This window comes from Setaria viridis, chromosome 5 (genome assembly GCF_005286985.2).
Source record: "Setaria viridis chromosome 5, Setaria_viridis_v4.0, whole genome shotgun sequence".
NCBI classification, from domain to species: Eukaryota; Viridiplantae; Streptophyta; class Magnoliopsida; order Poales; family Poaceae; genus Setaria; species Setaria viridis.
The window spans coordinates 31463155-31602808 of NC_048267.2; the positions used below are offsets into that span (position 1 = coordinate 31463155).

General features: G+C 48.4%; 14 protein-coding genes and 2 pseudogenes across 14 annotated transcripts in view; 7 read left to right on the plus strand and 9 right to left on the minus strand.

Moving 5' to 3' along the window:
• Positions 1-6504: 6504 nt before the first annotated feature.
• LOC117855405 (3'-5' exonuclease) lies at positions 6505-7668 on the minus strand. Its single transcript, XM_034737746.2, has one exon. It carries the CDS (start codon positions 7499-7501, stop codon positions 6806-6808), a length of 696 nt encoding a protein of 231 aa, XP_034593637.1. The 5' UTR covers positions 7502-7668; the 3' UTR covers positions 6505-6805.
• Positions 7669-13316: 5648 nt separating this feature from the next.
• Positions 13317-14337, minus strand: LOC117858096 (3'-5' exonuclease). Its single transcript, XM_034741097.2, has one exon. The coding sequence runs from the start codon at positions 14188-14190 to the stop codon at positions 13588-13590; it is 603 nt and encodes a 200-aa protein (XP_034596988.1). The 5' UTR covers positions 14191-14337; the 3' UTR covers positions 13317-13587.
• Positions 14338-22508: 8171 nt separating this feature from the next.
• Positions 22509-28805, plus strand: LOC117855197 (uncharacterized). The gene is made up of 2 exons (XM_034737496.2): positions 22509-22992; positions 27350-28805. The coding sequence occupies exon 2, from the start codon at positions 27426-27428 to the stop codon at positions 28068-28070; it is 645 nt and encodes a 214-aa protein (XP_034593387.1). The 5' UTR covers positions 22509-22992; positions 27350-27425; the 3' UTR covers positions 28071-28805.
• Positions 28806-31015: 2210 nt separating this feature from the next.
• LOC117855500 (uncharacterized) lies at positions 31016-32514 on the plus strand. The gene has a single exon (XM_034737875.2). The coding sequence runs from the start codon at positions 31423-31425 to the stop codon at positions 32248-32250; it is 828 nt and encodes a 275-aa protein (XP_034593766.1). The 5' UTR covers positions 31016-31422; the 3' UTR covers positions 32251-32514.
• Positions 32515-41088: 8574 nt separating this feature from the next.
• On the minus strand, positions 41089-45618 carry LOC117855986 (AMSH-like ubiquitin thioesterase 2). The gene is made up of 9 exons (XM_034738391.2): positions 45353-45618; positions 44811-44852; positions 44450-44726; positions 44244-44333; positions 44091-44153; positions 43891-43965; positions 42718-42780; positions 41666-41718; positions 41089-41574 (listed from the first exon to the last, which is right to left on the minus strand). The coding sequence occupies exons 2-9, from the start codon at positions 44822-44824 to the stop codon at positions 41391-41393; spliced, it is 819 nt and encodes a 272-aa protein (XP_034594282.1). The 5' UTR covers positions 44825-44852; positions 45353-45618; the 3' UTR covers positions 41089-41390.
• Positions 45619-46842: 1224 nt separating this feature from the next.
• Positions 46843-50752, minus strand: LOC117855987 (uncharacterized). The gene is made up of 10 exons (XM_034738392.2): positions 50595-50752; positions 50426-50500; positions 50222-50308; positions 49478-49534; positions 48923-49015; positions 48292-48364; positions 48018-48093; positions 47846-47936; positions 47618-47739; positions 46843-47163 (listed from the first exon to the last, which is right to left on the minus strand). Exons 1-9 carry the CDS (start codon positions 50640-50642, stop codon positions 47620-47622), a joined length of 720 nt encoding a protein of 239 aa, XP_034594283.1. The 5' UTR covers positions 50643-50752; the 3' UTR covers positions 46843-47163; positions 47618-47619.
• A 620-nt stretch (positions 50753-51372) lies between these two features.
• LOC117855985 (uncharacterized) lies at positions 51373-53889 on the minus strand. Its single transcript, XM_034738390.2, has 3 exons — positions 52936-53889; positions 52697-52832; positions 51373-51770 (listed from the first exon to the last, which is right to left on the minus strand). The coding sequence occupies exons 1-3, from the start codon at positions 53760-53762 to the stop codon at positions 51579-51581; spliced, it is 1155 nt and encodes a 384-aa protein (XP_034594281.1). The 5' UTR covers positions 53763-53889; the 3' UTR covers positions 51373-51578.
• An 850-nt stretch (positions 53890-54739) lies between these two features.
• On the minus strand, positions 54740-56668 carry LOC117855213 (uncharacterized). Its single transcript, XM_034737515.2, has 4 exons — positions 56158-56668; positions 55971-56052; positions 55219-55433; positions 54740-54971 (listed from the first exon to the last, which is right to left on the minus strand). Exons 1-4 carry the CDS (start codon positions 56625-56627, stop codon positions 54851-54853), a joined length of 888 nt encoding a protein of 295 aa, XP_034593406.1. The 5' UTR covers positions 56628-56668; the 3' UTR covers positions 54740-54850.
• Positions 56669-58470: 1802 nt separating this feature from the next.
• On the plus strand, positions 58471-60667 carry LOC117856431 (uncharacterized; annotated as a pseudogene).
• A 959-nt stretch (positions 60668-61626) lies between these two features.
• Positions 61627-63938, plus strand: LOC117855332 (large ribosomal subunit protein bL12c). Its single transcript, XM_034737653.2, has 2 exons — positions 61627-62275; positions 63743-63938. The coding sequence occupies exon 1, from the start codon at positions 61724-61726 to the stop codon at positions 62267-62269; it is 546 nt and encodes a 181-aa protein (XP_034593544.1). The 5' UTR covers positions 61627-61723; the 3' UTR covers positions 62270-62275; positions 63743-63938.
• Positions 63939-64504: 566 nt separating this feature from the next.
• LOC117855333 (iron-sulfur cluster assembly protein 1) lies at positions 64505-67653 on the minus strand. Its single transcript, XM_034737654.2, has 3 exons — positions 67235-67653; positions 65753-65807; positions 64505-64979 (listed from the first exon to the last, which is right to left on the minus strand). The coding sequence occupies exons 1-3, from the start codon at positions 67557-67559 to the stop codon at positions 64820-64822; spliced, it is 540 nt and encodes a 179-aa protein (XP_034593545.1). The 5' UTR covers positions 67560-67653; the 3' UTR covers positions 64505-64819.
• A 399-nt stretch (positions 67654-68052) lies between these two features.
• LOC117855331 (1,4-dihydroxy-2-naphthoyl-CoA synthase, peroxisomal) lies at positions 68053-70773 on the minus strand. Its single transcript, XM_034737652.2, has 9 exons — positions 70444-70773; positions 70162-70284; positions 69978-70079; positions 69481-69519; positions 69302-69400; positions 69065-69112; positions 68770-68865; positions 68565-68687; positions 68053-68424 (listed from the first exon to the last, which is right to left on the minus strand). Exons 1-9 carry the CDS (start codon positions 70708-70710, stop codon positions 68308-68310), a joined length of 1014 nt encoding a protein of 337 aa, XP_034593543.1. The 5' UTR covers positions 70711-70773; the 3' UTR covers positions 68053-68307.
• Positions 70774-75944: 5171 nt separating this feature from the next.
• On the plus strand, positions 75945-77362 carry LOC117855753 (uncharacterized). The gene is made up of 2 exons (XM_034738126.2): positions 75945-76668; positions 76773-77362. Exons 1-2 carry the CDS (start codon positions 76246-76248, stop codon positions 77079-77081), a joined length of 732 nt encoding a protein of 243 aa, XP_034594017.1. The 5' UTR covers positions 75945-76245; the 3' UTR covers positions 77082-77362.
• Positions 77363-78829: 1467 nt separating this feature from the next.
• Positions 78830-82515, minus strand: LOC117855968 (LEAF RUST 10 DISEASE-RESISTANCE LOCUS RECEPTOR-LIKE PROTEIN KINASE-like 2.1; annotated as a pseudogene).
• A 51182-nt stretch (positions 82516-133697) lies between these two features.
• On the plus strand, positions 133698-139461 carry LOC117856440 (mannan endo-1,4-beta-mannosidase 1). Its single transcript, XM_034738808.1, has 3 exons — positions 133698-133773; positions 138953-139224; positions 139354-139461. The coding sequence occupies exons 1-3, from the start codon at positions 133698-133700 to the stop codon at positions 139459-139461; spliced, it is 456 nt and encodes a 151-aa protein (XP_034594699.1).
• Positions 138387-139654, plus strand: part of LOC117858421 (uncharacterized) — a 3540-nt gene continuing 2272 nt past the window's right edge. Inside the window, exons 1-2 of the mRNA XM_034741484.2 lie at positions 138387-139224; positions 139354-139654. The exon at positions 139354-139654 is cut by the window's right edge and continues 244 nt beyond it. The gene's annotated coding sequence lies outside the window, so the exon portion shown is untranslated. The remainder of the gene's footprint in view (positions 139225-139353) is intronic.

Consider the following 139654-nt stretch of genomic DNA (forward strand, 5'->3'; position numbering starts at 1 on the left):
AACAAGAGGCATGCCGAGTTGTCTGTAGCGTCCAGCCCCCGAGCCTGGGAGCTGGACGAGCCGTGGAAGCACTCTAAGTCGCCTCCCGCACCCAGCCCCGAACCTGGGAGGTCGGCCGGGAGGCAGGAAGCACGCCGAGTCATTTCTGAGCTGTAAAACTAGACTGCTAACATTATGTAGCATACTGTAGAACATTTAATAATTGAATAACTCGAAGTTTTATTTGGCATATAAATAAATCAAATCCGTGCGTGTCCTGCTCTTGTCGGCCATGTAATATCCTTGGGTAGTTAGCCTGTTACGTTTAAGCACTTAGCCTTGCTTAGCCAGCGGTCTGCTGAGAGCGGATCTCTAGTAGACGGGGCATCACAAGATGAGTCGAGGTTTCACGGATTAAAGCATGTGCTACCCAAGTATTTTAGCAACCAATTACACTTATCAAGACATTGACTAGATCTATTAGTCCATCTAATGTGCGCATGGTAGGCAAGGGCTCCTTTTATGGCTGTTGTTTTACATTGCTTCTATCTTAGCCTGTCAGCTCATACAGCCGATGGCACATGCCGTTAATGCTTCTATTTATTTACACCGTATGATTATATTGAATACCTATCTATCATGGTGTTTATTCTAAGAATGTCTACCCATGAGTTTGAAAGGTTTTGCCGCTGATCGGCTCAAGAATTTATTGTTTACCTTGTCAATTTTCAGGTCAAATTGACTGGCATGCCTTGCACCTTCGCATGCCGATTTGGAGCCTGCACTGGAGTTAAGAAGATCTCTCAGATCCTTCATGTTGTTCAAGGTAGAAGCCTTAAGTCCAGTTTTTACATCAAGATGCTGAATCGAGAAGGTTCTATTGCAGACAACGTTCGAGTTGATGCTTATGTCATGGTGGGCCCAGGGAGATGAACCATTTGCAGCCAGCCGAATGTGAAATCAGATTTTGAGTTACCCATCATAGATTCGTCTGCAAGACTCGCAAGCTATATGTTTCATACTTTCAACATTGGTCCCCGCAATGGCATGCTCTGATGCTTGAATATTTTCTATTCTGGTTGAAACATCGGTGTCGTGGTATCGCGTACATGCCAACTACTGTCATGCAGAGATCATACAAAAACAAGTGCTAAAACTGCGCAAGGTCTCTCTAGACATGTCACAGTTCATAAGGATAAATTCCAAGAATAACAGCCATGCCCATTAGCTATTGCAGTGGGGTTTGTGACCTTGGGTCATGAGAGCTGAGAGGGTGCTAGATGAAGTAGAGGAAGAAGAGCTTGGAAAAAGGTCTCCTCTTCGATCTTTGGTCGGAAAGACGCGGTGGAGAAGCTCGCCAATGACATCCATCGGCGAAACCTTCAGCAAACTCTGGTAAGAAATTTGAAAGTCATGGAGAATATTGATTTGGGTGGATTCTTGGTTCTTCTCTCTCTCATGGTTCTTGCTGAGGAAAGAAAGAAGAGGGTGGGAGATGTTCTAGGTGGGAGAGATAGAGAGAGCTGAGAGTGCTGGTAGGCGGTGCAGGGCACAACTGCTCTCATGCATGATATGTACGCGGGTGCTTTTCATGGTCAGTCCACTGGGAAAAACGGACGGTTCAAAAAAAAACGCGTGACATAGATGGAAGTACATTGAATTTCTTTTTCGCTCCATCTTCCAAATGCAATCTTCCAGGCCTCGAAAAATTCCATAATTAAAGGCAATCTATTTTGCTTGGTGACACAAAAGCTATAATAGTTTTGAAATGAAAATTCTTCCTTAAATGCTATCATTCGGCTTTTGGCTAAGCTGTTTTGGCCTTAGATGGTTTCCAAAAATTCAAGAAAAATCACCTAAATTCTTATTCCAAACAGTAGTATTTTGCCGGTTAAATTATCATCAATAATTCAAATTTGAATTCAAATGCATTACAACAAAGTTCATAAATTTTATAATTGCAAAACAATGATGTTCATTATACATTGCTTAACTAATTAATTTAATGTTGGTCTTCCAATTGTACAAAAAAAATTGCATAATGATGAAGATCCATTCGCACTTCGCAGTAATGTTTGTAGCCACCGACCGTACATATCGAGAGACGGTCCAGGGGGACCTCGACAAGTCTTCAGTTTGGGCATGGATAATTGTTTTTAAACTTCTGTTATTTATTTGCTGGATATGCAAGTGTGAGTTATCCCTCGGGATTGTAAACTCAAGAGCCATCTAAAGTTAAAGACAGCCCCGGTTTGCCCTCCTCCCCGCGTTTCACGGGACGCGTGTCGTTCAGCGCTCGCTCCCAAGCCCCACGCTGGAAAGTTTGCAAAAAACCCCTTGGTTCGTTGGAAATTGCAACAAAACCCCGCAGCCCCAACACTAACCCTTCCCCACCCTCTCCTGTCTCCCCGCCGCCGCCCTCCCCGCCGCTGCGCTCTCTGTTCCTGCTCTCCGCCGCCGCCTCCCCTCCCCTTCTCCCAGTCCGCCCAGGCGGCCCGCGCCTCCTAGCCCTGCGCACCTCGGCCTTGGCGCCCCCGCGCGGGAGGCGGCGTGGATCAGCGGCGGCGGCCGCCGCGCCACGACTTCGGTGGTCCGAGCCGACCCGGCCTCGATCCGCGCCGGTGCCCGGCGGCCGCGCCCCTGTCTCCGGGGGGCACGTGCTCTGGCGGGCGGAGAAGGATGAGGACGAGGGGGGTCTCGAGGCAACGGAGGCCGCCGTGCGCGTGGTCGTCGTGTCCGACTGCATTGAGGAGGACTACATGGCAGCCGCGTCCGCGGCGGTGTCCCTGGCACGCGTGATGCGTCGAGCCGCAGCTCGCGAAGCTGGTTCGCCTCATCGGCCATGCCGACTTGAAGATCGGGCTTGATAGGGGCGCCAAGGCGGTGGGGCTGTCGTGCCTCGCGGCCGTCGCGGCGACGCGGTGGGGCCCTAACTCCGGCCTTCCCCATCGATCCATGGAGAGGGTGCACATCGGCAACCTCGTCTTCTACTTCCTGCAGGGACACCTCGAGCAGGTACCCCTCCCCCGTTTCCACCCTCTCCTCTCTGCTTCCATTGGAGTTAGCTCCGCATTTGACATTTCCATGGACAATGCCCTCAATATGTTCAATGAAATGGGTGCACAGTACAATTTTCTTCTTTTCCCTTTCAATTTTGCTTGCTGTTTCGTACAGTCCCCATCTCTATCAGGTGTGCTTGTATATTCAGGTTCAAAATTTAGAGTTCAATAGAGAGATTGACATGAGCTCTATGAGTTCAGCGAAACTGCAATTGTTCAGCGCAATTGATTCAATTTGTGGTGTAGAGATGTAGTTTAGAGAAGGAAATCAAAATATGTTAACCAATTCAGAGAATCTACTCTCTTTTTTTGTTAAGCGAGGCATTTGATCTGTGCTGTAATTAGTACTATTCATCTATCTATTCTTTTGTTGGTAGAAAGGGATGTTTTAGTTGGTAGAACTGCTTAGTGTTGTATGAATAAAAACTGCATCTTAGTTAACCATGGGCTTACTAAATCCAGGTCAAGTGCTTGAAGCATCCATGGCCAAACCTTTGGCAGATAAGAGACATGATCATTCATACAGGCCCCGAGGAGGTCCTAATTATCCTCTTCCTCCCTACAGTGGTGATTAGATGGGAAATCCTTATGGTGCTTTTGGTGGTGGCGGTTCTGCATACAACCAGACAGGTGATCCGACCTGCTTAGCCATTCTAGAATCACAAATTACATATTGGTGATTCTCTTGACATTATTCAATTCTAATGTGAACTGCGTCTCTGCAGATGACGAATTACTTGAGCAAATGAGTCAATTCGCGGCTATATTGTTTAGAGATTGTCTATACGTGAATGGATGGAGATGTTTGTATTACTCTGAATTCTAATGTCCTAAATGATTGAGACTTCTTACAAATTTTTAATTTGATTCCTTTATGGTTATGAATCAATTGTGAAAAATCTGAAAGTATCATAGTTTCATTTTGTGATACCTTGATTAGTTTAGCTGACTACAAGTTTTGTAGCTATCTTGCTTCCTGCTTACATTATTGATGAAGAACATTTCAGGAAGGATCTGTGCTTGCTGCTTACATTTTGTAGATACCTTGTTTCTTTCTTTTTTATCATGCTTTGTAGGTTTATAATGCATTGGTAGACAGATTGCGATCAACAAAAATGGCAATTGGTACTCATGTTATATTATGTAACTTACATGTGAAGTAAAAGAAATTAATCACTGATAAACTAGAACAAATCTACTTTTGCAGTTGCAGTGTGAATGGAGCAGTACAAGGGACGCATAGAGGTGATGGACAAGACCATGGGTCCCTCCCAGAATAATCATCTAATTCTTGACACTATGAGATGATCATATGACCTTCATTATCATTTGAAGGCACCTAACAAGTGTGGCTGCATATATGTGATTATGAACCTTTTAGTATAGAAATCTTCGCTGATGTGAGCTACCAACTATGGATAGGCAATTCAATTTGTTACCAGCAATAGATACATATGATATGATCCTTACGTTTCCGCTAGATTAACATTTTACCTATGTTGGTACATACTTTGATATTTGTGGTATCAACATGCAATTTACCGCAACTGTTGCACCGAACCTTTGTTGATTCTTTGACTGTGGAAGTATGAAACTGTTGTAGCTTGTATCAATGTTCTTTAGCTGTGTTTGTTCAGTTAGAAGAAAAACACTATCGCTGCGATGTTGATAGCCATGCAAAGCGTGTATTGACGATGTGTTTGTTAGCATGTGCTGTGATTTCGTGAATTTGTCCTAGCTATGCATGTTCGCCTTTCATTGCCTTCTATTTACTTGTATTTAGGGCCTGTTTGGGAAGGGGGTGTTAAAGTTTAACACTTTTTTAACACCTTGGCTCCCAAACACCTGTGTTAAAAGAGTAGTGTTAAAATTTAACACCTCTCTTTTCATAAACACATAGAGGGGGTGTTAAAATATGCTAAAGGTGTTAAAAGTGGTCCCCCTCCCTACTTATTCCCTGGTTGCCCCCCCCTCTCTCCTCTTCTCTCTCCTCTGCTGCCCCCATCTTCCTTCCCCGATCCGCGCGTCGCGCGCCGCCGCTATGCCCGCCACCGCCGGTCCACGCCGCTCCTGCGCCGAGATGCCACGCCGGGCGGCGGGCGGCGGCCTCGCGCGGGCGGCGGGCGCGGGCAAGGCCGCTCCGGTGGTGTGGGGACCGGCGGGCAGCGCAGTGGTGGCGGTGGGGGCTCGGGCGGCGCAGCCGCTGGCGCCGCGGTAGGGGACGCCGGCGGCGGGGCGGGGCCGGAGGCGGGGCCGGAGGCGGCAGGTGCAGGGGAGGGGCCAACGGTGCGGCCGGCAGCGTCGGCGCCGGGCGCGGCGTGGACCGAGCAGGGGGAGGGGCCGGCCAGGGAGCAATGGCGCTGGGGGCCGGCCAGGGAGCAATGGCGCTGGGGGCCGGCCAGGAGGTGGCCCGGCGTGCGCAGCCAGGAAAGGAGGAAGAAGGAAGGAGGAAGGAGAAGAAGGAAGAAGGGGTATTTGGCTACCATTGAGAGGAGTAATGAGGGGTAAAGTTGTCAATTACAACCTAAGGTGTTAAAGTTTAACAGATCATCCAAACAACTCAAGATACTAAAGTTTAACACTCCTGTTAAATTTTAACACACCCTTCCCAAATATGCCCCTTAATTTAAGGGTTGAACCGGTAGACGGTAGGGCGCGCGTTGCTATTCGGACCCGCTGCGGCGCACTCGCTGTCCACACTGGCGCTGCTATTCGCAACGGAAGGACACGGACACACACCACACCGTTGGACCGTTGGGGAGGACGCCAATCGCGTTGTTTACTTTTTACGGTTTGGGAAGGACGATGGACACTGCTGGGGCCGTTGACGAGCGTGGGTGATGCTAGCCACTAGCCAGCGAACAGATGGGCTGTGGTGAGCAACGGGATCCTCTGAGGCCGAAGTTGCTAGCAGGAGCCAGAGACGTGTGTGCTCAAGTGCAACGTAGGAAAGATGCTATGGTAGGGGAAGGAGGAACAAGGTCTCCATTTTCTCGATGGCACGTGGACTGTGATAACTGATAACTTTAAATGGCATATAGGGAATTCAGCAATTAGTATATGGGTCACAACTCACAGGCCTTCATGGATTGACTCCCGGCTGATTCTCACAAGGCATCACTAGGATTTCACAACGAGTAAGGTAGGGGTGCGTTCTACCACAGGTCCACAGTATATCACAGGATGTATCCGAAAAAATTTCCGACAAATATGAGAGTAACACCTTGGCGAGCAGAAATTCCGATCGCTAACAGGAACTCCACATGATCAAGCGATTCGGTGAACAATAGTACTAGGACAATCGAATCATACTGAAAATTTGCAGCATCCAATCGACGACAAGTGGAAGCAGTGTAAGAGTAGCATCTAGCAAGCACGGCAGACGAGACGGCACAGCAACAATGCCGCTCTAGAGCAAGCACAGAAGTGAAGAAGGTTCCGTGCAACAGCATCGGCACAAAAGTCCTGAATAGCACGCATGCCCAATGATACTAATACCAGATTAATCACCACAATCTTTTGCCTGCTCAGGCAGCAGCCAAGAACGAACACATCACAACAGTTAAACCCCTCCCAATCCCAGTCTCCATGACTGCCTGATTGATTGTTCAGTCACAGAAACCCCAAGAAGTAGGACCTAGGCTTAAATTCTAACGGCGATTTGGAGAAATAGGCAATTTAAATTGCAGTCAAGAACCAAATCTGCACGAACTAGGACAAATTTTGCGGAAGCAGGCTAGGAAAGACTAGAATTAAGCAAGGCGGGTTCACGGGACTCGCGCGACGGCCACCGCACCTGCGACAGCTGGAACCGCTGGATCAGCCGCCGCCGCCGCCTCGCCAGCTGGAACCGCTGGATCAGCCGCCGCCACCGCCTCTCCAGCCAGCAGCTTGCGGCCAACCTCGAAGGAGACGAAGGCGTCGATGCAGGCGTACCTGATCTGCTCGTAGCTGAGGCAGGACGCGTCCCAGCGGCTCATGGTCACCCTCTGCGGCTTCACGAGGTTGACGCCCATGACGGCGGCCACGATGGCGCGCAGCCCCGCCTGGCGGAGCTCCGGGCGGCCCATCCCCTCCGCCGCGAGGCCCCGCAGGTCCACCGCGTTGGCCACCACCAGCTCGTGGTCGTCGCTGAGCCGCTCGGCATCTGCCTCCACGCCGACGCCGACGAAGCGGACGCCGCGGTCGCCGAGGAACTCCGCCAGCGCGCGGGGGACGCGGTCGGCATGGAGAAGCTGGAAGATGAGGCAGCGGCGGCCGACGCAGAGCTGCAGCGTGGCCACGGGGTTCTGGTCGGAGCGCCTGCTGGGGCGCCACTCGACGTCGAGCCCGACGACGAGGCTGCTGCTGGGCGCGGCGCGGACCTCGGCGAGCCAGGCCTCCACGGCCTCGCCGGAGGACGTGACGGTGGTGGCGATCACGTCGTCCCCGAAGGTCACCTCGATCACGTCGGTCTCGTCCATCGGAATATCGGATCCCTCCTGCTCGTCGCTCGGGTTGCGGCTGCTGTTGCGGCGCTCCTTCTGGCCTGCTTCGCGCAAACGACAAAAGGGCAGGAGGGGGTTGGTTGGGTACTACTGAAGTGCCAATCGAACGGATTGGATTACTGGAAACACAACGGCAAAGGTGCTGGGTACAGGAACATCTCACTGTGGCAAATAGCCCGCTATAGTGCCGCCATAACTTTTGGAGATAGATACCTGCAACGTTATTGCAAATATTACTGCTAATGTCGCTAACTCCGCTATTGTGTGAATAGCACCACTCAATTCAATAGCTAGCATTGCTAACTCCGCTATAACTGCTTTACGAACTTATATACTTGTGATTTATGAACTATGAGCGATGACTTATGACTTATCTTGTGAGTCATGACTTGTTTTTTTCCCTCATGACTGGATATGTACTTACGAAATATGAGCTGAAATGTGTGAAGTTACTAATATTTGGGTCTAAATTTTTCTCATTTTTCACATACCGCTAAAGGTTATAGCTGTGCTATAGCACAAATAGCTTTCAGAAGCACTTTGCTAAATTCTATAATCCGCGATTTGCGCAAAGGTGCTAGGTGATTGTGAAATCTAATGAGAATCCGTTAAAACTTCATCTCTACCATGAGCTGGATATGTTAATTACTTTCTTTTCTCTCAAGTTAGTCTTCTTCAGCAATGACAAGTTTGAGGAGTTAGACTCTTAGAGCAAAGCTAGAAATAATCGACCTTAAAAGCTTGTTTGGTTGTCTTGCCGATCCAGCTCGCCTCGCCTCGCTCAGCAAGGCCAGCGTGGGAGAGTGGTTCCATCTCACTCGGGGCAGCAAGGAGAAATCTTGAAATCGCAATGAGGGATAAGGGTACCTACGGGTTCCTACCGACTAGATATTGGTCGGTCCTCGCAAGTGGACCCACCCGACCGTGCCGTGTGGGCCAAGGAATGAAGACGCGTGGAGCACAAGTCAGGAGGCCGGACGAATCAATTTAGTTCGGATATCACGGGATACTTGTTGTAAACTGACTCATATTGCTTTCCATGTAACAACCGACTAAGATTAGATCCTATCCGATTGTAACCCTAGGTCGTCAGCCTATATAAGACGGCTAGGGACGTCCCCCGAGGGTAGATCGACTCTTCGCATCCCATACTAGCAATACAATCCACTAGAACATAGGACGTAGGGTATTACTCTCCGGAGGCCCGAACCTATCTAAACCTTGTGCCCATGTGTTACCATTTGACCTCTTGGTCTTACGATCTCCCCCGCCTACAAATCTACCACCTAGGTAACCCCCTAGTGGACTGCCGGTCACTAAATCCGACAGCTGGCACGCTAGGTAGGGGTGATCGTGAGATCTTCCCCTGCGAGCTCGATGGTATCCCGCCCCGGCGTCATCTTCTCCGAGAGCATGAAGGACTTCCTCGCTAATCCGATCCAGCTCCGCTTCGGGAGCATGCTGGTGGAATCCGACTCCACCGCCTCCTTTGCCGACTCAGCGTCCGCCGCCAGCTCGGCATACATCAGATCTGCTTCGATCGAGCAAGGTCTTCACCCAGTGATCATCACGCCGCTTGCCCAGTAGGTCGGCGATCTCTCTCTCTCTCAGAGAGGGTCCCACACATCCTCGTGGCAACCCACCCACCCACGCCCTCCGATCTAATCGTGGAGCTCGATCGCATCAGCAATACAATTGTTGAGTGCATCAACCTCTCCGAGGTGGCACTACACCCCGGAAGGTCGACGCCAAGCCTTCCTCGCGCCTCTTTTGGCCTCAAAAACCCGGCTGCCGTGTTTTTCGAAAAACTTGCGCAGTCGCTCCAGATCCAATTTGAAGACTCACCTGAACCCACCCAGTTTCCGGACCGCGGTGAGTTCCAGGTCCCTCGCTTCGCCCTAACCCCAAACCCTTACGGCAAGGGCGATGATGGAAGCTCTATGTCACAAGATCGGGAAGTCTTCGCTGTCTCTGCCGATGAACATCCTCGTGATGGTGAAACTTCCTCCCAGGAGGAAGGGCAAAATGAGAGGAACCGGGACCACGGCAGGTGCCGCCAACAGGAACAAGCCGAGCACGTTCGTGCAACCCCCTGAGCAACTCCAAGGTCCACTACACGCAAGTCCAGAAATTGCTCTACGCAATCGTGATCACCTCCCGTAAGTTGCGTCACTACATCCAAGCGCATAACATCTGAGTGATCTCCTCCTACCCAATCGACGAGATCCTTCACAACAGGGATGTCCACGGTCGAGTCATCAAATGGTCCATGGAGCTCAGCGAATTCGACATCGACTTCTGCCCACATCATGCTATCAAATCCCAGATCTTGGCCGACTTCGTCGCGGAATGGATGGAGATCCAAGAGCCGCCCTCCCTGGAGAGGTCGGAGCCCTGTACGATGAACTTTGATAGCACCCTCAACCTCAAAGGAGCCGGTGCGGGGGGTCCTCTTCATATCACCGAAAGGCGAGCAGCTCAAGTACGTCCTCCAGATCCACCACAAGGCTACCAACAACAGCGCCGAGTACGAGGCCCTTATACATGGGCTCCGCATCGCCGCCTCGCTCAGCATTAAGCACATCCTCGCGTTTGGCAACTCCAAGATTGTCATCGAGCAGGTCAACAAGTCCTAGGAGTTCACCAAGAAAACCATGGACGCCTACTGCGCCGAGGTCCGCAAACTCGAGGCTCACTTTAACGGTCTTGAGTTCCATCACATCCTAGGGAACACAACATCACCACCAACGTCCTATCCAAGCTCATCTCGAAACACGCCCTAGTCCCAGTCAGTGTGTTTGTCCAAGACTTGAGAAAACCCTCTATCAAGGTACTAGGTACTGGACCTGGACCAAGCTGATGGCAACGTCCAGGCTCAGGCCGACCCAGTGACCACCGATGTCTTGATGATCAAGGCGGAGGATGACTGGCGCGCACCTTTCATCGCATTCATCACCGACAATATATCCCAGAGGACAAAGCCGAGCTTGAAAAGCTTGCACCACGCAGCACCAACTATGTTGTGATTGATAAGGAGTTGTACAGGAAGGCCGCATCTATCGGCATTCTGATGAAGTGCATCCTCCACAACGAAGGCCTTGAACTCCTCCACGAAATCTACTCGGGTTCGTGCGGGAGCCATGCCGCCCCGGGCAATCTGGTTGGGAATGTGTTCCCCTCTGGCTTCTACTAGCCAATTGTTATCGCCGACATAAAAGAGCTCGTCCAGATGTGTAAAGGGTGCCAATTTTTCTCCAAGCAGCAACACCTCCCAGCGCAGGCCCTACGCACCATCCAACCATCATGGCCCTTCGCATATTGGGGGTTGGATATGGTCGGTCCTTTCAAGACTGCTCCGAGTGGATATATCTATATCTCCATGGCAGTTGACAAATTCACCAAGTGGATCGAAGTCGAGGTTGTCACCAGCTTAAAGTCAGCTAAAGCTACACAATTCGTCGAAGAGCTCACACACCGCTTCGGGGTCCCCAATAGGATCATCACCGACCTGGGCAAACAATTCACGAGATCCGAGTTCTTGGATTTTTGCAAGGACGGCCTCATCGACGTATACTACTCCTTAGTAGCTCACCCACGATGCAATGGCCAGGTCGAACGTGTGAATGGGATGGTCCTCCAATCCCTCAAGTCTCGCATCTTTGATGACGCATCCAAGTACGCCACCAAATAGCTCCGCGAGTTACCCCACGTATTTGGGGCCTCTACACCCAAAAGAGTCGGGCCATCGGCTACACCCCATTCTTCCTCGTCTACGGTTCAGAGGCTGTACTGCCAAAAGATGTTGCCTTTGGTGCCCCACGGATTCAATACTATGAGGAAGGAAAAGCAGAAAAGAGTCAGCAGGTCAACATCGATAGCTTGGAAGAGCATCGTGTGGTGGGCCTCATCCAGCATGCGCGGCACGAGCAGCAGATTCGGCGCTACCACGACAGGAACGTACAGGAACGCTAATTCAATGACGGCGACCTAGCGCTCCACTGGATCCAGTCCACCAAGGATATGCACAAGCTATCGACCCCATGGAAGGGGCCCTTCATCGTTAAAGAAGTCATCCAGCCCAGCACTTACTGGCTGTAGTGGGCGGACGGCTCAGGCGTCCCTAACCCGTGGAACATTCAACACCTGCGACACTTCTACCCTTAGGACATTCAAGCTATGTACTCTTTACATTAAGGGAGACTGGGCCTGAGTAGGTGCACCTGACCTCTACAATACTGTGATGTTGGCCCCTAGCTTCTCTGAGGAGGCTCTCATACTAGCTTTCAGCCACCTCCTAGACAACAAGTCCCAGGGCAATGCGTTTGTAAAGATGGGCGAGAATCACTGCACCTTTTGGCTCACGACCTGGCTGGGCAAGCACTACTACATGTGATGTAGTAGCTGCTGGTGCCTTCTAGCTTACGAAAAATAGTTGAGCAAGTTTCCATCCCTGACCACTCCCTTTCTTTTGCACAGATCTCTATATACATAGGTCTGACCTCTTAGGGTGTAGCCTCACTTGCACTTGGCCTTTTGTGGTGGTTTTGGATTCACATGGGTGGTGGCCTTTTAAGTTCTATTGCAGCATGGCATGGTTAAAAATAATGGTACTAACTATTTTGCTATGGAACTGCATGGTAAGTAAATATTGTAATATGATGGATCTATTACTGCTATATGCCTGTGATAGTTGTGATGTGATGCCATGTATGCCTGTTTACATCAAATACCTATTAACTTTACCTATTTTGTTGCTAGGTTGACATGTTCCTACTCTACTTTATTTTGCTATTTGAAATGTTTACATGTTGCTGCTGTTCTTTACCGATATTTTTTTGCAATGTTAACATGTTCATGCTATTCTTTAACTTGCTAGCATGTTTCTATTGTTCTTTGCCTGCTTATTTGACATGTTGACATGTTCATACTATTCTTTCACTTGTTTAATTTGCTAGCATATTTCTGTTATTCTTTGCCTGCTTATTTATCATGTTGACATGTTCCTATTATTCTTTCACTTTCTATTTAATTTGCAACAAACATGTTGAAGGTTGTACCATGACGAACGAATCAATCTCTATACCCATGAGCCTGGCCTGTCTAGCTCGAGCCTGGCTCATGGTTTCAGACTGAAGTTGTACAGGCTGCAAAACGCCTCCTCCCCTTGTTTACTTCACCTCCAACTCCCAACTTTGACACTATGCAAAAAGAAGATTCCCCGTCACATTAAATTTGCGGTACATGCATGGAGTACTAAATGTAGATGAAATTAAAAACTAATTGCACAGTTTTGTTGTACTTTGCGAGATGAATCTTTTGAGCCTAATTAGTCAATATTTAGATAATAACTCACAAATACAAAACGAAACGCTACAGTGTGCTACAAGGTGATGGTGAACGAATCAATTGCCTGACAACGTGATGGGTGACGGGTCTCGGCAACCCACGGCCTAGGTAGATCGACCCGCGTGGCTGCGTCGGGCGGCTTCACATGTCCTCGCCGCGCCGTCGCCTACCTCCTCCGCGCCACGTCGCAGCTGCCGCGCCTCGCCTTCCACTCCGGTGAGACTAGTAGTCGAGCAGATGGCTTCCGAAAATCGTCACAAAGCTCGGAATCACGCGCATGCTTAGTGATGTTGATACCTGATTAATCACCACTGCTTAATTTAACCTACTCTGAAGCAAACACGGTCGAGTAAAGTAAACAAGCAAATTTGTTTTAAAAAAAAGAGTCACGATAGGCTCAACCATCATTAATCACACGCATGCTTAGCGATGCTAATGTACCTGATTAAAGCATCAAATCTTTAGTAGCCTGCTCTAAGCAAATAAGGAGCCATGAACGAACACATCACAATGGTCCAAGATTGACCCCCCGTCTCCACCACGACTGTCTGATTAATTCTTCCGATCCATCCCGGAAACCCCTAAAACCTTACCCTTTAAACCTAACGGTGATTAGGAGAGAACTACGGAGTAGCAGCTAGTGCACATAGGACAATCTGGAACAAAAGCACTGGAATTTCCCGGGACACGCGGCGGTCTGGCCGCCGAACGCTCGATCAGTAGTCGCCGGTGAGCAGCATACGGCCGACCTCGAAGGAGACGAAGGCGTCGACGCAGGCGTACTCGACCTGTTCGTGGGAGAGGTCGTAGGCGTCCCAGGGGCCAAGCCTCACCCACTGCGGCTTGTCGACGTTGGCGCCCATGACGGCGCTCGCGATGGCCTTCATCCCCGCGTTGCGGAGGTCCGGACGGCCCATCTCCTCCGCCGCGAGCTCGGCCAGGTCCACCATGTTGGTCACCTGCATGTTGTAGTCGTTGCTGAGCCGCTCCGCGTCCGCCTCCACGCCCACGCCGACGAATCTGAAGTCGGGGTCGGCGAGGAACTCGGCCAGCGCCTCGGGGATGTAGTCGGCGTGGAGGAGCTGGAAGATGAGGCAGCGGCGGCCGACGCAGAGCTGGAGGAGCGCGGTGGGGCTGTACCCGGGGCCGAAGAGGGGCCTCCACTCCACGTCCAGCCCGACGACGAGCTTGTGCAGGCGGCGGCGGTGGACGGAGCGGACCTCGTCGAGCCAGTCCTCCACGGCCTCGCAGGAGGATGTCACGGTGGTGGTGATCGCGTCGCCCTCGAACCTCACGGTGTACACCTTGGTCTCGCCCATCGGATCCGTCTCTTCGTCGCCCCCAACCCCAAGTGTTTCGTCTCTCTTGGCTCGTCTCGTGCGCAACAAGATTGATGGTTGTAAAGTCTAATCAGCCGGGCTGCGAAAGGCGAGACAGGACGACGCCAGGGAGCCCAGTGAGGAGGCAGGAGGCAGCAGGACCAGGAGCCCAGGACCAAGACCAAGACCAAAAAGTCCAAGACCATGAAAAGGATGGAATGGCACATTTGCCCATGAAAAGGATCAAAAAGTTTGCACTTCTGACACCATTTCCGTATGATTCATATAAGATTTTTGTAGGATTACGTGACCTTTGTTCAAAAGGATTAGCCCCATTTGGAGGTAGATCCGATCACATAGAATATTTAGATACTAATTAGAAGTATTAAATATAGATTAATTATAAAAACTAATTGTATAAATGAAGAAATCTATTAAACCTAATTAGTTCATTATTTGCCCTTGTGATGATACAGTAACTATGTGCTAATCATAGATTAATTATGCTGAATAGATTTATCTTCCGAATTAGCCAATTAGTTTTATAATTAATTTACATTTAATCATCAAATATTCGATGTGACCCGAACTAAAAATAATCCATGGGTCCAAACACCCCCCTTAGCTATCTTCCAATCTTTCAAAATTCCTATGGAATGGCTCAATCCATAAAGATTTTGGAGGAAATTAAATCTAACATGACATCCAACCTATTAGAAACTTTTCTTTATGTCTATCTCTCTCTTCTCGTTCCTTTATTTTTCCTATGTTACATCCAAACACTATTACAAACTTTTCTACATCCTCAAATCATTTAGAACTACAAATGTCAAGCAACTTTATTTCTATATTTTTCCTACTCCTATCTTTTGAGATTCCTCCATTCCAAATAGGACCTTACTCAGTAGTCATTGTTGCTCATTTCTCAGATCTGTTGTCACATTTTATGCAGCAATTTATTAACATTTTATTTTTTCAATTTATTCATGTGTTCCGAAGTTCATAAACACATCGTTTTTTTAAATGCAAAGTAAGCTTTGCAGGGACATTTTGGCATGGTCCCGTTTTCTTCCACTGACTTATTTTTAACACCCATCACATCGAATGTTTAGATACTAATTAGGAGTATTAAACGTAGACTTTTTACAAAACCCATTACATAAGTCGAGGCTAAACGGCGAGACGAATCTATTAAGCCTAATTAATCCATGATTTGACAATGTGTTGCTACAGTAAACATTTGCTAATGATGGATTAATTAGGCTTAATAGATTCGTCTCGCCATTTAGCCTCCACTTATGTAATGAATTTTGTAAATAGTCTACGTTTAATACTCCTAATTAGTATCTAAACATTCGATGTGACACGTGCTAAAAATAAGTCACCGGAAGAAAACACCCCCAAAGTTGGAGGCCTTTACGAAAGAGAGCATGCTTTGAGAAACCTTTTGCTTTTGCGCACACGCAGCAGGCAGCACTTGCACTGCTTCTCCGCGGGTACATCTGGTCGTCGCTCACTGGCAGGAGATGGCAAGCGAAACAAGCTGTCAGTGTCAGGTTTGATCCTTATCTTCATCCATGCCCCTCCTCACTGCCCCTACGGTGATGGTGCCATGGTGGGAAGGATGCGGCTGGGACTGTCGCTGCACGTGGCCCACCACCACCTTCGACCAACCAAAACGGTCTACGAGGAGGTCGTCGTCCTCCTCCAATCGCTCCCGCGCCGCTGCTCCCCTCCTCCGGTCAATCCTACACCACCCTCCTCTACTGTCTTCGGCGGCTCCTGCTGCCGGGTTCGCCACCGCCAACCGCCGCCGCCCTAATCCAGCTATCCTCCGCCTCCTTCGCCGCCCACCGGCTATCCTCTGCCACCCGCCACCTCGCCGCCCCGCCCACAACCCGTCGTCGCCACCCAAGGCTCTCCCTCTACAGCCGGAGGTCACTGTAGACCCCAACACCGGCAGCCCGAACCCCGAAGCCCCCCACCCTGAACCCTAACCTTACCGGCAGCGAGCCCCTTGCCCCTGTGCCACCTTTCTCCTACGGCTCCCGCCGCCACCACCTCCGCCGCCCTAACTGCCGGGGAGCTCATCTCCACGGAGAGGAGGAAGCAGTGGGAGGAGGAAGAAATGGAGGGTGGAGGCGCTGACACGTGGGTCCCGCACGGTGGGTCGCTGACAGGTGGGTCCTGCAGGACCGCGTTTCCCTCTTCCATAAAAAAAAAGCCCTCCGTGACACCTACCTGCTGGACCGCGTTTTCGCGTTGGCTGTTGCTAGTCGTGGGGGCGTTCGTGCAGCCCATTTCGTCGGTCCGAGCACGTTCTCCTCTCCCTGCGGGTCCCCGCGGCCACTATAGAGGCCGAATGCTCCGTTTAGGCCCATCTCAACCGCGCAGTGCAGCCCGCAGAACACCGGCAGTTTTTTTTCTTCACCCGCGGGCCGCGGCTAGTGTGCTCGTTAAAGCCTTTCCATCCGCTTGGCTCGAATATTTGGATGCTCATCTTTGTTATTAACTGAATGAATGTCTTAATGATTATGCGTTCGACGGAACCAGATATCTCCTACTCCAGTTTCAACGGAAAAACTACTTCTTCAGCTGTTTTACTCCGGGCTAACCATGAAACAAACAACATCATTAGCACTATCTCCAGCAAAAAAAAAAAACGAAAACAGAGACCTCATCATCAGTTTTTTTTATACCCCAAAATGCCTCCCGAAATACCACCAAAATGGCTTTCTCGATTGGGAACAGGCAGCTGGTCAATATATTAGTCGTGATGGCGACGTTCTTCAGGATGATTAGTTCGTTTGCTGCGACGTCGCTATCATCCTCAGGTTTGTACGTTTCAGTTCTTGTTTACAAGAATCCGTCCCGCGCCCTCTATTAGAAAATCGGCTTCCACGACTCAGCTGTACTCGCAACAGACGGCACGCTCCAGGTGGAGTCGGTGCACACGTACATGTTGTCCCCTCGTCGTTTAGGTATAACAGACACCACCATCTGGATCACTCTTGGATTAATCAAAGTTTATATGCCATAATTCTGGTAGTTTGCGGCTTGTGGTTGCTCATCAGAAAGAGGAACAAAGAGCGAGATTGGGAGAGGCTGCTAACCTTTGATTCTCGAAATATATATACATTTGATCCTTTAATTTGCTCCCATTGTATATGATTGACAATGTACATCCCACTTGTAAGCAACTTCTTGTGCTATCATTGAATAATCATTAGGTGCCCTTTATCCAGTTCTCGTATTTCTGTCATCCATGTATCTATGTCTGCTAGTGCTGAATAAATGGTGTGATTCTCTTTATCCGGTGTCTATTTGCGTGTTTTTTCTGTCATCGACGCTGATATCCCATCTAACTGAATAATGTGCTATAGTTTTAGGGGCTTAGAGCGAATAATAAGCACCACTCATACTATTTTATTCTTAATGAAAACTTGGCAAGCGGAGTGATGGACTATATTATATCAGTAAATGAATAATGAAGTACACTCTAATCTTAATCCGTTTTAGATACATCTATGAGAGGTACTTAAGTACATACCCAGAAACTGTTAGTTTGACTATCAATTTAATTTCCTGAAAACAGTTTGTAGACGGAGTTTGAAACTTAGAAAATACTACATCTCAAACAAAGAAATTGTAAAAGCAATTTCCAAATTACAAAAAATATTAATGGAAGAGCAATAAATTGATCGGAGTCTTGTGGATGCTTATTTCACCACGTAAAAGGTTACAACAATTAATCAACAGGGCATATACGAGAGGGAAACTAATTAAAGATGGTTACTTGCAAGGGCATACAATTTGAGACAAACGACTAATAAACCGTTGCAAATTAGGATAATGTCACAACACTAGTTAATTACGGATGCACGAGTTGCAGAGCTGAAAGACTAACAATTATTCCTGTCCAGCGAGGGCAACAGTACCTGAAACCATCATCACGAGTGCATAGCTGATCGACAGCAGGGCCTCTCTCCGTTAGGTTCTAGCTTCGTGCAGTCAAATACACTAGCCAAGGGGCTCATCACATGGTCAGTACCAACGCAGTATCATACTATCATATCTTTGATCGTACTATAAAGCTGCATTGTGCACATAAAGGTAGGTAAAAAAATGGAGACGAAAACGACAGAACGGCACGTAGCATGTACGCAGCAGCACAACTCAAGAACTTGAAACATCGGAACAAATAAAACACCTCTCCTCGCTAGAGAGCTAGCCAAGCAAGCGACTCACAAGTCACATGCATATGGCGCTGCTGCTGCTGCAGCAGCGAGTCACGACTCAACACCGACCGAACCGGTCGTCCTCGATCAACCTCTCGTCATAATGCAGCAGGGCCGTGTGCAGTGTACGCAGGCCCCCTGCACTGTAGTTTACCATGGCAGCCAGCCCGGCCACCATTTGACCAAAAAGTTTAAAACAGCGGCCACACGCACATGAGCTGCAGTTCTCTGCAGGCTTCATGTTCCAGTCGATCGATCTGGCACTGGCACCGTCACTGATCACCTGGATCCCGATCTGATGACTGTGCTGTGCTGGCCGGCTAACCCCTCGATCATTTCACTGCTAGAATAATTTTTCTTTTTAAAAAAATGCAAGCCCTTACGTGATGTCATGATTAGATTAACTGCCGACGCTCGTCGTAGGCTCATGGCCCTAGAGATTCGGCGAGATGGGCGGTTGATTACAGCGATTAGGTGAGGGGGGTTCGTTGGGAGTATGGAGAAAAATGAAACTGTCTCGTCCATCATCCTCGTCACCGGCGCATCACCTCGCTCCCTTCCGGCACCAATCTAGCAAAGCTAGACGGCTAGAGGCTAGCTAGAGCGCCCGCACATGCACACGAGCACGATGACACGAAGGCGGGCGGGCGCGTAGGGCATCGGCTGCATGCTATAAAGAAATCGTTGGAGGCGCGCGTGGAGCCAAGGGCCGAGCCATGGAGGGACAGCGTCAGCATGGATGTGATGTGATCTTTGATAGGATGCGTACTGCGCAACCATCAACCACGTATTGAAAGGGAGGGACGAGAAAAGAACCCAAGGTCCACTCTGATTGATCGTCTTGTTTGTACCGACAGGAACTGACTGGACATGGAAAATAAAGAGAGGGGGGGTACCCTTCAGAGGAAAAATTCAAGCCAACGTAGGACAAAATGGTTCGTCGTAGCTGCTGCCGTCTATATTTGCTAAAAAAAACTACCGCCATTGTAAACAAATGTAAAGAAAAATACCTGATCACTTAAATTAGTTGGTGGTCCCAAACCCTTTTTTTACAAGTTGTGCAACCGGTACTACTGTATCGGTATTAAAAGGAGGATCGGTACTAAAGGGGTATTAAAAAATTAAAAAAAATCCACTGACCGGAGCCCCGGCCGCACCCCCCCAGCCGCATAGCACCTGAGCCCCACGCCGAAGAGAGAGAGCAGCCCTTCCGCCTCGTCACCATCGGCCGCCCTTCCTCCTCGTTAGCTGAGCCTGGTCCTGACCCTCGTCCCCGCCACCTCGCCTCCCCCATGACCCCCTGCCGGCCCCCTCGCCCGGTCGGCCGCCCTCGCGACATGCTCCGCTGGCCCCCTCGTCTTGTCGCGCCGCCACCCCTTAGATCCCGCTGCCCCCGCCGCGCCTCCACGTTGCAGCTCCCCGCGCCGTTGCCCGCCACTCCGCCTCTGCGCTCCCCCACCACCGTGTTGTTGCCTCACCTCGCCCCGCCACCGCTCCTCACCGGCGTCGCCGTGAGGGGCGCGCGGAGGGGAGAGGGGAGGGCCAGCCGTGAGGGTAGGGGAGGGGCGCGCTTGGAAGAATGGGAGGAAGAGAAGCAAGGCCGCTGTGGGGGGAGAAGGGAGAGAGGAGGGCCGTTTGGGAGAGAGAGGAAGGTGTGCGGATAAGACGGTGAGGAGCGGATGCGTGCGGTGGAATTCAATCTAGTGAAGTCCAAATTAGTACTGGGTGGAGACTTCACCCGGTGCTAAAGGTTGCACATTAGTACCAAGTGGAGGCTTCAACCGGTACTAATGTGCAACCTTTAGGAACGGGTGAAGCCTCCACCCGGTACTAAAGGGGTTCGCGGGGGCCTCGTCGGGAATTAGCCGTTAGGTCCGGTACCGGACCAAAATGCAATCGGCACTGAGTCTCGGGACGAATGCTCAGTTTCCAAGTAGTGAGAGGATGAATCTAGATGGGATATGAAACCTTAATGTCTAGCTACAAAATGTCAAATTATTATGGAACTTATAGATAGTCTCTGTTTTATAACCTAATAAATTGAGACCCCTTTATGTAAAAACATGCTCCATTAAGATTATATTTTATTGCCAATAATTTGTTTCTATAAATCATCTACAAAGCTCGATTAGTTAAATAAGTTCTCGTATATTGTCATTTTGTGTATGTGCTGCACTGTAAAAATATATATAAGTCAGTACATGCATGGTGATGAACCATCTATTCATGCTTCCTAAAAGTAAAATGTCCTTTTTAGGTGCGTGTCGAGGTGTGGCGAGGCGCCATGTGAGCCTGTGTTAGTTTTAGTCAATTGTCATTAAAAAGAGTTGTTAGTGTAAATTCTGTTGCATCTGGGAGGGGACGGTAAAAGACCATAAAATATATGTGAACAAGATCCAGTATTTCATCGTAGCGCCTAGACATTCCAATAGTAAAAACATATAGGAACAAAAACCATCCAACATATAATTTAACATCCAACGAATTTGGATTTCACATCAATCTCATCCCCCTCTAACAAAATTGTTTCCATTGCTCATGTCAACCTCCTTATCCTCCTCTATTCTCTTTCTTCTTCCATCCTTTTTTTCCTTAACCAAGCCCACCAAACGATATTACTCTCTCCCTTCTGAAATGCAAGATGTTTTTATTAGCCAAACTTATTTCATTTTTTAGCAGGAAAATATACAAAGATCTAAAATACTCAAAAGAAAATATTATAAAGGCAAATTTTTAGTTGGTTTAATGAAACTAATTTGATTTTGTAGGTGTTGGTAAACTTTTATAAACTTGGTTAAAGTTAGAGAAATTTGAATTAATACAAAGCTAAAGCATATGATCTTGACGCGGGATCCACCAACTTCATCACTATCTTGTGAGGCCTCCTCGTCAACTTTACGATGAGCAACATGTTGTAATGTCATGGATGTATCTCAAACGCATAATGGAGGAGCCTAACACAAAGGAGCATGGCTAAACTATATTGGCGTTGCTGCGGCACGACGTGGAGGAGAAGCGTGACGGTATTGGGATGATGCGATTTGTAGGCACAACGAAAAAAGGGTTGTGGAGGCGGCGAGGCGCAACGGGCATGCATTCATGGAAGTGAAGGGCACGTCACAATCTTGACAACATACCGCGATCATATTTAACTAGGGCATAACATACGCAGATCACTTGACTAAGGGTGTATTTGGATGGACTAAAACTAAAGCTTAGTTGTGACTGAAGTTTAGACGTCTAAACTTTAGCCAGCTAAAATTAGCCCTGTCTTATTTGGAGGTAGAGCTAATTTTTAGCCTATTTATTAATAAAAGTCCATTGTACCCGTAGTGGATGCGAGAGAAGGAAGGATAAGTTTTGTTTTAGTGGGAGGATATTTGATATTTTGCCATTCTTATATGAAATTAGCCTCTATTAGCTGGATTTTGATGGTTAGTTAGGGTTAGTCAATTTTTATCTCACATTTAGCTTCCATATTTAGATCATCGGGAGCTAATTTTTAGCTGAGTAAAGCTTAATCCCTCATCCAAGCATGATCTAATTTTAAAATCCAACCCGATTCGCTAATATTTCAGGGAAAAAAAGACCGGAGTAGGGATGAAGCAAACCGAAATAGTGTTGGAATGTCTAGCTATGCTTACCTGGGCTTGCTTCATTGCTCGTCGTCGAACTGGGCATATCGGCGTGCGATCGAGTGAAATGTGAATACGTGGCGCACATCGTTTGGAAAACGGATAGATAAAGTACATATATATATAAATTTGGAGCAGAAAATGCCAAACTACCGACCGTCCCGAGAAGCGAGAAGTCAAACGAGATTCTCACTGTCCTCGGTGACAGACTAACAGATGCCTGTAGTAATTTTCAGTACGGCATCTGCAGTAACTTTTGTTCGGAAATGAAATGTAGGTGCCTTGAGTTTTCTAGTTTTCTAAGTTCTCAAAGTCGAGCTGATTCATGCACCCCCTGCGTTGAATCAGTAGTAACACCTTATACATGCGCTTGCTTGCTTCCACGCCAAACCCGTAAGGAAACATTATCCCTAGTTTAGCATAACACTATAGTATATCCCACCTCATAAAAAAATTCCACCTCAATTATTCCCTCGCGCCAATAGATCATCCGTCATCAGAGGAGCCCAGCGGAATACCAGGACCGCAGAGTGGCTTTCCTGCAAAACTCCCTCCTCCCGAGTCCCCACTGTCCCCTGCATTTCCAATGCAGATTGCACAGGTCGCCGCGTATAAAGTCCCGAGGAAAACAGAGCCGCGAGGCCACGGCGCTCGCCTCTGCCTCCGCAGACTGCTCCTGCCGTCTCCTCGGCACAGCCCACAGCCACCCGCACGGACACCGCCGGCCAACTGATTATAGCCGGAGAAGCAGACGATTCCCTCTCGCCGGCCAACACTGCCGCGTCCATGACTCGCGACGACGCGCTCCACGCGGTGCCGCAGAAGGCCGCCCCGGGCTCCCGCCTTTGACGACGCCCGCGACGGCGGCTGCGGTGGCGCGCTCCGGGCCTCGGACTTCCTCGGCGACGGAGCGTAGCAGATAGCACGAGGTAAGCTGCAGTTCTTGCTAAATCCTTTGCTTTGCTTCAAAATGGGCTGATGCTGCCTTGCCACAGAATTTATCTCCCTTTTACACGCGTCGCTGAAACTGCATTTCGTTTTCGAGACTTGGCTGCTTGCATCACGACAAGTCAATCCTTCCACGGGTAGAGTAGAAAACTTAAGCTTAGAATCCTTTACATTAACTTAACTGATGAGCACGAAATCAGGTTTGACGAGACCAGAGACCCGCAACCGCCGCTGGCCTCTTGCTACCCGACAAAACGCGGTATCGTAGTACGCACCCTCGGTTAATAGCAGAAGGAAACAAAAGAAATACAGTATGCTGCTGGCAGTACAGTCCCGGCGTCCAGACGTCCTGTCCAGCTGCACATTCAGGACTGTAGGAGTAACTCGCATCTGCAGTTTCAGAAAGGGAGGCGCGCACATGGCGACCCTTAACTACGCGCGCTGCTGCGGTGCCACTGTGTACAGCCTTCCGACCCGCCTCCGGCGCGGCGCTGATGAAACTCTGAGTGGAAGAAATGACCTCGTCGTGGCCCGCCCATGTCGTCGTACCTCGGCAAGCGTGGTGTCCTAGGAGATCTAGCCGCGCTGCTCTGCGAGAGCGCAGCAATGGCAGGGGCGCTGCTGCTGCTGCTGCTGCAGGAGATTCAGGGAGGTGGCGGCGGTTCTTCCGCTGACAGCGACTATGATACGCCCAGCTTTTTCTCCTGGCGGCGAAATCATTTGGACGAGGAGCGCATGCATCCTTTCCTCGCCAGAGTATTGGTTCGACCTCAGCTCTAGGCAATGGTAGTGTGTCCGGTCCTATGGCAAGCTGACACAGGCTCCCGCTGGCCACGCCCATGCTTGCGGTTTTCTAATTCCTGAAGTGGATAGAATCGTTTTTCGAAAAAAAGAAGTGGATGGAATCTTCCCCCTTTTGTTTTACCAGAGAGATTGATCATCCTGGCTCTCTTCCTCTCTCGTCCGTCGCCCCCTGCCCCTTCGTCCAAACCTAAAGCCATGACCAGGTCTAGGCGGCCAACCTACGCGATGCAGCCTCCATAGCTGCATTGCTGTCCAATGCCGAGCGCATCAAACGGACGAGATGCGTGCTCCTTCATTTCTGTCGTTGTACCGTGCTAGCTAGGCTTGTAGCAGTAAATCACAGGACGGTTGCAACATCCATCGATCAGTCGATCACATTAGAGCCTATCAGAATTCAAACCAGTTGCGAGAGAGACGACGAAAACCACATGAAAAAAGAATGGGAGCCGTCGCTCCGCCGCCTGCTAATCATGCCCTAATCTTTCGGTTAGCGACGTCCAATTCGTTCTAGAAAACCGAGACATGTCGCCGTTTCCATCATCCATCATGCACTGATGGCGAACTGGATCCTTTCATGAACACAAAAGCCCTCTTTCCACATAGAAAGCTACTGGTTTCCCCACATCAAAAAGAGTTCACACGCAGTTCCCTGTTGGCGGTGTGGACCTACGCTAACGGCATTAAAATGGGGCCTGCTTTGCTTAACCACCGGATGCTCACTAAACATCGAGGAAGCGTGCAGCTTGGTCGCCGCAATTATCATCATCGTGTCTTCCAGGTTAGGGTCGTCTAACTTGCAATGATTTGGGGACAGGGACGACACGGCAGGTTGCGCTCTGCTAGCTCCTGCGTAGTAGTACGCGCATATTTAATTGCTGTCTGATGTGCGCCACAGTAGGATTGATGGCGACACAAATCCGATTGGTTATTCATCCTGTTAGGATTCGACCGTACTCACGCATGCTTGTCCCCCCACTTCTTCGAGGTAATGGTAGCAATTGGAAAATTAGTGCAAATTAAAGTAGCATTTGGAGTAGTAAAAATAACAAATTTAACTCAAGCACGAGGTTACCCTTTTATTAAAGTAATTAGAGCAACACTTAACTCGTGAATTCCACTCAGCCATGGAGTTTTGAAACGTCGAGACTTTGGATTCCTAGAGCTGAAAGCTTCGATGGATAGAATTATAGAAATATCAAGTGAGCATTTTTAGTAAGGTCCCGTTTGGATCGTTGGAATTGAATTCCATCCTAATAATCATAATTTAGACACAAATTAATTAAGCTAATATAATTGTATGTGGAATATAGTTGTATATTATAGTTGGTGATATGGGAGAGATACTTATATGCTGCACTTCTACCATAGAGAAGCGAGTCCAAGAGCGTGCTATAAGAATTGAATTCCATTCTAATAACCATAATCTATAGAATCAATTTCCATCTCCCACCCCATGAATTTAAGATAGGTTTATATCTAAACTTTGGAAAGTTGTGGAATGCCACATTCCAACATAAATTAGCCTACTCCATTAAATAGATTCCAATTCCTTCAAAATGAAAGCACCCAAACGGGGCCTAAGGAAAATGTGTGGAGATGGTAATGGAATTTGGCATTTCCTTATCTATCAGTGAGCATTATTCACTACTTAGCTTATAATTAGCAAACAATTTGGTTCTCTAAAACCACCCCTTTAAGAACAACAAACTTTGAATTCCAATGTAAAAACAATATTTACTTTAAATTGATGTTCAGTTTGCACTAATGATTTGAATTTCATGTTGAGAATTGCACTCGTTAAGAAACAGACACGAGTGTCAACCCGTGGATTTTTTTAAGTTGTGATTTTGAATTCGTGGATTTTTTTAAGTTGTGATTTTGAATTCTAATAGCCAAAAGTTTCGACAAGTACAAATATCTAATTGAATAGCAGAAAACTAGGGGGACCAAAATCATCTCCATTTCTTAGAATTTGTGAAGATCAAGTTTGCCCAACTACAGTTTGGTCAAACTCTTGATCCGCCAGATCCTGTGATGCTACATTTTAGCCGACTAGTCAAGCTTAGGCACTTGATCAGTGGGGTGATGCGATGCACAGTGGCAGACAAAACCCACAGCAGATCAGATACTACCAGATCCCTCCTACTCCGACATGTCTCGCTCGTGCCCTCCTCCTTCCTCTCCAGCTACTTCACCCTGCGGACATACGTTGTCAAGATCGATGACTCACCGTCCAATAGAAGAACAACCGAAAGAAAAGGAAAAAAAAAGAATCATTTTCCAACACATTTTTCTTGAAGTACTGAATCGGAGCCCGAGGGCCAGGGCATTATCCGCGCCTGTCCTTGGCATCATCTGTGCAGTACTTTGGCCACTGCCCACTAGAAAGTAGAAATCCATCCATCCATGGTCCATGACCCATCCAGCAAGCACCAAGGGGACGACGCCGTGCAGAGCAGCCGGGACCCAAGCCCTTGAATGAGGCAAAGCTCTGCGCAAAATCTTAAGTGAAACGGAGCTAAAGCCCGGCAATTCACTCCGCGCCGGGCCCGCCCTGCCTGCGTCAGGCACTCAGGCCGGGCGGGAGCCCGGCCGGCCGGAGGCCGGAGATCAGATTGAGAGATCCACGGCACGCCACGCCATGGCGGGGTGGCCTCGCCAGCATATCGTCGGCCAGTCGGGCGCTGATGGGCGCTACAGTTCCCGGCTGTACCCGTCCAACGTGTCCGCACAGTGCCCCTGGACCAGGACGAAAAGCTCCCTGGCCCCCGACGCCGGGCATGCCGTGTCCTCCGAAAGCAGAGGAGGGAGCAGAACAGAGAGCAGAGGGCAGGAGCAGGACTACAGGGTGAACTGGTAGCGGGCGCCTGCCTACCATAGCTTCTGCAGGAGTGACTGCCTTGGTCCCTTGGAGGCCCGTAAACCGTTGCCGGTTGCTCGCGAGCTGTCCACACTTCTGATCTGTCACGGACTCGTTTAACACATTGGCTTCGAGTTCTGCACTGCAGGTGTGTTATGGCTTGCATCTGAGATCAAGTGTTTTCTTGCTGTACGCGGCGCTTGTTCGGCAGGAGAGTGATAGAGTCCTGAACTATAAGGTGTAGTGTAGGAGTTGTTCCGTCTTGGGTCTCGGCGGTCTGGTGTCTGGTCTACTCGAGGTCTCGAGCCCAAGCCACCACTTGACGCCTCGCCATCCGCCAAAACCTTCCATTTATGGAGGGGTTTGCACATTGCTCGCATGTGTCCATGCCCGGGTCTCAGCTCGCAACATGTGGCGGCGTTCCCGGCCCGCCACTGTGCCGGAAAACGACGCCTTTTCCCCTCCGTCCGCGCAGTCCACCACCGCGCCACTCTACTTAATTTACTGCCTCCGTTTACTCGCCACAGCCAGCGCCCGCTGCCCCTCGAAACCGCAAAGCCCGCTGCGAATTTGTTGTGGTGTGATGCGGTGACGCCATGGCCGTCCGTCTGGCCGGGTTTTCTCCAGTTGTTCTTCAGCTCACGGCGCTCGCTCCTACTCCCCGTCATGGACAGGCTGCAGCGGCATCGGCATGAGGAGGTGACCGCCGGAGGCGCCGGGGCTCGTCGCGGAGGCGGTGACGGTGGCGCGATGTCGGCGAGCCGGCGCGGGCGGTTCTACCACCACGACGGGCACGGCGGCGGCGGCGACGGGTGCGGGCCGGCGGCCGCGACCGTCCCGGTGGTGGACCAGGCGGACTGCACGGCGCAGACGTGCCGGTCCTGCGTGGCGGTGACTCTGGCGGACGTCATCGCGCTCGGGTGCTGCCCGTGCGCCGTGGTCAGTCTGCTGGGGCTGGCCTTCGTCAAGGCCCCGCTCGCCGTGGCGCGCCGCTGCCTGCGCCGCCTGCGGCGGCGCCACGGCGAGCTGCGGCACAAGAAGCGGGTGCGCGACATGGACCCTGCCGCCAAGGCCAAATGCCGCGCCGGCGCCGGCCGCGGGGCGCTCGAGGCGCTGGAGCTGGACGCCTTCGCCGCCGCGGCGAAAGGCGTCGGGGGCTTGGAGACGGACGCCCGCGACGAGGCGGCGACGCGGGCCGCGCAGGCGAGCAACTCGTCGTCGGGCAGGCTCGACGCCGAGAAGATGTGGATGGAGATGTACCGGGTGGGGCACTGGGGGTTCGGCCGCCTGTCCATCTCCATGACCCCGCCCCCGCCCGCGAGGCCCGGCTGCGCGGCCGCAGCCCGCAGCGCCGACGGCGGGAGGAAGGACGCGGACCTGTGGTGCGACTCGTGACCGGCGAGAAACCATCCGCGCCGTCCCACACTCCGCTGCGTGTTCTCCCTCTCTGAAAGGTTTGCCGCCGGACGAGCACGGCCGCAGCCACGGTTGGTGCATGCCGTCGCGGGCGGACAGCGCCGTGGCAATGCCGGGAGCTCGGGAAGCAGATGCTCTGACTCTGCACGGTAAAGTCAAGAGTCCATGGTCCGTGACCGTTTCTTCGAAGGGAATCGGCCGCCGGGGGGAATCCTTGGTAAAATCGCCATGATTGGAGCCGGGCATGGGGATTGCTGCTTGATTCGCGCGGCCTTGGCGGCAAGCTCGCCGCGTCGCGTGCGCCGCGCAGCCCCAAACGAACAATTCAGTGCACAGCGGCAAACCCGGAGGGCCTGCTTCTGCAGACTGCAGTTCCGCTTGGTGGTCTGATCGTCTCCAAGTGTCTCTGCTCCATCCATTTTCTCCTCCTTCTTCTTCTGGTTCTGGGAGCTCGGCCTGTATTTCTACAAGCTGTACATAATTTTAGCGGCCGGGTTCTCCAGGTTGCTGGTTTTTGGCGGTCGTCTATGTACATAACCGTTTTCTTTTTCTCAGAAAGATTGTACATCCTTTGCTCGAATCGGATCAGACGGTTTGCTGAAGGCAGGTGCATCCGATTCACACCCGATCACTACCGCCTGACCAAGCGCGCGCGTGCAAATTTTTGTCGGTTGCAAATAACCACCACGAGGAACTGACACTTTCTTGACTGCACGGTTACCTGAGCAATTATTAATTTTATTTTATATCCCATATAATTGAAGAAAATTCTGTTCATACGAATTTTTTTTTGCCTTCTTTTGCTATTTATGCGGCGAAGCATGGTAGGCCCCCACTTTGCCCTTTTCCGTTGGGGTTTTGACCGACACCTCCTCGCGCTCGCGCACGAATGCTTTGCGTCTTGCTCGTGCGCAGCACAACAGGACACGACATGTTTCGTCGTTCACGTTTTCTGCGCCTTCGATCACTCTCCTCGGTCAATGGCCGACACGCCCGCACGAGCTCTTTTGTTCCGTGCTTCTGTGCGCGCTGAGCCACGGCAACCTGTCGAGACTCGAGAGGCCTGCGTCGCCACCAAAGGACAAGTATAGGTGACAGGCTGGCAGCATCGCCGGTGCGTGTTCCAAGTTTCTAACGGTAGGCGACGAAGAGGATGCGTAACTGTTAATAAGCTTCGCGATCGATGGTGACCGGCCGGATCAGACTGCCGCAGTAATCCGTATCATGTTTCATGCCCCTAGCAAACTAGTCCTTCAGTTGAAGGCTCGGTTTGATCCGATTATGAGTTCTGCTTGGAAGATGATCTTAACTTAGCATTCTGTGATCCATTTCCTCAGCTGTTTTGACAAAAAGTTTTCCCAATGGAACTGAAAAGGAACAAATTCCATCTCGAAACAACCTGGTATCTGTCGAAACCTTATGGTTAGCAGTAGAAGATAGAGACTTTGTTAACCAGGACGGGTCCTATCCATCCGGTGATTTAGATGCTTGGTGGGCCGTTCCCTGCGCGGCTGCGCCGTTTGTTTGCGTGGGGGAGTAGGATAGCAAATTAGCAAGCTCCCGTTTAGTAGAAGTTACAATCAGGGAGGTAAATAGTTTTAGTCAGTTTGGAGCTGTCAAATTCTAGCATATGTTTTTAAGGGAAAAGGCTGAAATAGGTTATCTTGGGCAATCGTCGGGACACGAGTTCCACAAGATGAAATATTGCAGTTTTTCTGAATCCGGGCCTGGACCAGAAGAATGGCACCGTATACTGCAGCCCATTGGGGGAGGCTTGGGATGATCTGTGACAAAAAGTTTGGTGCAGGCTCTGAGAAACCGAATCTGCAGGCCGTTTCGTGATGGGCTGGACCATAGCACGGAAGGTCTCTGGTCCAGCAGTGAGTGATCCAGTCCATGTCAAGGAAGCCATGGACCACGGGAATTTTGGTCCAGCCGAGTCCATGACATGGCTAGCTAGCTAGTTTCGTCTAGGCGGGCCTCCATAGAGGTAAGAAGAAGAGGACAGCCGGAACTGCAGCTTGGTCCCCTGACAATTTGAGTGGCCGCGCAACTAGTCCCTTCCCCCCTGCTAGTAGTACTCTGTCCTCGTACGCCGTTCTACTGCATCCCCCATCCTGCGAGCGCGAGACGTTCTCCCCAGCCTAAAGAATCTGCCACTAGGTCTAACTTTGGAATGTCAAAATTACTGTAGCAACACTATAGCGTTTCGTTTGTATTTGTAAATTATTGTCCAAATATTGACTAATTAGGCTCAAAAAATTCGTCTCGCAAAGTACAACAAAACTGTGCAATTAGTTTTTAATTTCGTCTACATTCAGTACTCCATACATGTACCACAATTTTGATGTGATAGGGAATATTCTTTTTGTATAGTGCTAAAGTTGGAATTTTGGAGTGAAGTAAACATGAGCCTACCAAGGAGCTCGGTCCTTCCACCGCTACCAGAGCAGTCGCCTTCCATCCAATCCAAGAACAGCACGAAGCCGACGGCCCGAAGGCACGGGCCAACGACCCTGCGAACGACGGCCGATCCGTCGGGGCCACAGCACGTACGGGCGATCGAGCAGCATGCCAACCAGAACAATTCTTCATCGAGCATACGCTCATCTGGGCCCGGCCAGGCCATCACAGGAGGAACGAGGAAGAGGCCGGGGAGGCAAGGCCGAGTTAAGTGTGGCCGTTTAACAGACATCGGAATCGAATTGGGTCACCCAAATCCGTGTGATCCGCCGCCGCGCGACGCGTGTGGCGGAGCCCAACTCCCCTGACCGGCGGGGAGTGGTGCTGACCCCTTCTTCCGCCGGGGTTCGGTAAGCCACATCCGCGTTCCATCCAGGAACAAGCAGAAAAAAAAAATCGTTCGATGGAGTTTGGGGGTTTCTCAGTTCAGTTCTGTTCTCTTCTGCGTATCCCTCCAGCTCGCGTGCTGCCACATTCCACTCGCGTTCCCTCCTGCCTTCTAGAACTGCCACCACCGCTGCGCCGCCGCTCCTATCCACACCTCTCGGCCCCCAGCCCTGCGCGCCGTACCCCCGGGCCGACACGTGTACCGCACCCCGGACCCACATCGATGGCGTCGCAGTCAACAACTGACACTATGGTCCCACTCCCGTGACGCGGCCCACTGGCCAGCGGCACGGAGAGCGCCCCTTATCTTCCTCCCCGTCCGTCCCAGCGCCCATTCACCCCGCCCGCCACCGCCCTCTCTGTTCGCGCCGCCACCGCCTCACGCCGTGAAAGAAATAGAAAAAATCAGGGGAGCGCAGCCAATCAACCGGGGCCGCAAAAAGTCTCGGAAGCCGCGGGAGTAAGCAAGGGGAGATCGCTCATGGAGGACACGGGCCAGGGTTCCCCCCAGAACCTTCCGGAGGTTCCTCCACCCAGTGAGGTCGAGGTGGAGGATCACGAAGACGACGACGGGTTCAGCTTCCCCGCCCCGCCGCTCCCCGCCGACGCGTGCATCGTGCCGGTGTACCCGATCTTCGGCCGGCCGCCGTCCCCGCCCCCGGCGGCGCCGGGGGAGGCGCCGGCGGGGGAACACGAGCCGGGGACGGCCACCGTGCGGGTGCCGCTTGGCCGGCTCCTGCTGGAGGAGCGGGAGTTCCGCGCGCGGCAGCAGGACGTCGGCGGGCGGTCGGAGAGCGCGCGGGCGTGGCGGGAACAGGACGACGAAGACGATGACGACGACGGCGACGGCGGGGCCTCAGCCGCCGCGGACGAGGAGCTGGAGGGCGTGCCGCCGGAGAGCTACTGCCTGTGGGCGCCAGGCGGGCAGGCGTCGGCGCCGGCGTCCCCGCGGCGGTGCCGGAAGAGCGGCTCCACGGGGTCCGTCCTCCGCTGGCGCCGCATCAGCGACCGCCTCGTCGGCCGGAGCCACAGCGACGGCAAGGAGAAGTTCGTGTTCCTGACCGCCGCCGCCGCCGATCCGGAGCCGACGCCGCCACCGCCTCCTGGTACCAAGGAAGAGGAGGAAGGCGGCGGCGGCAGCAACAGAGTCCGCGATGGCGGCGGCGGCGCGGCCCATCAGTTGAGATATCACGGCAGAGGGGGCGGCGGCGGCGGCAGCCGGAGGCGCTCGTATCTGCCGTACAGGCAAGAGCTTGTCGGGCTGTTCGCCAACGTCAGCGGGCTGCGCCGAAGCTATCACCCGTTCTAATCAAGCCGTCCGTACGACGGACCTACCTTGCTTGCTTGCTTTCTGTGCATACTGGCTACTACTCCTATACTGGTTTTACAGTTTATACAGAAGAAGTAAATCGTCGTGTTCTCTCTAAATTATTGGCTTGGGTAAATAGGATTAGCAGTACAGAAATAGCACGACCTCAAGAATGGGGTTTGCATTGGCATGTCAAAAAGGGCAAAAGAAGGTAATGGTTGAGTACTATGAACTGATACTTGTTTGTTCTTTTTGCACGCTTCATGCACAGCCGGTGTCATTCTGGTTTGTTTATTCGTTTTCATAATCTGGCTCGTGTTTCTCTGCACGTACAATTAGTACAATGTCTCTGATTGTTTTTGGTTGCGAGAGAATTCAGTTTAGACAAGCTAGCATCCGAGTACGTTATTGTCGCCGTCCGCATTTGGTACCTCTTCTGGTTTGCGTCAGCGGCAGCGACGGTTGATTTTAATACTGCGTCGCGTAGTGCAATACAGCCATACGGGTGGTGATGTATGTGGTAGACAAAGTTCAAGTTTCCTTAATACACATGCTTCATGTTAATTCCCAGAAAGCAACCTGTTAATACGTCAATACAGGTAGCCTATGATGTCAACGATCTCCACAAAGTTTTCTACGCTTCTTCTTCTTCAGATAGTCGTTCGGAGAACAGTTCCCGTTTATGGGTATGCGAGGCGACACATTCTCTTGATCGTGTCTCCTGCCACTACGTACTAGTACCACAACGAGCAAGAATCTGGTTGCTGTTGCTATCCCATTGCCAAGCACGCCATTTCCCCACTTGGCCACTCTTTTACCTGTATTTGGTTGCTGAATGTTGTCTGTCTCTAGCTTTCTCTGCTTTCTCTTTGTTTCTTGCTCTAATTCTGTAAATTGAAGCAACCATGGTAGTACACAATATGCTCCGAGGTCTGAACTTATCCCTGCTGTGTGGTACCGAATCCCACATCCTGTTCGCGTCCAATGCTAACTTGGTTACGAGATGAAACAAAAGACGCGCACGCCATGTCCGGTTATTATCTCCTCTTATCAGATGTTGACAGGGACATCACCAGATGAATCCGGCATCAAATAATTCCACCGGCTCCTTCACCAACTCCTCTAGTCCTCTTCCGAAAGAGGTGGTTTTGGCTTGGGTCCGGCACCGTCTCCTATCGCGCCCATCCTCATCCATGGGGCCCCGTCGTGTATACGGGGCGCGACGGCGACGAGCATCCACAGGAGCGCGACAGCGCGAGCCGGAGGCCCAGAGCCAGCCACACACGTAACAGTGAGCCGCTGGTTTGTTAAAGCGCCCCCTTTATTCTCTCGGTTTCGAGGAATCGTTTTGCTCCGTTTCTTTTTCGTAACCCCAGGCGGAGCTAAGGTAGCAGTAGCTGCTAACACGGAGGCCTCACCATCCAAATCCAACAATGCCTTTTATTTTTTTTTCTCTTCTTTTCTTTGTCTCCGTTGAGTAGTGAGCCAGCCATTTGTTGGTGGCAAGGCGCTACTAGCGTTTGCACTCATCCTGCGAGCTAGCTAGAGCGCACAAGCAAGCGCCGGTGCCGGCACCACTGGTAGTAGCTAGCGCACGCGCCTAGTGCGGTTTTTTGGGGGGCGCTCATGCCGTCATGCGCGCGTCGCTGCCCGCTAGCGCGCAACGGGTGCTGCCGACTGCCGAGCGATCGATCCCTATGGACCTACGCTCAATCACAGGAGGGGATATCCGGAAGGAATAAGAGGAAGAACAGAGTTCGGGAGGAAGAAGAAGCGAGAACATGAAGAACGGAATGAGGATTCGGTTATGAATTCTGTTATTGCTCAATGTCTTCACACAGGATTACACCAGGATTTACAGCACATCTCACATGGGCTCCAGCCTAGTACACACGCCAATACCTCGTCACACAGCCCATCGGTCCAACTGCACATACGCTTGCTCTTCTTAGCCTAGCCACTTCCTGCTACTACTCTAGTCTTCGTGGAATACTGCAGGGTCATGACATTACCTCCTCACGAAATCCAGCTTGCCCCCAAGCCGGAGCATCAGGGCAGTTCCAATGTGACATTGATGATAGTTTCTATCCCTCTTAATTATCATGCTAACTAAGCAATTTGCTGATGTGGCAGTAGATTTATTATGGAGAGAGAGAAACCATTTCTTAGAGAGGAAATCAAGTCCTCACACGCACCAATGGGTCAAGAAACCAGCGAATCTGCATTGGGGAGACCCAAGTAGTTTCTTCTTACTTACTGTCGAATCCTTTGCGCTTGCACCGCTGCTACCCATCACTCGAGCTCCTTTGCATGATGCACAGAGGATCTGGTACTAGAAGGGAGAATGATTGGTTGGATTTTTGTTTAGACTCTAGATAAAAAAAGTTGCATTGTGAAAGATGATTTCTTGATACAATATCCTAGACTATGGAAACTAGGTTGGTTTCTCCCATTGGGACTGCCCTCAGGGTAACGCCGCTGTAGATCATTAATTTCCTCCCAAGTGGCTAAAGAAGCTGACATTTCTGACCAGTGGATCAATACTTGGGAAACATCAGACGATCCCCTAGTCAGTAGTATGTGGTCCAGTGGTATGGACTTTCTGGACTTGATTTTCAACTTCTGCTGGCAACTCAGAGCTAACTAGGGTAGATGGAGTGATGTGCCCCTTTAATTGAGAAACATGCACTACAGAATGAATTTTGTAGTGTGATGGTAAGTCCAGCTTGTAAGCAACCTGTCCAATCCGTTGAAGGATCTTGAATGGTCCATAGAATGTGAAGGAAAGTTTTTGATTTGAGCGAGGAGCCACAGATGTTTGAATGTATGGCTGCAATTTGAGATAAACAAGATCTCCAAAACACACACTCTGATCTATTTTTATCTGCTTGTGCTTTCATTCTTTGTTGTGCTCTGCATAGGTGGTGTTTAATCAGGATAGTTAGCAAGTTCCTTTCCTTTAGCCAAGCCTCTAATTTAGTAACTTTACATGCTTCGAGATTGGTTATGCCAAAGTGCCTTGGTGGATGGCCATACAGAACTTCAAATGGAGTGTGACCTAGTGCTGAATGGAAAGAAGTGTTGTACCAATACTCAGCCAAGGACAGCCACTTCCTCCACTGCTTAGGGTAGGAACGAACAGAACATCTCAAGAAGGCCTCCAAGCACTGATTGACTCTTTCAGTCTGACCATTTGTCTGAGGATGGTAAGAAGAACTCATCAAGAGTGTTGTATCTGCCAATTTAAACAATTCCTACCATACATTGCTTGTGAAGATTTTGTCTCTGTCGGAAATAATAGCCTCTAGAAGTCCATACAATTTGTAAATGTTGTTCATGTATAGCTGCAGAAAATGGGTGTGATAGAGCCATGAAATGAGCATATTTTGTGAATTTATCCACTACTACCTTATCACATCCATTCTGTTGGACATTGAAAGTCCTTCAATGAAGTCCATACTGACCACTGTCCATGGTGTAGATGGTACAGGTAATGGTTACAACATACCTGGTGTCTTCACATGTTCTCCTTTTGCCTGTTGGCATGTGAGGCATTCTTTGATATAGGCTTTAATGGTGTTCTTCATTTTTGACCATGAAAATAAAGCTTTGACTCTGTGATAAGTTGCATGAAATCCCGAGTGCCCCCAATGCCACAACTGTGTAGAGCTTGAATAACATGTTGTTGAGCTAGAGAATTGTTACATATCCAAACCTTTCCTTTGTATCTAATGATTCTTTCCATAAGAGAGAATCCTTTCTTGTTTGTAGCAGCTACTGCTAGCTCAGTTAATAGCTATTGAGCCTCTGGATCTTTCTCATATCCTTGCATGACCTTCTCCACCTAGGCTGGTGTACAGGCAGATATGGAAAAAATTGTTTTTGCTATTGGACATCTGGATAAAGTATTCAGTCGCTACATTTGTACTCCCTTTTTTGTACACAATATGAAAGTATAGGTCCATCAACTTGAGCAAAGCTTTGTGCTGCAGCTTTGTATGCACACTCTGCTCAGTTAAGTAGAGTAGGTTTTTATGGTCAGTTCTGATAGTGAACTCTCTACTTTGTAAATAAGGTCTCCATTTCTCAATAGCCATAAGAATAGCTGTGCACTCTTTCACATATGTTGACAGAGCTTGGTTCTTTTTGTATAGAGGTTTGCTCAAATAGGCAATTGGGTGGCCTTCCTGCATTAACACTGCCCCCAGAACCTGATCACTTTCATCTGTCTCCAAGACAAAGGTCTTGTTGAAGTTGGGAATAGCCAGTACTGGAGCCTCTACCATAATTAGCTTGAGTAGGTTAAATGCATCCTCAGTGGTTACTATCCACACAAATAGTGTTCCTTTCTTCAATAACATAGTCAATGGCTTGCTTAGCATTCCATAATGCCCGATGAATTTTTTGTAATAACCTGTCAAGCCTAGGAAACCTCTCAACTACAAGTTTTTGGGTACTGACCATTGTTTAACAACCTGCACTTTAGAGGGTTCAGTAGCCACTTCTCTGTCTAAGATGCAATGGCCCAAGTATTCAATTTCTTGTTGAGCAAAGGAGTATTTGAAGAGCTTGATCAGAAACTGGTGTTGCTGAATAATTTCAAACACTTTCCTCAGAAGTTGGACATGCTCTTCTAGGGATGCATAATAAACCAGAATGTCATCCATTAACACTAAAACACCTTTTTCTCAGCAATGGTTCAAAGATCTGATTCATGGTGCTTTGAAAAGTGGCAGGGGCATTGGTTAATCCAAATGGCATCACAAGAAATTCATACAATCCACTATGGGTTCTGAAAGTTGTTGTTTTATGAGCACCACATTTAGCAATTATGATTTGGTGATAGCCTGATCTAAAATCCAATTTGGAGAACCATTTTGAACCGGTCAATTCATCTAAAAGTTCATCAACAACTAGTAGTGGATGTTTGTTCTTTACTGAAATGGCATTGAGATATCTGTAATCTACACAGAAACGCCAAGTGCCATCCTTTTTCTTCACAAGCAACACAGGAGAAGCATATGGAGTAGTACTAGGTCTCATTGTGCCATTCTTCAACATCTTAGCTAATTGTTTTTCAATTTCAGACTTTTGTGTAGGAGCATACCTGTAGGGCCTCACATTGACAAGTTGAGCACCAGGAATCAAGTCAATATGATGATCACAATATCTCTTTGGAGGTAAAGCAGTGGGTTCTTTGATTAAGTACTTGTACTCTGTTAGCAACATTTCTACTTCAAGCTGAATTGGCTTTGCATTCAGTTCTTGCACAGTATGTAGATGAGTTGCCTCCCGCTTAAGTTGTGACTTGGTAATATGTGGAAGCATATCCCTTTAACTTTCTTGTATTGATAGCTGTGCATTTGGTTACTTCAGGTGTGACTCCCTTCAGAGTAATTCTTTGCCCTTTATGAGTGAATTTCATGACTTTTTTCTTCCAATGAACCCACATAGGACTGCACTCCTCTAACCACTCCTCTCCTATAATTATGTCATAGCACTTAAGTAATAGAACTCCCACATCAAAAGAAAAGGTGTGTCCTGAGAGGCCCATTGCAGATTAGGGATCCTTCTGTTGCATGTCATTGGGCTTCCATCTGCTGCCACAAAATGAGCTGGTTCACAGTCTTGAGTGTTGTACTTTAGTTGTTCCTGCTAGATTCTCACTTATGAATAATGCTACACTTCATGAATCAACACGTATTGTTACCTCCTGATTGCCCACCTTGCCATGCAGTTTCATGGTTTTTCTCTTGGAATTTTGTTGAGCCTTGTTATCACCTATTGTCATGATCACATCATTTTCAGTTTGTTCATCACTTGGGCAAGAATCAGAGTCATCATTGCGTTCCAGTGCATCTAACAACTCCTCAATTACATGAATTGACACCTGAGGAGGACACTTGTGATTGTGACCCCATTTCTCTCCACACTTGAAGCGATGGCTATTTTTTTTCTGAACAGCATTAATGCTTTCACCTTCTCACCAGAATCACCTTTGTCCCCTTTGGATTTGGTGGGCGCAGGTTTCTCAGATCCCACCAATTTGTTCTTGTCAGACACAAAAGATGGCTTGTAGTTGGATTTGTGGAAATCTCACGCAACTGCTTTGCCTTTGCTGACAGCAATTTCTTCCTCTTGCAATAGAGCTAGTGAAGATGCTGCCAACACATTTTTTGGCCTGTGCAGGCCAATTGCTGCTCTTATTTCCTCTTTGAGACCACCCAAAAATCTTGTGACGAAGTATGTGTCGTCGTATGCAGTGTTGTACATGGGACAACTTCTCGAACTTCTCCAGGTATTCCGCAATAGAGCCTGTCTGACGAAGGGCATCAAGTTGGCGAAGCTGCACCTAGTATTGATCTCTATCGAATCTGTCCAGAACGGTAGTACAGAATGTGTCCTAGTCCAGCACTCTGACTCTGTGTTCATAGGTTTGAAGCCATGCCACAGCAGTTCCCTTGAAATTGAGCGCCGCGAACCTTATCTTCAGACTTGGGCTCATGGAATATACCTCGAAATACATTTCACAACGATCACGCCACAACCGTGAATTATCACCATCAAATCGGGGAAACTCGAGTTTGAGCAAAGGGGCATGTCTGCTCCCAGACTCCCTATTCCCAGCATGCGACTCAAATTGAGGGTGAGCTTAGTCAAGAGATGTACCCGTGACTGGGCGTGGCGGATGAGATCCAAGGATCCCACTACCAACATCTCGGCTGTTCATGTCGACACGATGCCCGTTGGGCCGCTCCGGGGCCGGTGCAGGTGAGCGCACCGCCGGTGGCGGAGCTAAGTTGAGGTTGAAGGGGTTGACCCAGCTTGGCGGAGGTGGTGGCGGCTGATGCTGAATCGGCGGTGGTGCCGACTCGAGTTGATGCTGGCGAGTCGCTATCTCCTCCGTCTTGGTCAGCCTAGAGAGCTATCCGTCGTGGATTGTCAAGCTTCCAGGCCGTTGATCTTGTCCAGGGACTTCTGCATCATTAGCTCTAATCCTTCGAATTTCTTCGCGAGATCCTCGAGGGTGGCCGCCATTTGTGTCTAAATCTTCATGGGCTTCCGGGGCGGCGCTAGATCTTGCGAACTGGATTTCGTGAAAAAAAAATTTATAGAATTTGTGGTGAAATATGCTCTAGATATCAATTGTTATGGATCTGCTACGCTCAATCACAACAAGAGGAGATATCTGGAAGGAACTAGAGGAAGACCAGAGTTCGGAAGGAAGAAAGTGAGAACAGGAAGAACGGAATGGGGATTCGGTTATGAATTCTGTTATTGCTTAATGTCTTCATACAGAATTACACCGGGATTCATAGCATATCCCACGTGAGCTCCAGCCCAGTACGCACGCCAATACATCGTCCCACGGTCCATCGGCCCAACTGCACATACGCTCGTGCTCTTAACCTTAACTACTTGCTGCTGCTACTCTAGTCTTCCTGGAATATTGCAGGGGCATGACACCCCACCCCAGCGGGTGGGGGGCGCGTCCCACTCGATGCTCCTCGCCACTGGCACCGGGCACCGCCCGCGACGCCGACGGGCGCGCGCCCGGGCCGGTTCGGTGGTGATCGCCAGTGTGAGGGGCTGCGGGGGTGGGTGGGGGTTCTGTCAATAAGCGAGTGGGCTCTGCGGTGGCGGTGCCATGCCGTGCGGCCGCGGGCGGGCAGCGCGGCGCGGCGGATCGCGATGGCTGGCGGATGGTGTCGCGCCAGCTTCCGGTCCCGGCCGTTCCCCCGGGACAAGTGGGTTTGGGGCTCTTCGCTGGATTTCGACGTCGAATAAAAACGCTATCAAAGCAAAAGGAACCTCGCAAATAGTCCAGGACAAGTCGTGCGAGCGAGACTGGATATCGACCGGTGCACGGCCAAATCTCATCCATTCGAAGAGGTGAAGTCGATAGGCCGGGCTCGAACGGGAGGAGCAGGAGCTCCAGTGTTGCAGTTCGTACTCTACCCGTAGCCATCGGGCATCGGGTACCTCGAGCCCATGCCCATACGGATGCATCGTGCCACTACTGCTTCGGGCTCGCTCTTGTTCCATCGCAATTCCCAAATAGATGGACGCCACACGGTTCAACCAGCAGGTGGTCCTCGATGTAAAGCGACTCAATTCCCTGTGTCTGCTCCGTGTTTTCTCCCCTCTTTCGGCCGTTTATTATCATTTAAGGTATCTACCAGGTTCTTCTTGTTCTTGTCGACAACCCTTTTGCAGGACAGAATCATTCTCCTGCATCCTTGCCAACAGCTAGTTCCTTGCTGTGCAATTCACCCTCTCTTTTTGCTGTGCGTCATCTGGTAGCCTTTTTTTCTAGGCTGCTGTAGGATTTGTTCATCGCTTCTAAGCCCATTCATGTGGCCCATGTGGAAAGGGATTGAGGCACAACAACACAATGCTACCCAAGTGGTGATGATATGGGCTAATGCCTAGTAGACAGACACACGGAGATTAAATCATTTCATTTGGCCATACTTTGGCTAAACGTATCCACTCGATCGATAAAACACCAGATGCCCACCCCGTACGAATGGTGTGAAGTTTCAGTATCCTGTATGAAACGAACGAACGTAATGGAAGTGACACGCGGAACTCAATTTCATATGGGTGTTGCTTAATTTTTCAAAAAAATAGATGGGTGTTGCTTGAACAGCAACTCTGTTTTCTTTGGACTCACATCCCATTTTAGCAACCAAAACTCATCACTACTGACTCCATGTCCCAGTACATCCAATCTCTGAATTTCACACTTGTTTCAGAAAGTTACGAGGTTAATATTCAGCGTCTGAAACTCCCCGGAGATTCTGTATCTGAAAAATTTGGAGTGGTGCAGCACACTTCAGCCCAGCCCAAGATAACCATGTGTTATTTTTTCCCAAGTAACATAATTACAGATACCAGCTCAAAGATTGAACATCCAGGATAGCCCGTGCTAATTTTTCAGTTAGGCTCTTTCTGGCGAATACCAGCACAAATGTCAAAAGGCTTTGACATATCACGGATCAGCAATATGGGCATCTTGGTTACAGCTCATTAACAGCTTGTTTATCTACCTAACAGGAATCACCTGTAAGCTCTACGGTATATACTTCTGCCAAGAGGGAGCGTAAGGAAGAACAAGCTGCTCTTTGCTTCATTGATCATGCACCAGAACGCAGATCGACAATCTCAAACCGTAAATTGGGATTGAAGTGCACTTTCGAGCAGGTTTCATAGATTGGACTGCCATCAATTGTCTCTCGGTGAGTGTGGAACCCACTTTCATCGCACCCCCTAAGCACCTCCATCCCACCAGGATCAGTCAGCCTAAATATTCCATAACTCCTGAAGGATTTGAGAAATAGGTGTGGCAGTTTCAGATTTCAATCCACATTATATTAGCCATAAGGTAGCACCAAAAGCAAAGAACACTTGCCTGGTAGGGTCGGTAGGTGCAACCACAATTGCAACAGCCTCTGGCAACATAACCTGCAGGAATCCAGCCATTTTCATCAAGCAAAGTTAAAGACATGCTAAAGCAGGTGAAGCTCAGGTGTTGAAGCGGTTTTGAGTTTGACAACAAAGTGTCAAAGACAGACTTAGCAATTCTGAGTACAAGTTATTATCAATGTTATTACAGCCATAAACATGCTAACTGTAGGATACTCCCCGATGTTTGTCAATATTCTTCCTCTTAATGAAAAATGTGCTAAGGCACGGTTGCAAAAAAAAAAATGTTTGTCAATATCCTACTTCTAGGTAAATGATCTTTATCCTACGAAGATGAAATACGTAAATAGCTCAAGCACCGTTGCTGCTTGGGCGGCATGATTATGATCACAACCAGAGACCACAAAAACTCAAAAACATACATGGTAGCCTGTCGGCCTGCCTTTACAGTATTGGACAATTTTGTGATTTAATCAGGACAAAAAGGGAAGGTTATGTGACCCTCAAATATCAGCCAGTAAGCCTAATGGCTGCTCAACAAAGGTTAAAGCATAGTGTTCAGATATCAGGGTGGAAAATAAGTATTTTTTTTAGCTAAGCACCGAGACCATATTCTTTAGTCATCTTTGATTTGTGGCCATATCTATGATTCTGTATGGTTAATAGTTTGTAAATTTGCAGCGCATCTAGCGGCTCACAGTACCTAAAGGGATCACTGGTCAAATAAGGAGCCATGTAGTATCATATAGTATATAAGCAAGTGCAAAGATGGAAGCTTCAGCAAGTGCAGCTTACATTCTACAAACACAGACCATTCAAGCAGAAGTTATCACATAAAAAGGTGCAGCCTATCTTCTACAAAATACAAACTCTACATGGCAAGATGATGTCAATAATTTGTGGTGTTTGATGCAGATCATTCAAGCAGAAGTTTTCACATAAAAAAGTGAATACTTTAAAAATCCTACTCTCATCTTCAATAGTGAAAAAACACCTTTTTTTAGATCAACACACCACAGGCACATATTATTTAATTACCTGGTAAGAGTATTGAGTATGCAAATCGATCGATGACAGGAAGCATGTTTGTGAAGGATGAGTCTGGAAAAGGGGAAAAGTGTCAATTCTCAGGAACTGTTAAAGAAAAGTGACCATTCCATCCAAGCCTCCAAGAGCACTAGAAAGGGATCTAAGAGCATGAATGTTCAAAAAAGAAAAAGGATCAACTCCACATTCTGTAGTAATAATAATCGATAAAGCAAATCAAATTGAATTTGAACTAGACAGGCAATCACATTTCTTTATCCTTTGTATAATGTAGGTTACTACGTATGTTGCATGAATTCACAGTTCTGGGTGTAGTTATGTGACATATCCATCTTTCTTATGCAGCAGAGTAAAAACAGCAGATGCAATATATAGAGTAACTAATGGAATCACTTGCAGCCTATTTTGAAGCACTCAAGATAATAATATCCTGATAATTCCCGTTCCATGCAAGATATGCCACTATCATACTACTAAGGGTCAGGATGCCAGGGTATATTGCTTTTCACAGACATAAAATCCAGTACATTATCTACTGCTCCTTCCTATGGCTAATGCAAGAAAGACATGTTACATGTAATGTTTTCTTAGATGAATGTTCTATGTTAGATGCAATATAATTGCCAAAACATGTTATGAGTAATATTTTCTGAGATGAATGTTCTATGTTAACAATGCAATATGATTGCCAAAACATATTTCAATGTGGCAACCAAACTGACTGTTATAAACATTTATATTGAGAATAGAGATGTTAGTTTCTAGATGAACTAAATTATTTCCTCCAACATTATTAAAAAGAAGAATGTCAATGCTAAATAGATAAATGATTTTTCCCTGAAAATTAACAGGAGAGCAGCAATTACTCTGATTATAAGACATAATTGCGACAAGCGAAAATGAAAGGAAGAGGTTTGGGCCTCAACAGCAAAAAGAAAGAAGAAAAATAAAGGTAAACGAATATAAGATAATGGTTTCAGATCAGATGATAATTGATGAGTGATATTACATGTTGCAACCAGGTAGCAGTCTACTGCAGTTATCAGCTTGCTTATCTTTTCAGATTAGGTGAGGTAGGTAACTTGCATGTGCATTTGTTTTAATTTCAATTAAACCAACAAGAAACACAAAGTACATAAAGTATGGAAATGCTAGAATATATACATGAATCCATCCTGCAGGGTAAAGTGACTGCTCTGATAATACAGCATGTATCTCCTCCTCATTAACAGCCTGACACTGTATTTGGAAAAAAAAAAGATGAAGGCTTTAGGGTGGGGCAGCCAGATATTTGTCAGAGCATATAATAATCTAACAATTGATATATTAATTATATGTTTGAAACCATTCAATTACTGACATACTGAGTGAGCAGTTCCTTCTTGCTTTGGTATAATCAACATTGTCACAAAGTAAGTTCCATCCCTCTACACACGAAAGAACAAAAAATAAAAAAACAAGATTCACTATGAAAATTAGGTATGTTCGTCACATTGGCAATTGTCCACTGCACTTACAAATGAAGCGCCAAGAATTCCGCAAGTCTCTAGATTATTGCTTGTATTCTCCTTTGCAAGCTCCATGAATTCGTCTGTCAATCTCACTGACTGAATAGCAGGCATAACAACGTTATTTCATCTCAACCTTCAGTTTTTACAGAAACAGCCTTCTAGAAACAGCATACATTTTTACAGAAAAGGATAGGAAATGAAAGGGAACGTACTATTTGCATGTCATGCAAATTGCTTGATGTTGAAGACTGTCCCACTGAAGCTCTGGCTTGCTCATCCACATATTCAGTGTCGGGGCTAAAAGAAACATTGCCAAAGCTCGATAGATCTTCTATCCAAGATACGATTGGAGACGGGAAGTGATGCTTCACAGCGCAGGAACCAGCATCGCGGTCTGTAGCTTGGCAGTGGACAGCTTGTTGAGCATCTAGATACATCGATTTACTTGGCGTTGAGTGAGTCCCACATCTCCATGCATTGATGTCACATCTGCCCATTTTTTCATCAAGCATTCATGATGCTGTATCAGGAACAAAAACGTCAACCGCTGAGAAGATACAAAGCACAGCATACCTCCTGCTGCTCATCGCTGGAGCAGAACACTAAAATTTTAGCCTGCAAAAATAACAAAAACATCGAAAAATGAGAAACACTACAGACAAAAAGGAGCGGAGGCTTTGAAAGAAACGACGGCAGCTTGAGGAGCTGCCTAACAACCCCAGGGCACTGTTGCTATTGAGCATCGTTTAGGCGAACTAAAACATTGAGAAACTGACAAGCAATCGAAGACGACGGGTTCAGGGTACGACCTCCACCCACCCTACTACTAATTGGCAGAGCAATCGGAGTCGGAGACTATGCGTTGCTTCAAACAGCAGAAACACAACCACTGCTGATTAATAAAAGTAGCAGCCCAACAATAAGTCGAATTAAGAACGACCTTTTCATCACTAACCCACCCAGCAGCAGGTTCACAAAGTAGTACCAATCCTAAAACCCAATCAGATAATGAGATAAGCACAATCTCCTGCACAGCGGCCTGCTAATCTCGCCCACCAGTCAGCTACCGCAAAATACCTCCCCGGACACGAGGGCACGAGGCAGAACTCACTCACCTGGGGAAAATCTGGAGCAGAGCTGAGGCGCGATCGGCGGGAAGGGATCGGCGAGAGAGAGCCAGGCGTGTGGCCGTCGAACAGCGCGGGGAAGGAACGAAGGAAGGTTGGGGAAAGGCGACTAGGCGAGCGACGAGAGTGCCGCGCTGCCGTTATTCTGACGCGAACAGGAATCCACGCCACGCGGGGCTCCGCTCTGGAACCGGATGGGGGGCCGCACGCGCGGCACCACGTCGCTGTCGTGCATGCCGCGCACATCACAACAGAGGGGCGGACGAGAGTGGGGGAAATTCAGGATAGGGACGAAAAAACTCCGGCGGATGGTGCGGCCTGCAAGCTGACGGATGGAGGAGGAGGCGTAAATACGAAGGAAGCACCGGCTCGGGTCGGCGAGCGAGCGACGTCGGCAGCAGCAGCAGCAGCAGCAGCAGCGCCGCGGTGTGGGTTCAGGACTTCAGGGGATGCTGCGGACCTGCGGTGTCAGCCGGCCTTTCGGCGCGGACGCATGGGGCTGGCGCTCCCCTGACTGCGATGCCCGGCCGGGTGCGGTGCACCGGTTAGTAATCTGGGGGAGAATCGAGGGGGGGCCGCCACGTTCGCTGCCACCCCGCGCGCGAAAGAGACGCGCCGTCCGCCCGCCCGCCGTGGGCGGTTCCCTCATCCCTGACCCTGATCTAGTATAGGACAGCGCGCTGCCGCGCTTGCTTGCACGCCGCGGCCCACGGGTCGAGGCCCTCGGCCAGTGTCGCTGCCTGCTCACTCGTTGGCTAGGCACCCAAACGCGGTGGGGGCGCCGGCGCGCCGGCCGCCGGGGCACCTGCACTTCTGCAGGGCTGCTGCGTTCGTATACTGAGAGTTTCACTCATTTCTGATCAGATAATTCAGATATTGTACGTCTCGTTACTCGCGTTCGCGTATGAAAGGGCACGATGATTCCGGCGCGGCAGCAAAGAGTGGCGAACAGGCAGGCCATGACAATACGGGAAGTGGTGAAAGCACAAACTCATCAACTTGGCTTATCTTAAGTTACAATAAAGCAAATGTTAATGTTATCGCTGATAAGCTACGCTGTAAGTCGAGACTAAAAAACAGTTGCCTCCATCCCTCCGTCCCAAAAAGAAAGCAACTCTCGCTTCTTGAGAAGTCCAACAGTTTCAAATTTAACCAAATATATATGAAAAAATACTAATATCCACATCTCCAAATACATTTAGCATGAAAATATATTGCATGATTAATCTATTGATATTTATTTTGTATCACATATTAGTACTATTTTTTATAAATTTGATCAAAATTAAAATTGGTTGATTTCTCGGGAAGCAAGGGCGAGAGTTGCACTATTTTAAGTACGGATGGAGTACACCCGTAGAGCTTGTCACGAAAAATAAGCCGCAGCAAGAGCTGGGAGTTTTCGTGAGACACGGCAAAAGAATCCTATCCAGCCCCCAAAAGTTGTACCTAAAGTCAATTTCTGAGTACAAAGAATATGAAAAATGTTGAAATTGAGTCATCATGAGGCTTCTTTCAACAAGATCGGCGAGTGCAAATATCTAACTTGCAGCGCCTTCAGATAGTCAACATGGTATTAGCCAGAAAGTTGATTCTAGTACTAGCTAATCTATTACTTCAGTGATTCAGTCTACAACATCAAAAACACCAGCCTCTTTAGCCATATTTAATTTATGTGCAACAATCTCCATTAAGAGTGCCCTGCAGAGATGATAGCGATCACTATGTTTTGCAGAATCGGCTGTGGCATCTAACCAAGCAACTCCCCCAAATACGTTGATAGCGCGATTGTTCATTGCCTGCACACAAGGCAATAATGTCACACAATTCTGACTAAAGAACAGTTATGAAAACAACAATATAATAAAAGGAATCAAATAGGAAAGTAACGTGCTGAAACTTTCTTCTATACACAGGAGTATGCTAAAATTGTGATATTGGATGATGTTATGTCCAAGAAACATGTCATCATTACCACTGATCCACTGGGAAACAGAACCTATCTTGATAAAAGAAAACTAAAGGAATGAGGTTGTTGTCCACCTTAGATTTAGTAGTGGATGCAAAATATACCAGTATATGGGAAATCAAACAACAGAGAAGTATGGTTGGGCATTACTAGTTTACTACAGATGATACACAATAATCTTCGATGTGGAACTTTGATTTCAAACTTTTCTACTTTTACTTCAAACAGACACGATGGATTCAAACTACGCCCATTTTACTTTGGACTAAAGCTTGCTGACTTACCATTATGACAATCTCTCCAAGAGATTTTCTACCATAGCTCTTTGTTGTATGCCACTCAAAGATTCTGACCTCATAATTGCATTCGATACAAGAATGACAGTGTTTGGTGCAGGGGCATTAACCTACAGAATGTAGACCAAGGTATTAACACAAGAAACATTAGCATTTATACAATTCAACAAAAACAACAGGATAAAAACATAAGAAAATGAACAATGATAAGCATACCCAGACTCGACCATTAAGTCCAACAGCAATCTCAAAAGATAGTTTTTTCCCAAGGGCCTCCAGAACTGGACATGTTGGCGAACTTAACAACCTATGAGCAACCAAATATCAAAATATAACAAAAAAATGCTAATGTTTTAAAGTAGGACAATATGTATTATCTTATCCTCACATTCGTGACATGCCAGTTGACGTGTCAAACGTATAGCCATCTTTCAACTGACCAAATTCAGCAGCTTTCCCAGTAGCTTCAAAATAGGAACAATATTACACAGTGAAACTGTAAAAGAATAATCAGATAAAGTCAAGGACAAGGGTCCAGACTGAGAGAGTATCACCCCACAAGCAGAAAGGCTGTCACAACCAAGGAGGTCATATTGCTAAGATGACGAAAATTTATACCCGGTAAACATAATAAACACTGAGTTATAAGCTGAAAAATTTACCATCCATGCATGAGAGCTCTGGATTCATGATGATATTTGCTTTCACCACTCGAGCATATATTAATGTACCAATCTGTAGGAGAATTCCCATGGTAAGATGAAGATATAATCAGCAAATTGAACACTAGGCTTGAAACACTGTCGAAACAACTTATGGGACCACTCAGAGATGAATCAAAGCTGAATATATAAACTGTCTGTAACTGATTATAGCATTTACTCGATTTCTTTTTATTTGATGCTATAAGATTTCAAGAAGAAGAATATATAATTTGCTTTCCTAAAATGTACCTGCCAAAGTTTAAAAAAGGGTACAACCTAAAGACTCTATCTACTTGTTCCTTAGTAACTAACATTAGATGAAGGTAGTTTAGGAGAAACGAATTAATTTACGAAATAGACAGGTATAATAGGGGCATGTGGCTTTTCGTAGTTTTTCTCATTTCGAGTGCAAAGAGCTAAAACATCAAATATAAAAGGACGGAAGGAGTATTTGAGAAAAAGAACAGCAATCCACATGTTACTGAACTGCATATGTGGCCTACTGTATACACCTTTAAGGCTTTTAGTATAGACTGACAAAATATGAAACTCAACAATGCTGGAAGGTACAAATTACCCAGTACCATACCTCAAACTTTGGTATGTTTCTCCTTGTACCACCTTCAAATGCAAGCACTGGTAGGAAGGCCAAATGAGGACCCTTTATGTCCACTACAAAGTTCTGTAATAACCCAAGCCATGTCAGGAAAGAAATATTTGGTACGCCAAAATACATTCATGTAATATAAAAGATGTGAAATCAAGCTTCTAGTTAAAGCTCATTTTGGTTTCTGTTTACATATTATAATTGTAAAAAAGGGTAATACTCTGATTATCTTGCCACAACGAGGACTAGATATTTCTAAGTGACATCATATACAAAAACTCCTATTTCACAACATTTCTCCATTTTTTCGGCAAGCAAAGTTTCACAATCTTTCTCCATTGAGGAACACAAGCAATATTCTACCTCTTTACCCTGCTTTACTGCTATAGTAAAGAGATTGTATAGTTGCAAATGTTAATTAATAGGGATTGTCCATGGTCCAATACTACCAGCTACATTGATTTGGCCTGGTGCTTCCTTGGTCAGTTTCCATGGTAGCCCTGGACAAATATCTAGAATTGGAGGGAATATACTTACGTCTGGTTTGGTGTCGACCACAACACCAAGAACTGTATCTTCAACGGAAGGTACATACTGCATAAGAAATTAATAAGAAACATGAATGGGCAACTGCTGAAACACAGCACATGGAGGACAAACAAAGTAGCACTATCTGCACTCTCCAGCTTTACAGTCAAGAAGAAGATATAAGAGGGCAAGCTCAGAGCTTTTCAGGATTAATTGCACTTTGATAAATGAAGAGAAGTAACTAAAACTTGATACATTTATTAAAAAGGGCAGAATAACACATTCAATAGTTCAAGGTAAATACGATGGTGGTCAATAATAAGCGCTCGAATTTTCATAGCACCAAATCAACACAACCGAGTCCATAAGCACTATAGGCTAACACATTAGTTTAGTAATTTACTCAGGACGGCCCATACATTCTGAATATCCAACCAATCAGCATCGAGATTGGTAATAAAATGTACACCCTTTTCATATGTTTCAGTTTCAACCAATTCAGTACTTAAATTTGAAGGGGGCATGTGAATGTATGATTCATTCAGACTGTCATTCCAGTCTATAAATGCCAATTCAGTACTTCAATTCGAAGGCATGCAAAGCTATGATCCATTCACATAATCATTACAGAAGTAAACCATATTCCATCAATCCATATTTGCAACAAATAGAAATAATCTTAACATGGTGATCTCCAGAGGAGCCAAAATTCTGCAGAATTTGAGCATCTATAAGTGCAAACCAGGGACTCACCCTCTTCTGGGAGCTCTCAACCCAATACTTGTTGGGCTTCGACAGCCGCAGGATCCCGGCACTGGTCGCCTGGATGGTGTCGCCCTCCTGCAAGCCCCATGTACCACCGATAAGTCTCATGGCCCAGATAAACCCTCATTAAACCCTAACCCCTAAATCTCACGAAGGGTAACGGCTCCCACTTCCCACCATGAAAGGGTTTACCTGACGCAGGCCCGTGCCGAGCTTTATGGTCTGGTTGGTCATCTCGGAGAGGTCCAGGACAACGTCGCCGGGTACCTGGGCAGCAACGGCGGGGTGAGGGAGCAGGTCGAGACCCGAAGAGTTAGCGAAAGTGAGAGATCAAGCCGCAGCAAGGGGCCGCGAGGCTTACCACATAGGTGTCGACGAGGGGGGAGGGCGGCGGCCTCTTCGACTCCATTGCTCGAACTCGAAGACGGCTGTCGGGAGCGCCGGCGCGGAGGAGCGGCACGCGGCGGCGGTCCTCGTGACTTCTGTTGTTCTGTGCGTCAGTGCGTGTGGTTGGTTAGTAGCGGCGGAGATGGACCTGGGCCTCAAACCGTTGTGCCATTCGGGGTGGGATTGGGCCAGATGATGACACCAACAAGATTGGGCTACAGCGAGCGAGCGACGGAGAGGGCCGTTTTACTAACAAAAGGACCCGTGTGCATAAATCCATGCTCCAGACGACAGTCCCAAGCTGAAAGGGTTTTCAGATTGCATTTCACTGTTGGCAGCAGGAAAGCGATGTTTCCTTGGTCCAAAACCATGATAACCACAAGCATCATAATATCTTAGCAAATGCCAACGAAATGGCATTGCATATTCCTGATGCACATCAATTACAGTGATTAACTGCTGATACGCCCCTGTACTTTATTAGCACATCTGAGCTGACAAGTCAGTAGGGGAAGCTAGCACATGAATTACTTCACCATTGTATAAATACATGTCACAGCATTGGTATGGCAATTACTCCCTCCATTACAGTCGTTTTAGCTCTTCTTGGTTTATAGATATTATTATGTATCTAGCCAAAAGTGTATGGCTAGATGCATAATAATATCTATGAACCTAAAAGAACCAAAACGATCTACAATTTGGAACGGAGGGAGTATTATCCAACAATTTAATTGGTCTCAGACTCTCAGTTGCATATCTTTGGGACTCATGAGAAGACCAGCATGAATCCTTGGTGCATCCACTCAACTCTTTTAAAAAATATTTGAGTTCAGTCTACTATTGAAACATACCCAAGTTGTAGAGATAAAGGATGCCACAATCCACGAACAGGTTAAGTGGCCAAGATACATCTTGGACGTACTATTTACATCAGGTAATACACATCAACATAGGTTTACGAAACCAAGCTGAAGACACAGTAAGCAGAGATTATTGAGCTAAGACCAAGAGCAATGAAAGCGAGGAATGCCATAGAGGCTGATGCGTCGATCAGCTTTGTGAATTGATCCCCTCCAAACCGAGACATCCAAACACCATTACGAGAAAGTGCTGCTGAAGATGCTGACAGGAGGAGGTAAGCTAACATCTGCAATCAGGATCAAAATGTCATTTAGCCACAACTCAACTAGTAACAATTGTTAAGCCAAGATTGCAAGTCCAAAGTCCAAACTTGAGCCAGACTTAAAAAGTGAATGTAGAGACATGGCTAAAGAGGAAATTATGGTCTTCTAGATACAAAAGCATGTTTCTAGAAACAAGGTCTGACTAATTCCAAAGGAAGAACTGAAGAATATATTACAGATTGATCTACTTGCCATTCACAAGGAGCATTTAAGCAACATGATTTTGAAGGCGAATTATGTGATTGCTAAGCACAAAAAATTCCATACGATCAGTCACAAATGTATCAAACTGTGAACCTTGGCACCATTCTCATCAGTTATTTCTGAAAAGTTCTCTTATCATGATAACTGACTGAAGTTGGAGGATTAGGGCAGCTGTTATCATGAAGGGAACAATAATCCTTTTGCAATGAATGAATGGATGTGTAATTTATCCGCTTTAAGTAGTTAAAGATGGATCTGGAGTTTAATTTTTTTCATTAACCAACTCGTTGTGTCAGCATGTCACTGCTTACACCTGTGGATGTACCGTTCAGTATCTGAAGATTGTGTATACCAACTAATCTAGATAGTCTTATATCAAAATAAATCCAGCATGAACAATCACGAGGATAGTAGAAACTGATATTACCACCTAATGTTCATCAACAACCTAGGATTTCTTTAAGCTCCATAAAAACAATGCAATGGTTCATCTTTTCTTCATCCAATCTACGTAACTTCGGTAAATTCTAAAAAATTTCAGGTGCCATAAACTTTAATATAGTTCGCTGACACTAAACACTACATAACTAGGGCTCCAAGCTTGCAAAATTGTGCTACCACAAACTCATGGTTACCAATGGCGAAGACATTCAGAAATGCAGAGTTACAGTTCACTCATGCTTGCCTGATCCATGGCGAGATTGAAGTAGCTGCGCCATGGGGCTTGAATAATGTGCCTCCGCGTGACAAGGTAATGCACCTCGGCTACCAACTGGAACCCTGAGTAGGTAAAAGCCACGACGCTCGCCGCAAGTACATACCTACACATTGCCAAAAATTCACCAATTTACAGCTCCAATCAACACTAAACAAGAAACAGCAGATGTGACAAATGAGGAAGGTTTGAGCTGAGCTCAGCGCAACCTGTACTCATTGTAGCGGCGGAAGGAGTCGCCGGACCAGCCCGTCGTGGTATCTGCGGCCATGACGGAGAGTGCAACCAGGCAGAACACGGCGGCTGAAACCCTGAACCCTAGCTCAGCCCTCCTCAGCTCCGCGCGCCGCACCTTCTCTGGGACGCCGGCGGCTAGGAGCCACCTCTTGGACCCCACGCTGCCTCCACCTCCACCAACGCCAGTAACGGCGGCCGCCGCGGCGAGTGACCCAGGGTCGCTCGGAGGGGCAACCTTGTCCGCCGCGGGGTCCTCACCGGAGAGGAGCTTCGCGATGGTGACGGCCGATTCCTTCTGCGGCGAACCGATTGGTGATGCCTGGGTCGAGGAGGCCTTCGGTGGCGTCGGCGGCATGGAGTCTTCGGTTTGGGTCAGCGCGAGGGCTAGGGTCATGCTCCCCGACTCGCTAGCCGATTCAGCCGCCTCCTGCTCCGACTTGGCCTCTGAGGACGCCGGCGCAGGAGGAGGTGGCGGTGCTGGAGCGGGGGAGGGGTGCGGCGGGGAGCGCGGTTGCGATGTTTGGCCCGCACCCGGCAGGGGAGGAGAAGCATCGGCGCTGGGCGGAAGCGGAGGCGGCGGCGGCGGCGTCGGGGGATGCGGAGGCGAGGATGGAGAGGAATCGCCGGGACTATGAGGAGGCGGAGTAGTGGTAGGAACAGCCGGAGGAGAAGGTGGAGCTGGTGCTGGGTTCTCTGGCGAGAGGGATCCATCACGGGAGGGTTGCTGCGAAGGGGGAGAAGAAGGCGCGACGGGATCGGCCGCCGGCGGGGGCGGCGGCGGTCGGATTGGTGAGGCCATCGGAGGAGTGGGTGCGGCTGCTGGTGGCTGTGGCGTCGGGGACGGGGAGAGGGGAGAGGGGGCTTTTGTGCGGTCGAGCTCTAGTGAAGAATGACGCTGAAAAATGTCCGACGAGGCCGGTGGACGCTGACTCTGAGTGACTAGTGATATCGGTCATCGTCTTTCTGTTGAACTGTCATGATAACAATTCAATGGCAACGACGTCGAACTACTGATTAGCTGCACAGCTTTGATGCCCTGATTTTAGTGATAATTCAGCTGAATATTCAGCTTCTTTCGCCATTGAATCATGGCAAGAGATTATCCAATCATAAGCCAACTTTTCGAGATACAAATGTTCAACATGGTTAACCATCGTTGGAGACGGTGACGAGTTCACCATCGTATTATCTAAAGCTGGGTGCGGCAACTAGTCAATAGGCTGTGTCGACGCTGAAGCTAAGCTTTGCGGGATTGAACAGCATCGCTATTGATCGCATTAGGGATAACACATGAGAAACAGCATGGCTATTCATTTGGGCATGGTGAGATTAAAAGACTTGGTTTTCTTCGCAAATCGTACCCGTATTTCGCAATTCGCAATTCCCCCCCCCCCCCCCCCCCCCCCCTCACATTTCATCTTTTGGAAATTGTAACATTTGTCAAGGATTTCCTCTGCTTTTTAGCAGATTTCAGAAACTGCAAATTCGTGGTGAAAGTACTACTCACAAGATTGCACCTTTACGTTGATGTTTCAAGACTTTTTTTTTTCAAGAAATGAAACTAACTTTAGCATTGCAATCACGGATCCACGAGGGGCAGTGCTGTTTCACTTCGTGCAAGATACTGCTACTACAAGAATTACCATGCAATGTATCGCTAAGCACTTTGGTCCCGCTGTACAAAAGTACTATGCTAAAGCAACCTGACTTGCTTACTCAGGGATGACACACAAAACATACGTTGTGATATGAAACTTTGACTTGCTTACTCAGATGTGACACACAAAACATACGTTGAGCTATAGGCAATCATCAAGACAATATTTCTCACGGGTACATATTCATATACATGTATACAATATATGAACTGCAGTGACAGGAAGTGAACTATTTACAGCTTGGCGGATTTGTACACTTAAAAACAGCAGAAGCAGGTTGCTTGTATTCAGGTATGCTACTGGGATCAACTGGCCGGACCTCACCGGGCTTAAAAAATAAGCTGCTATGCCTGCAGAAGTAGCATCAAACTCATAAGATATGTTTCCGTTCCAATTAGAAACAGTGCTGAAGATTGTTGATGTGCGTAACAACTGGAAATCAAAAGGAAAATTGTCTGACCCATGTTTTGCCTAAGGCTAAGTTAACTTTCCTAACCAAGCCCAAAGAGGAGTGCACTGTATTTCCCAATTACCAGTGATAGATCTTGAAAAGTAAAGATGAATTCAGAGTGCAGAAGGAAGTTTACTAGTTTTAACCTTCGCAGGTCTAGCCCGATCAATCCAGCTTGAAGAATCGACAGGTTGTCAGAATCTGGAGAAACGATGACAACAGTTTCCCCTGAATACTGGGTCTCTAGTATTGACATGAGCTGTGTCACCCGAACAAATACGTCTGCTACGCTCTCATTAGGAGTACCATCACTGATAGGAGGCGGCTTCATGTCTGGTGAAATGTTATCTGACGCATACACCTAATGCAGCCATCATACCAAGAAAAACATAGTTCAATCAGAATAGGAGTAAATTTGCTGCAAAAACTATTTATACACCCATTTTGTTAGAGCGGCTAAAAAATCGAAAAGCATGAATCCTTTATTCTGGATATTCATCTAGTCATCTCAATCGAAAACTAATGGGAAAGTATAAATCCATTATCCTAGGATACTCATTTGTTAAACAATGAATATTAGTTCATGCTTTGCTTTGTTCCTAAAGCCCAACGGTTTTTTCTACTTATCAAAATTACAGTATCACCATTTAATTACCAGCAGCAGCATCAATCAAAAGGAAAAATAGCAATGGCATTGATCTGGCAATAGTTTGGTTCACGGTGAAGCAAGTAGGCCAACATATGAACCTAACAAAAAACTGTATACCTGCCATTTTGTCATAAGAAACTTGTTCGTTTCTAGCTAATTGCTCTTGTACTTTACTAATCCTAGTAGCAAACTAGCAATACGCTACTGTGGTGAAAGAACGTTCATGATGATGTACAGGACTATAAGTACCTCGGGCAAGGTGTCTAGGCTCTTCCCCTCAAAAGCGCCCAATCCGCGGGCATCCAAGAAGCTGTACTCCGGCACGATGCGGCTGCAATCAAGCAATCAAAGAAAGCAAAGCCAGTATCCATGTGATTATGTGAAATCAAAGAGCCAATTGAGGTAACAGAGAGCCGGTGCGGACTGGATACGTCACCTGCGGTTGATGCCGTTGGCGGCCGCGATGATCTCAGCCGCCTGGTACGCGCGCTGCGTGATGGACGGCCATATCCAGCAGTCGTCCTCGCACGCGCCGAGGCGCTGGAGCTCGAGCGCGGCGCGCGCCGTCTGGCGGAGCCCCACGGGGGAGAGTCCGTTGTCGACGGAGGTCTTGGCGACCGGGTTGGTGCGGAGGAGGCCCTGCCCCTCGTAGACGGACTCCCCCGCGCGCACGAGGAAGTAGCGGTTCGCCAGCCGCTGCGGGGGCATGCGGAACAGCCCGCGAGCAGCGGCGGGCGCGGGCGCCGCGGCGGAAGGGGCAAGCTGGAGGGACAGCGCCGCGGGAAGGAGGAGGAGGTCGCGGCGGTGGAGGGAGAGGAAGGCGACGCGCTGCGGTGGCGGCGGTGACGTGGAGGAGGGGAGCGGCGAGGACGGAGCGGAAGCGGAGGAGCGCGCGGTGGTCTGCATTTCCCGTCTGCGCGCCGGACGTACAAGCTCGAGTGCTCGACGGAGCATTCGTGGCCGGAGTGAATGCGAGTGAGCAAAATATCCAGCTAGTTGGGCCGGCCCAGTCCAAAAAAATCTCCGATTCCAAATTACTGAAATACCGGCCCATCTGGTAAAGATTTACTAATCTTTTTATGTCCTCCTTTCTCAAGAATAAGAAATGGAATTATAAGATTATAAGAAAAGAATAGGGCTAAAGGGAATAGCGTGGCTGCGCCGTACATGTTCAGATGTTCTTGCCCGTATTACTCTTCCATCGTGGTCATATCTGGTTAATGGCGACGAGCTCGTAGTTCAATAGTTATGTTGTAGCTCTGTAGGCCTTCCCACCATGCCATGGCTATATGTCGCATATACGACAGGTAGCCATCTATCGCACACCCGTGGGACCCACCTATCAGCGACCCACCGTGCGGGACCCATAGGTCAGTGCCTCCACCCTCCCTTTCTTCCTCCTCCTGCAGCACCTCTTCCCGATGCTTCCTCCTTTCCATGGAGATGAGCTCCTCGGCGGTTAGGGCAGCGGAGAGTGGTGGTGGCGGATGCGGCAGCGGGAGCTGTCGGAGCCGTAGTAGGAAGGCGGTGCGGGGGCAAGGGGCTCACCGCCGGTAGGGTTAGGGTTCGGGGTGGGGGGCTTCGGGGTTCGGGTTGCTAGGGTTGGGGTCTCTAGTGACCTCCGACTGTAGAGGTAGGGCTTTGGGCGGCGGTGACGGGTTGTGGGTGGGGCGGCGAGGCGGCAGGTGCCGCCGGCCGCGGGTGGCGGAGGATAGCCGGTGGGTGGCGGAGGAGTAACAACGAGCATCTTGACGGAGCCGGGTTAGGGCGGCGGTAGCGAATCCGGTGGTGGGAGCCGTCGAAGACGGTGGAGGAGGGGAACGGCGACGCGGGATGACTGAAGGAGGAAGACGACCTCCTCATGGGCCGTTTTGGTGGCCCGAAAGCGGTGGTGGGCCACGTGTTGTCGCCTTTAGTGGCGCGTCAGCGACTCCCAGGCGCACCCCAAGCACAAACACAAAACCAGTGAGAGCGAACCCAAGACCGGCTCGCAAACGAAGAAAGAAGCAGTTCAGGGTTCAGCGCCGCTTTCACGCAACCGCGATTTCAGCGGCTACAAATACGCATGGGTAGGGAGGTGTCGCCCGATCAAAAACCGTAGAGATAGGATCGAGAGCTTGAGATCATGGCGGCCAAGACAAGCAGCACCCGGTGCGACGGCTGTGGCGGCAACGTGGGCCTCTGGCAGGCCGCGTTCATGTCGGAGTGCGCCCACACGTTCCACCTCCGCTGCGTCTCCGGGACCGCCGCCTACCCGGCCTGCGCCGCGACGTGGAATGACACACCAGCCGTGGCCTCCGCCCCACTGCCGGCCACTCCCTTCTCCTTCGCCTCAGCTAGTCCGTTCAGACAGAAGCCGGTGGCGAGCCCCTTCTCCAACTTCTCAGGAACGCAGTCGGCGTCTCCGCCGCCGTTGCAACCCTCCGTGACAAGCGTGTTTGGGCAGAAGCAAGCGCCACCGGCGACACCCAACCCCTTCTGGCTCGCTCCCGTGACTCCAGCTGCACAGCCGCCGCCGCCGCCGCCGTCATGCTCCGTCTGTGGTGGTGTCGTGGGGCGAGGCCAGGCCACCGTCACATCCGAGTGCGCCCACACATTCCACCTCCGTTGCTTCTCCGGCAATGTCTGCCCGGTCTGCGGCGCGCGGTGGCGCGATGAGGTCATCGTGACGCCGTCATCGCCGCTTAACCCCTCTTCCTCGCCGGCAATACCAAACCCCTTTTCCTCCGTTGCTTCGACCATGCCATCTTCCACGCCCTTGTTCGCGCCGCCCAACCCATCTTCCTCGCCCACTTTCAGGGCGCCGTCTTCCACGCCGTCATTATTCGCGCCGCCCAACCCGTCTTTCTCGCCGCCACTGTCCTCCTTGTTTTCGCAGGTCTACCAGCTTCACTTTCGCTCCACCAAACCCTTCTTCGTCGCCCACTTTCAGGTTTTTGCAGTCTGCCGGCTTCACTTTGTCGCCGCTGAGCCCCTCTTCAACACCCGCTTTCGCGCTGACCGTCATATCTTCGACGCCCTCATCCGCGACGGCAAATTCCTCTTCCTCGCCGCACAACCCCTCCACCATGCCCGCATTCACGACGCCCAACTTCTCCTCCCCGCCGCAAATGACATCCTTGTTCTCGAGGGGCTTCACTTTCGCGCCTGATTACTCGCCGCCACGGCCGTCCATGTTTTCGCGTCCTACCGGCTTCAGTTTGGGCCCATCGAACCCTTTCTCCGAGCTACCACTGCCATCGTCGTCTGAGTCCCCGCCCAGCTTATTCAATGACGACGAGCCAGTGGAGCCGCCGGCACGCAACGGCCAGGACACCGTCCAGGAAACGGCGAGCGACGGCGTGCTCGTCCTCGAGACGCACTGCGAGATCCCGGCCGTTGCGAGAGACGCGGCCCACGACAGCTTCGCTGTGCTGGTTCACGCCAAGGCCCCCGCTGCCGTGGCACAGGCGTCAGCGCCCGCCCGCAACACCCCCCCCCCCCCCCCCCCCCCCCCCCCCAACACACACACACACACACACAACAGCTGATGCGCATGTCGGACGGCGGGAAGGCTTCGGCCAAGGCTGCCATGGAGTCCGTCGTCGCCGAGAGCCTCACGAACATTGGAGGTGGCCTTCGCGTCGCCGCCGACGTGCTCGATTGCTGCCGGGAAAGGAACGCCGTCGCCGGCATCATTCTGCTTTCGGACGGCCACGACAACCAGACACCGTGCGGCTGCGGACCCGACGGCCGCAAGATCTACAGAGACCTCGTGCCACGTTCCTTGAGGCGTAGCGTCGGCAACCGGAGAATCGCCTGTGCACACGTTCGGGTTCGGGACAGACCACGACGCGGCGGCGATGCAAGCCGTCGCGGAGGAGACTGGCGGCACGTTCTCCTTCATCGAGTACCAGGCGGCCGTGCAGGACTCGTTCGCGCAGTGCATCGGCGGGCTCCTCTCCGTCGCAGTGCAGGAGGCGTGCGTCGCCGTCGAGTGCCTGCACCCGGGCGTGCTCGTCCGGGCAGTCAAGTCCTGGCGGTACGAGAGCCGCGTCGGCGTGGGCGGCCGCTCCGCGTCGGTCGACGTCGGCGAGATGTACGCGAACGAGGAGAGGCGCTTCCTGGTGTTCCTGGACGTCCCAGTCGCCGACGAAGACGGCGGCGGCGTCACGCGCCGGATCAAAGCGAGCTGCGCTTACCGAGACGCGGCGACGGGGCGGTCGGTGGACGTTGGCGGCGAAGACGCAGTGGTCCAGAGGCCGGTGGTGGTGACGAGCGCGGTGCCGTCCGTGGAGGTGGAGCGGGAGCGGTTCCGCGTGGAGGCGGCCGAGGACATCGCGTTCGCGCGGGCAGCGGCGGAGCGCGGCGAGCACGCGGAAGCGGCGCAGATACTGGACCGGCGGCAGGAGGCGTCGGCAACCACGGGGCTCGCCGGCGACGCGAGGTGCGAGTCGCTGGTGGCGGAGCTGCGCGAGCTGAGCGCGCGCGTGGCGGACCGGCGGGAGTACGAGCAGACGGGGCGAGCGTTCATGCTCGCCGGCATCACCGCGCACGCGCAGCAGCGCGCGTCCACCGTGCAGTTCACCGGGACGGCGGCGCCGGCGCCCTCTCGGAGCTTGTTCTGGGCAGGGGCACCATCGGCGTTCGGAGCAGCGACGACATCAGGGTTCATGGCAGGGACGACACCATCGTTTGGGTCAGCGACGGCATCAGGGTTCGTGGCAGGGACGACACCAGCGTTCGGGGCATCGGCGACACCTGCGTTCGGGGCATCGTCGACACCGGCGTTCGGGGCAGCGCCTTCGTGCTTTAGCTTTGGCTTCGCGAGCCCACGATGCAGTCCATGGTGGAATCCTCGAGGAGGACGCGTGAGTCGGCGCCGGAAACCAACGGCAGCAGTAGCATTTTCAGTATTAGCTGAACTTAAAATTGAAGCCCACCATGTGGTGAAGTGCTTGGTTTAGTTGATTCGAAAGTGTCTCGGTCTGGATTAGGTTAGCCTACAGCTTCTTTCTCGTTAATTAGTCTTAAGTTTTTTTTGGGTGTCTCTGCTTGATGTTGGCTTTATGAACTGTGCATGAGCCATTGATCGTGATGGAGGAACAAAATATTCCACAGCACAATTTCAATTTCAATTTCATCCACGGGCTAGCAGCTTTGCTCAGAAGCAAGAACATCCTTGCCTGAATTTGTCAGAACTGACCAACTCAGCAGCTCAGTGACTCAGTCCATGGGACAAACCTATTGTGAGAGATGAAGATACGCATCATCGCACCAGTTGTCGGCAGGGGCAAAGGGGAGATGAAGATACTCGGGTTGAGCGGCGACACATGGATCACGCTCCTGCTCGTCGGGGCGGTTCTGGTTGTGGTGGCGTTAAGCTTGGTCCTCATCTACCGCCGTCGCCGCCGCCGCGGGGACGACGAGTGCGACGGTGGCGGCTGGCACGACACGAACGCTGGCGGCGTGCAGCCGGGGCAGCTCGCATGGCGGCACATCTGGAGCGCTCGGCGTCCGGACGATGACGGGCACATGTGTTGCAGCATCAGCAGCACCGACTCGGACCGGTCGCTGAGCACGGCGCAGCAGATGCACGCGCCGTCGAGCATGTACCTCCCCAGTCGCGTCTGCATACTGTTGTTTAGACTTCGTGTAACTCTGAATCTCTGGTCCATGGGCTGCCACTGATCATTCTCTGCAAGGCGCCCTGAAACTTTGAACACGATCATTTTCAAAAAATTTATTCTGTCCAATTCATGAATTCGATCGCCTTTACTCTCGCTCCAACTAAAGAGGGAATTCACAATTACCTCGTGTGCTTCTTTAGCGTTTTTTATACGAATCCATACATGCCATTGCAATTTGCAGGTAGAAGTGCGGGTGATAGCCACTCACGCCGTTCGTATATAACCCTCCCCCATCTTATCGCAACGGCACCCCATCGCCTCATCTTCTTATCCCCCGCCTCCTCCCGCCGCCGCTGCTCACTCCCGAGGCCCGAGCTCCCCGAGCAAGTCCCCATGGCGTCCACCACCCTCTCCTCCGCCTTCACCCTCCTCTCCCGCCCCTCCTCCTCCCCGTCCCCCTCCGCCTCGCTCCCGAGGTCCTCCGTCGCCGTCCCGCGCCGGGGCCGCCGCGCCGTCGCTGTCGCGTCCACCGCCACAGAGTCCCCCAAGGTCCTGGAGCTCGGGGACGCCATCGCCGGGCTCACGCTCGAGGAGGCCCGCAGCCTCGTCGACCACCTCCAGGAGCGGCTCGGCGTCACCGCCGCGGCCTTCGCGCCGGCCGCCGTCGTCGCGGCGCCTGGGGCGGGCGGCGCGGGAGCTGCCGAGGAGGCGGCCCCGGTCGAGCAGACGGAGTTCGATGTCGTCATCGATGAGGTGCCCAGCAGCGCGCGTATCGCCACCATCAAGGTCGTGCGCGCGCTCACCAGCCTCGCGCTCAAGGAGGCCAAGGACCTCATCGAGGGCCTCCCCAAGAAGCTCAAGGAGGCCGTCAGCAAGGACGAGGCCGAGGACGCCAAGAAGCAGCTCGAGGAGGTCGGCGCCAAGGTGTCCATCGTGTGACACTAGGTATACAAGGACTCCATTTTTCTTTTTCCTCTTCAGTTTTCTTTACTATATGCGGTCCAATCTTTTTGTATCCCCACTGTCGTTCACAAGGAATTGTGGTTTGATATGAGATTTGTGTATTTGCCAGTTCACATATTTGCATGATGTCTCTACCTTGAATTGACACTGAATGCCACATGCTCTAAACTTGTAATGTAGATTTATGATATGACAATGTCAATTCATGATAGTGGACGTTGCGCTTTCCTTGTGGTTGAGAGTGGAAATCATATTTACTGAATGTTAGTTGAAACTTTTAGCTTGAGTGGTCTCTTTTTAAACAATGTATATTACTTTTTTGCTTCATGATCTTTTTTTCAGATCATGCTGTGAAATTGTGGAATTTTGTTCACTTTATTTGCATCTTTATGCAATACGTGTAATTGATTCCATCCAGATGTTAATTCAACTTGAGACGACCTGTTTAGTTAAACATACATGAGCAAGCAGAATTGGGTCTGGATGTTAGTGTTACAGTGATCATGGAAACTGTTTGTCAGCTCAGTCATCCTTAAGTTGGTAATGCTTAGAAAATCTCCAGGCTACACTTCTATATTGACATCTGGTCAAATTTAGGACCTTCCTGTCCTTCATTTTCACAGTAGATCTAATTGTCCATTCCTCTGAGAAATTCATGGTATCTGATATTCCCCATGACATATCACGCTAGCTATTTAGAACGTAAGCTGTATCTTTGCTGTCAGTTCAAAGTGGACACCTAATAGTTCTTTTTATTTAGTGTATCTTTAATCTTGTGATGAACTGATGATGCAGCATTTGGCTTTTTCGTTCAATAGAAGAGTCGATAAAATGAATTTCTGTTTTTGTCGTCTTGCTTGTTCACAGAATCTCTTGTTCACATTTTGAGGGTTCTTTTGGAATAGCCATGAATTTTGAAGATTATTGCCTGCTTGTTTTATTGTTACTTAGGCACATAGTATTACTCCGTTCACATGTCATGAATCGTTATCTATGGCACAAAGTTGTTGTGGGTGTTCTTGAATTAGTTCAGTTCATGTACTTAAGTATCCTAATTATTTGCCATCTGTCAGGTGCTGTATTTCCTAGCTCTCATTCTTTATGTATGCATTTAATTTGCTTCATCAGGAACCCAGATTTATCTCCTTGCAATACTACCTGTACTTCTGACCTTCTCTGAATATTTCGTGATGTTGATAAAATCTATAATATTACTCTGTTGAGATGTACACAACTTAGTGTTTCTATGTTGTAAAAATTGAAATCCCCAAATGAAAGTACGGAAAGGTTTATGAAATGTGTCTAGGTGAAAGATGAACAGTATATCACAAGACAATATCTGAGGATTTCCACATATGTTCATCATGTCCTTTATTGTAACAGAATTTTTTTCAAAACTAAACCTTGTGATTCTCGGTTTGACCGCATTAATTCTTCTTATTTTTGCAGAGCAATGTGAGTAAACCCCCTTTTCGTTTGACATGGCGTGTATGTTCCACCAATTGGAGAATGATGTACTTTCCAGATGCATATATCTACTTAGGGAGCTGAACGCCGGAGTTGGTTGTGAAAATTATGTGTTGTAATCCTAGATTGTTTCAAGAGTTCCATTCGTCGAAGCCGTTGATGCTTACGGGATACCTTACATCATTGTATTTTCTACATAATCTTTTAGTCTTAAAGTTGTATTTACATCAAAACACTAGTTCACCGGAACGTGCAGGCTACAGCCAAAATCCTTGGCATGGTATCCTGTCAGGTGGTATCAGCGAGCAGCCCAAGCCCAGTTCGGATTTCTCAGCCTCTACCGGCAAATTACTCCTTTTATCTGCTCGCAAAATATTCCCTTGAGAAAAACTGCTAGCAAAATACGATGAGCAAGGCATCGTCGAACTGCATCTTGCGGGTGAACTGCTCGCAAAATACTAGCAAGGCATCGTCGAACAGCATTTTGCGAGTGCGAGTTCCAGTAGCATGGTAGCTGCTCGATCGACTAGGCCTCAGTACCATTTGGATTTTGGAGGCTTGGTTGTGATTGTGAGCTGCGATTGTACGAGTCGGGGCCTGGTGAACGGAGCGGTAGCTTATTGGTTCAAGTACCAGCACTGGATGACCAAGTTAGCCTGAGCCTTTGGTTACCCAGTACCCACCGGCACGTATGGATTGATCAAACGGTGATGTCCCAAATCCCAGAGAGACGAAAAGAGAACATTATGCAATACGCAGTAACATTCTGCACCCAACAAAATTGACTACTTGTACATAAATAACATACAGCCAAGCCAAACAACTTTCAGACACGGCTCTTGTACATGAGCATACTCATTTCTAAGATGGCAGCAGATTTATTTGAAATTGTTCGTCTCCATCCTTGAGTTATGATACATGCTGCAGTACCAGAGTTTGTGAACATTACACACAATCCCCCACCTTAAGAACAGTAGCATATATCTTTGCAGATGCGCGACGGGGGATTCAGAAGTCGAAATATATCAGCTCCATATCTTCATAAAAGAAACTTCGCGTTCATGCTTCAGCAGCCTTCTCGGAAGGGCTGTCTTCGCCCTTTTGTCCTGTCTTCGCCTTCTTGGCTTCATAGTCTTTCACAGCAGCCTTAATCGCATCCTCCGCAAGCATGCTGCAATGGAGCTTTACAGGTGGAAGCGACAAGTGCTTTGCAATCTCACTGAAAAAGATAGCAATAAAGTCAATTTCGATAATGTCAATTTTGCTTCAAAGGATTGTGACAACAGCAGTGCAGGTGAAAAATAAGCGAAAAGATTACTCTTATTTCTAAAGAAAGCACAGAATAAGACCATAAGTGGCATCTTAGCTTCCTCTTTTGTAACCAGCACACACATCCATTTACTAATACAGAAATTCTAATAAAACCAAAAGAAAGTGAAGTCCCTGGATACGGGCAGGTTTTGTATTCACCGACTTGAACAAGCTCATGACACTACAAACTAACACATCATATCACAGATTCGCAACTCCAAAAAACAAGGGCAAAAAACACTGAAATGGTTATACCTGGCAAATGAAGAAAGGCCATGTTTGTAGCAACCTACAGACCGGAATGTGACATCATTAAGGTTACATTCATCATGCAATCAACTGGATATTTTTTATACAATTAGAAAGGTATTGACAAAATAAAACCAGTGTATTGAATGGCCATCCACAAAGGGAGCCATGAACCCACGACAATTAGTAGTGAACAAAGTCTTCTCTGATACAAACCCATAACATTCTCACACTGCTATCACATTATAAAGAACAAAATGATGTTTGCAAAGGAACACACAAGCAGCAAGTGCATGAGTTTGCTAAAAATTGAACGAAGATAGACAGGCAATATACATGATCAAAAAGTGCAATATGAACTTGTTAGGATGACTAAAAAGTGAACAATATAAGCACACCAAAAAATATTGGAAGAAGATATGGATAACTTACGTATTCTTGATAGTCAAAACTTCATCCATTGGTTTTCCCTTCACCCATTCGGTAGCTGCAAGGAGAAAGAAAACATAAACGACCATCTTTACACATTAATAAATATTAGAGACAGCATGTTGTAAGGAAATAGAATAACTAGAAAACTACGAGCAAACAGTCAAGCACTCAAAATTACATAACTTTGGGCATAAGATGGTGTTAAGAGAGGTCCCAAAAATTTAAGAAAACTACAAGCTAACAGTCAAGCACTCGAAATACTGTTTTATTAAGGCCAGTAACTCAAAGGAAGAGCTTTGGGTATCAGGGTTGAGGATTGTTTTCAGCTTCTAATATTGCAACCAGTTACACAGCCGTATGCATCCCAAGGTGATATCTTGCGTATGTTTAATATGACAACAAAAAAACTAAATATAAACCAAATTTAGACAGGAAACCTCACATCCCCCATGTGAGATGATATTCTAGTCATATTGGATTAAATATTTAAATTGATGTTTAAATTAGCAACTTGGCTCCCATGGTTGTTGGCTTACAAGTCACACAGCACAACTCAGGCAGCACTTGCAATTCATGGCATTTTCAAGCATAACAGCAACGCAGGAAGTCAGATATAGCGAACATGCATCAGAACAAAGACGCTTAAAACCTACCCTGATCTATCTGGTGGCTATTTCATTATTTGTACCTTTTTCAGTTTCTAGTAGTCTGAACACAGACTATTATAAATACTTTATTAAGCATAATCAAAACTAAGGCACAATCATTTTAGAACCAACTTGGTTTTCAGCAGCTAAAAATTATAAAAGCTACAAGTACCTGAATCTACAAAGATAATGCTACCAATTGAAATAAGAAAATTTCAAGTTATAAGCTCATTATGTTTCTTAAGATGTAACTTCTTGATGCTTCGGGATTGTTCTCCTTAAAAGGATAAAAAAGAGCCCTGCTAAACTGCGACTCGCTACAAAACTCGTTTGTCATACAGCTTATCTCTACAAATGGTCACATCACACACATCTGAAATTCAACAACTAGCAAATTAGGTTAGCACAGCACCAAAAACAGGCAAAATGAAAGGAGTCCGTTAGTGATCCTACAGCAATAACAATAAAAATTAGCAGTACGGTTGTTATATCTCTAAATCAAATTGATCTCTAGTACCACATTTTGTCCCTCAGGTAGTCCCTCGAAAATGACCTATCGTCTAATAATCCAGGTATAAACAATTCAATTGTAAGAAGTCTAAATCAATACTAACCTACCTCAAATTCACCATCCTCTGCAAATTACCACATCAATCAGAATAGAAGTGTTGGAATCGTTAGACAACAAATTGGTGCTGCAATTCAATTCACAAAATTTCAAGCCCCAATGAGTCTCTCCCTTAATTTGGCAAGGAAACAGTATTACGCCTACAACGGAATCACCGAGGGGGAAGCGAGGAACTCCGGATGTAGCGCCCGGGTTGGGGAGGCTTACCGACGGATGAGGACGCTATGGCGGAGCCGCAGCCGAAGGTCTTGAAGCAGGCGTCGACGATCTTGCCGGAGTCCTCGTCGACGCGGATCTGCAGCTTCATGACGTCGCCGCAGGCCGGCGCGCCGACCAACCCCGTGCCAACGTTGGGGTCGTCCTTGTCGAACGAACCCACGTTGCGCGGGTTGTTGTAGTGGTCCACCACCCGCTCGTGGTACGCCCTAACCCCGGCCGCCGCCGCCGCGGCCGGGCCCGCCTCGCCGGCGGCGCCGAAGCCGAGCCGCCGGAGCCCCGGGGCGAGGAGCCGCCTGCCTCCCGCGCGCAGCATCGCCAACAAACCTGGAGCCGCCTCCGGATTCTTCTGAGCTTTTCGGCTTCTGGATTGGGAGCGGTTGTTTTCTTTTCTCTGCGTTTCGCTCAGAATTGTGGCCGTGGTTTCTATTTGTTGTGCGGCGGTGCGGCGGACGCCGGGATCCGCTGTGGCAAGGTTGGCCAGGGTATGGGTGAGATCGGCACGTGGCGCAGTATTTGTGGATAGAATAGGTGTTCGGTGTGCTGTATCGTGCGGGAGGTCCGTCCCGCTGAGGAGGAGATGGGACGTCACGACGACGAGAATGCTCGGAAGGGGATAAGCGTCAGAATTGCTGGGCTTCGGTTGTTAAATTGGGCCTCGTCAGCAGTTGCGTCACGGCCCACCGGTATCCTTTTCGGCGGGCTGGCTGCCTGGCTCTCAAATCAGCAGCAAGGGAAACTCAAGTCAAACAAGCTTTCTGCTTAACAAAGAAGGGAAAAAAAAAGGAACCGGCAAAGGCGAAGAAAGCTGAATCAAATGCACCAAGATTTATTTCTGATCAATCTGAAAATTTTCAGATGAATTACATTCTCACGTATGCAAATGGGTTGACGAAGTCTTTCAAAAAAGAGGTTGACAAAGAATGGGCATCATCCGTTGCCTCCTCGAGTGCAGTAAATGGTAATTGATCTACGGTATGCACCGCCTGGCAATTATTCGGGACTGTAGATTAATAGCTTTTATGTAGTAGTAAATAATTTATTAGACGCATCAAAGTGAAGCTTCAAGGTTTCCGTGGGAACTTGGAGAAATCTGGGCGTCGTCTCTCCATGTACGCATTCTTCCCTTCCTTTGCCTCTTCGGTGCCGTAGAATATCAGCGTGGCATTACCACCAAGCTCCTGCAGCGGAGGCGAGATCAGTAATTATAAACACGGAGACACATGCATCCTACTGGATACAATAATCAGCTAATTTCAGAGTTGGGTTACGTCTTGAGCTCCAGCAATTATTCAAGAAAGGCATTGTTTGGCAACTATACCTGTAGACCTGCATGGCCGTCATCAGCTGCGTTAAGTGCAGATTTCAGAACTCGGATGGCCATGGGGCTGTTTCTTAAGATCTGCCGGCACCATTTCACAGTTTCTCGCTCCAATTCAGCAAGCTAAATTTGCAAGGCATGTGTCAGTGCATCAGCAATAACATCATAGTAGTTTACTTTCAGCAGTTAACTTTGCAGTGCTCACCGGCACTACGGTGTTTACAAGTCCCATTTTGTCAGCTTCATCAGCAGTGTAGAACCGTGACAGAAACCACATCTCACGTGCTCTCTTTGGTCCAACCTGTTCATAGGAGAAAGAATTGAAGTAAGAATAGCACGCTACTCAATCACTTTTAGGTATGCTAATAATATGAAAATGGAATACATACTTGATGAGGTAATTTGTTGTTTAGAATAAACTCTTCTGAGTGTTGAATGTTATCCAGGACGCAATGACAAACGTATATGCTAGAACATAATAGATCAGTAAGATAACTCACCAACCGGGACATTATGGAAGATCCATACCCAGCATCAAAGCTTCCAACCTGTGATGTGAATTACAAAAGGGGATGTTAAAATACACTACATTGTTTACGATTTGAGTAAGAAGAATGGAAAAGTGTACTTAACGAAACAGAGAGGGGAATTCTACAACAAACTGTTTGTATTGAGATTTGACATATTTCAGATTTAATAAACGGATACAGATGGCATGGTTTAGACCAGAAAACCACCTTGGGCCCTGTCTGCCCAAATATTGCGTTGTCTGCTGCAATTGTCATGTCACAGACCATATGCAAAACATGTCCACCACCAACAGCATAACCAGCAACCTGATAGTAAACGGCACAAGATGAGTCTATAGGATGATGCAAACGAAATAAGAAAAGGGGAATGATAGTGATGATCATACCATAGCAATAACAGGCTTGGGAAGACGGCGGATTTGCACCTGAAGAAATTATGTATTTGATTTTCACAAGGCTAACAATAGTTTATAATGCATTTCAAACTAAAAGGTTAAATAATTTCATACTGCATAACATACTAATACTAGAAGCACCAACAGGACCAAAAAAACCCCGCTCCTACAGATTTACTAATCAGTACATAAACATATACTAGCATTAATCAGGAATTCTAGTCAAACCTATCATGTGATCATCATATCTTGAGTTGAAGCTGAACGATGTAGGTCAGTTCAACACACACTAAAGAAATCAACTATAAAAGTTGGGCAGAACAACTGCATTGCGTGTAAATAAACCATTGATAGAAGACCCGCGCCATTTGAACATGATTGTTTTATAAAACGAGCACAAAGCTTGTCCTACGGGGAAAAATTGTACCCCAGAAGTAATTAAGTATATTTGTACACAAATTTGTTAAAGCAGCGCGTCTGACGCTGACCTGGAGGTCAAGAACGTTGAGGCGGCCAAAGCTATCGAAGTCAACATATCCATCAGAATCTCTTAACGCCTGGTCACCACCGCTACAGAAGGCCTTAGTTCCCTGGTCAGCCAAAACAAGAAGAATAAGCTTATCTCCTCATCTAACCCGGACCCCAGGACGCGAGAATGATGAAATTGCTTACCTTCCCTGTTAGAATGATGACCCCAATCGAACTATCATCTCTGGCATCGTTGAACGCGCGCATAAGCTCCTTCACGGTCAATGGACGGAATGCATTTCTTCTATCAGGCCGGTTTATGGTGATCTGCAACAGAAATTGGGGTTGGACAACCACGAAATGCAAGAACCTTGGGCAATCAGCAAACAAGCTTGATCCAGATCCAGGCAATCCAGCAACCATGCTTTTGCCTGGAACCCAGAATTTCACGCATGGATACCGACGGATGGAGGAAGAACTCGTCACCTTGGCGATGCCCTCTCCGACGGCCTTCTCGTAGATGATGTCAACGAACTCCTTCCCCGACTCGTCCGTCGCCGCGCGCCACTCCGGGGGCTCCGACGGCACGTCGCCGTGCACGCGCCGGTAGCTGTCCCCCGCGGGCGACGACGATGACGATGAGGAGGATGCAGTGGGGGAAGGCACGAGGGGTGGCGTGGTGGCGTGGGTCACCGGGAACGACGGCACGAGGTGGCCAGCGACGCGGGCGAGCCTCCTCTCCGCCGCGTCCATGGCGAGAGCTTAGCTCGGGTGTGCGTGCGTGGCGCGCGTGGTGTGGTCGGTTCGATTCGGAATTGGGAGCTTTGCTGGGTTCTGGATGAGGTTATGGGAAAGGTGCGCCCTCCAAGTCCAGTCCATACCATGCATGCCAGACAGAGCTGTTCGTGTTGATGGGCCGGCCCAGAAGTGAATCACAACATTCGGCCGGTTCGCGTGGATTTTTAAATTGGCCCAGCTAGGGCCATTCGCCTGTACCGGTAACCCCACCACGCATTTTGGCCCAGCTAGTGCCTTGGCATTTCAATTTGGTTCCTTTCGATTTCACATCATCCCTGGAATTGAAAGGTACGCAGCTCAAACAACATATACAACTAACTGACCTGATTAACCTTCCTTCAGTCCCAGCTCAAACAAAATCATTCCAGTCCAAACCGAAGCTCTGCCAGGTGACGTTCGTCACCTGCTGTAGCTTTACTACTGCAGTCCAGCCCGGCAGCGCAGATGATCTGATTACTTATTAGTAGCTAACCAGCTCGGTGTAGGCCGCCCTTAATACCGGGTGGTCGTAATACCGGGTGGTCGTTAGGGGTGTTTGGATCTGAGCTAAAGTTTAGCTCGGGTCACATCGGATATTTGATGCTAATTAGGAGTATTAAATATAAGCTAATAGTAAAAATAATTGCATAAATAAGGACTAATTCGCGAGATGAATCTATTAAGCCTAATTAATCTATGATTAGCAATATTTACTGTAGCATCACATGCGACCCAAGCTAAACTTTAGCCTAAAGGCATGTTTGGGACTGCTCCGCTCCAATTTTTTCAGCTCCGCTCCCAAACCATCTTGCCAAATACCTCCAGCTTCAACAATCCCAATTCAAAAAAAGTGGATCTAGAAGGCAACTCCAAGGTTTGGTGCTCCGAAAACACAGGTTTCATATCTTCTCTTGGAGTTAGGTGGAAATTACCCACCAATACCACTGGTTACACATACCTCTTCGGCAAAAAAAAAAAAGATCGCTACTGTTCCACCCCTTCCCCTCCGCCTCCGAGTTCTCTGTGCGCCGCCGCCGCCTTCCTTCTCCTTCCGGTGGCAAAAAAACTGGCGGGATGGACGTCGGCAATGATCCACAACTCCTCAATGATGAAATTACATTGATTACTCCTCCATCTGGATCGATTTTGACCCGAGCACATGCCGCCCAAAAAGTCCTCACCGCCAACGCCGCCCGTGCTGCTAGCTCCACCGGCCGGAGCCCTTCCACCCGCCGGCAGCCATGGGGACAGCTTCTTGATGGTACTCATATCCGTGTCGTTCTGTCACCCGATGAGATGGTAAGATATATTGGGAAAACTGGAATGACAACTCAAAATGTTCTAGCTATTTGTGATTTCGATGTGCGTTTCACTTATTCATCCACATGTCAGCCCAGAGCTATGCATGACACAAGTGTGTTGTACAATGCAATTAGAGTGGATGAAGAATTCTTCCCATATCCTCCACAAGGTAACATCACCTTTATATGATTTATGTTTTACTTATCCCAATGTTGAATAAATAATAACTTGTATTATCTTCTCATTTTGCATGCAAATACTATGTCGTTGATGCGGGTTATCCTAATCGCTCTGGGTATCTAGCTCATTAAAAGGGTGAAAGGTATCATTTACCCGAATGGCATAGGGGTATGGAACCAAAGACTCCCGCGGAAAGGTTCAATCGTGTTCACTCATCTATTCGCAATGTTATTGAGCGAGTGTTTGGACTATTAAAATCGAAGTGGCAAATTCTCTGCAAGATGCCACCGTACCCCATGTACAAGCAAAAGATGATTGTTGTGGCTACTCTGGTGCTTCACAATTATATCCGTGAACATGGAGGTGAAGACATTAGCTTTGATCGATTTGATCGTGATCCTAATTACATACCTACTATCTCGGAAATCGGAAAGGTATAACAAATATACAATTTCTCCCTTAGCGTCCGACCGGTCTACTTCCAATGCCAATGCTCCAACTATCGATGTATTTCATGATGAGTTGACCACCGCCCTTTCTCTTGCTTGAAATTAGTTAATGTTGGTGTGGTTGATTTTGCAATATAATTTGGTACCACTTAGGTATATTAAATTTTTATTGGAACAATGCGGTCTATATTCTTCAATATGAAAATTTTCCATGGATAAAAATAAGATGAAGTATAATAGAAATGTGTTTTATAATTAATTCACGTTTAGTTCTTATTAAAATATTTGATGATGCCCTCCCTCTCTCCGCGGCGCCAGGCCAGGCCGCCGCCGGTCGGTCAACAGTCTCGGTGCCGACTGCCGACAGCGGCCGGGCTTGCCCCAGCCAGGCGGCGAGGCGGGGCAGGGCACCGCCCGATGGGTCATGTCACGCCGGGCCCGCTCGCTCGCTCGACGACGACCGCTACGATGACGACGACGGGGTATAAAGCCCCCGGAAGGGATTACGGAGTATGTTCGACGGCGGCGGATGGGCCTACCGACACGCGGGCTTGCGCGAAGCTTTACGCGGCGGGCCCACGGCCATTCCCCTTCCCGGCAGCAGATGTTTACACACGAAGAACACCATTAGATTTGGTACTCGTAGTTCTTATCGTAGATCTGCAAGAATATCCTATGATTAGCGCACATGTATCTGCGTGTGCTCCGGTATATACGTACGAGTCCCCCGGCAGGCAGTTTGATGCGTTAAAGTGGCCCGGGACGGATGGTTCAAACCTAGAGAAACGGGAAGTGCTCCAGGGGACTATCGCTATCCAAAAGATGCCGGGCCACGGGGCCCCAGGGGCACACCGATCCTGTCTCTCTCCAATCGAAAGGCAAAGCGGCCAAGCGGGGGAGGAGAGCCGAGAGCGACGGGAAGCAAGCCAGGGCCTCTCCGGCACTCCCCCAACCAAAGGACACCAATCTCTAGGCTTAACTCTGGCCGTGTCGGGACAACTTTTTGAACGACGATCTCCTCGGGCGGATCCCCTGCCCCCGCCACCGCACCAAACACCAGCATGTCTCGCCTGCGCGTCGCGGCGTGACGCGAACCCGGTGGAGTAGCGTCGGGCGCTCGTGCTTCCCCGCTTGTTTTTTGTCCCGTCTTATTTTAACTCCTGCACCAGACACGCAGCAAGCGAACAGATCCCACACGGAGCACAAGGCGCACAAACCCCTGTCAGATTTGAGCATTACGCCGCTGCGAGGTTCCTGTGCTCTCCGCTCCGCTCCTCGAGTCGCAAGCAAATCATGGGGCGCCCGTATACTCTGCACGCCTTCGCCCAGCGGCCACACATCTATTTCCCTGCTTAGTCAAGCATCAAAGCATCATGAAACACTATTCCAAAGGTTGCCGGAGTATTAGCAGGAACGGAACAGCAAACACGGCCTGCTTTGGTGCCGGTCGTGCCGGCGCTTCGGCCGTTGGGGGGGTGCTGTGCAGTGCGGCATACGGAATGCCGGGGGGTCCACAGGCTTTCGCTTTCTCTGGCATCGCTGCCTCCTTTGACTTGGCAGGGGGGAATTACCAGCAGCAACGCTGCAGTTCGTAGCAGTGGTGGTAGTGTCTATCATCGATAAAGGGGAAAGGAAAACACACCCACAGCAAAACAAAACAAAGGAGAAGGGGAAAAGAAAAGAAGCGCCTACGACTAGCAGCAGCTGCTGCAGGAGGAGAAGGAAGGAAGCATGCAAATGATCAGGGGGAGGAGGGCGAGGGGAGGCTACAAACCCTGGGATCCGTATCGGATCCCCGCCTGGGTTTGCGTGCGTGGAGGTTGGTGCCAAAAGGCGGGATCTTCTATGCCTGACCGCGACTGTTCCTTGGACCGATGATCGGATTCGATTCGACGCGGCACTTTTGATGGAGCTCCTCCCGGGGGGGCGGGGCCATCATGGCGAATGGCGCGGTGGCCGTGGCGGTGGTGGCCGTGGCCCGTGGCGCCACCCCACAATTATATCGCCGCCCGTCTTTTCCTGTGTTCCCTCTCCCTCCCCCTCATCCACCTCGGCTGCTTTGCTCTTTTGCTCCTTTTGATTTGCGTTGTTGCTTGCCCCGTTAGTTGTTCTAGCCCTGCTCCTGCTCTTCTTTTGTTCTCGCCACTCCCGTTGCCCTCTTTACGTCCGATACGGTGGCCTTTGCTCTTTTATCCTCTTTCGCGTTTGGAAGCTCGCGGTCGCAGCAGCGCTCCCCTCCCCCTCCTTGATTCAATCATGTGCCAAAACGTGCTGCTAATTACGTACTAGCTGCAGCTTTATTTTCCCGTTCAAATGAGATCGCCGATCGATCGATCGATCGGATGCGGCAGCAGAGCAGCACCGAATCGTGTCGTACTGTACGTAACATGACGGTTCGATCAGGACATCGTCTGAGCTGTATGCATGCGTCGGCGCAGTCAAACTGGATCGGATAGCGTACCACACCAGACACCACACTGCGTGCGCATGGTAGGGCAACGGTTGCAGGCAGGCAGGCTCAGCTCGGCAGCTGGAGTCTGGAGGGCGCGTGGCGCGACGGCGGCAATAACTTCGACCGATCGTGTCATTACAGGATGACGTCGTCGGTCTCCATCCCTTCCTTCATCCCTTGGATGGAAGGGAGAGGCACCGGGCGATCGATCGATGCAGCGCGCACCAGGCTCGGCTCGCTGCGCCGTGCAGCTTTTCTTCACCTAACGGATGGACGACGCATGCATGCATGGCATGCATGCCCCCGACTGACACCCGTCTCGTTGTTGCTAGCTCACTCCTCGGCCGAGCTGAAGGCCTGAAGCGCAGTGCTGGGACTGACCGACTGGGAGGAGGGGATCCCACGGCAAGGGCGGCGAAGAAGCCAGCCGCCGCAGACAGTCGACGACAGATCGAACTGTGCCCCTCGTGATCGGCAAACACCAACCCACGCCGCGGCACCGGCAGCCGAGCGCCCGAGCTCCGCTCCGATGGCCTCATCTCCTCCACGTCCCCATTTGTTGCGTGGGAGACTGTTCCCGGCTTCACGTGGCCTCGCTTTTGACCGGGCGGCCACACCGCTCTTTGACCGCGCCCCCGGCCCACACCCGCCAACAAGGCAGCAGCCGGACAGACATCCGCCTCGCGTCCTTTCCCTTCCCTCTCCGGCTCTCCCTGCTGCATTGCATCGCATCGCGTGTCGCGCCCCGGCCGGAATCCCAAATCTGGCAGGGCCGGCCCACGCCACGCCAGCTTCCCCACACCACGTCGCCGCTATAAGAACCCGAGGCCCCCCCATGCCCTGCCGCCCCACATCCACACGCCACACAGCGCCTCGCCCTCTCGCCTCGCCACCGCACAGCGACCGCGCGTAGCACGAGCTAACCTACGCGATCGAACCGTAGCGCGCCCTGTGGCCAGTTCCTAGGAGAGACATCCCCTCGATCTCGTCTTCTCCTGTCCGAACCCTCTCCTATATTAATCTCATCATCCCGATACCAAGGCCGCCACCACCACCACCACTTGGAGCAAGATCGTCAGGGTGTTGATAGACCCATCTGTTCCTGCCAGCAACTAGCTAGCCAACAAGATGCTGCACGAGGCGGCGCCCTGCACGTGCGGGCTGCTCTACGGCAGCTGCGGCGGCGGCTGCTCGCTGCTGTTCGCCGCGGCGGCGGAGGACCACTACTACAGACACTGCGCCGGCGACGTGGAGGCCGGCTTCGGCGGCAGCGGGCCCTACGGGGGATCGGTGGACTGCACGCTCTCGCTCGGCACGCCGTCCACGCGCCGCGCCGAGGCGGGGGCGCGCGCGCCGGCTCCGTCCGGGGCGCTGCACTGGGAAGCGGCGGCGCCCGTGCCCAGCAGCTGCAACGGCGGCAGGCAGCAGGCCGAGAGCGGCGCGGGGCGCGGCGCCGCCGAGGCTAATCACGCCGCCGCGGGCGCCCGCCGGTGCGCCAACTGCGACACCACCTCGACGCCGCTCTGGAGGAACGGACCGCGCGGACCCAAGGTAACGTGACGTCGTGCAATCGTGATCATATCAATGCATTGTTATTTCGTTTTCAAGTATAAAAATGCTCGGTGTTCTAATCTTGATCGGTTTGCTGCGTGCAGTCGCTGTGCAACGCGTGCGGGATCCGGTACAAGAAGGAGGAGCGGCGCGCGGCGGCCGCGGCGGTGGCGCCGGCGACCCTTGCCACGGACGGCGGCGTGGAGTACGCGTCGTACGGGTACGCGCGGCAGCCGCAGCAGTGGGGCTGCTACGGCCCGGCGGCCGTGGCGAAGGCGGCGTCCTTTGGCATGTTCGGCGACGCGGCCGGCGAGGTGGACGCGTGCCTGCCGTGGGGCCTCGGCGTGATGCCGTCGTCGTCGCCGGCGTTCGGGGCCGTCCGGGAGATGCCGAGCCTGTTCCAGTACTACTAGGTACCACACCAGTAGCTTAGCAGAATGGTAGACTGCAAGTCCGAAGCCTCCTTTTTCTCTTTCTCCCCTTTTGGTAACAACAAGATGCTGTACTTCTTTTTGAGGGCACGAGATGCTGTACTTGACCAACGACCCAACTGCATCAAAAGCCGAAGCTGATATGGATCAATCCGATTTCATTCACTCCTGCTCATCTCTTTTTCCTCTTTTTGCTCTAGCAGTTGCAGTTCTCCATGCATAATTCGCGGTTCTTGATTCAAACATACGGGTAGTTCTGTCTTCGTGTTTGAATCTTGCTGCATGATGATGATTTGACGAACTACTACTAATCTAGCTTAGCCGTCACTTGAAACCTACAGATTTGTTTGGAACCTACAAATTTGGCACGCAAGAGTGCAGCTCAGTACCTAAGAGGGAAAAAAAAGTTGTCATGTTCCAAATGTGCAGCATTGGCCTTGTCCTGCTTTGGCGATCATGATTGGGTTCATTGGGGATACCGTGCACAGCTGGCTAGATTTGCACCTTTTGCTGGGGCCAACGGTCAATCATCGGTAGCTGCACATATTTCGGGACCCACAGGCCACAGGCGTACGGGCTCTCCTTTTTACTGCTAGCTTCTCCCTGCTACTCACGTTTACTTAATAAGAAAATTACCATCATATCACGCTTTGGATAAACCGATAAACATATTAGTGCATGCGAGCAAACAAATGGGAGACACCATTACGTTATTGGAACTTATAGAGAGAAGGTGTCTAGTCCTGGGCAATGGATTGGCAACGCTGCCTAGATGCTTCGCACCAATCTCCCGAAAATGCCAGTGGCTCTCGGGATGTTCGTCAGTTTGAGATCAATGGTCTCTAGTGAATCGCCGTCTCCCTCCTCAACCATCATCAGTTTCAAAGAGCAAAGCACCGTGAACCCAAGCCATTTACCGTCAACTCTTCTAAGGCCATGTTTCCATGAGGCTGAGGACGCCTCAGTTTGGCGCTAGCTGCCACGTACGTCTAACCTCCGCTGTCCGCAGCAGCTCTAGCGCGAATGAAAGGCGGAGCACCAGCTGGATCAGGCCATGGCGAGCCTACGTAGGCAGGGCAGCGCAGGACGACACGACTAAGTCACCGCCTTGCGGAAGCATACGAGTCTACGATCCGAAGGGCGTGAGCGTCGTCAGCGCTTCGTACTTCGCTAGCTGCCGCGGCGTTGGGGTATGATGCTAGTGACAGCTGGATGGTCGTCGCCCTCCCAGTCCCATGGCTGGGCTGGGCAGCGGGCTCAACGCCGCCCTGCTACGCCTCGCCGTCCGTTGTTCGGTATGGGAGGTGGAGGCCAAAAAAGCCGACGACGCATTGCATATGCATGGGCGGATCCACTCGTTGACATGCTCCGGCGACGTGCCGCTTCTAGGTCCATGTTGATCTGGAGACGTTCGATGCTGGCATCGCTGCGCTGACCGCTGATGAGCGATCGCCCAGTGCCCCAGTCCATGAGACCTGCGAAGTGGCCAGGCACGGTGCCGGTTCTGAGATGGCTGTCCACGAACTAATCCGCACACGCCGCCGTCGCCGGGAGAGCACGGCCGTGCGTGGCGACATGCGGAGGTGGGTGAGGATGGCGTGCACCTGATCGTCGGGGAGAGCACTAATAATCCGATCGAGATCACGGCCATCGGCCGGTTTGGGTTGTCCGTGGAATCCGGTCGTGTGAAATTTTGAAACTGCAAAAACTACAAAATCATATGCAGATCTATAAACAGTTCCTAGTATTTTCAGCAATTGGGCACTGCAGTTCTGATCTGAACCAGATCGAATGCAAAAATTACAACATCATATCGTCGGGATGTAAACCAGAAGCTGTAACGCATTTGCCCAATGATCTTACTACAAGTGAAAAGAAGAGAGGCCATACTTGTAACTAGTCTGCTTAAAATAATACCAGCAATTCCTATATATAGTTCCGTCTCTCTCTGTCTACGGACCAGAGGTAACAATTGATGCATGGCCGTAATTTTCTGAAGTACAGCAAACATTTGGAGTTGTGCAACCTGAAGGTAATGAGCAACATTTTAGTAGGAACATGTCAATGCGTATCAATTCAATCTCACTTTTGGTGGCAGTTCCAGACTACTTGTGCTTCCCTCCAGCATTTCGACGACTCTAGTCATTGTAGGCCGATCAGTTGGAATCACTTGGATACACCACAAACCTACCACTATCATCTTACGCACGAGCTCTGTGGTCTCACCATTAATATCAGAACCACTGATGCAATATTCATCTAAATGTTCATAAAGCCATTGAGGGAAATATTGGCTACTAGACTCAGTATTTGCACTTATATTTCTGTCCCTTGCCCCAACCATCTCAAGGACCATCATTCCATAACTGTAGACATCAGACTTACTACTTACTGTTCCAAATTGCTTTGAGAATACCTCAGGAGCAATGTAGCCTATTGTTCCTCTTGCACCCACAATGGAGATAGCACTATCTTTATTCAAGCATAGCTTGGCCAATCCAAAATCAGAGATCTTAGGACAAAAGCCCTGATCTAGTAGAATGTTGTGGGGTTTGATATCAAAATGTACTATGCGTGTACTGCATCCTTGGTGGAGATATTCAAGTCCTCTAGCAATGCCAATTGCTATGTCAAATAATTTCTCCCAACTTAGTGCATTTTCATTGTTGATGTTGCTGTTGAAGGCATACCTTTCAAGTGAACCATTAGACATGTACTCGTAAATGAGAGCCCTTTTGGATCGCAAGCAAAATCCTAGAAGCGTAACAACGTTGACATGAGAAGTTCTGCTAATGCTAGCAACCTCATTCATAAATTCCTCCCCGTCACCCTTGGTGTCCTTTAGCATCGTAACTGGTACTTGGCGGCCATTGGCCTGGAGAGGTTGCCCCTGTATACAGCATCACATCCACCTTGGCCTAGCTTCACAGAAAAAGACTTCGTCATTTTTTTTTTACTTCTGCGTAAGAGTATCTTCTCGGATGTAGGTTCTCATTGTTCTGTAGAAAGATCTGGATCCTTGGTTCATCCTTCATTCTAAAGGGAAGCAAACCGTATTTATAAGCCAAGAAGAACGCAAGCACAATTAGACACAGCAGTAGAAGGCACGATGTGCTTGCAACAATATCTGCATCACAAAAAGACATTACAGGTAAATAATTTTTGCTAAATGGTCTCAAAATCCAACTTGAAAAGAAATCAATAATGCTCCGTGTCACTAGTCAGTAAGGATTTTTTTTTAAATTGAAGAAGGCTTTGCAAAAATGTCAGCATACAAATTAGTAAATGAAAAGAAGCACTAAGGGTGAGGCCAAGATGGAGGTTCCTTACACTTTTTAGTTCTTGTATCATGCCCTGCAATTATACAAGCGAAGAAACACATAAGTATATAGAATTTGCATTATAAACATCTTACAAAGCTAACAATATTTTACCATACCAAAAACAGATTATCACTTGGCTTTATTTGTCATCAATTCATCAACAGCCAGGTGATCGATACCAGAATAACCGTGTTAGATCAACAATAAACAAGGAAAGTGGATTGTAGTTCCAGCCTTCAGTCTACCAAATTTTGTTGCACACTTGCACTTATAGTAGAATAACAAGAATAAGCAATTACTCTAATATCGGATCCATGGATATAGTTAGAAGGGGATCCCTTGTCAGGGCCTTGCCCGTCATTACCATATGTTTAACAAACGTTTATGATTGAGGACACAGTAATCAACCGTCTAGATTTATGTCTTTTTCACAAATTAATTTTCCTTCAATTTTCATTCGAATTTAGCTATTTATCAATTGTGTTTGACATGGACTATTTCGGTTAATCTATATCGTTAAATCATGCTCATCCTTTTCCGATTAATGTGTCAATTTGTAGCCCCACTCAGCTAATGTGGCGGTTTCTTTTGAGATTCCCTTGTATATTAAAATAATAATAGATAGTATCTTCCAGAACTTACTATGTCTACAATCTCCTTTTAAATGGCCATGACAGTTTCCTGCCATCCTGCTCAAAAAGAAAACTAATTTCCAGAAACAATGTTTTTTTTCAGAAACAATGTTGTTCAAGACAAAGCAAGGAGGTACTAGTCATCTGTTAATCTTTTCTTTTCAGGTAAAAAAAATAATTACAGATGGGAAAGTGTCCAGATGGTGTGGACTTACGTGGCCGGGTGAATCATAAAACTAGAAGTAATGCCTGGCTTTGCATACACAACAAAATTAGCTTTAGAGCGCATAAATCTTGCTATTCATCAGTTCAAGAGCTTACTTGACGCTGATGCCGTGCTGGGCCTGGCGCCACTGCTTGTGCAATCCTGGATGCCCACCATCCCGTCGGAGCACAAGCAACCTAGGAAGTCCTTGTTCTGGCTGTAGGAGCAGCGGCCGCCGGACTGCTCGCACGCGTGGCATGTGTCCGTTCTAATCCCGCCCCAGCCCAGCTCGAACCCCTGCTTAAGAACTTCACCGTATCCGCCCTTTGTCATCAACATGGACCGACTACTTGCCATCAGACTCTGGCTTCTAACTGGCGCGATGACAATCTCGCTGCAGTGCCCAGCCAAGTCGGACTGATCTCAGCTCTTCAGATGTGAACACGAAAGAAACTCCACCGCCAGACGGATCGCTGAACCCCGAGCAGTTGATTTGGTACTTGTCCGTGTCGAAACCACGAGGCAGGGGATCGCTTTCGCGTGGCGCGGCGTAGCATCCGTAGAAGAAGGTGAGGTTGTCGTAGGAGCTGGTGTTCCGCTGCCACCCCTGGCCGACGCTGACGTTGTGGCGGACGCTGGGGCAGCCGCCGCCGCCGAGCACATCACTGTCCGCTAGAATGATCGTCTGATTGTTGTAGAAGATGTTCTTCACGGTGTAGCCATCGCCTCCGAGACGAATGGTCGGCGTCCAGGCCTCCCCCTCGCCTCGGCCGCAGGAGACGTTCAAGTCGGTGTAGCCGCAAGTGTAGGACGTGTAGTCGGCCGTGACTTGGGTTGTGTTGGAAAGATAGAACGGATAGTGGATCTTGACACCACCGCAGGCGAACGATGTGGTGCACATCGAACCATCGTAGGTAGGTGGAAGAAGGGGCGTGCCATGGGAGCCGTGGACATACACGCCGAGGGAGAGGAAGCACAAGCAGGGTAGGAGAGCCATGGCTCGTGTGGGCTTGTAGCGCAGGAGTACAATGGGAGGTGGAGCATAGAAGCAATGGGGTCGTCGTTGACTCATAGTCAAGAAGTGCGCCGGGAGTCAATAGGAAAAAACATCAAAATACGGGCGTGTTAGGCCGGCAACGAGCCAGAGATCCATAACACTTGAACAGATGCGGGATCGATGACAAGTTGAGCACACAAAGTAATATATAGTGCCCCCGGCGAATCCTGACCGTGACCACACACAGTTGCGGAGTGGTTGACGGGTGAGCTAACCTCACACGGAGAGCAGCTAAGAAAAGCACGCTATCATCCTAGCGTATATGCCACGGGACGTGTGGAAGGAGCGTAACGGCTGCCCAGGTTGTCATTTATAATTAAATATTGGTTAGTAATTGTGAAGCCCCAATTCTTAACTGGAAGGGACACCAAAGGACTCTACCCTTCCATCTCTTGGATAAATAAAGAAAGAGGGTAGAGCTTTTTTTTTTCATCTTTCATCAAAGAGTTGAACAATGAAGATAGATGGCAAGTGCCTGATCGATTTGATCAGGTTGTGTAGGAACAAGGTTCACATCGTTTGTTCGTCAGGATGCCTAAGCTCCATACATCACTGCACTTCCACTTGACACCTATTTACACGGCTCGTCTCACCGCTACCTTATCCTATTTCCATACTTCTGTCCCTCCATCCCCGTATGGGTGGAGAACCCGTCGCTGTCTCGGCTGTGCTACCGGCGGCTCTAGAGAAGTCGGAGGAGAGAGCACTCATCTTGAGGTGGGCTTACTACTTACATGCTTCATAATTGGAAAAATGGGCACTGTGGAAGTACATCCCACTCAACAAAAGAAAGATAATGGAGAGTTGACCGCAATGAGCACTAAAGACTTTTCGGGAGATCTCCTCCAAATCACCGGTATGACTATCGAAATCGTGAGCATCAGCATGTAGGTTCTAGATCGCGTTCTTTTCACTTTCTAGGCTGAGACCGTCCAATTTCATTCTTGCCTAGGAAGAGAAGATCGGAACTCACACTCGATCCCTACTCATTCCTCGTACTTCATAGGTTTTCGAGGTCGAGGGTGAACTGGACTCGCATTCACTTGCTGGGAAAAAGAGAGTGGATCAGGCTACGACTGAGGCTAAGGATAGATCTCAGGACGGATGAGGTAAAGTATTCCAAAACGGAGGATTCCAACCCGAGGAAGTAGGTCAACCACCTTGAATATGGCTCTGTGGAAGTAGTTAGGGGATAAGCCCAAGGAGGATAGGCCTATGGGATTTCCACAATGAGTCCTAGTACCAGGTAGGTTAAAGCGTAATAAGTCAAAGAGGTCTTAGCGGAACTCGATAGGCCAAAAAGGAGGGATGTGACTCATCAAAGGAAGTTGCCGACTCGGGTAGGTAAGCAAGAAAGTAGACTGCTTCATCGGCCAGGGTATTCCTGAAATCTATCTCAGTAGGGAAAAGAGGAGTTATAGTATATAGAATTCTGACCTAAATGGATGCATTGATTAGGGACAAAGACCTGGTATTTCAAGTTGTTGACGCCAGATTTCGTCACTAGTAGAATCGGCGCCAAGAACAGAGGGAATCGGAGGAGCACAGTTGGGAATCGGCCAAGTGGTGCTACAGTGTGAGATCGGCCGGTGACTTCTGTCTCGTTTCGGGTCGAATATACCAGAGTCCCAATCGGTAATCTTTTGCCGATGAGAGATCGGCCGATTAGGAGGATGGGCTAATTGGGCCTGTATGGGCTTAGAAAGGAATAGAAGGATGAGGTGGAAATCAGCCCACAGCGTGGAGTAACCAACCTAGCACGAATCGTGCTTGTAGATATTTGTTTTCTGTTTGAATTAGGGATAGAATTCTAGTCGGTTAAGAAGATATCTGTACGGGGCTATAAATAGCTGCCTTTGTAAATCTGTAATCATCAACCAATCAATACAACAAGCTACTTTTTCTTCGTACTTACTTTCAAGCAGGCGACTTCGCCATTACTTTTCTCTTCTCACGAGTTCGTGCGGGTTGGCAGGGCTGCATCATCTTGATCTCCGGCCGATTCTGTAAGTTCCGTTTATCGAGTAATATCTAAGCTTTAACTTCGGGCGTATCACTGTTGTTTCATTTAGATTTATTCACTAGTTATCGATACTTGCTAGATTCATAGGTTTTACCTGTTTTTCTAGTCTTTATCACCAGTTATCCAGCTAGGAATCGGTAGTGTCGGCTTTCTTTACTTTCTGTTGTTAAATTCATCTATTGCCGATTAGATCTGTTCCTAGTGTTGTTATCATAGCTTTGTATCGTTTACTTTAGTAATTCCCTGTCTACAAGGCTACAGAGATCAGGCTGTCTTATAGCCGATTTCATTACTACAGTAAATCGGCCGATTCGCTGATAAACTCTCTCGAGATCGGAAACTTAGCCGATCTTGATTTCTGGACCTGACACGTATTCTTCCTTGCCAATCAACAGGTCAGATTGGCTGGCATGCCGCGCGAACTGCACCAGGGCATTCACCCGAACAGGAGCTAAGCAGATTCTCCCGGGTCGTGTGTCGGTCGCTGGGATTCGGTTGACCGATTTCTAGCGCCAACACAAGTCAAGCTTAGGCGAAGAGGTCCTTCTTTGAGGAAGGGGAGTCATCAGGTATGGAGCTGACTCTAATAGGCTAAATCGGAGCTGGTCAAGCTTAAGCTCGAGAGAAGGGGGATTGCAAGAAAAGGGAGTTATTTGAAGTAGTAGTTTCGGCAAAGAAGTTGCTTGTCCAATTCTATACAAAAAGTAGCACCGGATTCAATTCCCGAAAATCGGAAATCAGTTTCTTCCTCCCTCAAGAAGGGCCCGTTGCTTCTTTAGTTTAGAGTAATCAAAAAAGAAAATGAGATCTTTAAGGCATTACACTCTCTTCCTCTTTAGAGGGGTTACGGGGCTATGTTCCTTCCAAGAGGGAAAGTGGGGCGATTCTTTTGACCTTAGGATAAGTTGCTAAAACAAACGGAGGGGGAAGGATCAATCCGTTCAGTAGAATTCTGAAGAAAGACTGTTGGCAGTAGGTGGCGGAAGCAGATCTGAAGGACGACCAGAAGGAAGAGCTGGACAAGTATACGGCACAGTTCCGGAAAGCTTGCCTGAAGTCTTTCAGTCGATCCAGAAGCGGGGAGACCATCAAGAAGACTCCATTCCCTGCTCCCCGCCAGATCACGATTTCTGAGGATTCGGATAAAATGTCCGATATGATTCAACAGTCTATTCATCACGCCTTCATTGATCAGTCCCCGGTACTTTCCAACATGGTGCACAACGCCGTTGTCAACTCCTTCGTTGGCGGGATACCTCAAGGATACAGGGGACCGGCATATTTTCAGCCGATTCCCCCAAACCAGAATTATTCGAATTCGGCTTCGCAGCCGATCCAATTTTCGGTCGGAAGTTCAGGTGCTTCCTCATCATCAACTCCAATAGGATATGGTTCCATCCAACCGTCCTCTGCGCTATTCCCTCCAATTAACCCATCACCCTGGGGGGCACCTTCGATCACGGCCGGTCAGAATCAATCGGCCAGTCAAGTGAACTCTCCATTCCAGACATCCTTCCAGGCTGCTATTCGGCCAACCGTGCCGCCATACCAGCCTGTCGCTCCGGAGATCAACAAGACAGCAGAGATCATGCTGTACGATGAAACGAGTGGCTCATTCAAACAGCCAGCCTTTACTACACAGCCGGCTTACACTCAGATACCACCTTTTCATCAACCTCCGTTTATTCAGCCTCCGATTTACCAGCACGTGCCGATACCTCAGCCAACAGTTCACCAGCAACAGCCAGACTGGTCGGCACGTATTGCGGAGGTGATGCAAGAACAATTCGGCTTGAAGCCGAAACTGCAAACTTATACCTACAAAACACCATACCCATCTACATATGACCTATTGCCGTTCCCCCATCGGTATAAAGTTCCTGACTTCACTAAATTTTCGGGGATGGATGATACTTCGACCGTAGAGCACGTGAATAGGTTCATCATCCAATGCGGAGAAGTAGCTACACAAGACGCCCTACGGGTACGGTTGTTCTCGTCATCTCTGTCTGGTTCGGCCTTTCAATGGTTCACGATATTGCCGCCAAACTCGATTATCACATGGGCCGATTTAGAAAGACAGTTCCACAAGTACTTCTACGCCGGGGTGCATGAGATGAAGCTGTCCGATTTGACCAGCCTCAGGCAAAGGAGTGATGAGCCGATATCCTCATACATACAGAGGTTTTGGGAAATCAGAAACAAGTGCTACTCCCTGGCTCTAACCGATGCGCAGTTGGATGATATAGCTTTTCAAGGCCTTCTGCCCCACATCAAAGAAAGATACGCTTCACAAGAGTTCGAGAGTCTGAGCCAGATTGTTCACCGATTGTCTGGACAGGAGGTACGTCCTTTCGATCCGCGAAGGAATTTCCAAAAGAAAGTGGCGTTCCTGGAAGAGTTAGAGGATGAGGAAGATGTTGAAGTCGGACTTGCGGAGTGGATCAAGGGGAAGAAGCCGATATCGTGCCCATTCGGCAAAAGGGATCCGGAAGTGTTCGGTTTTGACACAACTAAGGCCGATAAAATCTTCGACGTTCTCCTCCAGGAAGGGCAGATTAAACTCTCGCCGTACCATACAATACCTTCTGCCAAACAATTAAAAAAGATGAAGTATTGCAAGTGGCACAATGCCACATCCCATGATACCAACGAGTGCAAGATCTTCAGGCAACAGATACAGTCGGCCATTGAGCAAGGCAGACTTAAATTTGAGGTGCCGGCAAAATCGGCCAAGCCAATGAAGATTGACCAACACCCCTTTCCTACCAACATGGTTGATACGGGGAAGAATTCACTCCAGACAAAAGTGCTGACGTCCGAATCGGCCAAAAAGAGTGGCGCCGTCGATCCCAGAAATCAAGCTACGCCTGAAGATGTCAAGGGGAAGCGGCGGATAGAGGACGACGATGGTGAGTCAGAAGGGCCAAGCGTTACTTCCCAGTTCCTGCTCCAGAAGTACCAACGTCAGCATGAACGCTCAAGGTCCCGAGAAGAAGCAATGCGTCGGCACGAGGAGCACTGGAGATGCCTGTTCTTCATTCATTGTTGGGAAAATAACCTCAGGCTACCTTCGGCCGATACTTGCCCAGAATGCAACGGTCCTTATCGTGGCAATCGGCTGTTCAACAGGTCTCGCTCCAGGGACGGAAGGCCAGAACCGATCAGCAGGAATTGGCGCAACCAAGATGACCAGCGCCCTCCCATGCGTGATTGGCTGGGGGGCAGAAGTGACCAATATGATCGGTCGGAAGATAGACGCCATGATAGGCAGGGGGGCAGGACTGATCGGTATGACCGGTCAGAAAACAAGGCTAGCGTTCATAGCCGGCTCGAAGAGGTGGCCGATGCTCGGGTGACGGATGAAAACCCGTTAGGACGCGAACCAGATTGGGAACGCGCCAAGTCAGGGGGAAGACTAATAAACCCCAGATGGTGTCCTGATGGATTGACCAAGTCTCAAAAACAAAGAATCAAACGTCTCCGCCAATGGGAACAGCAAGAAGAAGAAAGCGCGACAGATAAGAAGGAAGGAAGGCCTCAGGTGTGGCGCCCCAAAAGAAACGATAAAAGGGATGATGAATCGGCGGGTGACGAATCGGCAGCCGAGATCGGCATGGTTTTCATACTGCCGATGGAGTTCATGACTCCCGCCGATCAACAGGACGTATCGGCGATAGAAGAACAGACAGCGCAGTTGGCTTTGGAGCCAATGATGGCCACGTTCGAGAAGCCCGAAGATGACGAACGACAACATATGAAGGCGCTGTTCCTTAAGGGGCATGTTGACGGCCGCCCCCTCACTAGATTGATGGTAGACGGAGGAGCTGCAGTCAACATCATGCCGTACGCCGTACTCCGGAAACTTGGGAAAAGCGACGACGACTTGACCAAGATAGACATGATGCTCAAGGACTTTGAAGGCAAGGTGTCAAACGCTCGCGGTGCTCTCTGCGTCGACCTCACCATCGGCAGTAAGACCCTTCCTACCACCTTCTTTATTATTAATGGCAAGGGATCCTACAATATGCTACTTGGCCGAGACTGGATACACGCAAACTGCTGCATCCCGTCAACAATGCATCAGTGCCTCGTACAATGGGTCGGCGATAACATCGAGGTGGTCAAAGCCGACTCCGCGTACAGCATTGCGGCAGCCGACACGCAGCAGTGGAGCTACGAAACCGTCAAGTGCATATCAGGTAGGGTATGGGAGACCGATTTCCTGAAGGTCACCGATTTTGGCCTACAGCCGATCCGAGCAGTCGACTCCGAAGATTCAGAATAGATGGATCAGTTCGCCCGAGAAGATGGGAAGCTGGGGCACGGGTTTACGTTGGCCGATTCATTGGAAATGATAGATTTAGGCGATGGTACCAAACCAAGGCCGACTTATATTAGTGCAAATTTAGATCCAGAGTACAAGTGTAAATTGACAAATTTATTAAAGGAGTTTAAGGATTGTTTTGCTTGGGAGTATCACGAGATGCCCGGTTTAGACCGATCCATTGTTGAACATCGGCTACCCTTAAAACCAGGGTATCGGCCGTACCAACAACCCGCACGGCGCTGCAATCCTAAAATTCTACCAGACATAAAAGCTGAAATAACTCGGCTAATCGAAGCCAAATTTATTCGGCAATGTCGTTATGCCGAGTGGATTTCTAACATCGTACCAGTATACAAGAAAAATGGGAAGCTACGCGTTTGCGTTGATTTCCGGAATCTTAATCAGGCCACACCGATGGATGGTTACCCCATGCCAACGGCCGATGTACTGATGATTACTCGTCACTTATGAAAAGGGAACTTGACGATTTGGCTGGCCAACGATTGAGGGCTCTGATAAGCATTGAAGAAAATAAAAAGAGGGTAGCCAGGTGGTACGATAAAAAGGTCAAAGCCAAACAATTCTTCCCCGGGGACCTGGTATGGAAGTTAGTATTGCCGATTGGGTCGAAAGATCCTAAATTCGGAAAATGGTCCCCTACCTGGGAAGGGCCGTATAAAATCAGCAGATGCGCTCCAGGAAATGCCTACATTTTGGAAACAATAGAAGGAGAGGAATTTACTAGAGCTCTGAACGGAAGGTACTTAAAAAGATACTACCCCAGTATATGGGTCGGGGCGTAGGAAATTAACCATGACACGACCACACATAGCCGATACAAATCGGTTCGAACACTTAGCCGATACAAATCGGTTCAAACGCATAACCGATGCAAATCGGTTCAAACACATAGTCGACCGGATCGGCCGATTGCATTCATTCGGTACGGGCGATGGGTTACATGGCCGACAAAACATTAGTCGCCCTTAGAATGAAAAATACAAAAACTAATTATTCTTCTTCTTGGGCGCCTTCCCGTTCCGCTCCAACTCGCTCATGACGCGGAGGTATTCTTCTTCTATTGCCTTCATTGAGGTCTCCGCTTCAACTTGACGAGGAAGAAAATGACTCCGATCCATGGGAGGGCGCGAAGTCCCTGCCGCCGCGTCTTCGAGAACGACTTGCCGAGGAAGCGGATGGCTCCTGTCGGTGGGAGGTCGCCGGCTGCTGTTCCTCTCCAAGAAATCCAAGATCGTACGGGCTGCTGTGGCGACGTCGTCTTCAAGGTCGTCACAATGATGGTTCCTGACGGTTGGAGATCGACGACTACTTTCACTCACCACGAAATCCAAGACCACACGAGCCTCCGCAGTAATGTGGTCCCGGAGTTCCTCTCGGTGAGCCATGATCAGCGCCTTGTCCTCCGACGTCAGCGGATCCTCGGAGTGAATGCGCTCAATGGCGCGCACGAGCTCGGGGCTAAGACATTGAGGCTGAAACAAAGAAGGAATAAGAAGGGACATTCTCTTCCTAGGATCTAAAAAAGAAGGGAAGAGGTCAAGACTTCACCTGGTTAACAGAGGAAGAAGAAGCCGACGAAACCATAACGGAGAGTCGCACCGATGAAAGGAAGAAGAGAGTAAACCGAAAGCCAAATTGGTACTATCGGGAGCAAGCGCCGAGGTCGGTATTTATGGAAAAAGATGCGTGGAAATTTGGTAAGGCCACGTCCCATCGGTAATAAGAAAGGCAATAAATAGAAAGGGCGTCGCGAGAGACGGTCAAAGAAGATAGTAAATGTTCGTACAAAACGGTCAGTGTTTTACAGATTACCCAGAAGGGTATCGATAGCCGTGATAGCCCGACGCCGGATCTGATCGGCAGAGTCAAGAACCCGTTGGTCTTCATCCGCTGATCCAGGGACTTCTGATGTACTGTGATGGAGCTTTAGGGCCTCGTGAGCAAAGCGCTACCTCTCCCGTGTTAAATCGGCAATGACAGAAGGTAGCTCTTGGAGCTTTTTCTCTTCGGCACTGATCGCCTTGGTCACTTGCTCCATCTCCTTGGCAAGCTCCGCCCTCCGACGCTTGAGGCGGTCTATCTCGCCGATGATCGCTGGGCGGGAATCTTCCAGAACATGGATGCGCCGATGTGCCTCTTGATCCTGACGCTTGAAAGCGTCTTCCTCTTCGCGAGTCTTGGCCAGCTTGGCGCGATCGGCCATATGACGAAGGGCTCTGAAGACTGGGATCCTCATGGACTCGATGAAGGCCGCCAGCGCCAAGGCCTCCTCCGCCTCTTCTGGTACTCGTCCGCTGACGTCATTGAAGAGCTGCCGAATCGGTGAAGCGTCTTCTACTAGTCAGTCGATGTCCCCTTGAAGGAGGGATCGGATGCTGGAAAGTTTGGCTCGGACGTCATCAGGAATGGAGCTCAAGGCGACTTGGCGAGAAGCAACTTCTTCATCGTCGGAGAGGGCAACCGCAAAAGAAAAGAGGCTGTTGTCGGGGGTGTCTTGTTCCTGGAGAAAATAAAGAGAAAGAGTAAATCGGCGGGAAGTAAAAGCAAATCGGCTGAATAGAAGCCGAAACAAAACTTACTGCTTTGAAGCGGATTTCTTCATGCTGTACTTGCGAAGTCGTTACGCCTTGCTCAGGGGCCTGCGCCATAGGTTCATCAGATGAAGAAGATTCCACAATAATCGGCGCGGTGCTTGGACCAGCTCCCTGAGAAGATATCGGTGGTCGAGGAGCGCTTGGTGTGCCGATGGCCTGTGACAGAGGACTGAATAAGTACATTATGCAAATACCAAAGGAAATCGGTAAAATAGCACTATACCTCAATGGATGGAAGTGGGGGTGCGCCGATGGCTGGTTGAGTTGCTGCCGATTGTTGTATTTCCATAGGGGTGCTCTGTGCAGTCTAAGGATAGGAAGGGTTAATATCAGAAAGAACAATCGGAAGCAATAAAACTTAGGGTTATCTGAACCGCTTCCAAAAGCAATGACGTGGCGACTGCTCCAGCTTGTGCGACAACTTGGGTATCGACATCTTGGGTGACCTGAGAAAGTGGCGCGGCCGAAGTCTCTGCCGATACGAGCACAGGGGGATCCGCCGATTCTGTACGAGCTCGGACTCGGCGACTGGTCTTCTTGGTGGTCCTCTTATGGACTTGTTTTGATCGGCCAGCAATTACGTCAACGGACGAAGCGTCATAGCCGATAAGGGGATAAGTGGTGTATGGGTGACTCTCTATTAGCCGTCCGCTGCGGCTGTGTGTTGGAGGAGTCCGATTCTCGGCCTGAAGAAATAATAAAATCATTAGTACTCAGTCAGGTTAAGAGGAATAAAAATCGGTTAAGTGAAGTACCTCGGCGTTCGGGTCAATGTTGGCTGGGTCCAGAAGGTTGCAGTATGCCGATGCCGAGTTGCAGAAAAGAAATTGCTTTCAATCGGCCCACCAGAGTTTGAACGGCTGGACAGCAAAGGGAGCCACTAGCCAGTCGTTCAAGTTAATTGTACTGGAGTCCGGAATTCGGTCTCGTAACCGACTGTAATCCAGACCAGATGTGAGTTCGTCTCTAAACTTGATTCGGCCAGCAAAGTACACTTGAATCGGCAGCTGACCCATGCCGAATTGACGTGCTGCAGCGGAGGGGTTGTAGAATTCATATGTAGGGGCATCCTTCCCCGAGAAGAAATTGGCTGGCAGGAGTCCTGGCTTGATCAACTCACCATAGAGCTCTTCATCAAATCGGCCGGAAGCCGAATCGAAGCAAGTGGGGAGTTCAAAGACCGGGTCATCTCGCTGATACGGAAACCAAATGGTTGCATCTTCACTGAAGCCATTATAGAAACATCGAAAGTACTCGGCTACCTTTGTAGCAGAATACATGCAACCTGGAAAAGCCGATGCCGCTTCACCAAAGGACATACATCGGCGACGTTCGGTAGGGTCTTCTGCCGATTCGATGTTGGGGAACGTCATGCGATCCACCGGCTGCTGAGTAATTCTGCTCATATAAAGGTTCAGCCATAAGTTGATGAACCACCAGGGCCCGCCTTGATTGCCGATCGGCTCTCCCTTGGATAGTCTTATGCCGATTTGATGTAGCATGTGGTACGCGGCCCCTAGCAGATGTTTCCCAAGAGGGACATGGTTTCCCCTGGACAGTGCTTCAGCTAAGGCCTGGGTATTGGTTGTCGGGCCGCCGGCTCTTCCGCAAAAGAAGTGCTTTTCTAGCCACATCATCAGGAAAGCTGTGTGCTCCCTATTCTCAACAGTCCCGGTCCTCTTATTACTTCTTATGAAACCCTTCCACCCGCCGATTCCCCTTGTATCTAGCCGATGTGACGTTGTGGCTAAAAGGTGGAAGGGTGTATCCGGGGAGGATATGTCAAGGCCGGTCAACAGAACCACATCGGCCAGTGTGGGGGTCATAGGACTGTGCCCAAATAAGAATGCATTAAGTGCATCAGACCAAAAATAAGAAGCCGCCATCACTAACGGCTCATTTTTCTCCATCTGAGATAAGGAAAGGTTGATGCACTGGCCAATTTTGAGCTCTTCCCATGAGATGCTCTTTGATGCGGCCACCTGTTGGTACCACTCCCTCCAACCTGGGGTTTCATTCGGCCAGGATCTAAAAGTGCCCAGCCAGTGATCTAAGTTCATATCAGACAGTTTGAAGGGTATCCGGTCGGTTTCCAAATTTATGAGATCTATTGGATCTGGGTTTCCCATGGGACCGAGACAAACAAGGCCGGGATTTCCCGTGAGGTGAATGGTAATTCGATGCCTAACTGCCTAAAAAAGAAGGGGAGTGTAGAAAAGTAAGAAACAGATCTAAGGTGAATATATTGCCGATAGGAGAAGGATTCGGTATTTACCTCTGGGATGAGGTTCTGAGTGATCGGCGTGGTCGCCGGTGCGGATGCGGACGACGGGGCCGCGATGGGGATCGCCATTGGGATCTCCGATGAAGTTCCTTCATCTGTGGATAGAGTGACGGTTGTCGCCACCACCACCGGAGGTGCTACCTCTGGGGTGTCGCGTGCGGGAGAGCTGCCGGAAGGAGCCGCCATTGAAAGAGAAGAGGGAAGAGTAACAGGAGGTGGAGCTAGAAAGCTTCGGCGGCAAGGGAAAGATGCTGAAGGAGGAAGAAGGCGCGCGCGCTGGGAAAAGATACGTGAGCTTGAAGATGAGGTGCGGGTGAAGCGCTATTTAAAGGATGCCTGAAGGGGGGTAAAAATGGAATTTTCACCGCGCCGGCGCTTCGAGTTTTTCGGGAGTAGTGGCTGTCGTGGGCGCCCGTTTCGAAAAATTGCAATGATCCGCTGGAAGACCGCGAAACGGAGGGATATTTTCACTGCGGCCGTTTCAGAAAGGGGGTTATAAAGAATTTCGAAGTAAAAGACTATGTTTTACTCCGAAACTGGGGGGCATGTGTTGACGCCAGATTTCGTCACTAGTAGAATCGGCGCCAAGAACAGAGGGAATCGGAGGAGCACAGTTGGGAATCGGCCAAGTGGTGCTACAGTGTGAGATCGGCCGGTGACTTCTGTCTCGTTTCGGGTCGAATATACCAGAGTCCCAATCGGTAATCTTTTGCCGATGAGAGATCGGCCGATTAGGAGGATGGGCTAATTGGGCCTGTATGAGCTTAGAAAGGAATAGAAGGATGAGGTGGAAATCAGCCCACAGCGTGGAGTAACCAACCTAGCACGAATCGTGCTTGTAGATATTCGTTTTCTGTTTGAATTAGGGATAGAATTCTAGTCGGTTAAGAAGATATCTGTACGGGGCTATAAATAGCTGCCTTTGTAAATCTGTAATCATCAACCAATCAATACAACAAGCTACTTTTTCTTCGTACTTACTTTCAAGCAGGCGACTTCGCCATTACTTTTCTCTTCTCACGAGTTCGTGCGGGTTGGCAGGGCTGCATCATCTTGATCTCCGGCCGATTCTGTAAGTTCCGTTTATCGAGTAATATCTAAGCTTTAACTTCGGGCGTATCGCTGTTGTTTCATTTAGATTTATTCACTAGTTATCGATACTTGCTAGATTCATAGGTTTTACCTGTTTTTCTAGTCTTTATCACCAGTTATCCAGCTAGGAATCGGTAGTGTCGGCTTTCTTTACTTTCTGTTGTTAAATTCATCTATTGCCGATTAGATCTGTTCCTAGTGTTGTTATCATAGCTTTGTATCGATTACTTTAGTAATTCCCTGTCTACAAGGCTACAGAGATCAGGCTGTCTTATAGCCGATTTCATTACTACAGTAAATCGGCCGATTCGCTGATAAACTCTCTCGAGATCGAAAACTTAGCCGATCTTGATTTCTGGACCTGACACGTATTCTTCCTTGCCAATCAACAGGTCAGATTGGCTGGCACGCCGCGCGAACTGCACCAGGGCATTCACCCGAACAGGAGCTAAGCAGATTCTCCCGGGTCGTGTGTCGGTCGCTGGGATTCGGTTGACCGATTTCTAGCGCCAACACAAGTCAAGCTTAGGCGAAGAGGTCCTTCTTTGAGGAAGGGGAGTCATCAGGTATGGAGCTGACTCTAATAGGCTAAATCGGAGCTGGTCAAGCTTAAGCTCGAGAGAAGGGGGATTGCAAGAAAAGGGAGTTATTTGAAGTAGTAGTTTCGGCAAAGAAGTTGCTTGTCCAATTCTATACAAAAAGTAGCACCGGATTCAATTCCCGAAAATCGGAAATCAGTTCCTTCCTCCCTCAAGAAGGGCCCGTTGCTTCTTTAGTTTAGAGTAATCAAAAAAGAAAATGAGATCTTTAAGGCATTACACTCTCTTCCTCTTTAGAGGGGTTACGGGGCTATGTTCCTTCCAAGAGGGAAAGTGGGGCGATTCTTTTGACCTTAGGATAAGTTGCTAAAACAAACGGAGGGGGAAGGATCGATCCGTTCAGTAGAATTCTGAAGAAAGACTGTTGGCAGTAGGTGGATACATTTCTTTGGCCCCTTCCAAATAAATGCGGGCAGGGTAGAGCTCGACAGAGGGTTCGAGAATAGGGTTTTTTACCGTCGGCTCCCCTACCACTAGTCTGGCTAGCCTTCTTCAGGTAGGAAGTAGGCCGGGCCTGACGGGCGGGCATCTCCCGCAACGCAAGCTGCATTGTTCGCCACCACCCGAAAAGCAAAAGATTCAACAGTCAAGGTGGAAAAGAAAAGCATAGTGGTCCAATGACAAGGGTCAACGACGGAAGCTTGGGACGGAGTCGTATGATGCGGAAGTCTCACGTACAGTTTCCTGAGAAGGGAGTGGCTACACACTGGAGCTTCAACCAACCACCACCGGTCAATTTCGCTTTGGGGCCACCCCTGACTCTACCATCATTATAGGGCTCGAGACAGAGAAAGATCAAGGCATCTTATCAGTTTTTCTTATATACTTTACTTGGGTCCGTTTTTATGCTATTGGCTATTCTATTGATTCTTCTCTAAATAGGAACCGCCGATTTACAAATTTTATTAACCACAGAATTTAGTGAACGGCGCCGAATCCTTCTATGGATTGCCTTTTTTCGCCTCTTTTGCTGTCAAAGTGCCTATGGTACCGGTTCATATTTGGTTACCCGAAGCCCATGTAGAGGCACCTACGGCTGGATCCGTCATCTTGGCAGGAATTCTTTTAAAATTAGGAACCTGGAATAGAGTTTTTTTAAAGAAAAAAAGCAGCGCGGGTCTTAAGAAAGTTTGAAATTACAAAAAAAAGATACACACGCATAGAAAGTCATTAGATTCATTAAGAAAATTAAGCTAACTCAAACTCTGGAGTACCACCACACACTGCTTGCCGCAACACAACATCATCCTTGATGAGACCAAGCACTTGCACTGGTGAAAGAGATTAATTATGGTCAAAACCCATCTGTTTCTTTCGTTCCACAATTGCCAGGCAATGTACATGATTATTGCAGGCTTCTACGCATCCTTCCCTTCAAAGGCTCCAGGTTCTTATTCCACCATACTTCAAAAAGACACCTCCTCCTGATCAGGCACCAAGAGCGGTAGCCCAGTCCACTCCCCGACTTTGATCTAGGAATAGACCCGCCAGGCCTGTGGTCTTGGGAGGACCAGCGTTAGAAAAGCTTCTTTCATGTCGTACTAGGTAACTGGCAAGTGCCCGGTGCAAATAGCACACTAAGGACTTGGGCAATGCCATGTAGAATTTCTGATGATGTGGAGGAAGAGCGAGATGAGAGAAAGTCATCGTTGTTTCGCGAAACAATCGTCTCATAAGCTAAATTTTATGGCTACAAGACAACTCCATAACCATTGTACGAGTTGTTGTTGTCATGCATTTCATAATATTTTTTATATGCATAAATTAAGAAATTATATAGTTCTACCAGACAACTTACATTACGTGTCAATGCATTAGACCGTCTATCAAGCGCCACCAATGTACTTGCCCACAAAGGGCTTATCTTAAAAGCACGTGTCCATCTAATATCTTGTCTGATTCAGTTTGCAAAACCTTCTCACTTCAAAGAACAATTCAAGTCCAAGTCGAGAGGGAGAAGTGAGCAATGTGTGGCTTCATTCTTATTGCAAACTGTACTTATCTAGTTACCTTAATCGTTTCAAAATCTAGTTACCTTAATGCAAATTATCATTTGTATCCTTGTTTATACATTTTCATGCTGTTCGGGCAATGGGGGTATCTTTTTTAGTACAGTTTAGTTCAATAACTCTGTCAATTTATTACTGTTTTTGTGCATGCCATGATTGCCATCGTTGTAAATAAAATGCAATCCAGACATTACCTAGGTGATGAGTCCTACGAAGTATTTATTCATTTCCTCACAACCATGAAGTTCCAAAGAAAATACCCCCACGGCATTTATTCTATCTATTTGTTTCATTTATTGAACTTCACATACAGTGAAAAATACCTCCAAATTCCAGCAGCAGCATGCGGGGATTTCACCTAGTTTAGATATTGAAAGGTAAACGATCCACTCCTATTCCACATCTTAGGGTTTTAGGAATACTAGCTTCTTATGCTTCTGGATGCATTGGTTGGTACATCTAAAGTCAATAGCTGGAATTCTGAAAACGAGAATATGAGCTTGATAGACATTTTCGACGAATCCTTTTTTATTTTCGAAAAATATGCCGGACATTTTTGACGAATCACATAGCATAAAGTGTAAAACAACAGCGAGCCTCTGCTGGATAAGTAGATGCAGATTCTACGATGAATTGGGGGTGTGCTGCCTTCACTTTGCACCATCAATATGTTCTCTGTTGTGTAGCACACCCCAAGTGCAGACACTCTTGTCAAATTGCCAATGCCCCCTGTCACTAGAAGAGATGTCCATCAGTTTGCGATGCATTGGCTCTAGAGAACCATTACCACATCCATCTTCGCTACTCTGTTCCGTCTCCGAAGTGGCATGTAGACTTGTAGAGTCATGCTCTTGACTGAAGGTGAGACCTTAAATATCAGAGTCACGAGGTCCATCTCCTCGTCCGCTCCTGTGAATCCACTAATCTCCACCTCCTCAAGCAATTCCAAAGAGATCTTTCCATGATCATCAGACGTACCTAGGTGGCGACAGAAGCACCGCAAAATGTCCCGAAGATCACAAAAAGGAAAAAAGAATATGCGTGAAGGACAGCTAGCTGATTACATATCTTAGTTCAGGATCATTTTATTTTACTAAGGAAGAGTAGTATTCTTAACGAAATTTACCCGGTCTGTATCAATGATTTCGATGCGCAGTGACCTCATGCCAGGGAACCTCCGAAGTAGCGACGATATGCTTGCCACGAGTTGACGCTCCGGAATAGACTTCGCCTCCATGAACATGCTCCTGACATGAGGAAATCTGGGTGCACCTTCCACCGTCAGATCATCGAACTCGTCCATGGTGACATCCTCATAGTTAGCATGGTCAAGGTGAAGCTCGACGTTCTCAACGCCGGTGCAGTTCTCCAGGAGCCAGAAACTGACGCTCGTGTAGCAAGAGTAGTATTGCGCGTGGATGTCTATCTGAATCTCGCTGAGACGGCGAACGCTTGTCGGGCCTTGTATATCCAGCAGGTCCGGGCGCCTATCGAGACCGATCCTGCACAAGTCGATCTCCTGCAGCCTTGGTGCTACTACCCTGGCCACCCTGATTCGGTAGCAGTACAAGAGATCAAAGACACGCAGGTTGGGCGCGGCCATGTCCAGCGTCACAAGACCCGCCGCGTAGATGACCGTGAGCTCTTCGAGAGCCTCGACGCGGAGCACCAGCTGGGTCAGCTCCCAGATGTTGTTCATGTAAAGGGTACGGAGGCGAGGGCAGCAGGACAACGACGACACGAAGCCGCTGAGGCCACGCCCTTCCTTGTCCTCGGCGAACGACACGTCCTCGAGCGAGAGCGCCGTCAGCGCCTCGTACCTCGCCACAGCCGCCGGCGGGAATTGAATTTTTTTGAACGGACGGCGCCGAATTTTTATTAGAGAGAAGTGAAAATGAAAAGATTAAAGTACAACGGGAAAACAACCGAAAAAACTGGCCCCTCGAACAAACAGAACCACTACTAGGAAAACAAATGAAAAAAAAAGCCAAAAAATAACTGGCCCCCCGGGAGCAAATCAGCGAGAAAAATAAACAGAAACGCTATGCGTCTTGTTGAGGTCTCGGGTGTTGCCCTGAGTTGTCCATTGATATTGTCCAGCTTCCTCCTTAATTAGGTATGCCACATCCTCAGAGGACTTGCTCTCTTGATTGAAAGTTCTTCTATTTCGTTCTTTCCATATGTTCCATAAAAAAATAGACGACCAGTCCATCGAAGTAGGGTCTGTTTTGCCTTCCAATATGTCTTCTACTTTGCTTCCACCACTTGTAAATCATTGAAATCCCCTGCGCTGTCGGCAAGTGGTGCAGACCGAACCATGTAGCCAGGTGGCTCCAAACTGCGATAGTGTATGCGCAGTCTTTACATAGGTGTGTCGGCATCTCTGGGGCTGTATTACATAGTTTGCATATCGGGTCATTCGGCCAGTTCCGCTTTGCCAAGTTATCAGCCGTTAGAATTTTCCTGTGTAGTAAGATCCAAGCAAAAATCTTGCATTTGGGTTCTGCTTTAGCTTTCCATATCGGAGTGATGTTGATATTCGTTGTTCTGCCTTGGAACTGTATGAGGTATGCGCTCTTTGTTGAGTATTCTCCATTTTCTGTCCAGCATCACTTGATATCATCCTTTATTTCCGGATTGATTTGTTGTGCTTGGATTTCCTCCCACAGGTTTACATATTCTCAGATCTCATCTCCCGTGGTTAGTGGGGAGATTTGGTCAATCCAGTAGTTATTCTCTAGTGCTTTATATACTGTGAAGTTTTTTCCGCGTAGACCTTTGGAACAGTAGTGGCGCTATGTTTTTCGGTGCTGTCCCATTTATCCAGGAGGACTGCCAGAAGAGCGCTTTCCTGCCATTACCCACCGCGACTATCGTTGATGCGTTGAAAAGGTCTTTGTCGCTTTTGGTACAGGGGATATCCAGTCCTGCCCACGGTCCGTCTTCATTTTTCCATGGGAACCAGCACCGTCGTAGTCGTAGAGCCCTCGCTAGTCGCTCAATGTCCAGGATGCCAAGTCATCCCATCTTTTTTTAGCGTGCATGTTGTTGTCCATTTGACCCGGCAGTGTCCTCCATTTACGTTTTCCGGTTCCTCTCTCTTACAAAGGATCTCCTTCGCAAACGGTCGATCTGTTTCACTAACCATTTTTGCATGGGGAAGACTATGAGGTGGTAGATTGGCTGTGAAGTTAAAACGCTTTTAACGAGCGTCTCTCGTCCTGCAAGGGATAACATTTTTCCCTTCCATCTCGGCAAATGCCCACCGATTTTGTCTATGAGTGGCTGAAAATCTACTCTTCTTAAGCTGCGTGTATGCAGTGGTAGGCCCAAATACTTGCCTGGGAATGAAGACACCTTTCCTGGGAAATCCAGGAGTGCCTCCTTGATAGTTTCAACCGTGCATCGGATGGAAAACTTTCCGTCTTCGTCATGTTGACCTTAAGCCCTGAGCAGTTGCCAAATAGCTGTAGAAGTTGATTTATCCGGTGTAGGTATGTTCGGTCTAGTTTTGCAAAGATTGCCGCATCATCAGCGTAAAGGGAGCAGTGCAGTTTTGCCGCCCTTGGCAGGACTGGCTGAATTATGTTATTTGTAGCTGCTAGTTCCATGATTCGATGCAGTGGATCAATTGCAATAATAAATAGCATTGGTGATAGTGGGTCATCTTGCCCCACTCCCCTAGCATGTTTGAATTTTCTTCATGGATTGCCATTAAGTAGCACTCTTGACGACGACGTCGCTAGAAGTGTTGATATCCAATTTCGCCATTTCTGACCAAAGCCTAGCGCTGCCAATGCTTCTAACAGGAATGCCCATTTTAGCGAGTCGAATGCTTTGGAGATGTCAAGTTTGATGAACAGGGCCTTCTTTCTTGCTTTGTGCAGGGCCTTGATTACACTTTGGACATACACAAAATTGTCATGAATACATGTTTTCTTGATAAAGGCACTTTGACATCCGGAGATATTTCATTGAGCTTTGGCGCTAGCCGATCTGCTAGGATTTTAGTGATTATTTTTGCTAGGCTGTTGATGAGACTAATTGGCCTAAAATCAGCAACTCTTGTCGCTTCTTCTGTTTTGAGGATTAGGATAATGTTGGCCTCATTTATCAGTTCTAGACGGCGTGTCTGTAGGGAGTGGAAGGCTTGTAAAGCATCAATAAGGTCTGCTCTTACTATGGACCAACATTTCTTGTAGAATAGCCCTATGAACCCATCCGGCCCTGGTGATTTCTCGGTCGGCATGGACATGACGACTTTTTTGATCTCATCTTGCTCAAATGGACTTTCCAGGTTGGCTAGGTCATAAGCCTGGTACCCCAAGTTGTCCCAGTTTAAACCCTATGTTCTTTCATGCGGTGTGCCCAACAGCTCGACAAAGTGATTGTATATAATTTTTTCTTTCTGTTGGTGTTCGCTGGTTGATCCTTGTGCCGTTGTCAGCATCGGGATGTGTAATCTCCGCTTTCTGTTATTTGCATGTAGCATGAATAGTCTTGTGCAAGCGTCCCCTTTACGTATCCATGTTAGGCGAGAGTGTTGTCGCGCTCGTGCTCGCTGCACCGTAGCTAAGCCCACTGATTTAGCTTTGAGATATTTGCGAAATTCCAATTCCTCGGAAGTGAGCGTTCTCTGCTCTTGTGCTGCATCAAGGAGTGCTAAGACTTCATTTGCTATGACCAGCCGTAGCGCCAAATTTCGTAAGTTTTGTCTTTTCCATAATTTCAAAGCTTTTGTTGTTCTGATGAGCTTTACATGGAGGTGCAGAATGGCGTCCTGCGTGTTTACTGGTTGGTTCCACGTTTCCTGCACGGTCGCTGTGAATCCAAGCATTGTTACCTAATATGATTCGAACTGGAAACCCAGGTAGTTTTGCCTTTGGATGTCTCCTGTGAGGAAGAGGGGGCAGTGATCAGATCCCCTGGTAGATAGCGCTTGTAGGTCCACATTTGGAAAAAGAAGGTGCCATTCTGGGGTGCCAAAGAATGTATCTATCCTTGTGAATGTTGGGATTTGCTGCTCGTTGCTCCAAGTGTAGCGTCTACCGTGTAGGTCGATTTCCATCATCTGAGTCTCACCTAACGCTTGTCTGAAGCTTGTCATAAGGTGTCTGTTAAGTCGATTGTTGCTTTTGTCTTCTGCCCTGTAGATTAGATTGAAATCTCCTATCATTAGCCATTCGGAGTGGGATTGATCTTTTAAACTCTTCAACTCTTCTAGGAAGGCTAATTTGTCTTGTTCGCTTTGTGGTCCATAAATGCCTGTCAATGTCCACGGTTTGTTACTATCCTTCTTGAGGATAGTGGCGGAAATAGTGTTTTCCATGGTGGAGCTGTTCTGAATAGCAAAGTGTTGTTCTGTCGCCGCTAGGAGGATACCTCCTCTAGTGCCTGTGGCCGGTAGCACTGTAAAGTTTGCAGCAAAGTTTGGCTCCAAGGTTTTCGAGACAAGACGTGAATTCCAGTGGGTTATTTTAGTTTCCTGTAGGCAAACTATTGTCACTCCAGACGAAAGGACTGCGTTCTTGACTGTTGCTCTACTTGATGCTGTGTTGAGACCTCGCATATTCCAGCACAAGATATTACAATTTTTTTGAGATAGATCTCAACGATACAACTGGCACTAGAGCAGCACTTTTCCTGGATGAAGTAATCAGCCAAGACATAAAAAATAACCCCTACTACGCAAGCACTTCTGGGAGGCTCTGCAAGGGCGCCATTGTCGTCGAGAGGATCGGCGATGAACACACACCAAAAAACATCTGATACACCACAATGTTTGAATTTTCTGGCGAATCACTGGTTTCAGCTGTCTAAGAATCCTTTGTCTTCTCACCATCAGACACAGCACGCGGGGACGCCGTGCCACATTTAGATCAATCGAGAGGTTGCCGCAACAGAGGCAAGTGAACTGACGCATGCTTACTACCACGTAATGACAAGTTGAAGCTGCTGACTGTATTTCTGAATCAACTAAGTTGAAGCTGCTGACTGTATTTCTGAATCAACTGAGGCTAGTATCTCAAGCATTAACATCACCACAATAAGATTTTTACTTACGATAATTTCAGCAATTCTCCAGATTATCCCATTGAAGTCCCAGGCCGAAACTGCTGGCCTTCTAGTGCTTACAGGCAATGACATGAATAGAAACAGGATCAAAAGATTTCTAATAATTTCAGCAATCCTCCATATTACCCCACTGAAGTTCCAGGCCAAACCTGCTGGCCTTTTAGTGCTTAAAAGCAATGACAGAAACAAATACGGGAACAAAAGACTTCGGTCTTCGTTTCAAAAAAAAAGACTTCGGTCTAACATAGGGAACATGAGACTACTCAAACAACTACTGGTTCATCAGGATATGATCTTAGGCCGCCAGCCCCTGATTTGCTTCAACTGGTCCTGGAGCAACTTTGTTGCCGTACTTCTTGCGCTTGGGCTGGTTGCCTTGCTCCACCAGGGTCTTGATCGCCGTCATCTTCATGTCGTTAATTGGCTGTGGGAGATGTTTTGCAAGTTGGTTAGCATCAGGGGTAATTGTCTTTTTTTCTTGAGGTGATGGTTCCCCCAATTTGGTTATGAGCACTTGCTGCACCATTTGAATTGTGTCTCTGCCTGGGTTTAGTTTTGCTTTGGTTGCTATTCTAGTGCTTTTTCTTTGTGCTGTAGCTGCCTGGGCGGGAATTGGATTCCATGGCAAGAAAGATGCAGCGAGATGGAACTGGGCCTTCCGTGCTCGGGCAACTTGACGGCGGTCAGATATGGCTCCTCCGAGCCCATCGCGACGCGAAGGTACAAGTCTCCGACCACGCGTTGCGTGCCGTAGCGGATCCACGCGTCGATCTGGTTGGGACGGGGGCAGTCCCCTGTCTTCATGGAGATGAGGAGAGAGTCCATGTCGACGTCGCCGCGCTGGGAGAGCACCCAGTCCAGGAAGCCGCCGATGAATGCGCCGTCTCGCGCGACCTCCCTGAGGCGGTATTACAGCTCGTTGTCCACGAGCGAGAGGTCCCGGGCATGGATCCACACGCGGCGCCATCGCCGGGAGAGCGCGGCCGTGCGTGTGACCTCCAGCGCTCTGCGCAGGCGGGCGAGGATGACGTGCAGCAGGTCGCCGGGGAGGGCGCTGATCCGAACGACGCCATCGCCGGTGGGGCCGTCCATGGGATCCGGCTACGTCCAGGGCTCAAACTGGCAGGTAGTCTACAAGTTCCGACACATTTAAGTCCAGCCCAGGGGCCTGTTTAGTTGCCTGATTTTGGACAACCAAAATCACTGCACCAGCACTGTAGCATAATGTAGCGTTTCGTTTGTATTTGTGAATTATTGTCCAAATATTGACTAATTAGGCTTAAAAGATTCGTCTCGCAAAGTACAACCAAACTGTGCAATTAGTGTTTGATTTCGTCTACATTCAGTACTCCATGCATGTACCGTAAGTTTGATGTGATGGAGAATCTTTTTTTTCATAGTGCTAAAGTTGAGATTTTGAAGTCACTAAACAAGGCCTAGGAATTGAACTCTGATGTCACGTTGTATTCGAAGCTGGACTTTTCATCAGCCCACCACACCACCAAAACCTGGACGTGCTTCAATGCGCGTTCGGTCCAGTACAGCATTAGATTTCTGAAGTGCCCAAGCCCAACCGTCGACACCCGCCCGCACCGAGCCCCTCGTCTTTCCGCACCGCACGGGTAGTGAGCCGTGACGAGCCCGCCTCCCGGCTCCCGCCGCCCGCCGCCGAGTTCAATAGGTAGGGTGAAAAGCCGCCGGGGCCGGTCGCCGGCGGTCGCGCACCTCGCCACATGCTGCGATAGTACCTGTGAGAACTGTGGTACGAGGCCCGGAGGCCTGTCCGGTCGGCGCGTTGGCGCGTTGCAACTGCGTGGGGACGGCGATCAAGCGCAGCGCCGCCGGCCGCCATCTGCGACGAGGCCAAGCTACCTAGGTTAGTGCTTGCGTTTTTCTGATAGCGTACCTGCGTATGCAAGCCAACCAGACTTGCGATGCTTGTGTGTTCTACTTGCTGCTCTAAACTGTTGCATATTGATAGATCACAGATGGTGTAGAAATTAATGCGCCGATAGATAGCGATCTAGGGAATGCTAGAATAACGAACCTTGTGCCTGTTATAGTACGTATGTAGATTCGAATTTCACAGTTTGTGTTCTCATTACTACTGTTGATTCTGTCGGGGTTGAATCATCTGTGAGTATAGAGAATTAGTGGGGGATCAGGCATTAGACTATTTCCTTTTTGTTGCTGGCGAATACTTGGAATCAGTTCTCAGACTTGTATCTGGATTCGTTCAGGTACTGCTCGTGGTTTTACTTAATGAACGCGTAATGTGATTTTGGGTTGAGAAATGAAAATGATTCAGGCTTTATAATAAATTGCAAGTTTACTGTGAATAGGTTGAGGGTTGTGATTTATCACTACTAGGACCTGCTTGAGTTTATGTATGATACCTGTGTCACGTGCATTTTTCGTAGAAAGGAACAATGGATAGATTTAAATTGCATATGTGGGCATCGTAAATGGAGGAGCACGATTAATTTCAACCAAGCACCATTTTATAATTAGCAAACCATTACAAGAGCTTTGCATCACTGTTTACTGCACAAGTATTCCTGGGGGACCATGACTACACACTATGGGCAGATAGTGCACCCTAATTTCTTTATCATAAGGGTTGATTTGCTTACAACTTAAAGTTATATACACTAATACACATAACACACATAAGTATCGTTGGTAGCTCCTTTTATTGTTAACCAAGCAATCATTAACTTCATAATACAACCACAGTATATATCAGCATGTTTCCTTCAATTGCTAACATGTAGCAGTAGTTCCGGTCTGGTGGTTCTTGACATCCTTCACTCCTGAAAAAGTAAACAAAAGGCATACCCATAAGCTTATCTGAACAGCCATAACACCTGGAACTCTTGATAGGTAATCATTTATTTTTGCATTTGAACAATAGCATGGAAATTGTAATAGCAACAGAAAGTGTTCGTTTTTCTTTGTACTAGCTCTTTATGCATGGATGCTAGTTTTGTTAGAATGGCCGGCTTGCCAACTGTCTGCTTATCTGTAGTTTTCAAGTCATGGGTATTTACAATAGCCTGGAACTGAAGTAACGGGGTTAGAGTGCAAGATCTTAACTTCTCTTTTGGGTATCGAGAATATAGTCTGGGAAAGCCAAACTGATCACAGATTGAGATTGGAGCATACTGGATACTACAGGCTACAGCATGCATGATGGCCTGACAGAAGCTCAAATATTTGTTGTCGCATTTGACAAATTCTTTAGTTTCTATACTAGTGCATGCACTCTGAGATGTTGCATCCAACTGTAGTGGACTCGAAAAGAAAGGGAATGATCGGTGTGCAGTGGCATTCTAGGTTCTAGCTTATTAGTGTTCACCCATTTAGGGCATGGTTTGCATATAGCTGATGTTTCACATCCGTGCATGGGTTCCTGAGATAACAGCAAGCTGCTAACCCTACATGACATGCGGCTGCAGATTATGATGCTTATTGACAAGTCTGGCATTATTAGGACAAGCGATCACTAGCTAGGAAAAACTATTTCTTAATGGGAGGACAGTTTGGTTGGTTCTTCTTACCTTAGTTCCAAGCTCCCTGTGTGTTGTACCTGGGGAACGGAACCCTGCCAGATTCAATGAGCTTGACGTCATCTTCTAGTATCTCGTATTGACGGCGCACCTCGTCGGCCGTCTTGCTGCCACCCATGGCGCGGGACACCTTGTGCCAGCGGTCTGGTGTGCCCTCGCCATAGTAGGCCAGGGCCTCTTCAAACAGCTTTTCCTCTCTTTTGCTCCACGTGGAGGCCATGTTAACGTTGTGGGAAGAAGAGCTTCTTGACCCAGACATCTTTGGATTGGACTTCTCTTGGAAACCGAACTAGTGCTGATGTTTTATGTGTAGACACTCACACTCTTGTTAGATAGCTGGACTGAAGCTTTTAGCTCTTCCAATGCTCTGATGTTTTGATCTCTGTATTGCTAGGGTGGCTACTATTTATAGGCACTTGGCGAGCGCGAACTGCTCATACTGCCGTCATGCTGCAATGCTTGTTGCAATAGGGGCGAAGATTGACAGGTGAATAAGATTCTCATGGTTTGAACTCAGGACCCACTGGAAGAGTAGTGTGTGACCGTGGGTGTGATGGAAAGGAGAATCCCAATATCTTCTAGTATGAAGATAAAAGAGCTTCCTTTTCGAATGAAGATTCTTCGGCTACAATGTGCCTGATTGACAAATGGATCTGACACTGACAATACAAACGAGTTAAGATCACAATGAAATTTAAAAAGGAAGAGAGATACAACCTAGTAGGAACTGTGGTTTTTCATTAAGAAGAAAATTGATAACGAAATTCTAGTTAAAGAGGATTTGAACCTGGATGGTTGGGTGTCCACCCCCTACCCCACCAGTTGAGCTAGGCTCACTTCTTGTCCGTAGGTAAAATGACGACCCCATTTTCTTTCAAACTTCCAGGCAGCTAGCATTGCATTTATATGCTCAGTAGTCAGATACTCAAATATGACTGATTCTGTAGCGAAGGCAAGCAGTTCTTTAGACTGAAGGCCTGTGGCATACTGAGAAGCCATGGCAATGGCATCTGCATGCCTGAAGAACTGCAAAAAGATCTTAGCAATGGCTTTGCACCACTTGGGAAGAATGATGTGAAGCCATGGTTGGCCATGGGATGTTGCTTGCCTCTCTCGTATTCCATGGACCTGCATGTACGTTTGGCTGCTGGTAGCCTAGTAAACTAGCTACACCAAGTAAAATTCAGGCCACTGAGCAAATAATGCTATTTGGCGAGGTATAGGAGCTTGGTTGAATAAAAGGAACTCTGATTTCAATGCAGCATTTCTGATTATAACAATGTGCAAACTATTTGATTATTGATTATGACATACATCCACTGTGATTGAGATATACTTCATAGCAGCTTATTCTTGGAAGGTGATTACAGGAAGCTCAACAATGATACTGATTCAAGAATCAAAACCCCAAATCTATCAAATCTTTTGTACTCCTGAAGTTCCCTTGGTCTGGACAGTACACATAAGATGGGCAGAAGCAGAATATGTGCTAAAGCATGGGCTGTACCTGGACCAACGAATAGGTATTTCCCTGTCGGCTGCCAGGACCTTGGAAGAGAGAATTGCATTTGTTCTTTGGTCTTTAATCTTTGGCCTTTGAATTTCAAGAAATTATGTGGACCATTCAATGTTTGTTCTGTAAGTCTAGTCATTTATTAAATATCCATCCAAGCATTAACAAGTGTTTAGACATTGTCACAGACTTTAGACATAGGCTACCGATTTATAGTGTAACATATTTGATATTCTAACATCTAATAAAAGTGCCCTTTATACTTTAGTTTTGTGGTTGGTATTAAAATAGTTTAACTGCTCACATTTAAAATATATTTAGTTTTGACCAGAGGGAGTAGGAGAAATATACATGTGTATCTCAAGTGTCCTGATTATAAGTTTTATATGGTGTTTGTTACTGATATTAGGTAAACCCCTCAGTTATAGTTCTTATATTGTTAATAGACACTTACTGAACTTTGAACCTTGGAACCTTTTGAGACACGTTGATTCATAGAGTGAAATGCACCAGATTCTCACCAAGATCTAGGTCCTGCAACTTTTTAATTGGTTCAGATCCTTAAACTATTTAACTGGTTCAGTGTAGGTTCACTCTAAATCAAATATGGACTTGGATTCTCGCTTCACTTAAACAATTTGAGGACCTAATGCTTATTTTGGGAGTTTATGGATCTAATTCGTAATCTAGAAAAAGTTTTAGGACCCCATGCATTTCACTGTATTTTATTTTGAGAGTACACTCTCGTACTTTCCCCATATTTTGTAACGAATGGGCAAGCACTAATGAGAAACCAGTAGGTCTGAAACAAGCATGACATGTTCACTGACTGATTCTTCAAATCAAAAGCCCTTTCAATTCTTATTTTTTTTGAAATACTTCTTTTCAGTTGACCATGATAGGTACTTTTGTAACATTGCATCATGCATAATATTAAAATTTTACGTTTTTGAAACCGTTTCTTAAAATGACATGTTAATATACTTTTCATATAGCCAATCCTATTAGGACATATGGATTAAATTTACAAAGTTAGGCATACATAGATTGGACTGTGCATTATTATTTCTAAAAAAAAGAACATGAACGGTAAGTGAAAGCCTAGCCCATCTGATAAGATCAGGAAAGCCGTAACATACGGGTCTGATAACATACTTCTGTAAGCTTAACAAAACTTACATTGGACATGACATGTCAAAAAGGCACAAAGCAATTTATTGGATCTAATTCGTGATCAGTACTAATGTTCGCCACTTTGTGGTCTTTATGCGCAATTGTTGTTGATTAAATTGGTGTTTTCAAATTGTGATTAATTTGGTGTTATTTGGAGAGTGGGGAAGTGGTTCAGTGGCTAGAAAGTACAATAATTAGAACTCCAAAGCCTGAAATCTTTGTAACCTGACTCTCCATGCAGCTTGCATGCTTCACAATCTCAGCCACCCGAAGAATGATTGCAACAACAAATCATTTTCCATAAAAAATATGGGCTGTTCAAGAATTTGTAGTCAGAATGTTGTAATTAGATTTGTCCCCAAAACACTACATCGTGTTATGATTTAACCCGAAATACACCCTCCATTTATGTTTATAAGGCATGGTTAACTTGGCACGGTTTTACAAATAACACTTGGCACGCTTTCACAAATAACATTTTGACCATTCATTTATCTTATATTATATTGTTTATGGTTATAAACTTATAATTGTTGTAGAGTGTATTTGATTACGAATCCAACTATATATCTTGATATGTGTGTGTGCGCCTTGTAAATAAAAATAGAGGGAGTAAATGTTATGATAGATATCTACAGTTATTTAAGTTGTTGACGATGGAAGCATCTCAAAATCCTTCTCCGAAAAGAACGCAGGATACTGATTCCATGTGGCAGGTAAAAGCGTGTAAACACCCGTGGGACCAAAGGGTATATATGGATCTCCCTATCTCCAATTTCCTTGGAAAAGGAATTTGACTTTCGATGCTTTATCATCTTTGCTCCCAGGTTGGCCACGGAGGCCACGGAATTACGCATGGATTTTCCAACTCCAGGATGGTTTTGGCAGCCACATGATCAGCTCCCTGGTAGTTGCAGAATCTCTCCACGAGCCAACGTGGAGGCATTGGAGTCCATCTGAAGACGCTGGGCTTGGACCAAAGAGACCAAGTTGGCATCATGGCGCAAACTAGCATGCATGGACTGGACCAGTGGGAGCCTCTCTGGAGGAGAGGTAGCTAGATCTGCGTGGAATATAATCTGCACAAAGCGCGGCAAAGATACATGATTCCCTGTGATATTCCGAACCTTTTCTGAGCTTTTGTTTTCCGAGCCGAACATTGCTGGGAAAGCTCCTTCAGTACCAGTTCCTAACCCAGTACTGCTACTTTGGTACTAAAGGGGAGTTTTTAGTACCGGGTCAAATAACCAGTACTAAAGGGGTAAAAATAATAAAAATAAAGAAATCCTGCTCAAGCCGCACCCCGCTAGCCTGACCGCCCGAGCCGCACCCCACCACCGTGGGGCGAGCTGCATCCCACTGGCCGTCGCCCTTGGGCCCCATGCCCCCGCCGGCCGCTTGGCCCCTCGTCGGAGACGCGCCCCGCCGCTGCCACCCTTGCTGCGTGCCCCAGCCTCGCACTGCCGCACGCCCTGGCAGCACAACCTGCCAGAGCTCGGCCACACCGGCGTCGAATCTGGCCGCACCGGCTGGATCTGCCCCTGGATCAGAGAGAGAGTGAGGGGGTCTCACCATCGCCACCGCATCCACCCGCCGCCGCCGCATCCACACGCGCACCGCAGCCACCCAGCGGCGGCTACATCCACCCGCACGCCGCTACAGCTCCATGCGCTGCCGCTGCTCCTCGCCCCACCACCGCTCCTCACTGGCATGAGTGAGGGGTGAGAGAAGGGGGGAGCGGAGGGGCAGCGGGAGAGGGAGGTCCGCGCGGGAGAGGGAGAGATGGAGGGGGCTGGAGAGAGAGGGAGCTCCGATGGGGAGGGAGACGTAGGAGGAGAGAGAGGGAGGCGGAGGGGAGTGGAGGTGGGGAAGGAGGCAGAGGAGGAGCGGTGGGGGGAGGGGAGCAGACGGGGAGGGAGCGAGCAGATAAGGCTCGGGGGAGGAGGGACTGAGGTAGGGTGCCGGACTTGAAAGTTCTCAGAGAAAGGTCACCCATTAGTACCGGGTGGGGCCTCCATTTGGTACTAATTGGTGATCTTTAGTACCGGTCGGAGCCCCCAACCGGTATTAAAGGGGGTCATGGAGGGCTTCTGGGGAACTAGCCGTTAGACCCACATCAGTACTGGGTCAAACACCAACCGATACTAAGGGTTAGGATCAATGCTTAGTTCCAATAGTGGAATCCGCTCTAAAGGAATGCATTCTCCCATCGCATTATTTCAGCAATGCATTGAGCACATGTGCTCAATCAGTCAGTTAACCTGTAGTGTCAGTTTGTAATAATCTCTAGCTTGGATCTTCAGTCCATTATATTGTTGCTTTTGTGGTTTGCGTCAACCGGATCCCAAATCTGCAAAGGCAGCAGCCTGGCCAGATTCCAGGCGCCAAGTTGCGGGATTGGAATTGGAATCCAGGTGGACACAAGGATTCAGCACATTTGCTGTGAGCTCTCCCTTTCCCTGGCGAAGAAAGGCATCCCAATCCTGATCGCCAGATTCCCTCGGCACAGCAAATATACCCAGCCTAGCAAGCCTATCCAAGCAACGCATTCAGCTAGGGTGCTGGGTGCACATCTTCTTATGTATCTGACAGATTGACACGGCCGGTCTCGGTACAAAATAACGACCGATACCGAAAGGTGATCGGCACCGGGCAGCTGACCGTGTGGTAATCGGTGCAAGCTTGGAGAGAAGGTTATTCTTCTTCTATGCGGACGATGATCGCAGTCACCGGAAGTTCCGGCCTTCTCGATCGCAACCAAAAGCTGCGCCAGATGCCTGATGGTGAGTGATGAAGGCCACCGAGGAGCGATTCGGCGTGTGGATATCCTGGTAAATCAGCTCGCAGTGGGGTGATCAAGGCTAAGGCTGGTCTTGTGCCTCGTCAGCTGCATTTTGTGCGGACGCTACTGCGTCTCCAAGGGGCATGAGCATCTGGATCTGGTGATCACGTCGGGTGGAGCGTGAGGCCTTTTCACCTTTGGCCTTTGGCCTTTGGGTGTAGCAGCCGGCAGTCGTGTGTCGACGTCGTGGTCGCTTTCGATGGTGGCGAGGTTCGAAATGTGCCACTTACGCAGGTGAAATTGAGATCATTTTAACTTTTCTAAGTTCATATGCATGCAAATATTTATAAATCTAAAAAAATCAAAACGACCTGCAATTTGGAATAGAGTGAGTAGTTACTGCGTGAGCATGCATGACCCCTAGAGGCCGGCTGGAGTGCAGGGTGATTCCGCTGCAAGCTGCGGCAAGTCCGCAGGAGTTAGCTGGGTGTTGCATACTTGCAGTGTCCCAGCTGATATGCATGCAAAAGGAATCGCCTTTGAGTTTGAGGACGATCGGATCGATCACCTGAAAGCGAGCACACAAATGATATCTAGCTTCAGCAGCACGCGCGGCAGAGCTCTAGACTAGCAGGACTTGCTGGGGGCACAGATAGAGTACGCGCTTACTCTTGTCTGCTCTGTTAGATGTTGTCCTTGGGCTAGCCGGGCGTCACAACTCGTTACGTGCAGTTTCTCGTTTTGTGCTCTGTCCAGCCAGCGTAACGCCGGCCCGTCCGGCAAGACCACATTCCAGCCGAACGTCGGCCCGTTCGTTCAGGCAAAAGTCTTGCGTGTTTGGAAGGTTGGGCCTCTTGTGTCTGCGACCCATGGGCTGAAAATATGTTCACACAAAGGGCTCATGCGCAGCGCCGCACTTTTGAGTTTGTGGACAGGTTTGACTGATTACTTAAAGTAGTACGTATCAACTCTTCTCAAGTCGAGATACTGTTTTGGATTTCTTTTTCAAGCCGGCTCATATGCTCCGCAGGCCGCAGCATGCCAGCATCTGCTTATCAGCAGCAAACTGTCGTTGGGCCTGTTTATTGATTATATAAACTGGATTGCTTTAAGGGTAATAAGGTAAAAGATCGTGTGACCGTAAATAATATAAAATTTCAGATTATTTGTGGTCTCAAGTGATCCTAAAGTGATTTTTTACCATCATACCCATGATCCGTAATCTAACTGATATAATCTAGATGTTTTATAATCTCAAACAAACAAGACTAGCACGGGAACTGCGCAATCATAAAAGAGAACTTAAGCACACTACGCCTGCGCTTTTGTGGGCATAACAAACTCAGCGCGAGGTGCTCTCGAACTATGTTTTCTTTCCACCAAGTGGACCACCTCACAACATCGAAGACTTTGGGGGTGTTTGGAACCGCGGTGCGGCGGCGGCGGCCGCGACCACAGGAATAATCCCGCCGAACGGTCCGCGGACACCTGCCGCTCGCGACAAAAACGGGGTAGTTTTTAACTGCGCGTCGTAGACCGCATGCCACGGCCGCCAAGCCACGGTTGGTGCACTGCACCGCGATTACGCGGCCCACGATCCCAAACACGACCTTTGGTACCCCCGTTCCATGCCGAAGTTCTCTCCATCCCCAACTTTTGAGGAGATCACAAGTCCTAAAGGCACGTACAACACCCCGTCTTTTTGCCGTCTGGGAGACGCAATTTTTGCAAAAACACCCTTGACTCAGCCGCGAGACGGGCGCGCCGTCTCCTCACGAAAGGGACAACGGGGTCTCGTGCTCCCAAGCCATATCGCCCGCTCCAGCACCATTGTACGTTGTCGCCTTGCGAAGGGACGACGGGAGCTCGTGCTCCCAAGCCATATTTGATTAGTTTACAAATAGCCTAACAGATAACCCATTGTATAAGTTATATGTATTGCTATCTCTGTATGACATGACTGGTGCTTGCAGACGGCAGCCGTCTAAACTGTTAAACGTGCCCTAAAACAAATGGCGACCTCAAGAGAGAAGAAATAGCAATGTTTTGGCGGCAATTTACTCAGTCCGATGACGATTTCTTTTTTGGTTGATTCCCTTGGCATTTCATTGTAGGCCATTGTTGTCACAAATAAGTAAGCACCAGTACTTCTCTGATGACCAGGCCTCCAGAAGTTGAGCGAGTTCGGTTGGTCACCAGTTGTATGGCCATACAGATGCGGCAACGTCTGTTCTCCTCGATGCACTTGCACGGCCCCGAACGATAAAATGAGAAGACAGGTCGGTAACTCGGTACTCGGTAGAGCACGTTCATATATGGCTGGTGGTAGCCTGGTTCTGAGCGGTTTCGAGTAGTGCCCGCGCGCGCGGATTCGAGTGCCGGCTTTCCTGTTTTCTGGCGGCCGCAACAGCATCGTCGGCTCTTTTTCTTCTTTTCTGACCCAGAGACGCGAAGCAGTTCCTTCATCTGACACGGCACACCTTTGCTTTCCAAAGAAGGCACGCTCCACTGCTCCAGTTCCAGTTCGGCCTCAGCGGGACCGCAGGCCCCGGCCATGTGTTTGTACATCATTGCGTCCCGTGCCGTATGGAACGGGACGATGGCTTCCTCCTGTGGACCGGGCCGGTGGGAAGACACGGGCCATGGCGCGACGGCGAGGCCGAACGGAGGGCCACCGCGCCGTGCGTGCTATGCGACCTTTACCCCCAGGTCGCCATGCGATCGAGGCAACCTGCGGATGGGTGGTTCTCGCTGCACGCAGCCGCAGGATGACGAAAAGGAAGCCTGTCGTGAACTTTTTTTTTTATTTTTAATCTTTTTTTTCTTTATTTTTAAAAATAACCTCATCCGGGTTTTATTTGCGCGGCGTGACCCTTTTGGCCGCGCCAGACCGCCTGGCGCGGCAGGAACACGCTGCCGCGCCGCATGCACTGGCGCGGCGGCCCCTGCCACGCTGGCGCGGCGAGTCGCGGCGCCAGGTGGGCGCTGACGTGGGCGGGCGTTCGCCGCGCCAGCCCGCCTGGCGCGGCAGGGCCAGCACTAAATCCACGCGCCGGCTTCCTTCCTCCTCCCTCCCTCCTTTCTTCCTCCTCCAGACACACCACACAGCAGCACCTTGCAGCGCCGGCCCCCACCGGCCCACCCCCAAATCCACCCAAAATCCGACGATTTGGGTGGGGAAAAGTAGTGAAAATCGATCCCTGCTTCGTGTGGAAGGTATTCCCCTACTTTTTCTCGTGTTTTACCGTTGCATTTGGTAGATCGGAGGATGTTTAGGTGACTTAGGGTTAGGTTAGTGATTTGAATTTTGAATGAAATGCAATGGTGTTTTGTGTTAGATGATACGTAGTTCATACGCAATTGAGTCTCTGCCCGCGATATTGACGTGTAGAACTTGTTGAATGCTTCGATTTAGGTATATATTCATCCAATTGTGTGGTTTACATGACATGTATTTTTTTATATCTTCAATTAATTAGTCTCATTTTTGTTTCAGTGTTTGTATTTTGTAGATCGAGTGTTTAGATTTTATCAAAATGATGTATATAGCTCGTATGGATTACGTGTGTAAAGTTTATTTGTGTATTAAATTTGTTGCACTTGATTTCCAGGTGAGATGGCGTCGTTTGGTTGTGAATACAAACGGCATAGGTGGTATGTGCGTTATGTGGGAGAGTCCAATGGTGCTGGTCCCGTACCTCCTGCCCTTCCGGTACCTCTTTGTAGATGTGGCGCGCAAGCAGAGGTGAAACAATCAAGGCATCCAAAGACAGCCGGAAGAGCCTTCTATGTATGCAAATGGACTTTTGATCCACTGCCTGCCGCACCTTGTGATTTCTTTCAGTGGATTGATGAACCCGACAAATATGATCCTAGGATCCGCCTATTCCCATATCATAGCACAGAGCTTAAACCATACCATCAGTTTAGGCGTTGGGTTCCTCCTCCACCAAACCCACCTAGGATGACCGAGGAGGAGAAGCAGGAGGCTGCTTGTAGGCGTGTGAGGGATCCTCCCATGTGCAAGTGTGGTGTTACTGCTAAGTTTATGCGTCCTAACTTAGGGGATCCACCTAAGTTTACTCCATTCTTTCGATGCTCCCTAAAGACTCATGTAAGTATATTACGAGAATATTAGTATGTCGTTTAGGTAGCAGTTATAATTTTGCAGTATATTGTTCATACTTTTACTTGATGTTATTTACTTGATGTTATTGCTTGGAAGTTGGAGCAGCGTTTTGTAGTTACTTTACGTATGAGTAGTTCACGTTATGGATTTTTTGCAGGATGGGTGGCCGTTGTGTGATTTCAATGAGTATATATACGACCCAATGGCAATGTGGCCAACAGAGGAGGAAGTGCGGGAGTTCGAAAGTGAAAAGGCACCGTGGCCATGTGTGTCCTCTCCTAGTGATAGATGCAAGTGTGGTATATTGGCAACAGAAGGTGTGGTGCCTTCTGAACTTGGATATGGTTCGTTTTGTGGAAATGCACATGGCGATTACTGGGTTAGTAACTACTCGTCTCTTATGTTTTATGAAGGTTGTAACTTGTTTCAAATTTGTAAGAATATTGAATTGTTGTTGCAGGAGGGAAGGACATGTGATTGGGAAGATTTTTGTGGTCGATATGATTTGTTATTAAAGTTGGGAAATACATCGGAACCATGGAAGTCAAGGAAACAACAAGAAATTAAAGAAAAGATTAGAAAGAAGTATGATGTGCCTATTCCTGACGACGACTTGCTTTGGGGGAAAATATATCAAGATATGGTGCATGAGAATGGAGTGGAACCTAAAGGACTTTATGCAAGGGAAACTATTATTAAGTATTGGAGGCAAAATAGATCCAAGTATCCACGACCTCTAACTGAAAATGAGAAGAGAGAAAATAGGAGGAAGTTGCAGGAGGGAAGGGAGTTGGAGAAACAAAGGTTGAGGGAGGAAAGAGATCGCTTAGGTTATGTGGTTGATTCGAATGTGAAATACCCTGAGGGTTCATGGGAAGAATATTTGCAGCAAGTTAGGGCAAGAAAGAGAAGGATTGAAATGGAAGAGTTACAACAAAAAGCGGAAGAGGCACAGATGGAGACGATGAAGGCTCTTGTTGCCGATTTACCTGTTGGTAAGCTTAATGTCGATAAGAAAGTGTTGGGATACGAGGTAGGATACACTAGCGCAATTCAAAAAATAACTACCGCGTATAACCAAGAAGAACTGCCGTATAAGGATCACGGGATTACCACTCGACGCACTACTGGTGCGGAAGATGTAGATATGCGTCGATGCAGTGAAGACGATCACGTAGTCGTACGTAGTCGATCAACGTAGTCGTACGTAGTCGATCACGTCCAGCAGCTCCTCAGCAGCTCGTCCATGTGCAGCAAGAGCGCCTCCGGTGCCGCGGCTCGTCGTCGGCTCGTCGTGGCTCGTCGGTGGCTCGTCGGCGGCTCGTCCAAGTGCTGCAGGCGCAACACCTCCAAGGTATCCACACGTGCAGGGAGGAAGCGTCTCAAGCCGGACTGCTAGATCCGCGAGTTGCAACAGGCGAGGGCGTGGGAGGCGCGGCAGGTGTGTTTCGCCAAAAAGGTGTAAACCATAGGGCGCCCCCACCCCTCTATTTATAGAGGTTCCTGACGGGCCTCTGGGTCCGAGGCCCATTAGTACTTCTAAACCTAATCCAACTCGGATCAGATCCGAATTGGGCTTCCAGCCCCTTAAGTGTGTGACCCTATGGGTTCAGATACGTATAGACATCGCTCGAGTACTCCTACTCGGCCCAATAGTCGGTAGCGGCCTCTAGCAAGACGTGCCAACTCCTATACGCACACGAAGATCATATCAGACGAACCATCACAACATAATATACATGCTATTCCCTTCGCCTCATGATATTTGGTCTAGCTTCAAGCCGACCGCTCTTTCTCGATCCTGTGATTCGGAATCCCTTTGTAGGTTAACTCTTAACCGTATGTAGCATGGCCATGCATTTTCGAATCCGATCACTCGAGGGCTCCAGAGATATCACTCTCAATCAGAGAGGGGCAAATCCCATCTTGATTGATCATGTCTCATAGCATGCTTCTTGACAAACCCGAAAGCTACCTTTATAACTACCCTGTTACGGCGTAGCGTTTGATAGCCCCTAAGTAGGTCGATCCACATCTAGAATACATGCGACAATCTCAGGTCTAAGGACAAAGCGTATATGTTGTTTAAAGAGAGAACTACTTCTCGTGTTGGGTCAGTCCTAGCACATGTCTCCACATGTGTCCACATTATTAGTTCAACATCTCCATGTCCATGACTTGTGAAACATAGTCATCAACTAATACATGTGCTAGTCTAATATTCATGTGTGTCCTCACATGAACTCCGACTAGAGACAACTTTAGAATAACCATACAAGTAAAGAGTTTCACATACAATTCACATAATTGCAAATCAATTCAAGTAGCCTTTAATGGATATTCAATGAACACAATATACAAATCATGGATACAAATGGAATATCATCATCTCTATGATTGCCTCTAGGGCATACCTCCAACAGTCTCCCACTTGCACTAGAGTCAATCTAGAAGGTACCTAATACCCATAGCTCTTACATGCGCATCATGCTTAGCCTGCGGGAGTGGTTTTGTCAACGGATCAGAAATGTTCAGATCCGTGTGTATTTTGCATATCTTGATCTCACCCCGGTTAACGAAGTCTCGAATGAGATGAAATCGCCGCATTACGTGTTTGTTCTTCTGGTGGTTCCTTGGCTCCTTTGCTTGCGCAATTGCCCCATTATTATCACAGTAGAGATTCAATGGGCTGGACGCATTCGGGAACACACCAAGCTCAATGAGGAAATTCCTTATCCAAACACCTTCCTTCGCGGCTTCCGAAGCCGCGATGTACTCGGCTTCTGTATTAGAATCGGCCACCGTCTCCTGCTTGGAACTCTTCCAACTAACAGCACCACCATTCAGTGTGAACACAAATTCCTGATTGTGACTTTGAATCATCTCTGTCGGTTTGGAAACTAGCATCGGTGTAACCTGTTACAACGAGCTCCTCCTCACCTCCATAGACGAGGAACATATCTTTAGTCCTTCTCAAGTACTTAAGAATGTTTTTCACCGCTGTCCAGTGACTCTCATCTGGATCAGATTGGTGTCTGCTTGTCATACTTAGCGCATATGAAACATCTAGGCGAGTACTTATAATTGTATACATGATAGATCCAATAGCCGAGGCATATGGCACTCTACTCATGCGATCCCGCTCGTCAGCAGTCGAAGGACACTGAGTCTTGCTGAGATGTATGCCATGTGACATAGGCAAGAACCCTTTCTTTGCCTCTTCCATGCTGAACCGCTTCAACACTTTGTCAATGTAAGTATCTTGACTTAAACCTATAAGCCTTCTCGATCTATCTCTATAGATATTAATGCCCAGAATATATGCCGCTTCCCCTAAGTCCTTCATTGAAAAACTATTTTTCAGTGAAGTCTTTATGGACTCAAGCATAGGAATGTTATTTCCAATCAGTAATATGTCATCCACATATAAGATTAGAAATACTACAGAGCTCCCACTAACCTTCTTGTAAACACAAGACTCTTCTTCGTTCTTGGTGAAGTCAAACCCTTTGACCACTTCATCAAAACGAATGTTCCAACTCCTAGATGCTTGCTTCAATCCATAAATGGATCTCTGAAGCTTGCATACCTTTCCAGCATTTTTCGGATCAACAAAACCCTCGGGCTGTATCATATACACGTCCTCAGCTAGGTTTCCATTCAGGAAAGCTGTCTTGACATCCATCTGCCATATCTCATAATCGAAATATGCAGCTATAGCTAAAATAATCCGAATGGACTTAAGCATCACTACGGGCGAGAAGGTCTCGTCGTAGTCAACTCCTTGAACTTGTCGAAAACCTTTTGCGACAAGTCGTGCTTTATAGATGTGAACATTTCCATCCATGTCCTTTTTCTTCTTATAGATCCACTTGCACTCTATGGCTTTAACACCATCAGGCGGGTCAACCAAGTTCCAAACTTGATTGTCTCCCATGGACTCTATTTCGGATTGCATGGCACTCTGCCATTTTTCGGAGTCTGGGTCCATCATTGCTTCTGCATATGTCGCAGGCTCATCATTGTCCAACAATAATATTTCCCGCATTTCGCGGAGCCTTGCCGACCTTCGTGGTTGTGGTGGTGCTTCTTTTGCCATGTGTATCTCAACTTGTTCTGCTATGTTAGCATCACTCATTGATTCTTGCCTGATCGGCTCATCTTGAACTTCTTCAAGATGCACTATCTTTCCACTCTTTTCTTCTTTGAGAAACTCTTTCTCTAGGAAAACCCCATTCCGAGCGACAAACACTTTGCCTTCTGATCGGTTGTAGAAATAATATCCCAATGTTTCCTTTGGATATCCCACGAAAATGCACTTATCCGACTTGGGTGTGATCTTGTCCGACTGAAGTCGCTTGACGAAGACTTCACATCCCCAAATCTTTAGAAAAGACAAACTAGGAATCTTTCCAGTCCATATCTCATATGGTGTCTTAACTACGGATTTAGATGGTACCCTATTAAGTGTGAAAGCTGCTGTTTCTAGAGCGTATCCCCAAAATGACAACGGTAGGTCCGACTGGCTCATCATTGATCGAACCATGTCTAACAAAGTTCGATTACGTCGCTCGGACACACCGTTTCTCTGAGGTGTTCCAGGCGGCGTAAGTTGTGGAACAATTCCACAACTCTTTAGATGATTGCTAAACTCGTGGCTCAAATACTCGCCTCCACGATCAGATCGTAAGGCCTTAATTTTCTTGCCACGCTGATTTTCAACTTCATTCTGAAATTCCTTGAACTTTTCAAAGGTTTCAGACTTGTGCCTCATCAAGTAGACATAGCCATATCTACTAAAATCATCAGTGAAAGTTATGAAGTATTGGAATCCTCCTCTAGCCGTCGTGCTCATTGGTCCGCATACATCACTATGTACGAGTTCCAACAAGTCTACTGCTCTCTCAGGAAATCCTGTGAAAGGCGTCTTGGTCATCTTGCCTAGCAAGCAAGCCTCACATGTCTTGTATGATTCAAAATCAAACGAAGTTAGAAATCCATCAGAATGGAGCTTCTTCATGCGCTTTTCACTTATATGACCCAAACGACAATGCCACAAGTAGGTAGGACTCAAATCATTAGGCCGAGGCCTTTTAGCACTTACATTACAGACAGGTGAACCATCAAGATTTAAAACAAATAATCCATTCACAATGGGTGCAAAAGCCATAAACATATTATTCTTAGAGATCACACAACCATTGTTTTCACTCGCAAATGAATAACCATCCTTCATCAAGCATGAATGAGACAAAATGTTTTGACTTAAACTAGGAACAAAATAACAATTATTCAACTCCATAATAAATCCTGACGGGAGGTGGAGTTGCATCGTCCCGACGGTCAACGCAGCAATTCTTGCATTATTGCCCACGCGGAAATCAACTTCTCCTCTTTCCATGCTTCTACTTCTTATCATTCCCTGCATCGAATTGCAAATATGAGCAACCGATCCGGTATGAATTACCCAAGAATTAATAATTGTATCAGCGAGAAATATGTTGTCTATAACATTAACAACAAGCGTACCTGAGGTAGAAGTACTCTTACTTCCGCCATTCTTCAAGGAAGCTAGGTACTGCTTGCAGTTTCTCTTCCAGTGACCAAGTTCATGACAGTAAAAGCACTCTTTGTCTGGAGCAGGTCCAGGTCCAGCTTTAACCTTGGGCGCTAGGTTTGGCTTGGACGTTTGAGCCTTGCCCTTTTTCTTCCAAGAATTGCCCTTCTTCTTAAAGATGGGCTTATTCTGTATAGCCATCACATGGCTGGTACTAGCGCTTTTCTTGATGTCAGCCTCTGCTGTTTTAAGCATGCCACACAGCTCATTCAGACCCTTCTCCGTCCCATGCATATGGTAGTTCGAGATGAAGTTCCCATAGCTAGGCGGAAGAGACGAAAGAATGAAATCAGTGGCCAACTCTTGGCCCAGTGGGAAGCCTAGCTTCTCCAACCATTGAGTGTAACCAACCATCTTGATTACATGTGGTACTACTGCTGCGCCTTCTGCTAGCTTGCTCTTAACAAAGGCCTTAGACACATTGAACCTTTCAGTCCTGGCCTGTGTTTGGAACATGTCTCTAAGCGCCACGATCATATCGTGCGCCTCATGGTTTGTTTCGAACTGCATCTGTAGCTCGGGTTCCATGCAAGCAAGCATAAGGCAGCTTACTTCGAGGTTAGCATCACATGCTTTCTTGTAAGCATTCTTAGCAGCAGCGGGTGCATCATCAGCAGGTTCTTCTGGTAGTGGGTTGTCTAGAACATCTTCCTTTTTCTCCGCCCTGAGAACAATTCTCAGGTTACGGATCCAATCCGAGTAATTTGTTCCATTCAACTTGTCCTTTTCAAGGACCGAACGCAAAGCAAACGGTGTAGTGCTGCTGGGTGCCATTTAATCTACAACAAAGTAATGCAAAATACACTAAGACAAACGTATCCATGATAGAGTAAATCACATTAAACTATTTTAACAAAATCTACTCCCACTAAAATCAATATCCCTCTATTGAAACTTAGTGATTCAGGATCCACAACTAACAAGTCTACTAGTGAGCTTTAGCATCACCGCTAGCAAACAAGGTAGATCGGTAAGCAACTTTTGCTAATCATATCACATATGACTCCTGTTGTTGGGTGACATCTCTATGTATCGGCGCCCAACCTTTATGCCCCAAGGTCCTTAACCGTTAAGATAACCTTGTTAAGCAAACCAACCCTTATGCGTGTAAGTGTCCAACACAAACCCGTCTAGTCAAGGAAAACTAGTGGCACAATAATTTCATAGACCCACCACTAATTGTACAAGACATGGGACGGTGCAAGTTTTAGTTGGGAGGACATACTAACTTAAACTTTTGTGAGGGATCGTTCTACTTCTAACATCACAGCATGCAGAAAGTAAAACATAAACATAATAGCATTCACACAGTTGTGACATAGTATGGCCCGTTTTTCTCATGGTGATCTCCATCTCCATAGAATCTGTTCACCATGGTGATCTCCATCTCCATGTTCCATGTGCGCCATCCTTCTGGTGATGAGTCCTCCAAGAACTAGAACATGCTATTACGCCTAATAGCTAGTAAAGAAGCTAGTAATGAAGATTACATAGTTGCTTGGATCATCACAGATTGGTACGCAGACCATTAAATACAATAAAGTGACAACACATATGGCTCCTGCCGTGTTGCCGTACGCGCGACACGCAGGTCACGAATGAGTTACACACATGCATCACATACACAAGGGGGCCATACTGATCACAAGATACATACATACATCCTGCAAAACAGAGTTAGGCGCCATAACGTTCCAAACTTCGGATGCCCGAAACTCCATCTTCCAAGCCGAATTTGGGAAATCTAATCTCGCCGAAAATGGCGAAGCGGTTCAATTTCATGTGTAACTTTTTCTGTAGATCAATTTTCATATAAAATTGGCCCCGATCCGAGATCGTACCGAAAAGTTACGGCTGATTTACCGAAGCATACGCATACGGCAAAATCCCGACCCCGGCAGTAGATCCCATCTACCATTGCACATCTAATGCGCCTGGCGTATGACCCTGGATTTCGATTCGACCAATCATATTGATCTTTGCTCACTGCAACTGGATTTACGTGTATCACTTAACTCCGATGGTGGAAACCGACCGGTAGGAGTATGTCGTTACACTACCATTGCAGCAAGGGCACGAAAACAGGACATAGATCAAACGAAAAACTCGCATATCTCCATATGCACACATCCCGAATCCAAAACTAAGCAGATACGGCTCTGATACCACTGTTGGGATACGAGGTAGGCTACACTAGCGCAATTCAAAAAAAAAACTACCACGTATAACCAGGAAGAACTGCCGTATAAGGATCACAGGATTACCACTCGACGCACTACTGGTGCGGAAGATGTAGATATGCGTCGATGCAGTGAAGACGATCACGTAATCATACGTAGTCGATCAACGTAGTCGTACGTAGTCGATCACGTCCAGCAGCTCCTCAGCAGCTCGTCCACGTGCAGCATGATCGCCTCCGGTGCCGCGGCTCGTCGTCGGCTCGTCGTGGCTCGTTGGTGGCTCGTCGGCGGCTCGTCCAAGTGCTGCAGGTGCAACACCTCCAAGGTATCCACACGTGCAGGGAGGAAGCGTCTCAAGCCGGACTGCTAGATCCGCGAGTTGCAACAGGCGAGGGCGTGGGAGGCGCGGCAGGTGTGTTTCGCCAAAAAGGTGTAAACCATAGGGCGCCCCCACCCCTCTATTTATAGAGGTTCCTGACGGGCCTCTGGGTCCGAGGCCCATTAGTACTTCTAAACCTAATCCAACTCGAATCAGATCCGAATTGGGCTTCCAGCCCCTTAAGTGTGTGACCCTATGGGTTCGGATACGTATAGACATGGCCCGAGTACTCCTACTCGGCCCAATAGTCGGTAGCGGCCTCTAGCAAGACGTGCCAACTCCTATACGCACACGAAGATCATATCAGACAAACCATCACAACATAATATACATGCTATTCCCTTCGCCTCATGATATTTGGTCTAGCTTCAAGCCGACCGCTCTTTCTAGATCCTGTGATTCGGAATCCCTTTGTAGGTTAACTCTTAACCGTACGTAGCATGGTCATGCATTTTCGAATCCGATCACTCGAGGGGCCCAGAGATATCACTCTCAATCAGAGAGGGGCAAATCCCATCTTGATTGACCATGTCTCATAGCATGCTTCTTAACAAACCCGAAAGCTACCTTTATAACTACCCTGTTACGGCGTAGCGTTTGATAGCCCCTAAGTAGGTCGATCCACATCTAGAATACATGCGACAATCTCAGGTCTAAGGACAAAGCGTATATGTTGTTTAAAGAGAGAACTACTTCTCGTGTTGGGTCAGTCCTAGCACATGTCTCCACATGTGTCCACATTATTAGTTCAACATCTCCATGTCCATGACTTGTGAAACATAGTCATCAACTAATACATGTGCTAGTCTAATATTCATGTGTGTCCTCACATGAACTCCGACTAGGGACAACTTTAGAATAACCATACAAGTAAAGAGTTTCACATACAATTCACATAATTGCAAATCAATTCAAGTAGCCTTTAATGGATATTCAATGAACACAATATACAAATCATGGATACAAATGGAATATCATCATCTTTATGATTGCCTCTAGGGCATACCTCCAACAGAAAGGCAAGGGAGTTGTTGTTGCCGGAGATGATGATGATGATGATGATGATGACGACGAGTTACTTTATGAAGGTGACTCGGACTAGATGAACGTGTTGATGTAGCTGGATCATGTTTCTCTGTAGCTGTGAAAACTATGTTTATGTTTATTCTGGTAACTACAATTAGTTGTAAAAAACTATTTTCATTTCCGAGAGAACTATGTCCAAACGCATCAAAGTTTCCTCTCCGAGCTAGTAGTCAGCGCTAGAGTGTGAAAGAAATAGTAGTAGCTTCGATGGGATCGATGATTTGGATGGAGGACGAGGAGGAGTGGGCGGTGGAGGAGGAGGAAGGCATAGCGCTGGTAGAGCGGGTGATGGGGCGGCGGGCGGCGGGACGCTTCGTATTCTTGTACGAAGGAAGCACCATCGAGTAGATTTGCGGTGGAAGAGGAGGAAGGCATAGCGCTGGTAGAGCAGGTGTACTTGAAGGTATTTGTGATGCAATAATAGTAGAAGACAAAGTACGAATGGGGCAATACGTACCCCTAACATTTGATGCACGTGTGTGTTATTCTTATCCATGATTGCGCACCGGTCTGATCTAATCCTATTGCAGAACACTTTGTGGGCGTCTTGTCAGTACCATCTGCCTTGTGTTAAATGTAGTCAGAATTATCGGGCCTACTAATAAATATTATTCTCTATCCTAACCACAGGCTTGCTGCGCCACTTCGCCTGGCGAAGTAGAAATGCGTTGGTGGTAGGAGCCCCGCCAAACGAACCGAACTTTCGGTGAGTGTGGATTGAAGTGTGGATGGCGGGGGGGGGGGGGGGGGGGGGGGGGCGTATGAGCTGCCGCGCCTACTGCAAACAAGGTTCAGCAGGTTTCCTGGAGGCCCTTGCCGCGCCAGGCCGCCTGGCGCGGCAGGAATGAGCTGTCGCGCCTACTGCAAACAAGTTTCAGTAGGTTTCCTGCCGGGAGAGGCCCTTGCCGCGCCAGGCCGCCTGGCGCGGCAGGAATGAGCTGCCGCCAACTGCAAACAAGTTTCAGTAGGTTTGCCCTTGCCGTGCCAGGCGGCCTGGCGCGGCATGCTGCCGCGCCAACTGCAACCAAGTTTCAGTAGGTTTCCTGCCGGGTTGGGGCCTTGCCGCGCCAGGCCACCTGGCGCGGCAGGAATGAACTGCATCGAAGTTTCAGTACATTTCCTGCCGGGGGAGGGCCTTGCCGCGCCAGGCGGACTGGCGCGGCAGGGGTCCGCTGCCGCGCCAATTTTAGTAACCTTTCAGTAGGTTTTGGCCCAGGAGGGTGGGGCGTCACGAGCGCGCTGCACAATCCGAAACGTATTTTTGTTCTGAACATTTACGAAAAAATACACGAAATATAAGTACTTCATGGAGCAAACATATAACATTGTACGGACATAAAAAAACCTAACAACCAACTTAGTCTTTTACAAATGTGACATGAATAAACCTAACAACCAACTTAGTCTTTTACACACGTGACGGTTCAAAAAGTCTTGAGACATGCTAGGTTCAGTGTCGTGACCGCCGCTCATCCGGAGGGCTAAAAGGATCTCTTGGGCGACGCTCCCTCCTTGGATGCGTGGGCAGCACATTGGCGCTGCCGACGTCGGTGTGGTCCCGGGAACGACGACGCCGATGTGGCAACCGGGTACGAGGTGCAGGTTCCTATGGAATAATTGGGCACAAATCATAAAATTTGTATGACACTTCGGGAGCGAACATTAAAATGTATAATTGAATTTGGAGAAACTTGTGAATATACCTGGCTGGACTCTCCCTGCGTTTGAGTCACAGGTGGAGCATCGTGAGAAATCTCCAGTTCCTCACCATATGTAGGGTCATCATCCTCAGACTGCTCACCTTCAGAGTCCTCGCTTTCCTGAGGGGATGCGGGTTCCTTACCTCACGATCTCCTGCTAGGACCTGCCGCAGTGGACGGTGTTGCAGCCCTGGGGGTAGTCGCCAATGCAGTCCGACGTGATCCTGAAGAAGTACCCTGGACATTGCCCCCGTCGTGCGCATCTGAGGATGTCATGCAGTTCATCCTCATAGCCATTCGCCTGCAACTTTTACGAACCCTCTGCCATATATTCACGACTATGTTATTGATGGTTACAAAGATAGTACGAGTATAAGTGAAAATTAGTTTGGGCTTCTACCTCTGCAAAAGCACAAAGCAGACCATCACCTTCCCCGACGGCGTGCTCCATAATCACGCCCGCCTCGTTTGAGAGCCTTGCAAGCTGCTGTCCCTGCACGCAGGAGTTTTTATTCCATAAGTGATCAATGTTACGATACTATAATTACAAACCGAAATCTTACCATGTAGTCATGGAGAGGTGCACGCTCAGGCTGTGTCCCATGGCGTGTCACCGTGTCGTACACGTCAGCTATGTCAGCGTCATCATCAGACGGTGCATCCTCAATGGGCACATTAGTCCAAGATGGTTTCACTTTGGTTCTCGTCGAAGTACAGTACCATCGTATGTACTCATTGTTTGGTCGCCAGTATGGTCCACCTTCAGGATCGCATCCTTGCTTGTTCTGCCATAGGAGGAGGTACTGGCCATGCTTCAACCTCCAATCATTCTCCTTGTACCGCTTTCTGCGGTCGATACTGCATCAGAAATTAGTGAAGTATTAGTATAACATGTTAATTGCGTTAATTGAATAGCCTCCAATAGTTATTTATTCCTGCGTACCTGTGCAGCTGCTGCGAAGTCGATAATTCCAAAGGAGGGCACGGTTGCATCCTCCCAAACTGCCGCATCACCCTATGCGGCATATGAAACTCTACCACGTAGTACAATATCATTGGGGTCGTGCACCTCCACAGCTCTCTGTCTCTGTAGCACGTCGGTGAAAAGACGATATGGCTAAGCTGCTCACGGTCATACGGTTTCCATTCCACCGTCAAAAATTTTCACGCAATACTTATTTCATCTACCATTATACGGAAGTTAGCTTAAAAAACTATGGTGAGCAAATTACCTGGTGCTGCGTGAGAACATCAAACTCGTTTGTGTAGGCCCTGTAGCGCCTATCCGGATTGCCACGAATGGGCCGCACATGCTTCCACACATGATAGAACGTGGGACGAGCATCGTCTCGATGCCATGGCTGAAATTGCAAGTAAGTCCAATTAGTCACATGATACAATAGTTTTTCGAACATTAAAGTAGAAAAAGGAATTAGCCGTTGTGACTTACATCGACACGGAGGCGGGAAGGTCGACCCACGGGCATTCGCTCCCAAATCCAAATCTGGAGCATATAAGTGCACCCTCCAACATTGGAATCTCTCGCTGTGCGCCTGCAAGCCTCACATAGCTATCTGTACAGCCAGGCAAGAGCCGCTGAGCCCCAACTGTAAACGGCTATGTTTTCCCAAACCTGACCTAGAATGGGGAGAACCATCCACGATACTGTGTTCCCAGCTGCATCTGGAAGGAGGAATGTACTGACAAAGTGCCATAGCCACACTCGAGCATAGCGCTGCACGACCTCGTCATTTGCTCCCGGAGGACACACATCGAAGTGCTCCCTCAACCATGCCGAGCTGACACCGGACGTCTTCTTCGAGCTATCTCCGCCCTCTGGCTCTGGCGGCCTAATCCCAATATGCATCTCGACCATATCACGCCAATTCTCATTCTGTATGATACCCGTCACTGGCTGCCCATCCAGTGGAAGGCCGAGTATCATAGCCGCATCCTTCATTGTGATGGTCATTTCTCCGAAGGGTAGGTGGAACGTGTGAGTCTCCGGACGCCACCTGTCGACCATAGCGGTCAACAGTGGTCCGTCCATTGGAGGGAGACCCCCCACAACCTGAACAGCGATATCCAAGAAACCTGCTCTCTGCAGGTACTGGGCGTACCGCTCATCCCACCTAAGTGGTGAGTGCACCCTAGCCCTGAGTGGTATCAAATTCTGCAAAACATTATAAGATTATTAAAAAATGAGAAGTCAATCCAATTGTGAATAACGGGCTACTAAAGTGGTAAGTAACACAAATATGATACAAATGACATTTGCAGTATGAAATTGTTTACACTGTACATAAGCGAATAGTAACGATAGGCACATCCTTAATTTATAAGAACATTTCATACGAAAATCTTGCAAATTCTCATCCTAAGGTATGCATTCATCAGCAAAAATTAGCAACCATTGTTATACCTCATTTAGGTCCGCGAGGTGGTGGGCACGGTGCTGCAAGTCGTAAGCAGCCTCAAGAAGAGGGTACCCCGGGGCCGCCATCCTAAAGAAACAACAAAAATGATCGTTAGTAAAAAGCTTCATTATATGATAAGTACGAAAACTATGATAATGTACTACTATAAAAAAGATAAAATAATAGCCACACAAAATACAAGCAACGCGCATACCCAATTGTTCGAAGTACGCGACCTATTACTGCTCGGTCTAGATTTAGTGCCTTTTGATTTTCTACTGCGGCACGTGCAATTCCTAATGAACTTGTGGCACTTGGAGCAACAATTTTCCGACTTGTCAATATCAAAATCACCAGTATCATAATCTGCAGAAAGCCTCCCTTCCGACACGTCCATGTCGCCTGTGAAACGCTTCTTCTGCCTCCTTCCTACTTTATTTCTCATTAAACTGGGGTTAGGCACGTACCCTGCCTCTTCATATGCCGGCCATTGTGATGGATCTAGGTAAGGTTGAAAGCTTGATTCCCATATTTTGATGGTGTGCTCCCTAGAGTACAACGGTGACATGTACAGGGGGCTTTCATAGTTAAGACCTCTTGCCTTGCAAGCTGTAATGAAGTGTGAACATGGAAGGTGCAACAATTGAGGAACATTGCAGGTGCACGAAACTTCGTGCAGATCCACTCTGTAGTGTCGGCCTCCATGACTCTCACCCCCAATGTTAGTCGTACCGTAACTTCTTATAGAATACACCATCCTTTCTGGCCCGTACGGTTCTGCTAAGTGGTGCACGGATCTAAGCTCAGCCTCTGATAAATAATCATCTGCAACTTGCCCAATTCTATACCCTTGATCCAACATTTCACGTGCCTTTCGCCATCGGTTCACAAAGTAGGCGTTGCATTTTTCGAATGTGTATTCAATAATTCCAGCGACGGGCCTACTTCGGATGCCTTTGAAAACTCCGTTGAGTGATTCCGAGAAGTTCGTGGTCATAATACCCCAGCGCATCCCTCCCTCATCGAAAGCCTGCGCCCATTTATCCTTATCCTCCATTTCACCCTTCAACCATTCTTTTGCGTCGTCGTTCAAGTCCTTCACTAGATCTTCTAACTTCTCACAAAATTCTCTCTCTGTATGAACCTGACATAATAATTTCAATTTTCCAATCACACGATTGCTCTTCTGCCGACGCGACATGTTGGCAGCAAAGTGCCTCATGCACCACCTATGCACAAGCGGTGGAAAACCATCAATGTGGTCCTTCGCACAATTTAGGAGCCCATGATGCCTATCTGATATCATACACACTATCCGTGAAGGTCCAAGAACATGTACCCGAACAAGTTTCATAAACCATGACCAACTCTCATTATTCTCACTCTCGACCAAGGCAAAAGCAAGAGGCACAAGCTGTTGTTCTGGATCTACAGCAACTGCCATCATTAATGTACCCTTGTACTTGCCAGTCAAGAATGTACCGTCCACAAGTATCACAGGACGGCAATGTTGAAATGCCTCACTACATTGAGGGAAGCACCAAAATACCCTTTGCAGTATATGCTTTAACACTCCATTGTCAGGAAGCATCATGCCACATGAGTCAATGCACCATTTAACTCCGGGATTGTAGTAGGTTATAGCTGAGAGTACCCTAGGAACCATGCCGTACGACTCCTTCCAGTCACCCCAAAGCAGGGCAACACGCCCGCCAAGCCTTCGAATACTTCACACGGTACCCACTAAAGATGAAGATGGACTCCACGAGTGATGGCACCGATGTCTCGCTATCTTTACGGATAATGCCTAGGATACGCCGTCCAAGGTACTTTGCTGTGCACTGTACATGCTCTCGCTTTGGCTGTGACGACCGACAAGTATGCGGTTGCACAACATTTGAAATTCTCCATTGTCCGGTGCTTGATATTAGCCGAGACCATACACGCCAATGGCATCCTTGCTTGCACATCACATTGTATCTTAAGTTCTTGTCAGAGTGAACTACGTTAAAAGGTCTATGTAACCTCACCGTGTAGTCAGCCAAGAAAAACTTAAGCTCCTCAAGACTATTGAACTTCATCCCCTTCTTAATCACTGGACTCTCACCAATGGACGTCCCTTCGGCATTCACCATACTAGATTCACATATTGCTTTGTGAACCATACTTATGTCCTTATCATTGGGAACGGATGGCAGTTCGACATCACGTTCTTTTAACAACCGCAACTCATACTGGGTGTAAGAAAAACAATCGTCCATACGACGAATGCCTTCTACATCATGTACGGTTGCGGTGTCAAATTGCGGTCCATCCTCTTCATTTTCTACCCCGACGTTCTCATATTCATGCCCACCACTCTCAAATAGTGATTCCTCCTCTGCCTCCACACCTACTACCCCATCTTCCTCCAATTCACAATCTTCGGAACCCATAGAGACATTATCAACATCTATATTTGCTTCATCCCTCTCAAAAATGTTATTGGGAAAATCATCATTGGCAATAGCCAAGTCAAAATCACGTTCTGTTTCACCTAACACGTGATGCAATATTTCTGACTCCTGGGTACCATTATGGTTCACTACCGCCACTTCCTCCCTCATGACAACATTTGGACCAGGCATACGAACAATTTCGACTATAACCTCCAAACATGCAACATTAGCTTCGTGCACAACATCCTTATAGTGCTTCCAATTCGCATCGGATGCTAACTTCATGAGAACATAATGAGCTCTAGCTTTCCCACAATCAAAACGACCTCTCAAACTGATCTCATCCACTCTACATCCATACTTCGTCATTACACGGTCAACTAAATCACTAAAACTTGGAGGACCATCGAAGAATTCAATTGACTCATTCATATTCTCTAACTCCCCATTTTGTTTCACAACACCACCATCAAAAAATCGAACTAAACGATCCATCTACAAAATACAAACATTTCACCATGTCATATACACTACACATTGCACATATTCGACATATCAACTACACACATTACATATATTGGACAAATTGCAAACAAAAAATACACATATATATTGCACTATACGATTCAATGAATATATACTTAAATCGACAAGTTCTACACGTCAATATCGCGGGCAGAGACTCAATTGCGTATGAACTACGTATCATCTAACACAAAACACCATTGCATTTCATTGAAAATTCAAATCACTAACCTAACCCTAAGTCACCTAAACATCCTCCGATCTACCAAATGCAACGGTAAAACACGAGAATAAGTAGGGGAATACCTTCCACATGAAGCAGGGATCGATTTCCACTACTTTCCCCCACCGAAAACGCCGGATTTTGGGTGGATTTGGGGCTGGGACGGCGGGGGGCGGCGCAAGGAGCTCGGGCTCGGGCAAGTCTGGAGGAGGAAGAAAGGAGGAAGGGAGGAGGAAGGGAGCCGGCGCGTGGATCTAGTGCTGGCGTCATCCCACGTCAGCGCCCGCCCACGTCAGCGCCCACCTGGCTCCGCGACTCGCAGCGCCAGCGTGGCAGGAGCCGCCGCGCCAGTGCATGCGGCGCGGCAGCGTGTTCCTGCCGTGCCAGGCGGTCTGGCGCGGCCAAAAGGGTCACCCCGCGCAAATAAAACCCGGGTGAGGTTATTTTTAAAAATAAAAAAAATGGGTTAAAAATAAAAAAAGTTCGCTCGTCGTCTACTCCTGTCCTCGCGCCACGCGCGACGTTATGCAACGATGAAGACGGGACGGGACGGGACCGGTCCCCCTCGTAGAACCCGGGGACCGGAGATCTACCCGGTGACGCGCGAGCACGAGCACGAGCAAATGGCGCACGACAAGGCGGAGCAGCAGCCAACAGGTGACATGGTGGTGCTGGACTCTGAAAAGACTGGGAGCGGTGGTGGGTGGCAGGAACATGAGAAATAGAAGGGGATGTTTGGCTGTTTCACACCCGAATGTTTAGATACTAATTAGAAGTATTAAATATAGACTAATTACAAAATTAATTGTATAGATGAAGGCTAATTTGAGAGACGAATCTATTAAGACTAATTAGTCCATGAGTTGATAATGTGATGCTACAGTAAATATGTGGTAATGATGGATTAATTAGGCTTAATGGAATCGTCTCACGAATTCTGTGTAATTAGTTTTATAATTAGCTCATATTTAATTCTATTAATTAACCTCCGAATATTCGATGTGACATGAATTTTAATCCGAACTGCGAACTGGAAGGCGAATATCATTACGGACCGTACCAAGTCGGCGTCGGCGAGGCCCGCCGGCGTGGGCCGCCGCGGAGGCGGAGCAAAGCAGTCGTCGTCTCGCGCGCGCGGAAGCCACTCGTCAGGCTGCCAAGTTAACACAGTTCGACGGGATCCGCCACGTGGCGCCTTCGAAAGGGAAATGGAGAGGACCATGTCCCATGTTTTAGGCGGGTGTTGTGGGCCCGCCCTTTCCCGTCTTAATTGGAACGGGCGTAAGCGTAACTGCCAACCCTCTGCCATGGTCTCACTCTCGCATTCTCACTCAGCCGGAGTTATTTTTAGCACCGGGATCTCGCGTGCCTCTACGGCTCTACGGCGGAGAAGAAGCCGAAAACGACGGGTTCCGCCAACCGACCAGGCGAGATCAGCCGATCACGTCGTCCCCGCCCGCGGCGTAATTGACGCTCCGAGCCGAACGTGCATGCGCCTGTCATGGATCTGCTGCAGTGCTGCGGCAGGCCTTCAGCGAAGCAGCTAGCGAAGGTTATCGGAGCCTAGATCGTCGTGACAAAAATTCCAGGGATCTGCCGCAACGGTAGCTCCTGGACTAGGCGCAAGCTCAGATGCCTAGGTTCCTGTAGCTATTTCGGCCAGGCAAAACAGACGGACCAACAACGAAAGATGTTCTGAAAACGTCCAGCAATTTCTGCACTTCCCAGTGCCGCCACGCAAAAATGACTGCCCTCCCCTTTGTCCTCTTCTTGCACTATGCAAAGTGAAAACTTTCGTCTTTATGCATGCAAATAATGAGTCATCAACAACGGCACAGACGTCAAATGATGAGTCAAGATTAAAAATTGCAAACTAATATAGGACCTCTTTTTTTTGGCAAATAATAACAGGACCTCCGTAATGTAGGAGTGTACCTCCACACAATGCTACAGAGAATAGTTCTAAAAGAAGACGTACCAACGATACAAAAGGCATTGGCAGTTTGCCACGAAAGGTTAGCTTCATCGCATCTATAATGCATCATACATCTTGATTTCCATAGCCTTATACTCCCGGTTCATGTAATGATGCAAGGGAGAAACGAAACATAACACTCAACGACTGAATTGTATGAAAAAAAAATACCTCAAATTTGTTGACCTATTACTACTTTTTTTTTTGCGAGGACCTATTACTATATGTTCTGGTTACCGAGCTCTATATACTTCCTCATAACAAATTTCATGCTTGAACTACCTGTAATTTTTTTTTACTTCATGTTGCTTATATAAATTGCATGCATACTAATAATATTAGATGTTACCAAAAGAGATTTGATTTTAGTAATTCTTCCCAATTCATAGAGAACAAAAAATTACGGGTGGCGCAGCGAAGCGCGCCTACCTGTCTAGTCACACATGAATGCAGCTCCGATTAAAGTCGGTCTCTTATTTTTAAAAAAATAAAGTCGGTCGTCTGAGCCTCTGAAGAAAAATACTGGGTAAGCGAGGCTCCGATCAACGCACCGATTCTTTTGCTCGTTGCTGTGAATCGAAACAAAAATAAGTGCAGGTACAGACATCGATAATCGACCGTGCACGCACGCATCGCATCGCATGCCACCGTCCCATGGATCGAGCGACGGGTGCGGACAGTGGATGCGGGTGCATATGCTGATATGCCGGGGCGGATACTGTGGCGAACGATCGAGCGCGCGCCGGTGTTCCCCGCTGTAGCATGGCACGTACGTACGCGGATCCTTCCAGACTAGAGAGGAGAGGGCGACGTCCCTGCCGACTTTTTTGTTTTTTAACTTTTTTTTTCGAAAGATTCTCACAAATAGGCTCCTGGTGGAACCAATTCCAAAAATGGACCCTTAGCTTGGCGCCATCCACGCTGGCGCCAAGCTACAACATCTTGGCGCCAGCCATCCTAGCGTCAAGGTCTATACATAGCTGCTGACGCGGATGCCGACGTGGCGGGGGCTTGGCGCCATCCATGATGGCGCCAAGCCTTGGCGCCATGGATCTTGGCGCCGAGCTATCTACCCCGTACCTCTACGCGTTTCGAACTAAACAAGTATAATTATTCCGAGGAGTATGCAACAAACTAAGCTGTGGTTCAACTGGTTAGGGGGTGAGTTTCTTATCCTGGAGACCTGAGTTCGAACCCCACTCGGAATAATTATACTTGTTTAGTTCGAAACGCGTAGAGGTACGGGGTAGATAGCTCGACGCCAAGATCTACGGCGCCAAGCTTGGCGCCAAGATCCATGGCGCCAAGGATTGGCGCCATCATGGATGGCGCCAAGCCCCCGCCACGTCGGCATCCCGGCATCCGCGTCAGCAGCTATGTATAGACCTTGGCGCCAGGATGGCTGGCACCGAGACGTTGTAGCTTGGCGCCAGCATGGATGACGCCAAGCTAAGGGTCCATTTTTGGAATTAGTTCCGCCAGGGGCCTATTTGTGAGAATCTTTCGCAAAAAAGGCTAAAAAACAAAAAAGTTGGACGTCCCTGTCCGTTCCGATCCGATCCCATGTGCCTCCACATGCACGCACAGCGGCAGCGGACACTAGTAGTTAGGGCGGTTGCTGCTGCAGCTGCAAAGTTTTAGTAGCAGGTGTATGGATTCAATGTTTGATACTAATTAGAAGTATTAAACATAAATTATTTACAAAACCCATCGTACAGATGGAGTCTAATTCGCGAGACGAATCTATTAAGCTTAATTAGTCCATGATTTAACAATATGCTGCTACAGTAAACATGTGCTAATCATGGATCAATTAGGCTCAATAGATTCGTCTCGCGAATTAGTATAGAGATTTTGCAATTAGTTTTATAATTAGTTCATAGCATTCGAACATCCGATGTGACACTCCTAAAGTTTAGCACCTCGTATCCAAATACCCCTGGTCGGGTCGGTCACGTAGTGTATGTACCCATGCGCATCTATCTGTTCACACAAGTGCGAGAGTAATGCCCGGTACGTACTGTCCCAGTGTTGTACGCAATTAAGCATTGCCGATCGAGTACACTGCGTAGTAGGCTGTGCAGCCCCCGTACATTCCAAGCTTGGCAAGGAACAAACTCGCTTTCACGGCTGCTTGATTCCCCTCCTCGATGATCCTCTGCCATCCTACGAACTATACCTACTACTAGCTCACATCAAAGTCCAAAGGCCGACGCCCGGTGCACCTGAAGAAAAGCAACAGCCGAAACATACTCCATGTGCAGAAATTTCATCGGAGAAGAGCTTGGTGAGGTCACATATATGCAGCAGGGCGCAGTTCTTTTATTTTCTCCGCTCCGCCTGGACCGTCTCCGCGTGGAACACGATAGCTACCAACAAGAGTTGACGACCCAAGCAATGGCAGCGGCAGCGGCAGACCAGCCACAAGGGAAGTTATCTACAGCCTACAGGTACTACACGTCGATGACCTGTAGGTCTAAGCCTAGGTACTCCAATAACATAGCTCAACATGCGCAACTAGTTGGTTCGTTGTGCCTCAAATCTGCAGCTCACGTCACGTTGTTAACTTTCTTCTATGAACTTGATGTTGGTAGTTAATTAGTGACGCTCCGTTGATAAGTTCGTTGTGACGATGTGCAAACCTTGAACGTCAACCCAACCAGACATTCGCACGGTGCTACAAAAGGCTCCTCTCATTTGCATTCTCCTCGGGGGAAAGGCAACTCCACATGAACTTGTTGCCACATGATCATTCACTCATCTCATATGGTATCCATCCAACCGTTGAATTTTTCACCTACCTAAGATTCTCTCACCATTGATTTCAAATTGAATGGTCTGGATAGATTATGTGGTCGCATGCACGTGTAAAAAGTCTATGTTCCTCTTCTCAGATATTGTGGTCAGCTGTGTCAAGAAAAAACAGGTAAGTAGAAAACCAGAGGTTTAGAATTGTACTTGAATTTCAATTATTGGCGATTGACTAGGGTGCCTGCTTCTCAAGCCTGCCTCACAAGTCACAAACTCATCATAGGGCTGTTGGCCGAAGTCCTCGAAAAAACACAATGATGAAAATTTCCACACAATAGTCCTCTGGACTTGCGCAGGTGTCAAACTCTAGCCTCTCCCTAGAACTTAGAGATAAAATGTATTTTAGCAACTTATGGATATAGTAGACAACTTGAAATTAAAACGGGGGCCAGGAGAAGGGGGAGAAAAGAATAAAGAGGAAACATGTGAATCCAAATCCAGAAACCGTACGTGATGGGCCAATGCACAAGGAGGACAGAAGAGATCCCGTATCATGCATTGAACTCCGGTTGCAGTACTCAAGCGGGGGTCCCTAAATTCAGTTGCGGTTTGTCACTCCATCGTGGGTCTCGAGATGGATTCGGCAAAACCCTATCAATGCAGCCGTACCATCAAAACCCCATCATGTTCATGTTCCCAACGCCCAGGTGTGGTGTCCGCAAACTAGAACAAAAACTTCTTGCCTTCAAGCGCCGGAACCGACAGAGTTAGTGCTCTCTTCTCCCTCTCCACTGACTATACTATTTGCAAGCTTTCTACTGCCGCCATTTGCATTTTGCAAGATGGGCACCCACTGACAAGCGGGCCTATCTCACAGACCGTTTTGCCAGTGATGCTGTTTACCAGTTACCACCAACAAATGTACTGAAACCAACTAACCAAGCCTTGCGGTCTATTTAAATGACGGTTGGCAGCTCGGCGCCTCCTCCTTTTACAGTTGCATTCTTCTTCCTCACCTCACCTCATCACCATTGCTGGCCATCCAAGAAGAGAGATAGAGAGAGGCAACGACACACAGAGCCTGAGTCCATAGAGGAAGAGTGAGGCTTCGTGGAGCTCTTGCTCTGCTTCTGCTCTTGTGCATCCATGGAGGCCATCAAGGAGCAGATGCCAGGGGAGACGGGTTCGTGAGGGTCCAGGGCTACTGCTTTGTGCTCAACGGCAACCCGTTCTTCGCCAATGGGTTCAACGCCTGCTGGCTCATGTCCTTCGGCGCCGACCCCGCCCAGAGGGGCAAGGTCACCTCGGCGCTCAGCCAGGCCGCCGGCGCCGGCCTCACCGTGACCAGGACGTGGGCGTTCAGCGACGGTGGCAGCAATGCCCTGCAGTACTCCCCCGGCCGCTACAACGAGACCACCTTCCAGGTCCTTAGCCACACTTGACTGTCACTCCCCTCTGCGCCAACGGGCTCCGTTTCTTGAGATGTCCTTGCTTTCTTTGCTCTGTTTGTGTGCTGATGCATTTCCATTTTTTATTCTCTGGTGTGCATTCAGGGGTTGGATTTCGTTCTATCTGAGGCTAGGAAGCATGGGATTAGGATGATACTGAGCCTTGTGAACAGCTACGACAGCTTTGGAGGGAGGAAGCAGTACGTGCAGTGAGCTACAAACGTGCAGGTGTGTGTCTGATGACTGATGTGTTGTTTCGCGTCTGTGAAATGCAGTTGCAATTCAGGGGCTTTCAGATTCTTGCTTCGCTTTCTTGGTGTGGAAAGCTTTGCGCACCTGTTCCGTGGATCATCACGACGACGGTGAGCATTTTGCTCCTAAACTAATTCCTTTGAGCAACATGCCG

Bases quoted from the DNA above. Each gene is read 5' to 3' on its own strand.
- LOC117856440 (XM_034738808.1), top strand. From the start codon at position 133,698: ATGGCGCACGACAAGGCGGAGCAGCAGCCAACAGGTGACATGGTGGTG. The intron at 133,774-138,952 runs GTGGGTGGCAGG...GCATCCATGGAG, and splicing joins TGAAAAGACTGGGAGCGGTG to GCCATCAAGGAGCAGATGCC. The intron at 139,225-139,353 runs GTCCTTAGCCAC...GTGTGCATTCAG, and splicing joins ACAACGAGACCACCTTCCAG to GGGTTGGATTTCGTTCTATC.
- LOC117858096 (XM_034741097.2), bottom strand. From the start codon at position 14,190: ATGGGCGAGACCAAGGTGTACACCGTGAGGTTCGAGGGCGACGCGATC.
- LOC117855987 (XM_034738392.2), bottom strand. From the start codon at position 50,642: ATGGAGTCGAAGAGGCCGCCGCCCTCCCCCCTCGTCGACACCTATGTG. The intron at 48,094-48,291 runs GTAAATTTTTCA...CCTATTTTGAAG, and splicing joins AGAGCTCTCATGCATGGATG to CTACTGGGAAAGCTGCTGAA. The intron at 47,937-48,017 runs GTGAGGATAAGA...GGTTGCTCATAG, and splicing joins TCAACTGGCATGTCACGAAT to GTTGTTAAGTTCGCCAACAT.
- LOC117855197 (XM_034737496.2), top strand. From the start codon at position 27,426: ATGTCGGCGAGCCGGCGCGGGCGGTTCTACCACCACGACGGGCACGGC.
- LOC117855333 (XM_034737654.2), bottom strand. From the start codon at position 67,559: ATGCTGCGCGCGGGAGGCAGGCGGCTCCTCGCCCCGGGGCTCCGGCGG. The intron at 65,808-67,234 runs GTAAGCCTCCCC...TTCTCCTTGCAG, and splicing joins CATAGCGTCCTCATCCGTCG to CTACCGAATGGGTGAAGGGA. The intron at 64,980-65,752 runs GTAAGTTATCCA...TATCTTTTTCAG, and splicing joins GTTTTGACTATCAAGAATAC to TGAGATTGCAAAGCACTTGT.
- LOC117855500 (XM_034737875.2), top strand. From the start codon at position 31,423: ATGGAGGACACGGGCCAGGGTTCCCCCCAGAACCTTCCGGAGGTTCCT.
- LOC117855405 (XM_034737746.2), bottom strand. From the start codon at position 7,501: ATGGACGAGACCGACGTGATCGAGGTGACCTTCGGGGACGACGTGATC.
- LOC117855332 (XM_034737653.2), top strand. From the start codon at position 61,724: ATGGCGTCCACCACCCTCTCCTCCGCCTTCACCCTCCTCTCCCGCCCC.
- LOC117855986 (XM_034738391.2), bottom strand. The intron at 44,334-44,449 runs GTACGTTCCCTT...CCTGCTATTCAG, and splicing joins ATTTGCATGACATGCAAATA to TCAGTGAGATTGACAGACGA. The intron at 41,575-41,665 runs GCAAGTGTTCTT...CAAATCCTTCAG, and splicing joins GCACCTACCGACCCTACCAG to GAGTTATGGAATATTTAGGC.
- LOC117855985 (XM_034738390.2), bottom strand. From the start codon at position 53,762: ATGGCCTCACCAATCCGACCGCCGCCGCCCCCGCCGGCGGCCGATCCC. The intron at 52,833-52,935 runs GTTGCGCTGAGC...GGCAATGTGTAG, and splicing joins CGCCGCTACAATGAGTACAG to GTATGTACTTGCGGCGAGCG. The intron at 51,771-52,696 runs GCAAGCATGAGT...TCCTGATTGCAG, and splicing joins TCAATCTCGCCATGGATCAG to ATGTTAGCTTACCTCCTCCT.
- LOC117855753 (XM_034738126.2), top strand. From the start codon at position 76,246: ATGCTGCACGAGGCGGCGCCCTGCACGTGCGGGCTGCTCTACGGCAGC. The intron at 76,669-76,772 runs GTAACGTGACGT...TGCTGCGTGCAG, and splicing joins ACGGACCGCGCGGACCCAAG to TCGCTGTGCAACGCGTGCGG.
- LOC117855213 (XM_034737515.2), bottom strand. From the start codon at position 56,627: ATGCAGACCACCGCGCGCTCCTCCGCTTCCGCTCCGTCCTCGCCGCTC. The intron at 56,053-56,157 runs GTGACGTATCCA...GCTTGATTGCAG, and splicing joins GCCAACGGCATCAACCGCAG to CCGCATCGTGCCGGAGTACA. The intron at 54,972-55,218 runs GTTAAAACTAGT...CTACTTCTGCAG, and splicing joins ATCGGGCTAGACCTGCGAAG to GCATAGCAGCTTATTTTTTA.
- LOC117855331 (XM_034737652.2), bottom strand. From the start codon at position 70,710: ATGGACGCGGCGGAGAGGAGGCTCGCCCGCGTCGCTGGCCACCTCGTG. The intron at 70,285-70,443 runs GTGACGAGTTCT...TTTCTGTTGCAG, and splicing joins TCGGAGAGGGCATCGCCAAG to ATCACCATAAACCGGCCTGA. The intron at 69,113-69,301 runs GTGGTTTTCTGG...TTCACATCACAG, and splicing joins TTGGGCAGACAGGGCCCAAG to GTTGGAAGCTTTGATGCTGG.